General features: G+C 39.9%; 1 long non-coding RNA gene across 1 annotated transcript; it reads left to right on the top strand.

Annotated features, from left to right (window-relative positions):
• The first annotated feature begins 69795 nt into the window (after positions 1–69795).
• On the top strand, positions 69796–132686 carry LOC126044980 (uncharacterized). The gene is made up of 6 exons (XR_007507871.1): positions 69796–70132; positions 70449–70649; positions 120650–120759; positions 125776–125968; positions 131555–131612; positions 132382–132686. It is a non-coding gene; the product is annotated as an uncharacterized LOC126044980 (long non-coding RNA).
• The last annotated feature ends 11493 nt before the right edge of the window (positions 132687–144179 follow it).

The raw sequence follows: 144179 nt of genomic DNA, 5'->3' as shown, positions 1-144179 counted from the left end.
TTCTCTTACTCTTTGCCATACGTCACGTGTGAATTTGATCGCTGTTATTATCGCCTTGAACTTGCTTCTCGGCCAGAAATAACGCACCTCGCCATTACGGTTATTACTATAAACTTTCTCATGCTAAATAAGAATAGCATGAAAAATGGGGTTTCTCTCCCCGCCTGGGGATTTCATCTCTCTATGGCTTTCCCGAAGGCTTGACTGGGCTGATTTGGGGTTTGTGATGCTGGCCCTGGCCCAGGGGCTGAGCCCCTTGGAGTCACCCAGGCCCTGCAGGCTTCGGCTCCCTTGGCTTCCCCCAACCCTAAACTGAGGAATTTTTGAGGGGATGGCTCCCTCGTGTGGTGGCACCACACACAAACCTCCTCTGCTGCTTCCCCTCGGAAGAAAACTAAAAATCGTTCTTTTTTGCCATAGTAGCAGTCTTAACACGACTGCTCGAGAGGCTGAGAAAGAGAAAAAAACTGCTGAACTCTCGTATTACTCTGGTGGGCTCAAGGCCATCGTGTCATCTAGCACTTGCATTTGAGAAAGGTGCAAACTTGCTCATGACATTCTTATTAAAGCACGATGGACAAGCTCACTGTATTAAGCTGCTGGGAAGCCTTGCTATTGGGGACTCAATATTCAGCGTGGTTATTAGTGTAGTGCTTTACCGATGGGCGGGGGAGTAATTTAGCTGAGCAGGAAAATCATAAATAAGAAAGTGGTGGTATTGCACAGAAGTCTAGGGAACTTTGCGGGTAAGCAATAGTAAGCGTTTCAGCAAAATCTTTTTTGCTGAATGTAAACTCTTCCCGAGACTCCATGAAAGTTTTTGACTTGAGGTTAAGTTGTAGAAAATAGAGAGCATGTTATTAGTATGGTGCTATAGGAAAATCAGTATTCCTAGTGAAAATCAGTATGTTCAGAATAGTACAAAATTTTACAATCAACTACGGTTGCTCAGTGAATATTAATTAAATGAAATCAGTATATAGCTTTGGTCTGTTTACTATTTAATCTATTAAAAGTTCAGAATGAAAACTCTGGCTGTTGTTATGCACGGACAACTTCATGGCATGAAAGTTGGATCTAGTCGGTGTGCAGTGCTGCTCCTGCATTGCCTCTGTGAGACTTCCAGGTTCTGCAGTGAAATTTTTTCTCCTTAAAATTCAGGTAGTGAACTTCTCTCTCTTTTGCAGTCAGTGGGTATTAGGCCTGTCTTTAAAAACTAAACTTGCTTGCAGGTTAGCCTACACAAGAAACAAAGAGACAAGTGAATTACCATCATCATCTCACTGTTTCAGTGTCATGGCTATGTGTGTGTTTCTTTTTCATATCTCATAGCCAAAGCTTGAATCATCTATTTTTTTTATTGTTGCTCTTTTTTGCTCTTGGGAAAATACTGTTTTCTCTCTCCTAGTTTCATAAAAAATTAAAATCATATTTACCTTAAAAAAGACTAGACTGGGGGTGTTTAATTAAGATTTTTTTTTTTTTAATGCAATATCAGAGGTATTTCACTTACAGATTCAAAGCATCTTTCTTTCCCTCTGTGACCACACCATTAAATATGCAGCTGTAGATACTTAACTCACTTCCTTCTGATCTGATCTTTTTGGGGTATGGTGTTCCAAGCATCGTCTTTCTTGTGTTTTCCAGTAGCATGTTGTAAAATAGTCAAAATAAAGGGGCATCTGTCACAAAAGCCACCACATTCCAAAATTATTGGCTGGATGAAGCCGCATCTGCTCTTTGGGAGCATGGCTGTGCAAAACGAGACCTTCTACAAGCGGGGAACCATGAGCAGAACTGGTTTTTATTGGCTGCCCTATGGTCTGCAGGTAAATACACTGTATTATAATTATTTTTTCTATCTTGTTTTCCGTGTAGTGTTGAAAATTATTTGAGAAGGAAGCTGAGCTTGATATGCTGAGATCAGGGCTTTTTTTGTCCTCTCCCTGCCTCGACGGGAGAGCAGAGGGAGGTTGGGGAAGTGATGCCGGTACGGCTGCCGAAATGGGACCCAGCATCCCTTAGCGGAGAAGTGTCCACAAGGACCCGTCTGTGCCGCGCCGCCTGGGGCCGGGGATCACTCCCGAGGCAGATGCCTTTCACAGCATAGACGTATGTGTTTCTGGTTCCTAAAAAAAAAAAAAACCAACAAAAAAAACCGCCACCAAAACTCTTGCAATTTAGACAGCTGGTCTGGCAGTTGGTAATGTGAAGGCCTATTAAAATATTTATGCTATTTGTTATTTAACTTCATTTGGTTTTTTTTTTAAAGAATTTGGAAATGGGCTGATTAAATAAAATAGCGTGAGGTCGCTTCGGTTGGGAGTGACATGTATTGGCAGAAATCTGGGGGCACTGGCAGCACAGGGGACTAATATTCTGTCTTTCACTCTCCTATAATCTAGTCGTTTTGTTTTCGTTCTGAGCGAGAGGAGGTGCTGATAAATATGCTGAAAATATTTTCACACTTCTGTTGGGTGGAATTTTGATTCAGCAACTGGTACACGAAGGCCTGGCTTCATGAAAGCTTCTGAGTCAGTGACAAGACTCCTTTTGACTCAGCCGTAGCAGTAGAAATCAATGTTAAAAATGACACCCCCAACTTAAGGTTTCAGTGGCTTGTTATTTTAGGTCTTCAGAAAACTCACTGTGCGGATTTTAATGAGGGACCCAACTCTTAAAACTTCTCAACAGTTTAAACCATGATGCCCCAAACACAGTTTGGACAAGTTTCAAGTATCATTTAATTGTCTTCCAAGAGAGAACAGCTCTCTTGGAAAAGCAGAGTGGCTATTTTAATTAGAGAAAAGTAAAAACAATATAATTAAGTCTAGCATCCTCAGGGAGTGACGATACCAAAATGACATCACCACTTGTAAATTTACAAAGGGAGATTTTAAAAGCAAGAGGAAGGGAATCCATGTGTCCACTCAAGGCAAAAGCCGAACAAATTGGGTCGTTCCCCGTGTGCAGGGGAGCCCACGTTGGATGTACGCATCCTCGTGCCACACCGGGGAGGGGGCACTGCACACAAGGTGGGGGGAAAATGAAAAACTAACGGTGGCAGGGCAGTCAAAAAGGCATTTTCACAATAATAAAGCCCCCAAAGAAATGGTCACCAACGATGGCCAACTTTTCAAACAAGGAAAGAGTAATGGAAAGGACAGAAGAGAACGAGGGAGAGGGAAAGGCAGGAGAAAGACGTCCCCAAACTGGTCCTTTTCCAGTGCCCCACTAGAAGGACAAACTTCCTTGCAACTCTATGCGAATTTGTATTAAACAAAAATACAACTAGCTAATCAATCTGCAATTCAGCTAGATATTTAGCTAAGTCCCGATACTGGCTTCACTGGGTTATGTTCAACTCTTTTGACTTTTGATAGCTCTGAGTGTTGCGAAAGCTTTAGAACAGAGACCAAGAGGTCAATTGTAATCTATGTTCAGAGATGGTGATACGGCATGAATAAACGGTGCTAGACATATGGAGATCAAATTAGTAAAGCTTGGTTTCATGTTAGCCATAGATAATACGGTGTGAAATTATTTAATTAGTAAAAATCCCTAGATATTCTGGGAAACAAAAAGGAGCAGATTGGAAGAGAAGCAATGTCGAAGTGGTCAAGGAGATGAGTGAGGGAGTCTCCGTGGCTTCATATTGTTACTAGAGAAGTGAGAAAAAGGGCAAATGTTGTTCTCTGCTGAGCTGGAGCCTTGTTAGCTCTGTTGTACGTGTATGGTGGGGAATTGGCACGCAGGTGCAGCGGCTTGTCTGTACAGATGGGTGTCCGTGCGCATGGCAGCCGCATCTCCAGTGCTGGACCACGACCTCAGCCCTTCCCGACGTCTCCCTTTCCTTAGCAACTTGCGTTATTTCTGTGTTATTCCTGTGCTTTAAGGTTGTTATTTGCAATTTTATAATTTTTGAAGTGTTACTCATTTTGGAGGGCTGCTGTCTAGAGGCTGATCTTTATTAGGGCTTTTACAGATAACGCTATGTTAAGTTGTTGATGAACGCTCCGTTGTGGTTTTTTTTTAAGCTTGAGAGTTTCTAACTTGTCCTCACAGCAACCTGTTGCTCAGGCTTATATGTATTTCCCCTCAGAATACATGTAGAAGCTTTTTTGGGTGCTCAGCTGATTAGTGTTTTGCTCTACCAGCCACCTGGATGGGTTGGTTAGACCATATTTGACATTAATATTTGGTTCCTTCCTTCTTCCTCTTTTCTTCCTCTATTATTTTTAAACTTTAATAAACAGCTCTGCACTGTTATTTCAGTCTTTTCATGACCTGGACTGTGAGGAAGGAAAGGTGATTAGATAGGACAAGTTGGTCACCTTATATAAATTCTCTTTGTCTGATTTGCCAGGTAACTGCTTTTATTTTCCATATTCTTGTGGTTGCAATAGCAAATGAAAGAGGAGATAGAGTCACAATACATACAAATCTTATTTCAATGCTTATTATGGTTTTGCTTTTAATTAAGCTACATTAAGTCACTTAAAATATGCATCTTGTTTTATTATACCTATATTAAATGCAGTGGTTGATACATTTGATTGTGTTTCATCTAATATGCTATAGGATTTGCTCATCATGTAAAGATACTTCACAGAATTGTTACACTTTACAGTCAAAATCTGGACATGACTGGGTTACGTTTCATTGCTTTTTCCTAAACTGGGATTGCTGCAGGACAGTTTATCTAAAACTTAAGCTTGTGGTTATTGTTAAAAGGATTTTTCAAAACAATCATCTTTCCCCCTGTTTCTTTTTGTTTTATCTTCAGTACAGCACCACAGGGGAAATTTGGGTTCATAACCTTGCAACTACTTAGAATTAAAGATCTGAAAATAATTTGGAGAGAAGGAACTCAGATAGGAAGAGGCAATCTTTACTTTTAAGGGATTATAGTGGAGCTGTATCTCCTACCTCTTCCACACTTTCCTTCCTGCTATGTATGTGAAGTTCTGAAAAGCAATTTACAGCCTGAAGACCTCTGAGCATTTATAGTGGTTCTGTTGAATCTTATATTCTTTCTTTCTTAACTAATTGGTATAACTAACAGGGGGGAGAGTAGATGCAAATCCATTACTTGGCTTGTAATTTTTTGTATCCTAATAGATAGTATTCGGTTTCTTGCTTATGTTCCTAATTGCCTTTAGGAATATTTTGCTTTAAAATATTAAGACTATTTATATATTTTCTTTTTATATATACAGAAAGGAAGAATTGGGAAGGCTGATGGCTAAGATAGCTGGTTAGAGAAAGAGTTGCACTTTTTCTTGTGACTTGAAAGAAAACCCTCTGAGCAGCTCAGCGAGCTCTGTATCTTTTCAGTTATGGTGGTTAAACTGATGTTTGCATTTTGCCAAATGACTGAAGAGAACAGTGGCCCGAAATGGTGTTGATTTTGTTAAAAAAAGTGAACAGAAAATATGCCTATGCGTGGCCCTGACAATGCTTGTCTGTGTAAAGCAGCATTATATGTGTCAGCAATTCCTCTTCAAATTTGCCAATATAAAAGCTTAAAAATTCTCTTCCGATACCATGTGCTGCATAATTCAGTTTAGGATCTAAAAATAAAGCGTGGTTCTTTACAATATTGTGCACACGCAGAAGTGAAGTAAACACGTGTTAAATCTGTTCTGAGTCGTCTGATTAAAATAATCTTAGTGTGAAGGAAGAAGGCAGGAGGGCCGCAGAGAAGCATTTCGGAGAGCAGAGAGGTGTTGTAATGCTCTTCAGAATTAAAGCGGTGAGAGACTATGTACATATACAGCATCTTAAAATTATTAGGGTTCATATGGGTGCAAAGTTGTTGGCAACTTGAACCTGAAATTTCTTTAAGCATGGCCTTAGATAAATTCATATTAAATCAGCAACAGGAGGTGAAACTGATGAAATTGTCTGACCAATTGCTTTTAAGCCTGGAATTTCGTTTTTCAAACATAATACTGTGGATAGGGAAACAACAAGTGAAAATGAACTGCAAGTTATTTTACTGTTCGGGGAGACAACAGGCTCTTTATAGTTCTGCTCTATAGCTTAATTTTTAGGGCCTGTATAAATAGAATTCAATCCACCAACTGATTCGGAGAGGATAATCCATCAATATTTAATTTGGTAAGAAAGAAAAGGCTTTAAAATAATGTAATGTAGTTCATGAATCAGATGCACTGTTGAATTCCATTATTAAATGTAGATGTATAATATCGGTGGCCTTGTGTTTGTTATTTTAATATTTCTAATTAACTTTTGGTAATTGTAGTGGATCTGCTGCCAACTACCCCAGCTATGATCATTATTCAGGGTTATTATTTTCAGCAGACAGCCAGCCAGTGAATATAGGAAGTTTTATGGCAAACTAAACTTAAATAGCACAAGAAGGTTTTCTTGTTGAAGAAAAATGCCTCTTGGTGAACTTCATCATGATCTGTCTGTGTTTAAGAGCTTCTGAGAGATTCAGGCAATCTTTATGATAATGTAGTAATTTACAAAAACCCCTATAAACAGTATTTCACTCTTTCCCCCTGATTATTGATTAGTGAGATTTGCGTGAAGAAGTACAAGCTTTCTCCCTTACAATTACCCTGGTCCTCTCTTGGCTCTCTTTTTATGGTCCCACACTCCATTTTTTATACCACGGTGGTGGTTGTAATAGTGATAAACCGAGACACTCCAGCCTGAGCAGCTGCAAACATCCTAGCGATAGAGAACGAAGCCATTTATGCGTGCAAGGACGAATTCTTCACTTACACTGAATGACACTTCATTGCCCAAGAAATCCACTGGAGTAAGGAGCTGCCGGTGAAGATGGCTCTGAGAAATGAGCTTGTGGTCTTTGTCTTTCCCCTTGGTAGCCCGTGAGACTTCTCTCACGTTGGAGATGGCACTCTGGAGCTCGTCAGCAGTTTTGCTTATCTGGATTAGGTCTTTGTACAGCTGCAAAAATGCTATCCCATTTCAGCTGGCAAAGAGTGATGGGCTGCAGTTTCTCATCAAAGATGTGTGCTGAGTGCAGGAAAGAAAAGCTGCTGTCACTAGCATTGCGTTGCTGAGAAGCAGTTTTAAAAACAGTAGATTAAAAAAAACCAAAACCCCAAAACAGCCCCAACAACCACCACAAACTGTTATGATACCCAGAACTCTATTTCCAATTGATTGGAGATGTGGCTATCCATAAAAGTTGGAAAGATTTCTTTTTCTGCCACAGCAGCTTGTCCATGGGAAGGAACAGTTGCAAGCCCAGAAGTTTATGTAACCTGACTTTATTTCATTGAAAAATAAAGAAACTCGTTGGAATTTGAGTTATTGTGATTTGAAAAAGAGGTTTGTAAGGGTAAATTTAGAATGGTCCTCAGGGGAAATGAGTAGAGTGAACGAAATGCCTTGCAACACCAACTCCTCCTAGACTTGTTCTCGTTCTTGAATTTACCACATTTCTTTTTAAAGGAAGGTAGCTACTCTCCAAAATGTTACTGTCATCTCTTTAGCTTAACAAGTGAAGGTAGGGCTCATGGAAAAATGTGTTAGAGGTAGAGCAGAGCAGCTGAGATTTCTGGGAACAATCAAGCCCAGATGACAAAACCTTGTCAAAGACTTGAGGAGAATTTGAACACTGCAATCATCTTCTGTTAAGACCTGAAATACAGTGCTGGGAAAAGTAACTAGCACTTTCCTAACGGTTTAATGTGTGAGTAGATTTAAAGGAGATATATTGTGTATTTTTAATTTGGAAACAGAAAAAATTGTAAGTAAATTGAATTAATCCCCAAAGAGTGTTTGGGATGTAATTGAAGACTCTCAAATAAAAAGGAAACTCAGAATGAATTTGCAGATTGCAGCTATTGAGGAAGATGCGTATACGACACCCTACGAGTACAAAGTCAGACTGTCATCTGATGAAGTTATTAGCACTGAGAGATAGTGCCCATTAAAATAACTGCTAATTTCTTATGCTGCCAAGCTAGCTGACTGCTCTTTCTTCAAAGCGTATTGTGTTGCTGAGAGAGTTATTGAACTTATTCTAAGCCGCTAGACAATGCTCATCTTCAATTTGCCCATCAGAACATCCGTACAATTATTTGGGGCATCTTCAAAGTGTTTCATTGCTTTTGAGTAGATCATTGAGATAATGCACTCTCGTTTGATAGTGGCATGCCTCCTGGATGACAATGTCAGGAAATGAAGCCCCCACCTCACAGTGATCTTTTCCTTTCTTCCTACACATCACACAAATGCAACCTCTGAGTTCATATATAACCTATAGATTCCTCCAAAGAAATTAATCCTAACTGGTTTTATCTCATTTTCTGTGTATTGCCTACTGCAATTTGGTCTCTTAATTTGTTTTTGCAAATGATGAATTTGATTTCCTGCTATCAATGAGTGTCTGCCTTTCGGTAGGCTCCAAGCATGACTGGCATAATGAAAAGTCTTCCTTGCATTGGAGTTGGAAGTTTTTACATTAAGAACTTCTCTCTCTCTAATAACTAAGATCAGATGGCAGATCTTCCTATTTCTTCACTCCAAGTTGTCGCTAATCTTTATCATCAAAGTGAATACGAATAATACTTACGAGGGTACAGCGACAGTAGAAAAAAAATGTGGTAGTAAATGGCAAATCCCAGCGCTTTTCTTCTGTTGACTCTCTATAAGATCCAGGCTTTAAGATGCTGTTCCTAAAGAAACATTTGTGATCTATTAGGGGTTTCTTTTCATCGTTGGGAATAGGTACGGGTGTATCTTGAGCTTTGTTTTTCATCTTGAAATAGAAATCTTTGTTGTTGTTGTTTAGAAAGTGTTCATATCAAAACTGTGATAGCAACCTGTTTTTATTTGGCAGTGACGACACCAAATAAAACATCAGACCCTCGATTGCTATCAGGCAAGTGGGAGAGCTGTTCTCAGTGGACGGGTAGATCCCTGATGTCCAGGTAAAATTGGTTTTGGTCTCAGGGTACGTGCAACGAAATTGTGCTGCTCTCTCCCGGCGCGGTAGGTAGGACCCTTGCCTCTGGGGTCTGTACTTGGCCCTTGTATCGAAAAACATCGCTACCCAGTGAACTTCTATTCAAGTTTTTGTTTGCTGACAGATGGGAAGCATTCAAAGAATGTGCCTCGAACCAATGAGGTTCTCAAATTTACAGCAGTTTTCACTCGACAGTTTATTTTTTATTTTTTATCTACATCTCAATTACATAGTAAGATGTTCTTTTTAAAAACTTGTTTGTTATTAAGATATAAATCTACTTATTTTAGTCATGTAGTGCATGCCAGTGTAATGCAATACAAGAAGATTACAAGCTGATGGTTAGATGTTAATAACAGTAACACAAAACATTAAGGCAAGTGACATTTACATAAGTATCTTGATCTTAATACATGTAATTTACATATGAAAATTTAATCACCATAGAGATAAACAGCTGCAATGTTTAATTAAACTCTCCACACAAAATCAGCCTGCAAGAAGTAGTTTGTCACTGCTAATTTATCACAATTCTCATAAGTATTCTTTAAAATAAAAATGCAAAATAAATGACTCTTATTGATAATTTAACTTCTGGTTACTTTATCGTATTCTCAACAGGCTTTGATGATACAATTACAATATGAAGATTCTAGGCTCATTTTCTCACAATTTAGAAGACAAAACATAAATATATGGAGAACAAATGTATTTGTTTACAGACTTAAGGGTCAGCAGTATGGCAGCACTAGAGTACAATTTAGGCAAATTTAATGCCATGATAAGTTATGTGTAATGAAGGGATGCGAGTCTCTCTCTGTGGGGCTGTTTAAGGAGGAAACAATTATAAGTGAAAATTAATGCCGGCATTATCGCGGAGTTGGAACAGGCTCCTCGCTCACAATATCACTGACTAAAACACACATTTTAGAAATCAGAGATGTGCTGACATTCAGAAGTTATTGAAGCCTAGGCTTTGCTTCTAGTGATGTATTTTAAAGCAAAACAAAGCGCTCAGTGTCTTGAAAGAAACAATTTACATATCTTTCCGGGGATTCTTCAAGAAAATTAAAATTAGAAGGTTGACTGAATCCTCTTCACAGCACTAAGATAGCAACGGCAGCAAAAAAAGGGAAGTTTTTTGTAAGTTGCGGGTAGGTAGGAACGGAGAACAGATATCTAACAGTTAGTACCTTAAAGTACCTATTTTTAGGTGTGAAATTATATTATATCCCAAGTAGAACAAACTGTATAACAAGGCTGTGAACCATGATGAGGGTATCAGATGTGCCTTCTGCATATGCTAAGAATTGCCTGTTTATATATAGATCTACTGAATTTCCTATACCATGGTAACCCCCGAACACTGGGAAACCTTGGTGTGCATGTGGCAAATTCACTTGCTCTTATGGACCCAATGAAAAGATGATTCTTGGAAAATACTGTTTTTACCTGGGGTTTGCATTTTGTTCTATTTATCGCCTGCATGTCTTTTTTGTGTTTAAGGATGTGATCATGTAAGGTTATTTAGGTGACATGCCTAAAGATGATACCCAGGTCACAGAGATCAAATGGGGTTATTTGGTCCTGGGTTCAAAAATCCTTATTCTCAATTATATAACAATTTAATTATAGTAAAAGCTGGGTTAAATTCAGCTTTATATTTATAAATGAACCTTGTAAGAGAACTAGATGTGAGTAAAAAAACCCCGTAATAAGTAGGAATTAGGTCTCACTTTAATGCTAAATGAGTAACATGCTGCAAACCCCCAAATCAGAATTCAATTTTAAAGCTATGCGACTTTTTTGTTTGTTTTATTCTGAATTCCAAATTTTGCAACGTAGATGGAATTAAAAATGAAGAAACCTGAAGTGCCATAACTTTCTGCAATTCTCATGCGTCTAAGCAGCCACATCATCGTTGAGGAACGGAGGTAAGGTCTTATTCTTAAACTATTATCCCACATGTATAATGGTAATTTGTTACTTTTTTTTTAACATTGACTCTAGAGAGCGGTTTTTCCAGTTCTTGAATGAAAAAGTATTCCTCAAGATTTATTGCAGTTAGGGCTGAATTTGGTGGCCGTTTCAGTTGCCCTTGGGTGCTCTGGCTGGTCCCCAGCTGCCATGGCAGGAGCGAGCAGATCCTGTGCTCTCTCTGCTAGTCCCGTGCGCGCACCTTGGATACCCTAAAGAAGTGGCATGTGGTGCCTATGCTTAAGCAATTGAATCAAGCTCTTGTCCTCCAGAAATCAAGAAAAAGGTTTTAAGTGGATAAATTAGCAACCGTAAAAAATCATACCTGGGAGAGTTTCCCAATAAGGGATGTTCCACTTCACAAGAACTGTGGAAGGAATAACCTCTGTACCAACTTAAATAGGAAATATTCTCCTTATCAGGCAAATGCTGTTCCAACTTTGATTTTGGTGTGGTTATAATGTGTCGGCAGGCAGCTGATCCTAAGTGGCAATTTCCTGGATATGCTGCTATTAATTGCTTTGTGTTATAATACATATGGTCATGATTTGAACTAGAACGTAGCATATTAGGCACAGTTCCCTAGCAATTAAAATATTTGTATTCAACAAACCAGAAGAAGCGGAATGAAGATTACCAGAAGTAAGTAATTCTGTCTTTCCAGCATGATAAATTACAGATAAGGACTGCTTGCTGAGATCCGTGAGATCTGTAGGTGCAGAATCTCTCAGTGCTAAGAGGAGAAGAGGTGCTAAGCAGAAAGGCAGCTTTGGAAATGTATATAATTACAGCCAGAAAAAAAAGCGCAAATGTATATAATTACAGCCAGGAAAAAAAGCGCAAATCTTTAAAAAAAAAATATTTTAGAATATTGTTGTTTTGCAGTCAATATAAGTGAATATGTTTCATGTTATCACCTAGGCGTGTTCCTGAAAGTTGCTTAATTCAGTGATTTGGGATGTCATTGGTTTACTACTGTGAAGAGAGAGTTGTGTAAAATTAAGTACACTGTCTTCCTCTGCTAAGTTATTTTTTTAGCTCATAACCCTCCAAAATTCAGAAAAATGAATACAGATCTGCTTTGTAAGATCTGCTTGCTTGAAGGGCAGTATCTATTACGGTAGAAAAAAATGTCCGGTTCTAAGTAGAATTCAACTGTAATATTCCCCCCACCCTAACATTATTTGTTTAAATAATTACTTTATTTTACATGTTTTTTTTTAACATACCATGATCTCTTGTCTGGATATGTATTTCTTCAAAATATTCTGTCACTGCAGGGCAAATCACGCTGTTAAGGCAGAAATGTCTATTTTTCCATTCGGTACAGGTGATTTTGAAAGACTGCAATGTGAGGTTCTTCTACACTTTAACTGTCGTCAAGCTCTATTGTAATTATATTTTGTATACCCTTTTTTGGATACCAGGTATCCTTATACATTCAAGCTAACCTGGATATTCGGAAAGCCTTTATTTAGATGGTTGATGGTGATGTAGTAGTTACACACATACAATGCCCAGTTGGGGTAAGGGAGGTTTTTCCATATGGGGACGACGACATGTATCCTCCTGGATGGTCGATGGATGTATAGAGACACGTGGACATGGGCATTCAGCTCACGCGTAGTCATTAGCGATTTAGGGCATTCACCATCCTGCGAAATCAGGTCCGGTTGCACAAATCCATCAGTCCATAGGCTAGTGATGACCAAGGAATAATTTTTTTCTTAATTGTAATTTTCGGTTGAGGTAATTGCCTCATGGCCATGGAACACGATACTGAGCTGGTCTTGAGGGAGGATGCTGTAAAAAATGCCAGTGTGTGTTATCGCCGGCGGTGAGTGAGGTGCGTCCTTAGCACGATGCCGGAGAGAACGTCTTCTGGGTCTCCAGATGGGTCGGTTTTGTTAAACTGGTGCCTGTACGATACGCTGTAGAAGGACTACACGGCTAGGCTGCCTGTTTCCAAATATAAAATATATCTCCATGGAAAGCGATGCAGGGTTTGAAGGCTTGGTTTTTGGGGGTGCGAGGGACCTGCCCGCCTCCTCCTTGTTAGCAAGTGCCTTCTATTAGTATGAACGAGCTGTGCGACGCTCCCCATCCACGCCATGGGCTGGAAATACCCCTGCAGCTACAGCACTCCAGGCTGTGATCTCCTGAGATCACACGTACAGCAGGGTCTAGGCCGGACTGACAGCCAGCCAGACAAACCACCGCTGCTCCTGAGCAGAGCCCGGGGACTTCAGCAGCACCAACGCAGCCCGTGGCCCTTCCCTTCTCCCTTGGTGCTCGGGCAGGGTGCGGGAAAACGCATCGCTTTGGGAAACCTTTTAAATTCCATGGGCTTGGTTTGACCATCTCTCATCCCTGCAGATCCCATGTTATCTCCTTGAAATTCAGGTATAGAATCCCACAGCCCCTGGCCAGCATCCTGAGCTCTGCTCTGCAGACCCCACGCTGATGTGGGTGACCCCCCCCAATCTGTGCTGTCCTTTTGGTACCATGGCACGCTGATAAAGAGGCATCTATATCCCGCTTAAGAGGAGGCTTTACGTTGGCTGTAGATGAATTAACTGCTGTGTTGATTAGATTTACAAAATCTTTGGGGATAAAAGTATTAAGTAAATACAAAATGATTAAAATCCAACTCTACCCGAAAACCACAGCGTCCCTTGTATTTCCTTTTCTGGCTGGGAAACCAATGACGTTGGTAAAACTGTGGGCTAGGAGTCAGGAAGAAGATGATTTTTCTTATGTTTCTTAAGCGTCCAAGTACGACAACCGGACAAGGTCTGAAATGAGCGGGCTATCAAGGACTGACTCCTTTAACTGCGATCTCCATCACGCTGAAAATAAATCACTGTTGCCAACAGTAGAAACATGTATTTCAGCGCTAATTAAAATTAATGCAAGAACACTTTATTTATTTGCAAAATACACGTAACCTCCCGCTAGAAGTGTAGATTTTCTCCTGTGAGAAGTGATCGGTCCCTGGGGACATCTTTTCTCCCTATCCCTTGATGATGTCAGTGAGTCGTTGATTAGCTGCTGACATATGAAATTATGGGGGATCAGCAAGGTTAATGAAAGGCTTCTCTATATAACCATGCCCATACACTGTCTCCCTCTGTCCTCCTCGGCTTTGGGTTGGATGCTGACCTCGGTGACAAAGTCAAGAGAGAAAATATACACTATGATATCAGTACAGTCTAATCAGTGGTTCTCTGTTAATATCTAATTATTTAATAAAGGGGCGATGAATTATTTGCGGCCCAGAGTTTTTACAAACCAGGGCTGATCTCCGTGGAAGTGCTGTTCAACTGTCTCCGCAGTATTGTCATTGATTAGCTCTGTCATGTTGAATATATTTTTGCAGGTGTGACTTGCATGGGAAATTCTGTTTTCAGCCCGGTGGTGAAGGCAGACAGAGTTTGTCATTGCCGGGAAGACAGTGGGGTTGTGCTGGAACCGGGAGGACGGGTTGACTTGTGCAAGTCAAGTGGGTTTGTGCCCTTAGTGATGGTGGCTGGAAGTCAACTGGGCGAGCTGTCCTCACCATCCGGCTAGAATGGTGGCGTTTAATCGCTATAACTCCCCTGTGCTCTTCCGAAATATACTGTGAGAGAGTACTATCTGACACGGACCTACCCGTTTTACAGTTCCCCATCTACATCTTTGTGTCGAGAGATAGGACTTTGACGGAGCAGCCTTTCTGTTGTCCTTCTTGGGAGGGTGCTGGCGGGTCAGGCTGTACTTTGGGCAATCTGCTCTCCTCTCCTTTGGCCTGCGCCCGTAATTGCGGTCGCTGTTGTGCAGCCGGGGTAGCTGAGGGTATTTGTACCTATTAATTGAAATCATCCTCCTTTAAGGATTCAGCTTAGAAAAGATTTTCTGAGTTGGAATGACCTTAACATATGTCACGCTTTCTGCAGAGTGGGTGAAGATTATTTCCATATTAATTACTCTTACAAAGTTTTTCCTTCCCAGCTGCACACAATTCCCGTCTGTTCCTTCGTCTTTGGCTTTTCCTTTTTATCGCACTCTTTCCCTTTTGAGCTTATTCATCTTACTGTGGGGAAAAAAGGAATGGCTGAGAATTTGTTTTACTGAAAGTATTGTTCTTAATAGACATTTATTTCAAAATGTGTATGCATATATACATTCCTTTCCCCCACCCCAGCTGGGGACGTGGAGTGTGACTGCGTGGGCTTTTCGTTCCTCAAATTTCCCGTAAGGACAGCACGGTCGGTCTCAGTCTAACGAGGTGTGTGCTGAAATGTAAGCATTTGGGTAGTCTCATCAAATTTAATGTGGCCTCCGTTTTGAAATGAGGAGCATGCAAATACACGGACTGCGTTGTGCAAAGCGGCTGACTTGCGAGCCCTGAGGGACAAAGCGGATCCCTGGGGAATGAAGGGGCCGAGGTAATGGCTGTGGAAAGGTGAAAACACGAAGGGAGGGGAGTAACGCAAACAGGGGAAGAGACGTCATTTCAAAAGCCGTTGGGGAGATGTTTTTGCCAGACCTTTCCAGGGAGAGGAGAAGGGAAGGGACCTGCTGGGAGGTGGTGAAGCATCGAAGTAGCGGTGAAGAGCGCTGGGGTTGTAGAGGAGCCCGAAGGGGAGAGTGAAAACACATGGGAGCTGCTGCTTGACTCCTGGAGGGCATTTGGGAATCCGGGCTTGTACCTCGCTTCGAGATGGGCTCGGGTTACAAAGTTAAGGTTTAGTTTGGAACATTTTTAAAGGTCTCGGCCTTTAGAGTGAAACCCCACGGGTAAGGGAGGAGGAGGACGGGAAGGCAGGTATGGGAAGACTGGCAGAAAGTCTGCTTTCAATTTTGGGAGATAAAATTAGACGGGGTTTAGTGTCTCGGGAGAGAAACATCTGCCGGCTGGCTGCTTTGCTGCTTGCATGTGTCTCTGGAGCACGCTGACCCCAGGGTGGGAAGTGAGTCCTGAGAGAAGGCTCCGGAGCTGAGGTTCCCTTTTATCCCTGCTGCAAAGTGTGAGACGGGCTCCAGCAGCAACGTGCCTGTGTGGCCGAACAAAGGGAATTATTTTACAGGCAAGGACGTGGGAATAATTCACCGAGGCTGAATAAAAACTTTATTATGCAATTCTGAGTGTTAAACGTGTGGGTGACGAAGGATGCTAATGTCAGTGTCACAAGTCTCCGTTTTGGGGTGTAAGTGATTCAGAGTAAGCTATAGATATTTGTTGGGACCAAAGCAGTTATACAAACGGAACTGCTTCTGTTTATCTTTGCTTTTGATTTTGCCCTTATTTGTCTTAAAACCATTGTTTAGCAGCTTCAAAAGCATTTGGCTATATTCGTATGTGTAATTAAAATGGGCCAGATCCATGGTCCTGCTTAGCTCCTGATAAAGACAGTTGGTCTGGCTCAGAAGATGTATCGTCGCTTTCTTATTTCTAAATCCATTGCAAAGGCACACTTTGGCTTAGCCGAAGTGCCAGGGGCGTGCACACGCAACCTGGTTTAATCTTTTTATAGGAGGGATAATTTATAGAGTGGAGAAAATGCTTCCTGCAGTTTATCTGCGGGCAGGACCTCGTAGCATGGAGCAGCCCTACAGACATGCCACCTGGCAAGCAGGACCGTGGGATGTTAAAAACTATTTGCCTGTGTGCTTTTTGGCTCACCGCTTGCTTCCACGGTACCTTAGTACATGTGTGCGCTTAATTAGTTTGCAAGTTAAGAATAGATTTAACTGGTTACATACATGCTCTAATCAAGTAAAGTGCCAGCAAGCTAGGAGCAAACATTTTTTTTGCTTGTCATTTATGATAGATCCATAAAAGCAGATTTTTTTTTTTTTTTCTCAAAGTAAAAAGCCCATGGATAGTGAAGTAATGGAGGTTTTTAAAATTATCCAACTTTAGCATCAGCACACTGTGCATTTGTGTCAGCCCCAGGTACTGGGGAATAGGAGAGCACGCTTTTGTTTAGCTGACTTATCGGTGTCTCCTCTGTAAACCACATTTTTCTGTTTAGCTCCGACAGACTCACCTCTTACCTTTCTCCGTGGTGCTGCCACGTCCCACGGCAGAGCTCCCCGCCACGGGGCAGCGCTCGGCTCCCGAAACCCCAAACCAGGTCTCAGCCGTTCCTGCGTCTCTCGGCCTGTCTCGGGTGGGATGGAGGTGCCGGTGCAGGGTCTGTTCAAGGTTGCCGTAGATAAAGTGCTTTTCCCTTGTGCCGTTTCGGTCACCCTTATGGCCCTCAAGTAACAGTCACAAATAATAAGTCCACGTTTCAAATGTCTTGTTGGTTTTATACCGTTCGGTGGTTGACTGGAACAATGTGAGATGGCCCTTTCTTAATACTGTGTTTTTTCACGGTATCCTGAATTAAGCACAGGAGGTGATTTAGGCTTGAAGCTTCTAGGAAAGAGATAATTGTTCTTTTATTATTATAATAGATCAAAATAAAATCAGCTTGAGCTTCTGAAATTGAGAGGTTTTTAGCTGGAGAAGTGTACAGTAATTCTTTTACAGTGTTATCAAATGGCATAATAAAAAAGCAAAAAGCATCTCATTTTCTAGGCTGTTTATTTTACATATCCTCTTTGAATTGATAAATATTTATATTCAGATCTGGGATTCTCTTTGGAGCATCAGCCACAGAAATGATCCAGTAAGTATCGCTTGATCTTAAAAGAGCTAATTTTTGTGTGTGCAAAAGTGTACAAATTATTTCATGCCTATATTTACACAAACAGTTAACTTACAACTGTGGATGCAAAACAAATATTAATGCATGCTAATGGCAGTTAAGCATCTGAAGTGCCATTTCTGTATGCAAATACCAGAATAATGATGTTAAGAGAGTTACTAGCATTTACTTAGTACCTGTGGTATCTGGCATACAGCTGAAATAATTGCATGTAAGCCTAAGTAATTCCCTGCACATTTTAATAAAAAATACTTCTTTGCTCTGCTGTATTGTTCTAAGAAAAACTTATAAAACTTGATATTATCAGAAATCTTTCAGATTATTCTAAAATCCTGTGTTGCTCCCCCGCCACCCCCCCCCCCCCCCCCCCCCCCAAATTTTAGCATTCTTTAATAGCTGATTGAAACCAGAGCTAAAATCAGAGCTAAAATACCAGGTTCTGGATTCTTAAGCGTAGACAGTACAAAATTATAGATGCACAAAGTTTGCAGAGCAGATCCAGGAGAGCTGAGCATCATCTGGGGCTTGCCAGGCCCTGAGAAATTCCTCCTCGAGCACCTGCCCGGCTCTGCCCGTTGCACGGTGAAATTCAGAATTTTGAACCCAGGCATGTGAAGCAGTTAAGAAAACACCCCCAAACTTCTGCCTTCGTATAGGTAACTTTTAATAGTTCTTTTTCCACTCTCTGTTCAGGCGTTTGAAGAGCAGGACAGATCAGCCCCCCCTCCTGTTTCAGTGCCCGCTTGCCATTCCTAGAATGGTGGTTGACTTAAAAAAAAAAAAAAAAAAAAATTTACACAGATTTTGTGCCCCAATTAGCACTGCTAATTGGGGCACACAAGTAAATCGCACTCTACCCTGTGGAGATTGCCAGCCAGTCAACCAGATCACTGAGTCACCAAGAGCATGACTCTAACCCTGAGTTACTATTTAATCAGGTGCAAAATCCGAGGTCCCTCCGGGAAGGACACAGTCCTGCTACTGGGTATCAATGAGAGAAGCTCCTTGGGGCTTTTTTTCTTTCCTTTTAATTTTTTTTTTCCTTTTTCTAATTTTTTTTTTTTTTCAAGGCCAGAGTTTAAAACAAAACCCTGAATAGTTGGGAAGAAGACTGCTGGTAATTCAGCATCAAACCAGGGTATGCTGGGTGCAGTTAGCTCCTTTACAGCGATATTTTGGTTAAAGAAATACCATTTCATCTGCAAGCCAGGAGCAAGCCCGGCTGAGCATGATGACGGATGAGCGTGCTGGTGGACCCTCCCTGGCGTTAGGTCCAGTGCCGGAGAAAGGGACCTGGGCATCATACCTGTGATGTTGCCTTCAAATATTAGAAAGCAGCAAGATAAACATAAGTTTGCGACGAAACCTCCAGTGTCTTGGCAAGGGCATAAAATTTCGTTTCTGCATCCGCGTGCTTCATGAACTGGGTGATCAGAGTTTCCCAGACTGGAGGAAGGTGGGGAGAGCCACAAGTGGCCGCAGGGCACGGGGACACTTCTGCTCACTGCTTAAAAATGGGCTGTTAGCAATGAGGGAGAAGACAAGCAAATTTTACCCATGTGAAGCAATGCTAAAAATCATTTAGGAACACTGAAGAAGCCATATATTTGTATAATGACGCCTGTGCGGATCTGTATACAGCAATATACAGCAGTTGTGGATGTAGATCATTGACCACATCACAGGCACGGCGATTAATATAATATTTCTTTCCAGGTGGGTGAGCAAAGGCTCGGTGAGCCTGTAACCTGGCTGGGGCTGAGAAATGAATATCGTGATGCAGAATTAAAAATAATGGGTTAGTTAATTGGATGATACATTTATGTGCTTGAGAGAAAAACACCACATCAGTAACTGAACCACTCGGCGTTATTTTGGAAGATTTTTTATAAAACCACATGCTCCTAAGAAGGCAGATATCAGTTTCAGGGAAACAGTAGGAGTGGCTGGCAGTGTGTGGAGAAGTGTGGTGGTGGTGAAAGTACAGATACACCTTCTGACACTAAAAGCATAATTTCTCTTGGAGCACCGATACATTTTGCTCAGAAGAAGCAAAAATTTCGGAACAAGAAGCATTTTTAGAAAAGCGTCGCTAGTCTCAGCCTCACCCAAGGGGCTTAGAGGAGAACAAACCTCCCCAGTAAAACCCACCTTGAAGAAGGCTGGAAGCAAATCTTAAATTAATTTGCTTTTGCGGGTTTTGGTGCAGTTCTTGACCTGTCAGGTATCACAAAAGGCCAGGGCTGGTGTTGTGAGAGGGGAGCGCGGGTGATGCTGCCCATCCGTTTCCTGGGGGAAGAGGTCTGAGAAGCGCGGGGGCAATTCGGTTCTCCGGGTGTAAAATACTGCTCCCTACTTTGTGGTGTCGTGGGAGCCACGGGAGTCAATTTAGGTCCATTCTGCGACATGTGGAGGGGAAAAAAAGTAGCTTTCTATACCTGCCAAACTATTAGTTCTTTTTTAAATACGATGAAGTTGGTCAAGCTTTTTATGCTTTTGTTATCTGCTTTTTCCCTGTCCTCCTACAGTGCAGTGATACTTGTGAATGATGGAGATATTTTCTCCAGTATGCAGATAAGGGAATATAATCTAAAAGTCCTGTCTCAAAAATCATAGTGGGACTCTATAGCACAAGCAGGAGCCAGATCCTCATCACTAAACCCAGCACGGAAAACCCACTCCTCTTTCCCACCTCCAAGTAGTGGGCAGCGGTGTCCATTTGAAAAGTCTTTCTGTGGGGTGGGAATCCGTCTTGATATGATGGGGGGAAATTTGTCATTCATCAGTGTTTCCTTTTTTCCACTCTATCAAAAAAGAAAATAACAGTCCCGAAGATGTGTTTTAGCTGTAGACATTTTTTGCTGCGTGGAGGAAGACGCGAGAGACTCATTTTTAAAGGCAGAGCATCACCGATGCACGTTTTAAATTCTCTCTGCTTTGACAGGGCGTGATTTTAATGCTCTTTTTCTGCAGGTGCCCGGGCTGAAGATCTTTGTGCAGAAGTAAATACCAAACATTCCCCACTTAGGGCCATGAAGCTCTGCTTTTTCCCCCCCGGAGCTGGCAGCGGCACCGCAGGAGCTGGTGATGGGCTCCAGCAGAACTGCCCAGGGACGCACACTGGGGGCTGATAAAACCACACGTAGAGTAATAGCTGTGGTGGTAGTTCAACAACTGAGAATATAGCCGTAAACTTCCGAAAAACTCCATCAGTGCTTCAGAGGGGGAAATAATTTATATTTCAGGCTCTTCTGTGAGAATCACTGGTTAATTGCTGTTCATGTTTTAAGATCTGGAGTAGTATTCTGACCCCAAAGCTCTTTATATGTTATAAAAATAACCGTAAACTCAATTATGCCCCGTATTCCATGTCACTTTTTTTTTTTTTTTTTTTTTTTTAATTTTAAGCACTTGGAGTCTGTTTTCTCCATTTTTAATGAAGTGGTGGTGTTGTATTACAGGATGCCACACACAGAAATAAACACGATGTGATAACTAATGCCATATTTTCCATAAAACGGATAAATTCTCTATATATGACAGGTTAAATATTTTTTGTCTCTGTTCTTTGAGATTATTGTGGTTTGCTGTAAGTAACTAGATCCACTAGATGGTGGTAAAGACCATCGACTGTATTCTCCTGTATCAAGAGAAAAAAAAGAAGAGGAAAAAGTTAAGAATATATTAAAATAACCCAAACCCAAACCCAAGCCCCTAACTAAATAAACATACATACCTCTCCATTGCATATATTGAAACCGATTGCAAGCATGAGAGAGCAGTGATGCTTTTGGGCAGCATTATTGTACTATGATGAGATCTCTGAATTAAATAGATTTGTCAGGATAGATATTGAGTAAAATGATTATGAATCATTGTGGCAAGTTTTAATACAGATCAGAAACTAAATTAATCCCACTCTAACTCATGGATCGTGGCTCTCTTTTTCTTCAGATACAAATGAATAGTAAACAATATTTTGGCAATTTTTAGGTTAATCATGTAGAACTGATTGCTCAAGAAGAATGCTATTAACATTTAGTCAATTTATACCCTACTATGTGACAAATGAAAATTAATGTTGCTGTTTTTAAGATATCAAATGGGTCATGATTTTAAGAAAAATGATTACCCCTAAAGATAACTGATAATGATGGCAAAAGGCGAGGAGCACCAAGCAACGTAGCAACGTTCATAATTCCCTAAATAAATTCTGTGGAAAAGCAAATACAGCTTAGTCTGTCTGGTGGCTAAATAGGCAGCACTTTAGGTATTATTTGTTGGGTCTTTTTATTGTTGTTTTAAGTGTAACATTCCGTTTTAATTATTTGTTAGTCATTTCTCATGAAAAAAGGCACGATTAATGGTGTCCCAACATTTAAGAAGAAAAAGCAGATTTCTGGAGTTGAATATTCTGTGCTTTTGATGAAGATGTAATAGTTTGTCTTCCAGAATTAGTTATTCCTGTTGGTAAAGAGTTACCGAGTCTGTCTCTCTGCTGCTTCAGTGCTGTCTATCGATAAAGGAATGTTTTGCTATGTTCAGTAGAGGTGATGCAATGAAAATTGCTACAGGCATTTGCAACAAGTGGGGGATGAGAAAAGCAAACAAAACAAGCAGGGGACAACGGTTCTTAAGGAAAAGAAAATGTTCTTCATTCTAGAAAGATGCGTTTTATATCACGGGACTGTCTTGGAATTAGACTATACAAAGGAGTTTTGAACAGATGTTAAACAGGTCTGAATTTATCTCCTATCATCTCCTATTACGTTATGGGGGGAGCTGGTACCCGCGTGCCGCGGTGCAATCCTGAAGTCACTAAAGGGCTCTGACTTACTGCTTGCATCTCTCGATGCGTGCATGTGAAGCGTTGCTGTACTTTCCCCATAAAATAATTTTAAAAGGTCTTGACCTTTTGCAGAACCAGAAAAAAACCTTGCCAGCCTAGTGCTTCATCCGTAGCTCGGCCGTCTTCGGGAGTGATTAATGGGTGCTTTCGAATCAGCGTGCACCAGCCTTCTAATGGAGGCGGTGCATTAAGGGGAACATTTCCAGTTTGTTTTAAATCACTTTTCACGTTTTAAAAAATTACGTTGTGTGTTGTAGTTTCATCATAAGCTATATACCTATGATCAGAACAAAATTTTATTGATTTTAACAACTTTTTAAACCGTAGACATTCAAAGGAGGTTTTGGGGGGGATTTTTATGGTACTTATGGCTCTTTTAGGATGGAAGACAAACACTCGACTCCTGACTTTCCTGTGTAACAATATACCCGGTATTTTTGTGTGTGCAGAGTGATTGCTTTGCTTCTCCGTTGCTCCATCGGCAGCAGTCCAAACCCAATCTGGATGACATATAGGGCCCATTTCAGCCTTACAAGAGCGCAGCCATCACCAAGTGGAATATATCAGTAACCATGCTGGAGCCGACCTTTGCAACCTAAGACGTCGGTGATTTGTGGAGGCTTGTTAAAGTTGGTAATCTACATTTCTCATTGCTTACAGCGGCATTTTCACTTTCATTTTTTTTTTCTTGGGGGAGGTTGCGTGCTGACCAGCACTGGTATCTGAGTTTGGCAGTTAGAAAGATTAAGATTTTTAAAAGGCTGTAAAGGAGCACTCATGTTGAGAGCAGCGCCGAGATGCCGGTTTCTTTGGAGGATTGTTCCCAGCAGACTTTCATTTACAAGTTACTCGGGGATGGAAGAGCCGTAGCTACATCTCGGCTCCCTCGCAGGGGGAGGCTGACAATGACTTGAACTTCCCTGAAAATTCCTCATGTGAAATTTTGCTGTCAACTCAAATAAATAAAAAAACCCTAATTTTTTTTTTTTCTTCCCACCTCCCCCAAATCTTTCTTGAACATATGGCCTACATTGCACCAGGGTTACCTCTCCTGGAAGAGGTTTTTTCTGGTTTTGAGGGAAGCTGCCCAGGTACTGGTGGGCTGCTTGAGTCTGAGCCAAGAGATGCTTTCCCACCCAGCTCAAAGCAGTGAGTGAAGTTTCTGTCTGCCAGCAACAAGGGCTCATTTTGCATGAAAGTACGTTTCTGAGGTGTTCAAGACCAATTAAATCATTTGAGGGGAGGATCCATGAACCCCTATTGCTTAAAAACCGGTTCTTTTCTTCTAGGCGGGGGCAGGCTGGCAGACACCTTGATACAGAGGAGGCCATAAATGGTCCGTTGTTATAGGATCGGCAAAAAATTATACTCATCGCTAGGTACATGGGCTTCAGGGAACGCATTCATCATTGCTGCTGATTTGCAGTTCTGGAGTTGGGTTAGAGATGAGGGTGCAAGCAACAGGTGGTTTTCGTAGATTCGTTGTTGGTTTTGAACCAGGTTGTGTCCCTGATGCAGAAGACTAAGTTTTGAGTTATCTCTTTTCTTAGGAATCTTTGAAAAGCATCTTCCTGAAGGTGTATTATGCTGCTGCTTCATAAACGGAGTGTCCTTTTTCAACATTTAGCCCCATTTGTTGATACTCTTTCATGTACTGAAGTTGTGTTAATGGCAATGAAAAAAAAGCAACTTGGTGAATGAGGAAATAGTTGGTCATAATGGTTGTCAGGAAAATTCTGATATAGTTTCATTTGTTCCTAAATTGCCACAGGGAACAAGCCAGAACAGTAAAGGGATTTCAAAACAAAAGTAACGTCAAATTTCATTGTCAAATTCTTGCTTTGGAGAATTAAACTCTTCTGTGCTGTAATCATGTGGATTCCTCACCGAGACTTGAGATTGGGGAGGAATGGCTTAGTATCTCCAAAGAAAAGCTAGACATATTACCTGCATTAAACTATCACAAAAATCCAGTGAAACCTCCAATTCAGATATGGTAACTGCACTTTGAATGATGGGGTTTTCTTCCTAGCCTAATATTGGGCTTTGGTCTGCAACAGTGTTTAAAAATGAAAATTCCCAGAAACTGAAGTCGTCAGAGTGATGGGAAGACAGATAGATGAAAGGCAGGAGAGCAAACGCCCGAGTTTATTATTTACAAACAAGAGCGAAATAAGGTGAAAGGGTTGCAATTAAGAATTCTCAGAGGCAAAATAAACCCGGCAGACGTGTTGCTGCACGGGGAGGGCAGAGGGTGTCACCACCAGGCGGAGCAGGGCCAGGGGACTCCCAGCCCAGCATCCACCAGCACCCAAGTGGGGTGAGACGAGTCCCGGAGCCACAGCAGAAGCAAGGCAGGAGGTCAGGTTTTGCCCAGCAAAGGGCTATGACACGGCAAAACAGTTGAAAAATGAGCAGAAGAATAGATAGAAATATATGAAGATAGAAGTGAGATGACAGAGGTGAGAGAAAGCTGCTTTGCGCAGGCGGTCGAGTGGTGTGAAGGCTGTCTGAGACTGCTGGGCAATAAAACATTTAAAGACCTCTCATTAGTCCTGTATATGCTGTAAGACAAAAAGTTCTCTATGGTCTTTTGAGCATAGGGATTTTAAAATAAAATACGGGGGATGTGCACTAAAAGCCAAATCCCATTTAATGGGGCAAATCCCGTACATTTTTTTTTTCATATAAACCCCGTCAGATCAGAGTCAGCATTTACAAATGAACGGTGTTTTTATTAGTATGTGTTTTTTGGTAGTGTTGCAATGCCACATTTTTCCAGACGTATGATCAAGAAATAGTTTCCTGAAGTATTTTCTCCTCTTATATTGCATACATATTTCAGAAACATGGTGACTCCTAAAAGCAGCATCTGGTCTTCCGATCCTTACAATGCCTTGAGAAATGACTTGTGTTTTCCTCTTCTGAGAGATTTTTACAAGTTCCAGTTAATCTACCAAACTTAAGTTGATCCCAATTTCTAGAACGTCTTACTTCTGAGTTGCTACTGAAAGTGGAAAGTGGCTCCTAAGCCCAGAGATTTTTCAAAAGGAGTTTTTGAAAACATACCCTGAGATTAATTTACGAAGCCAGTCTGTCTTTAGAGGCTTACTCTGCTCTTAAATATGGCGATAGGAGCCTTGCTTGTATAACTTAACCAGCAAGTACAGATTTTAGTTAGCACTGAACCAGTTAAAAGAAAAAAAAAGTATTTTTTTAACCAACTTTAACTCTACTCAGGCCTAAATTATTATTTTTTCTTCAGAAACGGGCATTTGAATGTGTCACTTTTCAGTTCCAGCTCAATAAACAACCATTTATTTACAATTTTAAAGCAATCTTCAGCCTAGTCAGGTAAGAATTATTTCAAAAGAATAAAACCATTTTCATTTCCCATCACTGCCAAAAATGAAAAGAACATGAGTTATGAGTCTTGCTATGTTGTCTTAAGTTGATTACTATGGAATGATTAAAAAACTAGCTGTGCTGTCATAGCAGAAGAGTACATTATAAGTGTAATAACAGCTTAGGGATACAATCCATCAATGCCGTACTTGGAAGAAGAAAAAAAGTTGATCTATTTCTTTGGTCATCATTTTCAGCATATTAGATGACAAATAATTGTACATTCATCAATAACAATAGATTAAAGTTGAAATGATTTATTGCTATTACACTGCTGGTATGATGGAGCGCTAGGTCACTCAAGCATTGATGGGGTCTGTATTTAATTTTCACGGGTCTCTTAGCAGAAATAATAGACAGAGGGGAAACCACCTGAAACAAGGTAGATCAAAGTTGGTGACAAGTGATTTGTAGGTTTGTTCTTTGGGACCGGTGGGCTGGAGGTGGCAACTCTTCTGCTCGGCGTTCTGAACCACTAAATCAGGCGGTCCCTCACAGCCTTGCTCAGCCAAGCAGCCTCCGGAGAAAACCTCGAATGCCATTTCAGAGGCTCAGGCTAGTTAATAAGGAGAAAATTATCGTGAAACATTTTTGATGTGAAAATTCATCTATGAAGCATTTCTATTTAATCTTAAAGAAACATGGAAGGGAAAAGAGCTCCATTTTTCAAAGGTGTGAGTTGTACTCCCGTTAAAAACCAGAGGACATTGATTTGGAGTGGGCCAATACCAGCTTTTAAGCTCAAACTTGGTTATTTTTCTGAAGACTTTCTCCGAAGAAACTTTGTGTACAAGTCTGGCTATAACTGCATCATATCCTCTCCTGCACAGAGTATCTACCAGAGTAGACCTGGTTAAAAGGTTTCTGCTGAAACATGTTCTGAAATGGAGTTCGCCATTTCATCAGCATCCACGTAGGAGCGGTTGGGGTTTCATGGCTATGATTCCATAGTCATCATGATTTTCATCCTGATCTTATAGTCCCTGATTTCCTGCCTGCTACTGTGTCTGTTTTTCTGGAGTTACTGGCTCAAAAGTGGGCAAACATCTCACTTACCTCGTATTGAAGACCTCAGGTCTTCCAGCATCCATTGCTCCAAGGAAATCTGTAGAGCATAACTCATTCCTGGATACCCCTCAGCTGCAGTTTTTACAACGAAATAATGAGATTTCAGTTGAGAAAAAAATTTTAAGCTCTTAGATATTGATGTAATTTTCATGAAACTGAAACTCTGCCTAGGAGAAGACGGCTATAAATTCAGCTTAAGTTTAAAATGCTTTCTGCTACTGTATTGATTTTACGAGGAAGCAGCTTTCGTTGTTGAGATTGGCATTAAAGATGTTTAGGAACTTTCTCTGCATTTATGGTATGGAAGCCACCATCAAGCATAATGGTGAGAGAAGGGACTACTAAGAGTCCAGATCTCTCTTTCTCATGAGCCAATAATGAAAAAACCCTGCTTTGATAACATTTATAATTATGGAATTCCAAAATAATCACTGATGTACCATTTTAACATCTCAATGAAATGAGAGAGAAGACAGAGAGGCCGTCTCTCAGTCTGATACCGAAATGTTATCACAGCTGGGAAGAACTCAGGAGCCCTCTGTGTATGCTGTGCTGCCTAAGACTTTAGGATAGGTATTAAAAATGCTCACCAAATTGAAATGCATTATAATTTCCTTAATTGGAATGTCTCTAAAAGGTTCTAGGATGTTTTTTATTTATTTTTGACAACATTTATAGGGTCTTCTTAGTACTGTCAATATTTTTATACATAACAGAGCTGAATTCAGCATTGGATGGCTCAGAAATAATTTAATAATAATAAATGATAACAGTAATCATAATTATAATCATCATCATTATTGAATGTACTAAGATAGTTACCTTAACTTTGGAAAATTCATTGACTGTCTAAATAACCTATCTTGTGGTGTTCGTCATTTGTAAAGCAGCTTCAATACATGGCAATGTACTAATGACCCGGGATAGTAGAGGTAATCACTTTATTTTAAAGTAGCAATTGAATCCACACGATTTTTCTAGCTAAAACTCTGTGGACATGAATTTCCGCTCTGTCCCTCTGGGAGGCACAGGCAGAATCTGCATATGCTAATGCCATTAGAAGTTATAGCGAGTTGTATAGGGTCTTTAAACTACAGAAATATCTGGATTCACACTACTTTGAAAAGCCATACCTGCCAATAAGTTGCCAAAAGTAAGTGACACGAATAGCAAAACAGTTTTAATTTTCTGTCCAGTCAAATCTTAGTATTTCACACTCAATTTTCCTTCCTCAGTAATCTAAATAATTTCCCACCTTGCTCATGATGAATGTCTTGCCAGTTCGTACTCAGTCCTTCCACTTTACACAACCTAATTAAAGAAAACATTCCATGATTGCCTATTTTTCCTCATGCATGACAACCTATTATTTTTTCTACCACCTGATTAGGGCTTTATTATCCTTGGATTTAGATTGATTTGCTGGGCACTTTAATAAAACACTACTTAGTTTGATTTAAAGGGCTACAGGTTTCAGTCATTCATAGAATTACTCGTACAAGTAACTCACATACCAAGTACTGTAGAGTCTTCATGGAAGGGATTCGAGGGTGCCATGACATTAGCCTAAAGAAAGGAGAATCACAGGTGGTGTTCCAGTTGTGTGTGTTGTTAATATTTCTGTTGTAAGCAGTCAGGAGAGGACATTTTGCAATATAATTTGTCAAGGGTGATAAATCTGTTTCATCATTTCTGTCAAGAATGGATCCTGTGTATTAAAACTACTATAAATATTTTCTCAAGATAAACCAAAACTTTCATATGATTAAATAATAATACATTTATGATGACAAATTACATTTACTACGTGTTATCTGAAATGCGAGACAAAATTAGGTAGTTAAAGTTCAAATGGATGGAGATCAGTTTTGATTTAAAATCAAAGGAATTTTATTAAGCAAATGAGATTTTCATCATTATGTTGTTATATCTAAGATTCTCTTCTTTCAGAAATATTACTTGTGAGCCTAGATGACGATTTTTAAAAAAACAAACAAGTGAGCTTATATTATAGCAAAACCTAGTCCAGTGAAAAAGTTCAGGAGTAGTTAAATGCCACAGTTAACCCTGTCACCCTCGTTGATGGCTTTGAGGATGAGGAGGACTGTTTCCTACAGCTCTTCCTCGAGATATGGGTGTGGAGAAACTTGGAGAGCACAGCAGGGCTTTGCTGCATCCCGTCGACAGGCTTAGTTCCATAAAACAGATGGTAGTAGATGAATATTGGCATATCAGAGTTTGCTTTTGGAAAATGTAGTTGTTTCAGCTTTTGCTACTCTGTGCTTTTGTCAGGAAATTTTTCAGCATCCTTGAATGGAATGAAACATTCTTACCTAAAAATGTCTGCCAGGTAGCAGGCACCAAATATTCACATTTGAGGGCTTGCATCAGCTTGCAGGAGATGTACACTGACACTTCGGCTTATGAGCCTGGTCCACTTGATGATGTATTTAAACTTAAGCATGCCTTTATATCTTGCTCCGTGGGAACTTGTATGCTTGACACGTGAGGTTTATTTAGCACGAAAGTAAACTTTTGCTGGCAAACTGGGTACCAAATGGATATACCTGTGTACCTGCGACACGCTGCAGATCAGCGTGGGTTGCAAAGTTAATTTGTACCTGGCTCGGATGTGTTACACCAGCAGTGCCAACACACCTATAGGTGGACAACAACAATAACTACTTAAGATGTGGAAAATCTTGGATCCGGTGCAGCATTTAGAAACAAAGGGAATCATGTGAAAAACTCATATTGTACCCACATGCTGTGAAATTGCTTCATCCTCCTGGTGTGGGATAGCTCCAGCAATGGAACAGCATCCATTTCTTGCTGGAAAATGGGACAAAAGAAACTCTAGTCTTCTCTCATTCCCTGATGCGTAAAATACATAGTCGGCTGTTTCTCATAATTTCTTCTTGAAGAAAAGTGCTTTCTGTGCTAGAGGAGCCAGGCATGTGTGGATGCACCTTACACTCCTGATCGTCCCAGTAAATCTGTTAATATAATTACTCACATGCTTAAATTTAATCACTTTTGCAGCTGGAGAATAGAAAGAGCTTCCTTGAAGGGGAAGCAATTTTATTTTGTGGTTGGTTTACTAATTTGCCTGGGTTTGGGGCACTTTAAGAAGCGGAGAAGAAGGGGTTTGTGTTTGCGTGAAGGCAGGCTGCAGAGACTATTATAGAGAAAATAAACAAAAGGATCATATAAAAGCCAAGTTGTAGTGCTAAAGAGGCTTAATAGCTATAAACTGGTAGCTATTAGCTTCTAATTACTCTCAAATAATTACTGAATAGAATAGTAAATGTTATTAGCTTACTTTAATATTGAACATAAAACATTGCTTCCAACAATAATTTACTGTTTGTTCGGCTTTAATATATACACATGTAAAACTGGGCTACTTCGTAAACATTCTTAATAAATCAAATTCTTGTCAGAGTTCTGTGGAGGAGACCTATATGCTGCATGCCCATACTCTGCTTGCATTGAATTTGAGCTACTAGTCCCTTCACTGTGGAAACAAACTTAAATACTGAAAAAGAAAAAAACCCAACCAACCCACCCCCAAGCAGGAGGAGAATAGGAGTTCCATGCGTAAGTGTGGTTCTGATTTCCAGAATTTGGGAGCACAGTGATAGCTCAGGTGTTGCACCTGCGGTCTGCAGAGCTGTGATTTCACTCTCTGTTGGTGATTTTGACCTAGTGGCAGGTAGATATACGTTATCAGAAGGAGCTGATTAGTTTGTCCTGACTTAGTGGCCTAATTTATATTGCATCATTGTCTTTGGAGAGTTTGTACAAATCTCTGCTCCCTACAGCTGACTTGAGACCTCATATTTTTCCTGAAGGAAAAGGGTTTGGGTTTTGATGTATCAAGAATAAAAGCCTGCTGTAGCTTTAGGGCATCATGTAATATCCAGAAAAATTTGTAAACCTTCAAAGTCCCCAAAGCGAGGGCTCTATTTATAACAAATATATACTTTCCCTCAAATGTCCAGTTGTGATATTCATTTTCTTTATTTTTGCTTCAGAACCATGGAATAGCAATTCTATGGTGCCATAACCATCAAATAATGGAGCATAAAATAATGATAACTTTTTTTTATGCTGCATTTCTTCTTATGCTGCTTACCTTTTTAGAGCCTTTTCAGTCACTCCATTTTGTGGGTTAAGTTTTTAAATTTCCATTCCTATACACTTCATTCAGTCCATTTCTGGGCTGCTTTGAGTTTCTCTTAAACATTGAGATTTCCACTAGGGCAGCATTTCCAACCGTTTCTCGGTTTGCCAGCTGCCTCTAAAAGGTAAATTTCTAATATATTGCCGAATTCTCCCTGTGTATAACTTGGTTATATTCCTCAGTCTTTACAGTAACAGCCTCTTTTCTCTGTGTTTTCTGTTTTCACTTTCAACTAAAAGCATTGAGTCTAGTTTGATGGATCTGTTGTGCCAACGTGGAGTGGTGTGGATGAAGGAGGATGGAGCACTGTAGCTTTATTGTATTAGTGGAATAGACAGGGGCAATTCAGAAAAGATTTCTTTCTCCTCCTCCGCTGTCCTCCAAGCCCTGGTCCTTCACCTTGTTGTCGTGTTGTGGAAGTATATGCCTTCAGCTTACGGCCTTTCTGTTAGTCGGGAATTTACATCTTATTCCTTTGCTATATGGGTATTTTGCTCCAGATGAAAAGATGAAAAGATGCTTTTGTAAATCCTGATTGACCTTCTTAGCCCAACTGGGAGAGGCTGACACCCAATTTGTGTAGGGAGAAAGGGACCTGTCGGGCTTCTTCGCATGCAGGTGCATTTGTATCCGTTGCATGCTCAGTTACTCATCTCCAGTCCCCAAATTCTGCTTTTTATTCTCGTCGGAAGATGCCCACTCCAGGGCTGAAGGGGAGGGAAAAGGGGAGAGAGAAAAAGGGGTACTGGAGCTCATTGCCAGCTCTTCTAAATGTAGCCCTTTATGCATTTAGCATGCATTAATCTTGTTTTCTTTGATTTTGCCGGAGAGTGAGAATGGATAACTTTTTGCTTTTCTATTTGTAATAATGAAGCTTTCCTGATGTGGACAATTAACGACTTTTTGTTCTTTGGAAATTATCTAGGTGCGTCACTCAGCAGTCTGCACAGCTGCAGCACCAGCCAGCTCCGTGCCAAAGGCGCCTCGGCTAATTCGTGAAAAGAATCAACAAGGCCTGTACTTAGCAGGGCTTTATTTAATTTCACATTTCTTTCTATCTGTTTTTTTTTTTCTTGCTGTAATTTCAACTTGCTCACAAAAGTGTGTGCGGAGCAAGAGACAGATAGGCAGAGCGAGAGGGCAATCACGGCGCGAGACGATGAGATGAGGATCTTCGGTTCTCTTGGAGCCCAGGATGCCGCTATTCCTTTTAACATCCCGAGATTTATCACGGGATTCAGTTTTTTTACAAGTATTGTTTGTCATTGAAAGAACTCCAAAGAACCCTTTTTTTGAAAGGTTCTTGCAGCAGACAGATCTTGGCCTCTAAAGCTGTTTTGAAAGTGGGCTCTCAGACCAAAATCTACATTTAAACTTCATATAATATTGTATATTCATAACCCCATCTTTCCTTCTGTCAGCACTGGATAAATACACTGTTTCGGTGCTCTACCATTTTTAAACTTCATCGTTGGAGATAATCACCCAAGTACATAATAACAACATCATACAAGTACAAGAAAATATGTTTGAAATTTCCTTTTTATTGTAACATAAGATAGTGCTTCCAAAATCCCAAACTGAATTGCTTTTCAGTAGATAAGCATCAAAAAATACATTTCCTGCTTTCGGTGAAGGTGCAATAAGGTGCTATATCAGTGTAATAGTTCAGAATGATATGCTCTAGTAGTATTTTGATGAATTACATGATTATAGCTAAAATGAACACTTTCATCATGCCTGAATTAATAATGGTGGTATGATTTGGCAAGTACTCCTGCAGTGTTCTTTAACTCATCACTTCAGAAGACAGAGTTTTAGAGCCCGTCCTTTGTCTCGGGGAAACACAGGGATCCTTTGCAGTTTAAAAACACAAGAAGCAGGAGAAATGTGACAGCTTTAAAAGGGAAAAAGAAACTAATGCATGCATACCTTCTCAAGCTCATCATGACTTAATTGGTTTAGTTTTCACTGCCTTATTCCAATGTCTAAGGCACCTATGACTGTATCGAAAAGAAAAAGATCAGTATTTTTTTGTGTGAGAATAGGTTTGGTGTGTTTTATTGCAAATGCTGTGTTTCCAAATGATTCTGAAGACCTTATAAGGATATCATTTCCTCTTAAACCACTGATTTGACTCTATAACTCGGGTAACCAGTACGTTCATTCTGTGTCTTCCACATCAGTTACCATACGACCGAACCCAGAGCAGTACTTTACTATCTCGAGTGAAGCCGTGTATTGGTGTGCCCGTTTCGGGGCTCCTCTGGGTGGTCCAACCACGTGCATTGAAATTTCCCACACCGGGGGCTTCCATAATATTGTGAGTATGTGTGTTGGTGCAACGCTGAGAAAAACTGCACTGCTGACGCCACTGTGATATTATTTGGCTGGTAATAAATGAAGGCTCTCGGTCTTCATGGCTGTCATCTAGTACCTTTAATGAGAATTAATTTTACTTGAAATAGTAAGAATAATAATCATCAATCTGCTGTAGATAAGAAATGCAAACTTTTGCGGGCTATTGTGAAAAATGGTGATGCACAATGCATCAAAACCATTTGGAACAGATGTTTCAGTAATTACGATACACTTGATGATTACGCTGTGTTCATTGGCCTTCGCTGGTACCCTGGAAGCTGGGTGATGTTACGAGCTCGTGCTGGTGCACTGAACTGGAAGAGAGGACTTACTGTCTGGGGCAAGACCTGTCCTCTCTGTCTTCCTAAGTGCTTTCTGTCCATTGAATTTTGGCTCTTGGTTAATTATTATCTTCTCTGTTTGTGTCAAACAGTAATTTTATGCCATGAAATTTCTCAAGTCTGCTGATGCAGAAAGTCAAGCAAACATAAGCACACTATTTTCTGAACCCAAGCTATAGGAAAAGTAATATTTGGTGCAAATGTGATTATAAGACCATCTTGTGGGGTGTAGTATAGTTATGCATATTATGATCTATGATATTATGATCTATGATATTATGATTTAGGCAGGAGTACTTGACTTTGTACCTTTCTGTTAAAAGAATCTTATAGTTGAAGGTAAAAATGTATGAAAGACTTAAGAGATCTGAGTAGGTCAGCTCAGATGAGAGCAGAGGAAGATGAGCTGAAGAATGCTTTATATATCCTTCAGCTAGTGCTGTTAGAAATCTCGGTATAACCCCTCTGTTGGGCCGTGGTTGGCAGTGACAAGCGCCAGGTTTCTAGTCAGCAGTAAATATCTGTCCAAACCTTAAGCAGAAACTCGGCAGAATAAAATTAAGCCATGGGGATGCTTAGTGAGACGGAGCACCTTGCTCACAATTACACGTTCAGAAGGTTTACCAAAACAGGACTAATGTTTAAAAACATTAAATGGGTCAGCTAAGAGGGTAATCGCCAATAATCAAGTATCTCTTTCCCTCACCACAATAAAAAACATTTAGCAAGCTTTTGGATTTCATGGTAGGCCAATAGCTAAGGCAGGCAGATGTGTTTGCTCCCTACAATTACACCCCTTTGTGGCTCCTGCTCTTTACCCTGGGGTGGGTAGAGGAACGTTGTGCAAACTGCCTGATCACATTTGTGGTCCATGGAAGCAAAATGACTTAACTGTGGGGTTTTTGTACGTTTTGGTGCAGCATATATTAATTTTTGGCACTCTAATAGTGTAAAATCTGTTAATAGTTTGCATATGGAGGCACAGCCCCCATTTGGCTCCTGTTATAATGAAACAATTTGTGATTCTTAATTGACTTCTCCTATAGAAATACCAGCAATGTAAATTAGAGTGTCACTAGAATAAGGGGGGGGCGGGGGGGGGGAGGCCCTTTTTACAAGCCTCAGGATGGTAATTTATAAATAAACAAAACCTAAGAAGCCTTAACAAAAAAATCCCTATGGAATCCAACATTAATAGCCTTTACTTTTAATCTGATACAATAAATCTGGCAGCTACGTATCCACAACAGAAATAACAGAAACCAGACCAACCTGGAATAGGTATGGGGGAGTTGGAGAGAAACATGCCCTTTCTTTAATTAAAAGTATATGGTGATTTTCTGGTATTCCAAAGTCAACAAGTCACTGCTGCCAATCAGTTTGCTCCGAAAAAGGGTTTTTTGGTTGGACTCTTCGCCTAAAAGCAATGCAGCATTGCCAGAGCTTCAAAATCCACACGGTCTTCGGAATTTTCAGTATCCATTTTGGGAGCTGGTCTTCAGACCCCAGTGCTGGAATTATATGAGAATCTCAGATTTTTAGCTCTCTTGTGAACTGCAGTGGTTTAAAAGGAAATCTGAAAGGCCAGTATTAATTATTTTTATAATATGGTTTTTTGAGAGGTTTTTTGAATGAGAGCAAGGATGCTGGGAAAAATTTGTCCAGATAGAGGACATAGAGAGTTTCTGCAGTGTAAATGATGATGAGGAGGAGAGTGCGAGATGTGGTGTCCTGCGGTACGTGATGGCTGGAGGGCAGGATAAGATGTGAACAGGTCCTTAACTGTGTGCACAGGAGCTAGCAGAATGAAGAAATTTAATCTACTGCATACGTCGCACACCAATAATGGGAACCAGGGGTTTTCATGGCCTCGTCGTATTGCCGGCACCCTACATTCAAAGAGCTTTAGCTAGAAATGAAGAAAATCATGGAATCATCTTAAAAATTGTGATAAAAATCAGCACATATTGGCATCTTTATTTGTCTACTTTAAGGATGGTCCTGAGACTATTGAGATTGAGGCTGATTTTCTCAACAGTGTTCAGGGCCTGGACTTCAGATGTATTTTTTCAGCAATACTAGCATTTTGTATAACCTTGTTCTTTTAAGTCTCGCTAAGGTAAGAAAGAATTAACTTTGTGGTTTTCCCACCATCATGATGAGGAGCACTGATAAATCTACTAGAGGCTCTGCATTTCTGTACTGGTCTTTGTCAGCCTAGAAGGGTTTGAATGGCAACACATAGGTTTTTGCTGCAGATCTGGTTTTACTTTTTTTTTTTTTTTTTTCCTGTGGTGAAAAGCCTCGTTCTATCTACAAGATGGATGAGTTGAAAATGACAGTTGCTCCTTCAAGAACATGCAAAGAGAAAGGCCCAAATTTAAGCCAAACTCTTCACTTGTCTCATGAATGGTGGCTTAGATTAAGAAAGCTGCCTATCCCTTTAAACACTTCTGTGAGATAAAAACCAGTATCCTGTATATGCAGAGGGTTTCCAGTACTTCGTGGGTTAAACAGAAGGTAATTTTCAAAATTAAAGACCAACACCAAAATGATGTAAAAGTATTAAGTTTATAGGACCAATGAACACAGTTATTCCTCAAAGCAGAAGGAGACATCGTGAGTTAGATTTGATAAACATTTATATATATTGAAATTTGAATTTATTTAGCAAACTCTGGGACTGGGCAGATAAATACATGTATCTGATTCAGTCCCCCAACAGTGACTTAAAGATAAGACTTTGAACAAAGCTGTAGAGCAAAGACGTTCCTACCACGAACTTCAGAGGGAGCTGAACATAGATATTTAAGGTAGACAGTGTCCTGTTACTTGCATGTGAAATTTCTCTTCAGACAAACCACAGCCCTATGTGTATTTTTTCTCAGTTTAGAGTGCTATTTTCCCACTGATTGCTTGGGGTCATGCAGCTGGTTTGTATTGTATCTGATGACACGCACTTCAAAATAACCCTGGAAAAGAAAAACTTTAGAAAAGAGAATTCTTACCTTCCTTTTGGATGTTTTCTGCACTGTAAATGGTATGCACATGCATGGATTATGTACAGATCTCCAGTGTCAGACGTAGTGCCACTCGTTTTTAAAGATCTTTACCGGGGGAGTTATGCCAAGGCTTTTTTTGTGCATAATTTTTAATAACAGTAACAGAAAAGTGGCATAGTCTCAAGTCCCTTCCTAAACCAGAGCAAATTGAGAAACCCACGAAGTCAGCGGCTGGGTTGACTTGTGCTTTCTGGAATGTGAAAACATCTGACCAAAATTGTATTAACGGAAGACTAAGTGCAAAAAATGAAATTTCACCCTTTTCCCGAGCGCAGCCCTGCCAGGAGCGAGCATTACTCCATTGTCATGCACTCGGCTGTAATTGCCCATCTGACGGCGAGCTCGGAGATTAACATCACAGTTCTTAAACCATAGGCTACATATGCCAGACCGCGGCGCGCGTTGTGTCAAGCCACTTAGGCATGAACCATCAGCGTACGGAGTGTTGCTAAACACTCGTATTTTTAGGTCACACAGATGCAGATCATCCTGAATATTTCTCTGGACAAATTGCTAATCGCTACCTTGTTCAAAATCTGTTGGACATTTCCTGTGTGCTGCATCTGATTGTGATTTTTTTTTAAAAGCGATACAAGCAATAATATGAAGCTCACTTATGAGGCCTGCATAAAATGGTGTATAACAACCAAGTACAGTAAATTAAACATGATACTCATTACATAAATACAATTATATTTATCAGCCTTTTATAACCACACAAAGCATTTACCAGTAAGAGTTATTTTGGAGTAGATAATTCCCAATTAACTTTTACTACTTTATTTTTGCTAATTTAGTTAGATTTAATTTTTCAAATAAAAAAAAAAAAAGCTGTATCAAATGGCATCTCTAACTATTACACTGGAGATGAGATATAATTAAAATGTTATGTATATGGAATTGCAACTGATGGGAACCTCAGCTTAAACTCTTATTTTTGTCTTTATTTGATTGTTGCCTGCACTGCACAGATAACATGATTGAATTGCAAGATGGCCGTGTGCCCACAGTGCCAGCACCAGGAGCTTGGAGAAGAGAAGGGAGGGAAGAGCTTGAAAGAAAAATTACCTGGAAAATCAAACAGGTCAAGGTCTGGCTTTAAACGTGCTGAGGAATCCTTTGAGAAGTCCTTCTCCAACCATACCGTTTTCTTCTGCAAAGCTGGTTGCGACTGTGGGGTTGAGCAGGAGGGTTCGTGGACTTGCAGGGGTCCAAGGTGAGAGCGGACTCGCAGCGACTCATGCATGAATTGTTCACCAGCCTGTTAACAAAACTTGCGATTCCACTGTCCAGTTTGCTACCAAACCTGAGCATCATGCAAAGCTTGGGGCCGTTTGCTCTACACCAGAAAATGTCGCCGTGTCTCAACCTGGCGGACGGTGCAGCACGCCGGTAGATGGAGTTTCCATCTAAAATTGCTACCAAAAGACAAAGTTCAAGCCAAGCTGGCTTACTTGGGTGAGGTATCCTTCCCAGTGGTTTGAGTTTTTCAGGCTCTTCTCAGCTCCTTGTTTTCTCAAGGGTAGTGGTGAGAGAAAGTTTCTCTCGGGATGAGGAATACACAGGGAATCCATTGACATCGTGGTTTTGTTGTACTTTTCAAGGAAATCCTTCAAAGTAAAAAGTAGAGCAATTCTGAAAAGGCTTCCCACCTACTTTTTGCTTTTCTGGTTTTTACTTTGTCCTGAGATGTAGGGCTTAAAATCTGTAGTGGAAACTGAGGGTATTGGATTTAGCCATCGAAATCCTGCTACAGACCCACTGTGTCTCTCTTTCCCCATCTCTAAAACAAGAATAATCTAAGTGGTCTCCCAGAGAATCCCTCTCACGGCCAGGTTAAACGTCCTGATGGCTGTTTGCCACCGGTGTGGCTTTACAGATTTCGGTTCAGGACGTGGCTCGGGGTCCAGGGGGTCTCCGCACCCCGGGACGTTGGGTAGACACGCTCGGTGATTTTTCACAGTGGGAGGTGTGGTGGAAATGCATGGTATTATTAAACTGAACCTCTCTTAATTTCATCTGTCACTAATAATTAAAATGTAAAAGCAGCGTTGCTAATTGTGTTTCAGACAATATGATTTTAAAATAAAATAAATGTGAACTCCAAGTGTTCAACACCGCTCTAAGACAAGAATTAATGTGTTTCACCAGGGAAAAGGGGCTTTGGTGATGGTAAATATCAGAGCTATCTTTCTAAAGGCGAGGACAGTTACAGACCCACTGTTCATTACTTTGGATGTGTCACATTTGCTAGTATGACAAGATGTATTATGGACGAGGAATTTTACAGACGGCGAGAAATATCCATGTAAGTTGTTTATTTGATTTTTTCCAATATTTTTTCTCTTCTGTACTACCCTGTCCAACCTTGGGATAATGGAATTATTTTATGCCTTCTGCACTATCATCAGGCTTTGGATGGCTGCACAAAGGCCACTGGCAACAGAATAAGATGGCTGTAAAAAAATGCAAAAAATTGGGATAGAAAAAAAAAAAGGTACAACCAATAACTTGCCCTTAAATTTAAAAGGAACTAAATGAGGAACTTCTGGACAATTTATCTTGCTGTTTACAGATAACAAGTCACTTTGTTTTTATGTGCTCAGTCTAGTATTCCATAATTTATTTGAAAGAAGATGAGAAATAATGTAGATAAATGATGAAGTGTCAGGGTCTGACGCTCTTAAATGAAGCTATTATGGTCAAAGAGAAAACGTAAAACCTGCGGCTCATTATGAGAGCGTTCTACTTGTCAGTTAAGTGAAAAGGCCTGGAATGATTTCCAGTTTATTTGTCATTGCAGTTATTAAAGCTGTCTTTTTGGTGCCATGAAAATGAATTGAAGACTTTATTCGAAGTAAATTTGTACTAAAGCTTTCAGATGTATCTTATGTGAGTTCAGTGAGGCAAGAAAACAGCTTAAAAGCTGAAATATTACAAGAAGGCAACTACTGAAGTCCTGAAACACACAAGAATATAAAGTCTGAGGAAGTTGCACAAATAAATGAAGTATTTCATCTCTTGGGAAATAAAGCTTAGTTTTACTATATTGTACGCTTAGACAAAGAAATCAACCCTTGTTAGTGGCAGCAAAATATTGTCTTTCACGGACTTGTGCCTGGTGCTTACTTTTATATCAAGCTATTAATTTTAGGACAAGTTTATCAGAGAAGTGGGGCTTCTCTGTTCCAGTCTGCAGGGAGCATCTTTAGAAATCCCATCTCCAAGTCAAAGAGCCTGCGTTGTTATCAGTGGCAAGATTAGGCTTTTTATGGTCATCATGACTAATGTGGTTCAACAGCAGGACATAAACGATGCGTGGGAGATAACGGGGTTGGTGAGACCAGCCCAGGAGGATCCGTTTCCCTAATTGAATGACCGGGCTCCAAAGCAGTGCGTCTGACTACAGGGAATGGGAGACTTTATTGACATTTTTATCCCTCTTGAAACAGTCTTAAAATACTTCATGAACCTCGCGTAGCTCGGAGGTTAGAGCAAAATTTTAGCTCGCCGCCAACTGAAATCAAGTTAGCCCTGCTGCTGAGGTGGTCGTTGACACTCGCTTTATTGCAATCCCTTCTTAAGATTATTTCTACTGAACTGTAAATCTCGAATTTATGTAGAGACGATTGATAGGCTTATTTTATTCTGTTTTGTCTATTGCTCTGGATTTCTTTTCCAGTAGTCATGTTCCCCACTACTGCTTCATATTTGCCAAGACAAATTAGTGTAGTTATACTAGGTTTGGACTGTCCAAAAGGAAATTAAGAGTCTTTTTTATTTTAAATTGAAAGCTGTAGGAGCACTAAACTGAATGCTTAACTCCAAGCTCCAGCAGTCTTACAGCAGTATAGTTGACACTTTATTGCAGATATTACAAATGTTATGACATGTCTTCAGGGTCAAGTTAAAAACAAAAAGGGTTCCACATTCTCATCAGAAGTAATCTGTCAGTTTTGTCATCAGATATTATAGCAGCCCTCAGTAGCAGTGTCACAGTCAAGGGTTTATCAGGCTCTGTAGTATATGTATACATACTCTGATTTCCAGGGGTTTATATCTGCAATAAAAATTCCCTCTGGGCTAAAACTTGGCATTCATAGCCCAAAGGGATTTTTTTAATTAAAAAAAAGTATCAGTGAAGGTTTTCTTGAATGATAAGGGCACAAAAAAAATCTATTCTGCATTTTTAAAATACTTTAAATCTTTTAAACTGGCAGACTTCAAATATTTAAGCGGCCAACTCTCTTTACATAAGAGACCATTAAAAAGGACAACCCAGGAAGGGGATAGGTGGCGGAGTAGACAAGTGCTTTGTGCTCATCGTGAGTATAAGTGTTGAGCATTTGATGAGATGTATAATTAGCCACACATTTCTAAAGCTCTTGGTGTCTCTTTCCATTGAAACTGTGCATGAGGGAATTAGGATGTCTGATGCACAAATATAAATCATTTCTTCCTCGCCACCCTCTGGCATGGTCCTGCGCAACGGGGCTGATATGGTGTAAGCTGCTTCGCTCAAGGCAGCCCTTCTGATACACACGTTGCATCAGCTCTGTGTAGAATCGGAGGACTTCTTCATTTCCTACAGCTGCCTCTCTGGGACTTTTTTCCTCCTGTTTTCATTACGGTAGCAACCAAAAGATGCAAAGCACGGCAGGGGCATTTAGAGGGAATAGTGGGAAAGAAAATAAGACAAAAAGAAATGCCCGTGCGAATGGTGGTTACGGAAGGGATGCAAGTACTGACGGGCATCGTGCTGGTTAAGACCATTAACCCTGAACACTCATTGATTGCTGGGTGAGGTTGTAGGGTTGGTCTTTGAATACTTGGTGAGGAAATTAGGAGCAACATATTAGATACAGAGATGTTTGCCCTAAAAAGTGGTGGAAGACTAACTACCTCTTATCAAAATTCCATCCTTAAGCCTTCGCTTGGATGCCAAAACCAGGCTGGATGAGTATTTGCAAATGCTTTGTGTAACAGTGTGCTATATATACTGCAGGTACCACCTGCTACTATTTATAGTCTGTGGCTCAGGGACAGCGATAACAAACAGGGCATATTAAAGAGTCACCAGGGTTCTCCATAAAATCCTGGTAAACCAGCAGAAAACAGGCCCTGCTGTGTAACAGAAACGGGGGAAACACGACTGCGGTGTATGTTTGCAGGTTATTATATTGTAGTTCATTGGACTTCCTAAGGGGAAAATAAAATAACGTGACTAAAGAAAAGCAGCCTCGGGAGGGTTCCCTGCCATGTCCACGGGGAAATTGTTCTCAAACAAACCTGCACGTGCTCCTTTACTGCTCCCGCGGAGGCCAACCTGTTCAGTCAAGGGGAAAGCACAGCTAAGGCCTTCCGTTGGAAGAATATAAATGGGCTCTTCGAAGATGCTTCCTCTTCTCCATATCTGAATTCTCCATATCTGAATTCAGTCGTGAGTTAACACCATCCCTTTGCCACCAGGAGCGACTTCTAAGAGTCGTCAAGAGACTGCGAGGAAATGAGACTGGTGCCAAGGATATTCCAATTTTGTGGTGTTTTAGTTAAGGGGTTTTTTTTTGCTTGTGCCTGATGAATCTTTTATTTATTATCAAGAACGTAACTTTATTTTGCTGGAACACAACTTCTTTTCACTTTTGACTTCTCTCTAGTCATCCATGTGAACTTGGAGGGCTCTGACCAGTCCAAGGCAGATGTGTTCACACAGGCGACCAACCCACACAGAAAAGTGTTGCAGAGCATCCCAGACAAGGCCAGCTTGGAGATCTTAGAAATAGATGTTTGTTCCTTGCCAGTCTGCACAAGTTATGAGCTGGTAGTGGCAAGATCCAAAATACAGGAGTTACTTGGGAGTTACTCAGTTGCTGTCTGGTGAGGGGCAATGTTGGGGAGACGACAACGAGCACTGGGTAAACCTCTTTATCACAAATAGCCAGATTTTTCTAGTTTGTGAGTTAAGAATATTTTTCTTGAAATTAAACTATATATACCCAACATTATAGACCCACAGTGCCCACAGTGTGGTTATTTTTTACATCTGCTTTAACATTTTTAGAAAACGTCCTATTCTTAGTACCTGTGTTCTGGAAGCCTGTAGAAATCTGGTGAGAAGAAGAGACCCGTCAGCCACCAACCTCTTCCACAAAATCGGTTCCTGCACCCGTACAGAATCTCAGTAGCATTTGTGGGCACTGGATGTGAGTGAGCATGGTTAGGCGTACTGTTTTCACTGACCACCGTAACCTGTTTCCTACCTGCCCTGTGGCACAAATTCCCCTAGTTTTGGGTGACAGCCGCCTACTGTCTACCATTAGATCTCTGGAAATGTCTAATTTTCCCTAAGTCTTGCTGAGAAGTTCGGTGTAAATGTTGCTATTGGATGGGGACTATCTGAGTCACAGGCAGTCTCGTATTTAAAATCTGCGTTGCTTTTCTTTTTGCTGTAGCAAACGTACAGATTAGTACCATTCTGTGACATTTTAACAAACTTCCAGTTTCTGCATCAAGCAGGCTAAGACTGATAGTGCCAAGTTTGCTGCCCTGTACTGGGACATAAGACTGATGAGATGGAAGAAGAAAGGACTGTCTCGAGGGAAGAAAATGGTTTCAGTAAAGGCCCATAAAGGCGAATCTAAGTACTCTTTTTGGTAATGCTGGTCTATTATTACAGCCTAAAGGAAGTTCATTTAATTAATAATTAAGCTCCTCATCTTCAAGTTGCTCTCAGTATGAACTTTAGCATCAGAAATGGCTAGAAATTTATTTTATGATGCAGAGGCAAGTCAGAAGAACCAGCATCATCAAAAAAGCCAAAACTGTTGACAAAACCAGATGCCTATTTTGTAAGGTTTCATCAGGTCCAATATGCTGATTAAAGCCAGAGAGGAAGAGAGCAAAATCCACATTAGAAGAACCGGTATCAAATAGCCACCACAATTACTCTTAGCTTTAATGAGACAGCATAGAGGTGATAATTATATTTCAGACAAATTCCCTGGGCACCAAACCACTTATTGCTCGGGGTGATCTTTGGCAGGCTCTCCAACTGCACGTGCTGTCACGTGAAGAAAAAAAACCTGTGCCCAGGTCCCAGTGGGTGCCACCCTGGGAGCGTTTTGGACCAGCGCTGAGATCAGCATCCCAAGCAGCACCGGAGCCCAGCCGGGGCACTGCCTCCCTTTGCAGCTTTGGGTTTTCCTGTGCTCTGGGCAAGTTGGTTTTTTCCCTTTCTGCTCCATTTTCCAGTCTGCAAAACTGTTGTGGTAATGGTTAACTCGCTGGGATTTTAGAGTTCGTAACCCACAGAAGCATCAATAAAGTGCTTTGGATGTTCCGGATGGAAGCTGCTACAGAAATGCAAAATACTGTTGATTTTTATCTTTTTCCCCCCCTGCAATTTCTGTTAACATTTAACAATTTAGGTGGTTAGGAGCTGATTTTGTGTTGTGCTCTGTTTTAGCCACGCTCCTATTTTCTTCTATGATGTTATCTATTGTGTTGTGCTTCATGAGCTTGTTCAGTTTTCTCTTTAATCACTGATCTTACTTGACTCCAAACCTCTCTGAATAGTTTACTCCATGTGGCAGCTGTATGCCAGCAGAGCGGTTCTGTCTCACATCTCTGTGTAGGGGTAAACACTTCTGTCTTCAGAGTGCAGAAAAGATATTAGTTTCTGAGGCTCGGTGGTTGCTACCCACCCAGCTGGGTGAATATTTTGGACTGTAAATCTAACACCATTGGTGAGGAAAAAGTATTCACATCCTATAATTCACAATAGTTAATAAATTATAATCTACTTTTATTACTGCTATACAGATAAGCTCTTAAAGACACATATACTTTGTGATTTTCCGGCTTTTCTGCTGGATGGGGCACCGAAAATCTGTGTTTGGGGAGCAAGAAAGGAGCGGTCAGCACCAGCCCTTGCTGCTGTGCTCCCGGATTGATCCAGTGCCCAGAGATGGAAAGATTTGCATTGACTTTGTGTGCTGGGAGATTGTGAGCAGTCTGACTGCACAATATTAACAACCCAGATGCTGAGGATCAGGGTCAAGAAGAATTTTTTATTTTGCTCAATGATGTCATCAGAAATGGGACATAACAAGTTGGTTTTGGTTTTTTTTGTAGCTCATGCAGATGAATAAAAGCCGAATAGAAGCAGACATCTCATTGTAGGAGAGGAACATGATCCAATGGTTCATAGTAAAGTAATAATAACATGGGTGGCCTGTGAAAATGTTATGCTAGAAAATGGGGATAAAATTATGTTGCTGATCATCTGCCTTTGCTGACATTATTTTACAAACTTCACTAGAAAAACAAATATTATTGTTATTCTGCAAAATTTTTAGCTGAATAGATTAAAATCAGCTGTGATGGTCCCTTAGAAGGACAGAGGGATTCATGGTCAGCCTCGGTAGGTAAAGTAACGTTCCGGGAGTCTGAGAAATTGTGAAAGCATGATTTTGATTTTTTTTCTACCAAACTATCCAGGGGCACTACATTCTGGATGGAGCCTGGCAGCCTACTCTCTGGCAGACATTACTTAGTGGAGGCTTGTTTTGCCTGCTTTGGCCAGCTTTGAACACCACGGTGGGGCTTTTTTGGGTGAACAGGGTGAGGAAGCTGCTCTTTCCCAAGACAGTCTCTCCTGCCTCTCCAGCGTCTGGTCTTTCTTGGACCTGCCTTCTGGTCCAGCCTTTCACACCAATTAGATTGCCTGTGTACACAGGTATCATTAAAAATAGAAGTAAAAATGCTATTTGAGAATTTCTTACCTTCGAAAGCTTGAAAGTTCCTGTCCCATGACTTTTTTTAGCATTGAGAAATTAATTAGTAAAATAGGTAGCATAGTCTTGCTGCATCTGTGTCCCTGTAAAGTATTTGTATAATTTAAAAATGCAATAATTTTTCGAAAGTCTGGAAAGCTCTAAGACAAAATTTGAAGTTAATTTGACAGGCAAAGTTTCAAGATAGAACGCATCTAAAATTTCATTTTCTCACGACAGCCTTTCCATGTAGAAGGGGATTTGCATCATGATAATGTGCAGATAACCTTGTGAAGTAGGTAAATGGTCTCATTAGTGATTTCCTGTAAAAACTCATTGTTATTTCAACGCACTGAGGAGGGCTCCAGTGGTGCTCGCTGCCCTAAAATATGCAAAATTAATGGGGTGAACATCAGTAAAAACGGTTCCAGAGACATCCAACCTACAAAGACAGAAATGAGTTAAAGATAAAAATCTGTGACATTTGACTGTTCTTTTTCCCTGCCTGATTTATCTATAATTCAGACTGCTTAACTTAACTTAAATACAGATACCATAGTCAGAGTATTTGTTAAAGCACTAAGCTGACAAGTACAGAGCACCGGCCATTATTTCTGTTTGAGAGTCAGAGGTTTGAGCTATTCATTTTGTAGCCCGACACTCAGCACCACAATTCCTTGAATTCCCAAAGCTTTTCATACAGCTTCCTCAAGGACAGCTATCATGTCTTAGCTGCTGCAGTGACAGATGGGATACAACGTGTCATGTGATGGATAACGCTGGAGCCACAGTACTTAATCCTTCTAATACTAATAGCGGCATTATCATAGAGATTTATGAGAATGTCAGTTCCAAGTTCCCAGTTCCATTCATGGGTTTTTAAAACTTCAGCTGCAAAAAACATGCATCCATCCCATTAATTCTAATTATCATGGTTCATCTTCTCAGCAGTTTTGTACTCCGGAACCTTTCAGTGCAAATTAACGTACCAAAAAAGTGTATTAATTAATATTTGTAGCTTTTAATTTCTGCAAGAGTGTTGTCTGGAAGCAGCTGGCAGTACAGGGCCGCTGCTATTGAATCTTTGCCAAACAAGTGCAGATGTAATTTTGTTATCTCTTGCTTAGTCATTTACGCAAATTAATTTGAACAATTAGCCTTTTACTGGTCCTTCATGAATCATGCAAAAGGGATCTGCCAAAAAATTGCTAGTTGACAGAAAAGAATTGGTTAACATTGTAAATCTTACAAAAAGGTATTACTATGTTTGGGATAAAGTACAACTTCAGGAAAAATCGTAGTGTGGTGGGTTTTTTTTTTTTTGTGTGTGTGCCTTATCTATTCCACTTTATATTGTTGCAGAAAAAAAATCTAAAAGAAGAGTAAGCAGTAGAAATTTTGGAACTTTGTTTTGGTTGAATACCAAAAAAGTTAAGTTTCTTGCCTAAACATTGTCTTGTCTTCGCTGCTTGCAAAGCTGTGGTGGGTTTCATTTGGGAGGAGGTCCGTGGTGATGTCGGGCACTCCAAAGGAGCAGATTTGCTCATCATTTGAAAAAAACCACCCAAATCCTTAGTTTCTTTGGACATCATTCTAAAGGGAGTCTGTTATCCTACCCAAATGTCTCTCCTCTTAGTAAAACAGGCTTCCACATATACACTGCAGCCTTGTCCTAAAAAGATGCTGGGGTTTGTCTTCGGATACCTCACAACACACGTATGAGCTAAAATTTGTACTTAATTAATGTGGAGAATGCCAACTCATATGTGAAGGCTAGGTTTGAATGATAGTAAACTCAGATGTTTCAAAGAGCTGTATCATTGCCCTTTTCTTAAATATCAGTCTTATTTTTAGGCAGGTAAGCCAGATAATCAAGCTTGCCAGCAGACGGTGCCATCCGGAGGCTTTGAATAATGCTGGGAATGAAAATGTATCTCATTTGCTGTTATTGTAGAGATATACTCTCTTAATTGTTTTTCTCAAAAATTTAATATATCCTTTTGGTTTAAATTGTGTTGCATAAATCTGAGCTTTGTGATGGATATTCCTCAATGTAACTCTCAGGTGGCTTTTAAGATATGACCATGGCGTCACGGCCAAGTTAATTGTCACCAGTCCCTTCGATTTCACTGCTGAGACAGTTCTTGCAATTTTGCAATGGTCAGTTGCGTTCAGAACCGAGTGCATCGGAATGGTCTTACTGCTATATTTAAGTAAAACCTCACAATTTTGTCTAGCCACTTCTCCTCCTCACCCGTCTCGACACGATGCCGGTGTGCTGTCGCCGCCGCCACGCAGCAGGTCGGTCCTGCAGAACAGGTAAAGCTTTTGGAGCTTGCTGGGGGACTAACAGGACCTCCAATGGGTTTTTTTTGCCAGAGGCTTTCCTGAAGTGTTGACGGTAGCTGGGGAAATAACTTCAGAATTAAATCTTTGTTTTGTGGAAATCACACTCAAGCTCAAACAAATGCTGACTCTTTCTTTGTTAGCTGAGCCAGACAGTCCTGTGCAAATTCCATCACTCTGGCAGGGTAAGGTATGGGTCCCTTTCCCTCTAATTGTTTTTTACAAGCTGCGATTTCACAGTCTGTATTGTTATTTCCATTTGTCCATTTGATTGCGGAGAGAAGAGACCAGATGTTGTGTGACAAATCATAGCTATTTGCAATCTGTTGGAATTCTTATAAATTGTACTGGGGATCATTTTCTGATAACTGATCCTGCAATCACTTATGCACGTGCATCACTTAGAGCATGAGATGTCCTATTGAAGGCTGTGGATCCATTCATATGCTTAAATTAAGCACGCATCATGCACATTTGTGTAAATGTTTGTGTTGTGAAATATGCTGATATTTAGAACTTGCCTGTTAGATTCACCATTGCATTAATTTACATTCAATCAAATCACATATTATTATTACACTGTAAAACTTGAAATCAGTTAATGTTTTTTATTATAATGGCGTATGTATGGCTCAAAATTTGGCTGGAGTTTATCCTGCAGCAGAGAGATCCGATTCTGTTTACCGCTTTGTAATTCGCAACAAATAGTTCCTTCAGTAAAGTGCATCAAACCCAGCCCTGTTATCCATCTGTTTTTAGGGTCTGTGGCTAATCAAGAAAGTGGTCTCTCACTGACACACTGAGAAGAATGAAGTTAGTTCCTCCGTAATTGAAAGTATCAGTAGTAAACTTGGCTGGAGCTTGATTAATGGTATATTAAAATCAGAGTCTTCATGGTGAGTGCTAGATAAGGAGTTTTGGGCAAATTACTTGGTTACTGGGAAACCTTTAAATTTTAATCATGGAGACACTTCAGCATCATTAGGAACTGAAAAAGACAATGGGCACTGGGAGGAAGTTATGTGAATTGATGTGCTTTTCAGTCTCTTCTTCCGTGGTGATATTGAGTGATGCATGGGCTGCAATCGAGAATCCTCTTGCTCCCCATGCCTTTGATTGCTGTTGTTATAATTTAATATTATACAGTTCTTTGTGATCGTAGAAATCAGACGAGTTAGTTGCGAAAGATGGAAGGTTTTAGTGTAAGAAAAATTAGTTTAACGTCCTGGTTTCTCTGTGCTGTTTGGCTGGATAGCAAAATGGAGGGACTCTGTAACTTGTATTTTGAACTAGTGGAAATAGAGAAACAAGATCTTTTACACACATATTTATTGTTTAATGTGATAATAACGGTGTGAATCTCAAACATACACTTACCCATCATTTTGAAGTCCCTTCTTGTATAGTGAGCACGTGCATATCTGTAACCTATATGGGTGCAGGTATGTACTATCTATGATGCATCTATATTTACAGAGATGTGAAGTGCTATAATAGCACTTTATGAGGATACATATGGAACGTAGACGTCTCTCCTGGGTGACGGATCCAATTCAAACAAGTGCAAATAAAACCGATACGCTCAACTCCTGCAGTCGCAACTTTTGTTTCTGCCTGGGATTTTCAAGCGGCTCTAAGGATGTCAGGCTTTTGGCTCCCACGTCACTGAATAGACTAGAAATACTCAACATATTTGAAGTGACAGCATGGGCTGTCAAATTCAGTCCCCAGCTCTTCCAGGCAAGTGTATGATGGAATTGGGTTCATAAAGTGACCACTCTAATTTAGAGTCAGGTCATTTGTTTGCCTCCACTACTACTATGGAGAACCTCTCTTGAGTCTGAAGATGTCATTTAGACATATTCTTCTAATAGTCCAAATTTATCTGTAGCCAGTGAATGCCTGTTCATATTTGCGCCAACATTGTCTAGTGATTTAAAATAGTTTTTACCCCAGCTTTCATTCATTTTGCTGGGCTAAATAAAGCACTTTTTTTGTTTTGTTCTCATCACTAAAGAGAAGTTGGACTTTTGCCTGAGTATCCCCTTTCCATATTTTGATGGCTTTTCCTCCTGTGTGTGAACAATCTGAAGCACCAGGTAATTCCAACATGGTCTTGTACAACAGTATGAATATTTTCCTATTTGTAATGAGAACGCTATTCTTTCCCTATATTACCACGTACCTACCCTGAATGTTCATGGGTGCATTGCCTCGGTGGCTTATAGTCAGCATATTGTGAAATCTTAGCTTTCCTCTTCCATTTCCAAGCAATAAGTTCAAACTGTCAGCAAAAATACTGATTATTCACCCCTAAATTCCTGAACTTGCAGTTTTATATTGCTAAATGTTATCCTACTGCTGTCATTGCAGTCCCCAGATCATTTCATTTACCTGTAGTCCGATATTCCTCTGGGTTGGGAATGCCTTCCAAATTCATGTCATGAAAAAAATGTAATTGGTATACTAGCATTCTCTGTCAAATTAATTATCAAAACTGTTAAATAGGATCACTTCTGACACCTAGGCAACATGGGATTGAAAGCGATTTGTCCAAAGTCACATTGGAGTGCTGGGAAGAAGATGGTCGAAATCCCAGTGTGTTCTCTTTATTAGAGAAACATTCCTTTTCTTTCTAAAGGAAAATTTACTGGGAAATATGTACTAGAAAACTGTAAGCTAGGAAAAAGTTTCTTCCTAGCAAAGACAGAACTTGCTGCAACAAAACTATTTGCAGAAAAAGAAACTTCTTTTTTTGCAATATATGCATCAGTTATTATAGGAGAAGCTTGTTGGGTTTAAGCTGGAGTTTCAGCTCACACCAAAGGAAACTCTCAGCCTGCTTTGCTGGCCAAAAATTCAGTGTGTAAGGATGCAGGAATTGTAAATCCAAGCTGTTGGCCTTAAGAAGGCATAGTAACAATCTACAAGGAGGTCTTTCCCTGTGACTATCCTATTCACCCATTCACTTGGTTTCTTGTTGACGCAGGTTAGAAACATTTTTAAAACGAAGAAAGTTTTCATGGAGCGGGAAACCATTTTCCATCCAAAATAGCCACGGGCTGGAGGCTGAGTTCTGGCCACAGAAGAGAAAATGCCAGACCAGAAAGAGAGAGGAAGAAACATATCCTGGCAGGGTGAGTTGTGCTTTTTTTTTTTTCTTTTTTTTTTTTTTTTTTCCTTTCCTTTGAATAGATGATGTGTACTTAGGAATTGAGAATATTAGAACAAGTCCTAGGGGGATATGGATTTAATGGAAGGGGATGAAATTGTTGTGGAAACATATCGTTTATTAAATTTTCTCATTCAGATGTTTATTATATGATTTATGATGACTTAAGCTTATTATATGCCCCTTTTTAATTTGTCACATAATGATTGTGCATATGTATACAGCCATGCTGCGGGTGAATTCATATATCCGGGAACAGATAAAATGTTAGAAAAAGCCACTCTGTTCAACTGATCTACCTTTGTTTACAGTGAGACCCTTTAATTTCAGCCAGTATCAGCTCATTCCATATAGATATATTGTCAGAGAATATAGATCTATTCTATATGCAGCACATATTTCAGAAACCTTCGTGATGTACAGGATTTTAAAAAGTAGCACTGTATAGTATTACGTAGATTTGTGTGTGTACCTATGGCCAAAGCTAAATAGGGCCGCATTCCCCGTGGCGTCGAACGTCCTGTGATTTCAGACACCTCATTTTGTGTTTACGCAGTCTAATCGTGAGCTTAAAACTGGAGAAAAAAATTTGAGGCCTATAAAAATGTAATGCTTGTCTAACGTCGTTTAGATTTGCCTTATCAGCCTGGCTGAAGAGTAGTCTATAAGTGATAGGCTTGGATTATTTATTAGGCGCAGGCTGTTAATACAGGAAGATGTAGGAAAAGTTGAAACGAGAGTCTGTATTGCATTTCAAAAGCGCGGCAAAGAGCCGGCGTGCTTTTAATTGCCTTTGCAGCCCTCTGCACCGCTGAGCCCGGAGGACGCGTGGAGATTACGGAGCCGTCTGAGCACTGACGTGGGCTTGGCAGCTCCGTCCCGAAGCCTCCCAGCCCGTGTCCCACCCTGGCGGGTCCCTGAGCCGCCTCCGACTCCGGAATGGCGTGGGGGACCCTGCAAGGGATTTTTTTGGGCACCGAGGGCCCAGCTGGCTCGTGGTCGAGGGATGCTCGGCAGCCGCGGGCGGGCTCTGAGCTTCTGCCTGGTGGGAAGGGGCAGGGCTGGAAACACTTCACCAGTCCACGGCATTACAGCGATTCACTTCCTAAAGCCATGTCTTTTTTATAGTTGTGGCACTTCCTAGCTCATTTTTTCGTTTCTCTCTGCTTTGCTTTGCTTTGTTTTTCTATGCTTTTTGTTGCTTCTCTTCTCTTCTCTTCTCTTCTCTTCTCTTCTCTTCTCTTCTCTTCTCTTCTCTTCTCTTCTCTTCTCTTCTCTTCTCTTCTCTTCTCTTCTCTTCTCTTCTCTTCTCTTCTCTTCTCTCCTCTCCTCTCCTCTCCTCTCCTCTCCTCTCCTCTCCTCTCCTCTCCTCTCCTCTCCTCTCCTCTCCTCTCCTCTCCTCTCCTCTCCTCTCCTCTCCTCTCCTCTCCTCTCCTCTCCTCTCCTCTCTTCTTCTTTCTTTCTTTCTCTCTCACTTTTTAAATCTCTGTCGCTCTCAGTTTCTTTCTCTTTCTTTGTCACCACAGCACTGGGAGAGGAGAAGAATCAGGAAAAGATTCTGATTAAAGTTCCATCATAAATTAATGAACAAAAGTGCAATCCTAGCACTTCATGCTAGAGTGGAACATTTTAAAAAATCATGAAGTGAAACATAAGAACACTAGAAAAGTTTGGATTGGGGTATAGAAATTATTTGGAAGACTGTGTGCTAATCAACAGCAAATGTAAGAATCAGGTTGAGAATCAGTTAGGTTGATAGGGCAGTGAATAACTTGTATTTTTTATATTGGAGTTTTTCAATCAGCATTTTCTGAACATGGTTTCTCATTATGATAATGATGATGGGATTAATTATCACCATGAGAACGAGTGATAATGGTACTTTGAACTGTATTTGTCACCGTCTGACATAGACTGTTACTTGTTTTTACATTCTCCAGGACGCGTGTGCGTTGAGAGGTGCTGCCTTTCTCGCTTGAACATCAGGCTAGCTGGTGAGGAGGTGGTGAAGGAGGACAGGATGGCTGTGCTTTCACAGAGCCATTACCTGGTTGCTTTAGGATATCACCAGGAAAATCACTGAAATCAGTCCTTGGGATTCACATTCAGCTGCAGTAAATACTCTAAACATGATGTCTAAGTGAAACTATGGGCTTACCTTCTAAGTAATAATATTCTTACATAAGCCAAATTTCCAAAGGCCATTAGCAAAACTATTACCAAATGAAGAAATTTAATTTTAGCCCATGCTGGAGAGGGAACATAAACCAGAGTGGTGGGCAAAGCGAGGCAAGCTAATGTGACTACAGCGAGCAAGTGCACTTCTCCCCTCTGGGAATAAATCCATGAGTCTCAGACTGCTTCCCTGCTACAGAAGCAGTGTGGGGTGGCAGGTTAAACGCTGGCAATATTGGGTTTTTCCATTGGTGAGCTGTGTCCAATGAATATTTTAGAGAAACATTTAAAAAGAAAGTGAAAATATAGAGAGATATAGTAGGCCACTAAGAGTTATTGGGAGTTAGAAATTCATTATGTGATCCTGCCCTCACATGGGATATCCAGCTTTGCAACTAAACTGTTCTTAAGTCACAGTCATAACATCTGGATAATTCTGAAAAAATCTAACTTCTGATACTCCTGTACCTGCCTGATAACTTTGCTGAAAAAAAAAAATCACTTGAAATTTGTTCTATGTACACTTTTATCATGTATCTACAAGTTATGTGAATTCCAGGAGCCATTTTTTGTCTGAAGAACCTTACTATTTGCTACAATTTGGTTTTCATACGAATGGTTACCCATATAGAAGAATGTGCTCCTGAACTTCTTTTCTTGTAATTAAATTTATTCAAGGGATGTGTAAGCAGCTTCTAGTGCTATTTAGTATCTCTTACTACACTAACTAATTAACGTATAACTGACATACACATACTCAGCTTTCATGATGTTATCCGATTAATAAGCAATAACTACCTCAGTAAATCAAAATTAAATGCCTACGTACGACAGTAAGTTTAGAACCCTCCTGCTTAGAGACTTTACATTGATTGATTCATTAAATATTGCATTGTCATATGAAGACCAGTGGAAAAAACCTTGTGAGCAGCTTTGCCTTTTGTTTTATGTGTAAAGTTTTACACCAACGGTTTGCTGAAGCAGTAAAAGCTCTAGACGGTGTCTTGGGTGGGCACTGCCCACATCAGGTGCCTGCCAGGAGCGTGCGTGGCGCAGGGGTGGGCTGTCCTCCAGATAGGGCTGGAGAGGGGAAGAGGGACGTCGGAGCAATATATCACTTCTGGAATTTATGAGCCCATTTTGCAGATAATTAATGCCCCTGCTGGAAGTATCCAAAATGCTGCTGGTGATTTCATAAAAGGTACTGGAAGCTTGATTAAGGGTGAAGAAATAAAATATCTCCAAGGGGTTGGAAGAAAAGAAAGGCAGCCTTCTTTTGCAAAGGCAAATGCCTCTAGAGGAGAAATTGAAGCACTAATTCTCAAGAAGATTCATGAAGTCCTGCTTTTCCCGTGGACCTCCCAGCGGGCAATGTCGGAATGATAGGATAACCCTCAATTTTAGGTCACAGATGGACGTTCAATAGAAGAAGCAGTTTTCAAACTATTCCTTTTAGTGTGAAGCCTTCTGTTCCAGCTACACTAGACTATTTTGGCTACCTTCCTGATGCTTAATAAAAAATGTACTTGTTATTTATATTTAACAAATATGTAGTTTGCAAGTGCAATGAAACCACTCTCTAGAGAGATATATGTATTCAGTATTATATTATTTTTTTAGAACTACATTGCTCCCAAACTTCCAGATGTACAGCCAGCTTCGCCACATAAGCATTAACTTTGTTAGCTATTCCAGTATTTCTCATATGTTCCGATTCACATTTTTGCCATTTTATACTCATTAAACTCTAGCAGACGTTGCACAGGGTGCTGATTACACGAAGATACCTTGAACAATGAAGGCCAACTTTACAGGGTGATTAGTTCATGGAGTTGTAGGTGGGTAAGTGAAGGAATGTGAGGGACTGGGAAGGCAGATGGTTAGTATAATATCTTACTTCAGTAATATAAATGGGTTTATGTAGAAAATGAGAAAGAATTACAGTTTTAGAGTTATAGTTCTTTGTCTTTCAACTGTAACACGTTAGACAATCTTTAAATATTTTTTATTGCTCTGGTTTCTAATGTTTCTTTGGCTTAGCATTTATTTACAGTCTACTTTCTATCTTTAGTTTTTTATCTGGTGTTGAAGGCTATTCATTGTGAAATAGAATAAAAACAGTGAAATACAATATGTAAGTTGTGTTTCAGGTCATGGTGAGCCTCTGCTTATGGTAAACTTTTGTATAGTAAAATGTGTTGGCCCTGAGCTTACTTCTGCATTAAGGAGGTTTTGGCTGTAAAAAAAGCTATTCTAAGGACAAGAATCTAACACAATGATTTTTTTTTTTTTTTTTTGCTTTACTGTGAAACTACTTTTTTGTCACTGCGCTAACCTGAAAAAGATAAAGATATATCTTCGTTTTCCTTTAAACTTTTCCCAGTCATTCCTTTTTAACTCATTCCTATAATAGTCTGTTTTAAGCAACAACTCTGACAGCAAAACCTATGAGGGTTTTCAAATTCAATAACCAAGACTGGAAAGAAGGCATCCCTCATCTCAACTTTAGCTGAGTAACTGCAGATCCTTAACATTACCCTCTACACTGGAGGTCTTCAAAGTCATCAATCTGTTGGAAATATGCTGACAGCTCAGAGTGGTTCTGTAGTGTCTAAAATGTGCTGTGCTGCTCAAAGAGTGTAGTGTTCTTAGATCACTTTGAAAGAGATGACTTATGAGGCAAAAGGTTGAGCTTTCTGTTTCTGCAGCACCTGACGCGTGTGTTTGTGTCCACGGTCCCGATGCGCTCTGCACGGCCAACCTGTGCCCCGACGGAAACGGCACGATTCTGGTCCATCTCTCCAAAGGTGGGAAACGCTAGAGGGAAAGATGAAAGTGCAAGTGCACTGGTCACCAGTAGGAAAATGGAAATAATTTTTAAGAATTTCTAGAATATAAACCTAGCTGCAAACCTGTGCATCCTCTTCCTCATCCTCCTACACCCCCAAGAACACTTTCAGCATTCTCATTTTCCTGATGTGGAACTATTTTGAGATGGTTTGAAACAATTGCTATGTGGATTGTCTCTGGGTCTCGTATTGCCCAAGACTGAGCTGCGTGTCTCCAGCATTGCCATTTCTCTGCCAGATCTGCCTTGCCTTTCCCTTCCTCCTGAGCAGGTTTTTGCTAAACTCACAGACCACTTGCAAAGGTACAAGGATTACTTTGGAATAAAGTTTCTGTATTTTTCAGCTGGAACCGCCTCCCTTTTGCTGTTTTGCTAAAATAGTTTCTAACAATGCTCTTAATTACAAGAACTTCTTCATATAATACCACTATTTTTAGCTATGCCAAAGGAAGTTGTGTACAGGTGCTCACGGTAGAAGATTATATGAATCTATCGTGATTGCTGATCTTCATATGCGGGTGAATTAAAAAAGTAGCAGGATGTGTTCTGTAAAAATTTATATACCTCTTATTCCTTTGTGTCTCTAGCATATGGTGTCAGTCATTTCAGGGTAATAGGAAAAGGTGTTCACTCAAAGCTTATCCTTTTTCACATAGCAAAATATTTAATTTGTTTTCAGTTCCCCTCCTAGAGGAATCTACTAATGATTCTTATTAGTGCACCCAGCTATAAAAAAATTAGTTATGTATACACACAAGATTTCTTTTGTTTGTTTGTTCCACTGTTTTTTTCTGTGGTAGGTTTCAAACTAAGGTGCCTGTTGTTTCACCAGTAACAGTGGAAGACCTCCAGGTACTTTCATTCCTGGTGTGAGATGCTTTCTTTTTTTTATATACGTGTGTGCATGCATGCGTGCGCATTTGAGTAAAGACAATATTGCCTCTTCTTCAAAGATTATTTGCTATAATAGAGAATAGGCTGGTCATCTTTTCATGAAATAAAGTCTGACACTTGATATTCCTTCCATGGAAAAGGTCAGTGTCCTGCATCTGCCAGGAGGAGCATCTTTTGGTGGTCTCCTGGTGGGGATGGAGCTGGTGGCAACAGAAAGAACACACCTGCATGACCTTGCTGTCCATGATTCTTCCAGGTCAACACAGTTGCCAGCTTTATGAGTCAATCCCATGTCAAAATTGATTGCTTGGTTGAAATGGAGGTGGGTGAAACAGGGCTTCTATCCTGCAGTAATGTTTTGGCTCAAGGAGAAATGTTTCTGCCTAAATTTCACGTCTTCTATCTGTCATGGTAGAAGGCCACACACTGAGGCTTTTGCGTGAGAAATGCTGGGAGATATTTGAGGGAAGCTGCTACGGAGCTGTTTTCCTAAGCAGAAAGCAAATGAGCTGTGTTAGCTGCTCCTTACGTCTACAGAAAGATAAAAGCCTCATGACCAGGGCAGGAACCAGAAACACAGTTCCAGCTCTCGAGAGACTTGGGACCACTAATTGCATCTCAGGGGCCGAGAGCTACCGTCCACTGGCACTGGACACCCAACCATGGAGAAACTGGCACGGTAAGGAGACATTCCCATAGAGAATTATACGGGTATGTTGGGACATTCACTAAGATCCACTTCCGATGGGTTCCTTTTCTCCTAACATGGTTTTTCTCTGTTGTGTTTGTAGTCTTAGTGCATGCGTGCTTTTTGCATGTTGCCTATTAATGTTCTGCAGGTTTTCCAGGGAACGTGTTGATTCTGGATAAGACTTTGAGATTAGTTTCCAGAGGAACCTCTGGTTATTTGAGCCTGCTTCTTTCTCCTGTCAGTATTGCCCAGCACAGGGGTTGTGCACACAGTTGGCAGCTGATCTTCATTAATTTCACCTTCATTACATCTCTTCAGATTATTTGCATGTGAATTTTTAGGCCTCGGAATGTCACCAGCTAATTGTCAGTTTTAAAGGAATATTAAGATTCTTCATAAAAGCAATGGTAAACAGGACTGCAATATTCTTTTCATGTGAAAATTCAAACATATATTAGGACTTAGCATAAAAATGCCTTCAGAAGGCAAGACGAGGATTCAACATGCAAATTTAAGGTTGTTCCCTTCTGAATATTGCGCTCATCATGTTGATCTGCACTGTAGTACAGGATCACCTGCTCCTTTTCTGTCAACATTATTTAATGATATTCACACTTAATTGCGTCCATTTGTACTTCGAAAAACAATGTGTTCTTCTATGCTTTAAAAAGATCACAGGGGTAGAAAAGTAATGTAGAATAAGCATTATCAGTCTCAAAGTTCATTTAGTCCTGGAGCTGATGAATGTTTTCCTTGCAAATATTTGAAGGGGATGCGTTCTGATGTGTCTCACATTAAAGACTAAAGTCAGGAGTCTAAAGCTGTGTAAGTCAGTTAGATACCCAAGCAGCATCAAAATGTAGTGGGAATTGGGTCTTTAAACCCCTTCTCAGACTACATTTGAGACTTCTGCCTGATGAATTCCACCACATACCCATAATTTCTGCCTACTTCTTAGGTTCAAGACTTAGACTTTTTTTTTCTTTCCTTTTTTTGTTGTCTCATTTCCCTTTGATTTCTTTGTCTGTAGTTTGTCTTTGGTCATCAAATACAATTTTATTTCAAGTGGCTTTATACCCGTGCCCTGCTCCAGCAAACCCACATATGCATTTTGGGCCAAATCCTGATTGCCTTGGGTTTAAAGTCAGTTAGATTTCCTATGCGTAAGACAAGTAGGATTTTATGTCCTCTGTATAAGGTCATATGGAAGATGAGTGGTTCTGATATGTTAATACTATTCTCCAGATCAGTGGAGCTTCTCCACCAGAAGCTACAATGTGTAAGTGACACACTTGCACTGCAGGAATACTGGTTCTGACCCCAAGTCTCCAGTATATTAGTTGCTTTGCTGCAATACCTTTGGGCAAAGCCATTCAACCGTATCGCAAACAACTTGCTTTAAGACTGGAGCACATACTGTTTACTGTATAATCCTCTCTAATGCTCTATTTTTATTTTTTTTTCTTGAGAAAAGATTAAAAGACCAGAATTACATTGGAACTGGTGGAGGCATGATCCATGCCCCCTTGATTATATGGAAACATTAAAATATCATCAGCATGTTAATTTTATCAACTGAACTGTATGAGATTTATTCATATCTCTTATCTATTACATTAGTCTGGAAATACAATTTATTCTGATGGTGGGAATGTCAGACAGAGAGACCAAAAACATCTGGACTTCTTAATATGAAACAAATTTTCTAGGATGTAGATTGCCACTTTAAAATTAATTCTGCTAATAAGGAGGCAGAAATTTCATAGCCTATTGATCTTTCAAAATAGGGCCCTGGCCCTTTATTGGGGTAAAACAGGTAGATGCAAGGACGGTTCCTTTGAGGACTCGTAGTTCACATGTCTTCTGTTACATATTTGGATATCAAATACAGTAGATTATTTTAGCATCCTAATATAAAATACACAATAGGAGATAAAACCCAGCCACTGCAAACTACAGGATTAATAAAAATCAATGAAAATTCTCCTAGAAAAACAACATATCTGAAACATTTCCCTGGTCTGAATTGGTGGATTTTCTTTCTAAACATGTAAAATCAATATTAATTAAAACCAACCATAAAAAAACTACTTGCCCATTGAAAGCCATTTTTCATTTAAAAAATATATTGCATTACACAGGCTAAGGTTATCACAGAACCTTTTCAGCCATGGAGGAGCGTGAATGTCATTTCTCCTCTGATTACGTGATATTTGGGGGTCCTCGTGCTGGGAAGCACATGGAAGCCACAAACGTACCTGCGGCTCTATGCCCGCCCGGCACGCTCCCATTCCCATTTTACCGGCAGCACAGAGGAAAAAGCAGAGCAGTGCTCTCTAATTCAAAATATCCCTTTCAGACTGCTCCGGGGTGGCTGCATTTATAGGTGGCTTCCCCTGGAAGTTCCAGGCTAGCCCACAGCAATAACTTGATAATTGTTCTGGGAAGAGACTCAGCACAGCTATCTTATGCACAAGTAAACAGGCTTCTATAAGATTAAGAATTATATGCCAGGGCTTTGACACAACCATCAGTTATGCCAGATGCAAATAATTTATTCTTTGTCAGTTCAAATATACAATCTTGTTTGGATGGCTTAAATTTATACTGGCACCAAAACACAGCAAGCGATATTATTTAAGTGTGGTGTTAAAACCGCAGATATGCATCTCAGATGACCCAAAAAGTGCAAGAAAAATGTTCTGTTTTCTGAGAGTAACTCATCGTTGTTACGCAATCATAGCTGGTGAAGTAACTTATCCTCGTTGTGCGATAAGATGACGTCAAATGTTGGGAGATGTGTCCTCCTTGACGCAAACCAGGCATTTTCAGGTGCCATAGCTATCACTGGGACAACTCTCAACGGCAAAAGGGTTGCTTCTCCTCTAGCCTGGTTTAAAAGACAAGTCAAGTGCCAGTAACTCGGTAGACAGGCACGACTTTCTTCAGTTTTGGCTCTACTTATTTCATTTTGAGGTTTTGGTAGCTCTTCCGTCAGAGCTTTTGGATATTGGGGGGCATAAATCAAAGTGGCATTTACTTTTGAAACGCAAAATATTCAGTTGAGGTTTCCCAAAGAAAAGCAAAGCATGTGGAGAAAGAGCATAAGAGAAATTAAGGCAGTTGCAGAAGGGCAGTTTTGACAAGATGATGCCGGGTCGGGTGCTCAGCTTGCCCAGGATGCGAAGAGGTTGCGCAGATGTTGCCTTAGCTTTGCAGAACAGGGGAACATATAGATTCAGCTCAGCGAAGATGTATGGAACCACTTAACTTTATGCACAGTAAGTAGTCCAGTGTGTAAACTTAAACGTATCTTCAAGATTAAGGCCTTCAGCTTTAAATGGTACCTTAAACATTTAGTTTACGTTTGGTGAGACTGTCAAATAATTTGTTCCTGTGCCATCAGCTGAAAATTCCGCTCATTTTATAGGAGTTCAGCTTACATGGATTTACTGGACAACAGAATAAGTGAAATTTAAGACACACATCTTAAGCTGAGTTCATAACGGCCCACATTTCCAATAACAAAACTAGCAGTGACAGTGATATATGGCTTTTTTTATGAGACCTGATAACTGATGGATATGTGATCTTATAAATGCTTAGACAAACTAATGCACATAATTATATTTTCCATTTGAAGTCTATTGCTAGGCATTCTAATACAATATCATTAGTCGAAATGGCCACAATGATACAGCTTGGGCAGTTTGTCACAGTAATTACGGGGTGATTATTTTTGACTGGAATAAAGATTTCAGTTTTAGTATGGTAGAAAGCATAATCACAAATTAGAAACAGTCTCAGAATAAAAAAATATCAGGGAGAGGGACTTTAAATATGGATTATAGTGCAATTCTAAAACGATTTCTTTAAAAAAGTACACTCATTTGGCTGAATGCGTGAGTTTTTTTTAGGTTTATACCAAGTTCCTGCCCAAAAGGATGACACTTACCTAATTAACAGTTCCAAAGTGTAAGGTTTTTATAAAAGGGAAAATCTGGGCATTGTAAGGAAGGCTTGTCTTGTAATTTACATAACTGCTAAAATAGGCTTTCTTTTTTAAATCGACAAAAAAATAGATCATTTGTCTTCACCGTTTTCAGGATGGTTGATTAAAGTAGACAGTGTCCTAACATCTGTATTGAAAACTATATTAATCAATTGATTAATCACGAGGCATTAATCAAAATCTTCCTTAAGTGTTTTAGTTTTGGAGCAGCTCTTAGAATTTTCTATCAGATTCCTTTTAAGGTGCCCATTATAAAGATTAAATTTGGGTGGTAAATATTGAGGGGTTGAAGCACATGTGGCTTTCCACTTGAAGGTCACAGCCATTGCTCATTAGTGTTACTTTTAATGGGATAAGAAGCAAAAGTTTTTAATATGTGACTACATCAATTAATCAAATACACATTTGATTTCCTTTCCAGTAAGCAGTCCATATTTTCAGCATGTGCAAAGAAATTTCTAGTGATCTAAACCCTTGAATACTTCAGGCTATGCTGAAGAATATTCCGTGCATTTAAGGAACTTAAATTGTACATGCAGATAGGATGAGCCGATGCACTAACTATAATCCAGTAAATTATTCTCTGCTGTTTTAAAATATTCTGCTTTACAAAAATTCATTTTAAGGTGTCCTGGTCAGTTTACATTAAGGTTATATTTAAATAATCTCATTTTTCCCATACAATGAATGTAAAATTTCAGACTACTGTCATGAAGTGTTTTAGAATGAGAGAAGTTGTTTTGCATATTTAGTTGATTCAAGTGAACCATAGAGGACCTATGCAACGGAGCTGATCATCTGAGAATTTAACTCTGTTTGTTTTTGATCATTCCTATTTGTTTTTCCAGGCTGAAACATTAAATACCGGTACTCAAGTAAATGTATTTTTTGAAGCGTCGATTACAGTACAAAAGAAAGCCACTGATTACACATCTCTTCATGTGCATTAAAATGTTTCTTCATCTTGCAATCCCTCTGTAAGTGATTCTTTAAGAAAGATTTACTGAATCCTCATTGTGGCTGCCCTTATGACAGACTAGAAATACCTACATTTCTACGGAACGCTTTTTCCACAGAGGGAAAAAAAAAAAAAAAAAAAAAAGAAAAGGAAACACCAAACCCAAGCATACGTTATTTGTGTTTATTTGGATTTTAAAGTATACCAAAAAATGTGCATCTGGCTTTCCCATCACCTTTGGCAAAAGTTTAAAGAAACAAGAAATCAAAGCACAGCAAATTAAATCCTCCAGCCACTTCCCCCCCCCGCCTGAAGACGCTGCCTCGAAAAAAACGCGAAGGCTTTTCTAGGTAGTCCCGTTTTTGCTTCTGCCCATGGACTACCAACTCCCAATTTGATAGCCCTCCCAACTGTTCGTTTCTAAGGTGCTGCATCCCAGTCGAACAAAGTAGGGACAGAGGTCTATTAAATCAACGGCTCCTTAATTTATCTGAACGCCAGCGGTCCCCGACGCCGGGCAGCCTGGGGTCCCCGCACGCCTCCGGGAATCCCGGGAAGCTCATCCCGACCCGACCCGACCCAGGGATGGGGCATCCGCGAGAGGAGCGGGACCGGGAACCGGCTTTCGCCCTCTGACTGGAGGCAGAGCGGTTCAGGCAGCACTTCTAATCAGATTAAGGAAGCCAATCGCTGCTGATTTGCACTACCTACTGATTACGTTATAATTCTTAAAAGCCGCTTTGATGTGTGTTTACCGGCTTCTACATACAGCGGTAGAGTTATTACGTATTTAAAGGCATTAAAATGCACGGGAAATTTTGTACGCCTTTAAAAATGATACCGGACTGCTTGTCATATAATTATGTGAAAAAGAAACATGTGTCTTAAAGTCTTGAAATAATCAACAATACATATTTGGAAATAAAATAAAACCTGCGTTGTTCTTCCACAGCTGAGTTCTGTTTTCATTTTGCTATTGATGGTGAAGGTTGGTTGCCTTCAGCGGGAAAGGAAATGCAATCTGCATAATTCCCATTAGTTCTTCATCGCACAAATATATACTGATAATAATTCTGTAGTGGGTTAGTTTGTGGCTAATCATCTTTATACTTAGCAGCAGGTGCTGTGGCAGCATTGGAAAAAGTATCATGCGTTTTAGAAATTACTGCTGTACAATTTATCTATAATGCACCTTTCTTTTTAATAGAATTATGTTCAACAGTTCATCAGTTTAGTTCATGGAGAATACTACTGTGATATTGGCGTGTAGGCTTTATCAGTATTTTATTACCAAATGCCACTGTTTGGATTTTTTTGTTGTTTGGTTGGTTTTGGTTTTGTTTTTAAAACGGGAACATGATCCAGAGAAAGGAACCATTGAAACGTGTGAGGAGAGTCAGTAGCACCCACAGGCCATTCTGCATTTTAGATGACAAAGAAAATATAAATGAAACAGTTTCAGACCACTCTGAGTATTAGGGGGGGGGATATAAGTTTGTTGTTTAAAGCCAATACGGTTTGCTTAGAAAAAAACTGAGGAGGTGAGTATAGGCTTATTGGGAAACGGACCTGGTCACTCAACTGCTTGCAAGAATTTGCAAAAGGGAAGATTAGAGGAATTGTCTTTTCAAAAGCCAGTGGAGAGGTTTAATGAAGTCACAGCAGTTATATGTGATTTTTTTTTTTTTTTTTTTTTTTAGGTATTCTTATAGTGACTGCAATAACCACTGTGGAAAAAAAAAATCTTGAAGTGGTGCCAAACAACTGAAACTTCTGATGTTGCCTGAATTATGACTAATGCCTTTCCTCCTAACATACATGCTGCCTTCACTTCATCCTTGCTTTCTTCCCCAAGAAGATGGTAAGAGACAAATTAAACTTAACCTAACCATCAGCATATATGACAAAAGGAAGAAATACAAAAGGAAAAAAAAGAAAGTTTGAGAAGTGAATGGGAAGGTATGGATAAAAACCTTTAAGACACTAGAAAATGGAAATACATAACAAAATTGAAATAAAAATATACGAAGATTTTGAGTCATGAATAACAGCGTGTTGGCTAGATGTGAAGAAGTGAGAATACAAAAAAGGAAAAGATAAAAGATGATTAATAAAAAGTTTCAGAAAGAATGAAGGCAAAAGTAATGTACAAAGCATGAGTTTAAAATGATTTTAAGGAAAGCTCTCCGCAAAATATTTTTGTAACTGTCATTACAAAAAGTATTTAATCCTGCTGTACCCATATGCAACAAAACATGCAGAATCTGCATAAAGCATGCAGCCTTCAAAACTGAGTACCTGGAGTTAATCGGTTCCATTTTTATTGCTGAAAGTTGGACAAATGCAGTTGTATTTAGAAGAATTTGCTGAAAAATCTGAATAGGTTAGAAAAATCTTAGTTAAAGTTGTTTGGTTTTAATCATTCTGAGTAGAAAATTTCAGTTGTAATTAAAATACTGTTTACCTAAATTGAAAAACTCTAACACAAAAGTAGATAAAAAAGAAAGTTTTAAAATTTTTTAAGTTTTTTTTTTTGAATGAGAAAAAAATTTTACAGGAAAGCGATACTGTCTGATCAATCTTTATCTTCAGTAAAATACAGTTTTGCATCGAAAAAATTATAACAGAAAATTGTGACTAGTAGCTGGGTACATTTAAAAATAATTTGATTTCTGAGGTTCTGTTAGTTGATGCTGCAGGTGCAGGTGGGTTTTTTTCTGAAGAAAAACCCAACTAGGTAATTTTGATAATAAAAATAGATAAAGAAACCTAAGTTTTGGCCTTGAAATGCAAAATTTAAACTTTCGTATAAGTTATAGTTCAATTGGGACCAGTTTTTTATGAGATCTTTCTCTGAAGATTGAAAAAAGATTTCTGTGAGTTTTTAAGAAAATGGAATTTATCTACAATTTTACCCTGAGTTGAATTTTCATGTTTTGCCATGCATTCTTTTCCCTTTCCTTTCCTTTCCTTTCCTTTCCTTTCCTTTCCTTTCCAACTTAACATGGCTTAAAAATTTCAAGATGATCACATTGCTTTTAAAATATTTTGTCTGCATATGTTTGCAGGAAATTAATAAATGTGCTCCTCACTTTATTTGATATAATTTGGTTTTTTTTTCTGTTAGTCCTTTGCACAAAGCAAGCAATATGTATTAGTGTTGAGGGACTGTAACACACTACTGGTTGCCTGTAGCTTGTAATGTCTATATATGAGTCTTTCAGATTCTTCTCTTGCTCTACAGGTAATAAAGATATGTTCTTCAACTGCAGTAATATTTATTTAAGCTTTTTATTTTTTTTTTTTTCTTTTAAGGGAACAGAAACAATATGGGGTGCTTATGGCTAAGCTGGAAAATCTCAATGTAGACTATAATTTATGTCATATAGCTAATTTAGGTGTCTCCCTATTTAGGTCTCCTCTCAATGAAAAGGCAGTAACAGAGGAGGTGGAGATGCTGTTGTATGGTATTGATAGAACGACTGACATTTTGTGGGATAGGTTGTGTGACTGGAATATTAAAATCAATTGCTATTACCCATTTCATTAAAAGAAATGCTAGAAGAAAAAAAAAAAAAAAAAAAAGACAGGCATGGATGAAATATGAAAACCTCCTGTCTATGAGACAACATCTGTTTAAACAGAATATTTTCATGTTACCAGGTGACTTCTATTCAAGAATCTTGAAGGAAGCAGGTGAGGAACTCTATGAGCTGCTAGGGTTATTTTGTAAGATCTGTTGGACACGGCGTTTGAAACGTTTTTGCGGTAAATCCAAGGACGAGGAACTACGTCTGCGAGTAAAGGCGTCAGTCTGGGGCATTGCCCTGGGTCAGTGACACGGGGACCTTCGGGAGGTTCACATCAGCCCTCGCGAGAAGCTTAATGCAATCCCCAAATTACAGAAGGGGGCTATCACCCAGAGGTAGCGAGCTCTGATAAGAGTGCTTCAGGGCTGCTCTTTTATTTCCAGTGTCTGCACTTCAAGGAGGAACGTGAACTCGCTGACAAGAGTTCACAGGATGACTACAAATACGAACAGTTTTGTTTGAAAATGAGCCTTCCAACGTGAGGTTTGAGGAGGTCAGCCTTCATGTCGTCGATGGTGCCGAGGTGAGCTGAGTGCCTGCTGAGCTGCTTTGGAATGGAAAGATACTGGCTGCTCTTCGGAGGTTTTGTTCGTTTTTTTTGACTTTGCAGACAGTAATATTTGGAAGTTGAAGTTAGGCCACCTCAGCCTGGAATTGAGACTCAGCTTTCTGGCGGAAAGGGTGACTGAGGTCTGGATCACATCACTGGGATGTGGTGGACTACCCTTTCCTTCACATCCTTAACAAGAGCTTAGGGTTTGGGGGTTTGGGAGGTTTTTTTTGGGTTTTGGTTTTTTTTTGGGTTTTTTTTTTTTTTTTTTTTTTAATATATATGTTTAGTTCACTTTCAACAGAACACCCTAAGGCTGGCGTTTGCAGAAACCTAGTTGTCCTCTCACGAGCAGTCACAACTACTTTCACACGGGCTGCTCTACCCCAAGCAGCAGAGAAATGCAGCTGGAACAGGCTGGCAAAGGGTGCAGGACAGTGTGGTAGGAAGCGTTGGACGGGAAAGGGTTTGATGAGCTGGTTTTCCGCAAAGAGGACCATTGTGATGGGATCTCAGTGTCGCTGAGATGAGGCTGACCTTCCCACAGCTCTTGGCGGGGTGGTGGGGATGCCCAGAAGCCCACTGTAGTGTCTCTAACGCACTTCGGAGCTTCCCAAGGAAACGCAGCTCTCTGGATCCTTTCTGTGGGCTTTCACAGCTCAGTCAGTTGGCTACCGTCATTGCTGGGGTGTGTCGAGCAGGTGTTTCCTAGGCAAATCCAAGGAGGGATTAAGAAAAATGGGAAGTAAAAGAAATACTGTCTTTGTATTGCAAACCCTCCTTTTGCAGTGCCACTGCACGTGGTGTCTAGCAGGCCTTGTAAAGAGCTGTTGGATTTATATTCTTTGTAACTCAAAAGAGAGAGATGAATTTTCTTGGAAATCAGTTGCTTTTTAGATGATTCTGTACCATAAATCAACCGCCTGACCCAGACTGATGTTTAATCTGGTGTCTCTGAGCAATGGGGCACGGCGAACTCATGCTGATGGAAGCTCAGCCCACCTCGGTCCTCAGTTTTATCTCAATATATATTAAAAGAGAACTTTTACTGTAGCATCCACATGTGTTTTCTGGCAGGCTGTGACTTCTCTTCCAGGTTGAGCATGGACTACTTTATAGACCTGTATTTACAGAATGGCTACCATATTAAAACTCCAGGTAAATGCAATTGCAGCATATGTTCTGCACAGAGAATATTTGTTTTGTCTTGAAGTGCGTTGTATGAAGATAGCAAAGGAAAGAAATCTAGAAATGGGGCATAGAACAAGCACGCCACAATTATAAGAAAACCCCAAATATTCTTACAAATAAACTTTCATATGGCTGTGTTTAAGGTTATTTTTATTTATAGTGTAGCTCATAGGAGCCGTACCAGTAATACAAGTTAAGGACCCCTCCTTCCCCCGTGGTGCCTCTTTCCTCCAACATCTGGATGAGCGCAAGCAGTCCTCTGGATGTACTGCATGCCTGTGTGTTGTTATTACTACCAGTGCCTATTATTATTTTTATTAATTATTTTAGAGTACTTATATGGTGTTATTCCAAAGTTTGCTCTAGCTCAGCATCTTCTCTGGCCAAAAGAAGATGCCGAGGGAAGAATCTAAGAACAGGGCAACTGCATATGAAACTGTTTTGTGCTGATTTTTAAAGCCCAGAACAAACAAAGGGACGTTTTTTACTATTTAAGATTAAAGCATGGATTTTTAGGTTTGTGCCTGCTATTTCAGCCTGGAGTATCTTTCGAAAGCCAAATTAGAGAGCCTTAGAAACGAAGACTGCAAATGACAAAAAATGAATGCAACTTTAATAATGGCATTGGAAATGTCAGAGGAATGACAGAGCTACTGCATTTGCTATCACTGCTCCCTGACTGCTATTCTTTATTGGCATGTGTGCCTCGATTGTTCAAACTACACAATGTCTGAACATTGATGTCATATTTTTGTTATTGCAAAAAGCCTACATTTGACCTTTCTTTATAATTGTGACACTAGTTGAATTCTGCTTTAGTTCATGGCAATTTACTAAGTCCTTTGAGAGTTCACTAGTTAATTATTGCCAAGTGAATTTTTAATTTGCTCCTATGATTACATTGGTGAGTACAGTCATTAGTGGGAAATTTATTTTAGAAATTGGCACTAGAGGGAGCTAAGTAATTGTATCATTTATGTATCTAGGAAGGAAAAAAAAAGAACATTCATTAAAAACTTGCTTTTTTCTGAACCTGCTGATTTTACAAATATGGCAGCTATGCCTCAGCAAATTATAAGCGATAATGAATTAGTTAATTTTCCTTACTGAAAACTGCTATGCTAAGATTATTAAATTACTGTATTTCTATTTAGTGAAACTAGCTACCAGTCAGTAAATTAGGATTTCTAGGACTCTTTTGGGAGGGGGAGCTTTTTGTGACTATTATCCTTGTTTAGCATTATTTTGGTCTTAAAAGAATTAAAATGCTCACAGATACCCTCCCGAAGAATAAGTTCGTTCCCAAATGCGTTGCAGGATGGATGGCCGTGTCGGATGCTGCAGCTCCGTAAGAGGAGCCGGAGGAGGTGCCTGTAGCGCAGACCCTGAAACCTTTCTGGACTGCGCCAAAGCTGCGTCTGGACACGTAGTGACATATTTTCCAGCCCGACGTCCACTTAAATCAGTGGAGTCCCATCTTTATTTAGTGGCGGCTGACTCAGGACATTTATCTTCATAGCTTAGGGGCAGGACCCCGTCCCCAACCTGCCGGGCGTCTAGGTCTGGCCGTGGTTCGGGAGGTCCTGTGATTATCCCCAAATTGCCACGCTGCTCGGGTTCCACGGCTCTGTCCGTCTGAAGAAATGGTGACTTTTTAGCGCGATATAACCCTTCTGGTTGCACGTGAAATGTCGTTTCATTTGAAGGCGGTTTTAGGAGGGCTCTGCAGTTCACCTGGAAGCCCCCCGTGTTCTCTGGATTATTGCTGAATGCCTTCTCCCTCCCAGTTTTCTATTCCTCTTAAAAGAAAAAAAACCCAAACACCCAACCCTCTGTTTCCCTGTGGTGGTGCGAAGGCCATAGGAAGGGAATGACTCGTCTCTGCCTTTGAGGAACCCACATCTACGCCTTCCTTTGCTTCCATAAAGCCGTCCCTTGCACGGGAACACCGTGAACAAGCACAGAGGAATGGTTTAGCTGGTGGTTCCCAGCTTGCTGACCTGTGCATTGGCTGTAAGTATGAAACCATTGCAGGAATTGTCCATCTCCAAGAGCTGATGCTTCATTTCTTTAAAAAATTTAACTTTCAATGTGGTATACCCAATAAACAGAAAGTAATGCAGACAGTTAATTAAAATAGATAAAAATCCTGAATCTCAGATGTAGCAATTGGCCTGGGTTCTTTGATAAGGGTGAGCAACATCTGGCCTTATTGTGAAATATCATTAAACAAAAATTTCTGAAACATGGTGGCTTTCTGATCCCCCATCTCTTTATTGTTTACACCAGGGTTGTTTTTTTTCCTGTCATCCTTTATTTAGGCACTGAGAAGGCACCACTACCACTACACCACCTGGAAGCAGCATTGGTTTCACCTGCTGAACTAACTTAGTCCTGCCAGGGAGGCATTTAGGCTCTTGCTTTTAAGCTAGCCGCTGTACCCACGGCGTTCTGTCTGCGTCAAGGCAGGGGATTGGTATGCTGGCTGGGTTGGATTTCATGATATGTCCTCTTTTATGCACCCACAGAGGTAGGTATAGGCAGGGTTATAAATGAGGGTAACGTTGCCTTTATTTTTTTTGGAATTTTTTTTCTTTTTTAAGGATGTTCTGCACCTGTAGTGCTGAATGGGTATCGGTGTTTGCTATTCCTTTTGTCGCTTATGAAATCTGGGTTCTTCTTACGTACGGTGACTAGTTTTGCCAAATTCTTTTTTTATGTGTGTTGTAGTCCATTTCAGTGTGCGTAATACTTTCCTGATGTAGTTATCTGAACTGAAGTTGACTAAATGAAAACTCACCACGCTTTGCAAGTCGCTTTTCCAGTATAAGCTCCTGTGAAATCCTATGAGAAGTAAACACCACATTTCATGCTTTTGACAGTAGATGTGCTGTTCAATAGTTTAAATTAATATAAGTAATAATATTGCCAATCCAAGGCAATTTTTTTCCCTTTTGTGTCATATGTGCGTATAGGCAATCGGGAAAATGATTTGAAGTTCTGTTGGTTTGGGTATGTTTCCCCGGTGACTTTATTCATGCTTGGCTAGAACAAGACATCTTGCCTTACGCTTCTCGGGTGTGAACTACGGATTAGATTTAGCAGTCTGATGTTATTGGACAATAACTGGGGCCCAGAACCAATACATATTCTTTATATTCCTAATAAACCAGTTTATGCTAGTAAATATTAAGCTATTTCTGTCAGCTTTCTGGCTTTTCAAGCAAGTGCAAAAGTTGTGAATTTACGGTGGAGTAAAATCTGTTTCAGGAAGGGTAGTGCTCAAGGCACCTGTACCATTCACAAAATAATTTCTTTCTTAACTCCTTTGATTTAGCTTTATTCTGTACCAAAAGTCTGTACTATGAAGGTCAGAGATGGGAGTAGAGGGAAGAATGTTATCCTTTCCAGTTTCTTTGTGGTATCTGCGGGTCTGGGAAAACTTCGTAGCTCTGTGTCCACTCTGGGCATTTCTTTCCAAATTTCGTTTGGAAATGAGGGTATCTTGTAGCATCTTTTTCTGCACTTAATTTTTCTTAAAGAGTATCTCCTGATAGACATTCAACAGGATATGCAAGTATAGGCAGTGATAGAAAAATCATCTTTATTTCCTGGCATTTATCAGGAGCACAGGGAAGGGAAGGGTTGTGGAAGCTTGTCCACCCTTTACGTAGCAAGGGCTAAGTACGGGCTTCGTATTCTGCGCAACTGTTATGATCAACCCCAAAACACGTGGGCCAACTTTCTAGCAACCTAGAGATGGGAAACCAGTACCTAAAAGTGGGCGTCCAACTGGTTGAACTGCTGAGCAAAAATCACAGCAGCTGACTGTTCAAGGTGTAACCAGCTGCCGACGGAGCCCGTGCAATTCTGCAAGTGTTGTCACCACCTCGATGATGGCATCAGGTGCACGGAGGCTCTTCTTTGAGGTTCTCCATCCTTGTGGGCTTTCAAAAATCATCCGGTAGAGGTTCTGAGCATGGGGGATTTGGGAGATTTTTAGGGGTTTTTTGGAGTGAAGAATTTATGCAAGGTGGACAGTGAGGAGCATACGTGTGCCTGTTCTTTAAAGGGGGAACTTAAACAGGAAAAAGGAAGTTGTCTTGAATTTTTGGCACACTGATGGAATGTAGAGAGCAAGATTAAATTCCCATATTTTAGCTTAAAAAAAAAAAATAAAAAAAAAATTCTTTCATAGGAGTTATAGCTTTTATATCATTTCTGCCAGGACAGGGAAAGAAAAGGGCAATATCATAGGAGAAAGGTAGAAGGAGGAAGAGGCAGTAATGCTGTGGAGCCATCCTTCCTTTTACTTGCAATTCTACAACTAGTCAGACTGATTATTAATGCTATGTTATAGCACTCTGGTCACATTGTTGTTACTGTCCTCAAAACAAGACAGCTTGGTTTTTATTGATCTAAAGCATGGGAACACAAAGCCTGATGTTGTTTCTGCACATAATAAATTAACTAGCACTGTGTGTGTCCTATCATCCCTTAACTTTCATGTTATCTCAGTGTTTCCCTTCAAATTCTGCTTTAAAACAGTCCTTTTCCTACCTTTCTGAAATGTCTAGGGAAGTTTAATAAAGGTTAAGTCAGTCACATGTGTACTACTGATGGCTCAGTATAGTTTACTGGCTTGCATCCAGCTGTCCATATCCCTCTCTTGTATTTTGAAATAGGGACTGAATTTTATGTTGCATTTCTATGGCACCCAACGTAATGGAGCACTAGTCCTTGTGCAAAGCCTTGGGGACCTTGGTCAGACAAATTCTTATCCACGAAATATGAAATGTATTCAAAATAACTCAATAGCTCTCTCTATTAACTATTACTATAACCACTATTTAAATGCATTAGGTGAATTCAGTGATGCAGTTTTGTTTTCAGTAGGTGAAGTTGAACAGTTTCCTTTTGGAAAAATAGATAAGGCAGTAGTGAAAGAGCTGGTACGACTTATTAAAATATGATGGTGGGTGAAGCTTTTTATGATACAATAGGGATGTTGGTATAATTAATAGGTTAGGAGTTGGAAAGCCAAGGTAAGTGTGAAGGGAAATACATAATTGAAACAACTTTTGAATCTGGCTGGCTATGGATAAACACTGAAATGCAAAGAAAAGCAGTTCTATGGCAGCAGAGCGTTGCTGAACTTTTCTTGTGAACTTTGCTTGTGTTAACTTGAGATGGGCCATCTCCTGCTGACTCCTCGTGGTGCACTGCTCTTTTCTGTGGTTCTGTCAGACTTAATATTATTAGCAAAAAAAAAAAAAATTTAAAAATGAAAATATTGCAAGTTGACAACAAAAGTGTGATGCTATTTTAGATTAACCTCCCCCTTCCCCTAACATTGGGTTGGTTTATAAGTATCTGAACTGTTATTTCAACCTATCTGTGGCAAACTTTTTTTTTATACCCTGTATGTCCTGCTTATATTTTGAAGGGCATTTTTAGAGCTGTGAAGGCCAGAAATATATATGTTGGGGTTTTTATTTTCCTTTTTTTCTTTTCTTTTTTTTTTCTTCTTTTAGAGTAAGCTGAGATTCAGGGGCACAAGATGGCAGCATAAGGAAAACTTGCTAACATCAGAAATAGCTGACTTGTCTAAACTAAAAAAAAAAAAAAAAAATGAGAGTCCTGGTTAAGTTTTTAAAATGATTTGGGCAGATTTAATAAGATTTAATAAAACTTCTTACTAAGACAATCTATCACATGATCATCTTAAAAAATCCCCTCCTTCTTTCAAAGCCTTAGTGAACTCATATCTTATAAAAAATTTGCTTTCTTAACACAAACTACTTCTTTAATAAACATTTTTGCTAGTTCCCCTCTCCTCCACCCCCCATCCCCCCACCCCCCAGTTATTTATTTTCATCTGGAGTAAGATCAACAGGAGACTTAGACTTTATAAGGCACTTATCCAATAGCTTTTTTGTGATAAAATGTCCTCTGTATGCCCCTTTAGGAGGTACTTGTCAGGGCACAGTGCGCTGTTTCAAACAGAAAGCTAAGTTATAGCAAATTAAGTACGTCTATGCTGAATTTGGAGATCCCAGTCTCTGACTTTTTTTCGCTAGAAATTGCAGCTTTGGTAGAGCCTTTGACTTTACTGGGTAAGAAATTGTAACTCCTTAGAACCCCAAAACAGAAATGTTCAACATGGGTTTTTTTTTAGCATTATACTGATTGTGTTACCACAGTGGGTGTTAGAAAACCTTCAGTTGAGGTTTATACCTTCATCTCCCCAGTGTACTCCTTTGGTGTGTCTTTATGATTTGCATACTTCATAAGACAATTCCATGATATCTTTGATATTTGTTATGCTATGCTTTGGAGAAATGACGCTCTGTACAGTCGTTTAGCTTGAGAGTCTGTAGTCTAAGAGGTCTTTCTGGATATGCTAACGTGGAGAAAAATGCTCTCTGTCAGCGAAATTACAAGGTGTTCTGCTTTTGTGGAAATTATTTTGCATCAGCTCTGCTTTCTAGAGCTAACCAACAAAGTCCCATTGATCATCGGGAAGCCTGAGGTCTTTGGAGAACGTGTGCTGTTTCTCTGAGGTTTGCGATGTCAGTCCGTGCAGTTGTGGCAACAACGAGCGATGTGAAAACCAGACGCAGAAGTTCTGTATTTCCTTTGGTTTTACTACACAGCACCCCGTGACCATCTACAATGGCTCGAAAAATAAATACTGCGATGGCCAAAGAGACAGCTCTGTGCATGGATGTCGGCTGCTAAAGGCCGCGGCCGTAATAATCTTGTTACAAGCCACTTGTGACACTGGAATTGTTGTTATTAGTTTGTACAGTGTGTTAGAGTTTTATCGAACATGTCACAGGATAACAAAACTCTTTAGTATAAGCTCACACAAAACTCTCATTTTGCTTCATTTCTTTTGGCTTCCTAGCTATGATCTAAAATATAGTGCTTTGCCTTACCTTTTCATGCCTCCAATATCTGTCTGCCAACTGGTTAAGCTGTGGTTTGTTGCACATAGAACATTTTTAGGCATAAAAAACCAAACCAAAACAAAAAAGGTGATCCATATTCACATTTATTTATACAAGTACTTAAGTATTTCTAATGCCATCTTCTGAAGATGGAAGCTGTCCCATTGATTAAATAGGCTTGGGGCATACTTTAATTCATGTTGCCTTCTAGTTTGCCAGCAAAAATATGTTAAAGAAATTTGCCATGTAGTAGTAGAGAGCTTGAAAGGCAGTCAGATGCAGTTATCTATATATTTTGCTGTGAAATTCTAGACAGCTACATATACTTTCCACTGCCTGCACAGATGCAGGAGGATTGCACTGGTGTTTTGATGCACCACTGGGGCTGTTATTTATCACCTTTTCCATAACCCAAAGGGTGCTGCTTTTTCAGTTTAGGAAATAAGTTAGGGAAAACATTGTTGGCCTCTCCTGATTATAGTGCAAGTCTTCTGATGTTTGGCGTCTCTTAATTTCAGACCTATCCAATCAACATGTATTTTCATTATGACTAATGTAAACCAGCAAGCTTCCAACCAAAATCTGGATATGAGACTTGAATGTATTTTAAAGGCTCAGAATTAAGAAAGAGGATCTAATTCAGGGATGCTGAGTTTTCTCACCCTTGATCCCTGTCTACTGTCTTTATGTGTATGGGTTTTTGGGGGGGAGAAGCAAACAACAACAACAAAAACCCAAAAGCAAACCTCCTGGGGGAACTCCCTGTAATTTCTAGGCTCTACCCCACTGCATGCCGACCAGCAGCCCTGGCTGCATGCAGCGATCCACGTTTCAAAGAAATGGAGCATACAGGCTCAGCTGAATACACTGATTCCAAACAGACTTTGATTAAAAGAATGGCTTAGTTTGGACAGCCTCGGTACGTTATGATCTACGCGCACAAACTGCAATAAAATGATCCAGGTGCACCCGTAGTTCGTGTAGAAGTCTTACACCCACCTGCGATCAGCTGGTTGTCACCTTGCAGCAACATTTGTCCTCTTCTCTCTTTTTGGATCGCTTTTATGGACCCAGAGTTCTCAGTTCCCCTTTGTAGTTGCAGAGGTAATCAGGAAAAACAATTTCCCCAGCGTCCTTCGCTTTGCTCCTTGCTGTACAAGGTCAGGGGCGCGTCACAATCCCAGAAATAAATTCAGAGGTGAAGAGAAGCATCTTGTTCTTTACCGAGCAGGTCACTATCGTCCCCTTCCTTCTCACCTGCCACTTAGAGCTATTAAAATGAGAAGCTGACAATGTTCTTTAGATGTAATCTAGAATACCGTAGGTATCTGCACTTACTTATAGAAGATATGTATAGCAAAGCTTTTTTTTTTTTTTTTTTTTAACTAAGCGTATCCCACCCCACATTTTTTCTGTTTTTTTCGTTTTCTCCCCAACTTTGAGGCATAAATGGGGCACTACCTATGGATTTAGTTGGGTATCAGCAGCACAGCCGGTGAAAGAGCTGTGACAGTGATGAGACTGTACACAGATCAGAGATGAGACTATGCAGTTATCTGTGTCAATTAGTATTTACACTTCATATAAATCCAGTTTTCCTTTATATGTGTCTCCAAAAAAATGAGTGTGCAGGTCTGTGTGTATACACATATACAAATGATACCCCTCCAGATCTAAAAGCTCTAAAATTATTCTAAGTTCAGGGAAGGCTGAGCTGTTGTGAGTAGTTCACTAAAACCTGAACCAAGCTGAGTACAGTGCAGAACTTGGTTTGGTTCAGTTGATGCAAGGAATTAATGAATTTCCACGCTGATCTACGTTTACTGTGTTGAGAGATCTTGATGTTTTGCTATGTTTGGTACAGCTGAAGGTAGGCAGTGCCTGAATTTCAGCGAGATCTGTTTTCCTATGAGTGACTTTCCAGCTAACTTGACTGACCTGAAGGTGCCTATCTTTAGCAAAACTGCACCAGACGTGTTTTTTTGGCATTTGTTCCCTTTAAGACCTATGCAGCAAAAAGTAACTTTGGTCTACCAGGCCGTATATTCAGCATGACGTACAACACAAACACAGATTGCATATGATGGAATTACGGAGTTTTTAATTTTTTGTGATGTATTTTTTAACTATTTTTAGATTCCTTGCATCACTCCTCCATTCCTTTCACACTAAATGTTAGTTTTTACTTGTGGTACACAGCCACGGTTTCTTGAATTCAAGTTGGACAATCATCCGAAGTTTAGGGTCTTACTCAAATACACACCTATTCTACTAGAGAGGGTGGATTGGACATGGAATAAAAGACTTGCCCAAATTTCTCAGTAGTTCTTTGTAACAGTTACCCTCAAAACATTAGAACAGACTTTCTTTTGAAATACCTTTAATTCATTTTACCATTATTATTCCCAGTTTCATTGTGTCACGAAATGTACCTTGATCGCAAATCCTTTAAATATAAACAAGGGAAAGGCTTACAAGTTAAATACTTTCTTAATCAAGCATTTTTTTTTAATGTTCAATAGATTATTGAATGCTTTGGTAGCTCTTTTAGCTGATATAGAAGAATTTGTATCTTTGTGCAAATGAAAAGAGCCGCTGCCAGCAATGAATTACAGCTGAACTAATGTTAGGGAAAAAAACATCCCTATGGCTTTGGTTTATTCCTGTCTACTGCCAGAGGGAGTTATGCCTCTCTGTACCTTCTCTGATTTTCTGGGTGAATGAAGCACTCTGCAATATGTGAACTTTCAGCTGGGGTTGGCAATGTGTTCTTCTTTTTTTTAAATGAAGAACGGTACCCCACTACACTGCAGAAATCACAAATATTAATGTGACATACTGAATTATGTGCTGTGGTGTTTCGTCACATGAACTAAACCCCAGCATGTCTGGTATCGGTTTAATGAGCATTAGTCCTGTTGGTACCTGAGGCTGCATCTGTATCTTTGACATATTCAGATTCATTTGGGTTTCTCTGGATCTTCAGGTGAGAGACGTGGTTGCTGCTGTTCGAGCGATGTGTTTCGACCACCTCCAAAACCTGGTGCCCCAAAGCTCTGGGTGTGCGATGAGCTAGAAACGTGGTTGTTGAACATGCTCAGTGGGGAAGGAGGGCAGAGAAAAGTTTACGGGTCTCAAGGAGGCAAATGCTGTTGTTTCTTTGGGGGCTCCCTGTTAGAGGAGTTAATTAAGAAAGGCAGAAATACCTCCTTCTGTTCACGGCCCTGTTGAATGGAGGCTTAGTAAAATCCTGCTTGGTCTGTGGAGACCGAACTCCCGAGTCTCACTTAGTGTAAATAATGACTTCAGTGCAGCTCGACCGGTGCTTACCCATTTAAGCAGACAGCTGTGTTGGTCCAGCTTTTTTTATTATTGCTTTAGTGTACCTAATATATACTGGCTACAACCTATAGTCATGGTGCCCGTAATTTCCTCCTGTGTACGTGGATGCGTGGTCGTGGCGTGAGTTCAACTTCACCCCGTGGTCTCCGACAGAATAGGTGGAAGATGCTCCTCAGTACAATAGTCTCTTGGAAATGCACCATCATTAGGAGAACTCTTTTTTTTGGAAAATGGCAAAATAGTCATCTCATCATGTAATTGACAACACCTTTAACCAGTAAGTTAATTGTAATTTGTCTGCAGGCTCAGAGAGTAATGCATTGTTAAAGACATGCATGTGTTCACCAGCGTCTATTGTCTTAGCAGCTAATTACCTCAGAGGTTAACTCCAGATTTCATGTTAAAATTTGTATGTAAAATAAATCTGAAATTTGAGCAGGAGTTAGTGGATGGATATATTTCAATTTAAAACTGAAGACTGAAAGTCTTTTCCTTACAGTGACTAAATGTACTGTCTGCTCACAAAATCTGCATAGCAAGTTCCCTTGCCACACATTTCAGTGAAAAGCAGAGTGGGTTTTTTGTCGTCTTTTTTTTTCCAAAGGAGAAAAAAAAAAAAAAAAAAAAAAAGAAAAGAGCTCTTTTAGACTCTTTCCAGTTGATGCTCCATGTTGTGACATGTCATGTAAAACTGCATCTGTTATGTTGAAATAAGAACATAAGAGAGACACTTTGACATGACGAATCACAACACAACTTAACAGCAGGAACATTTAAAACTCAACACGGTTTCGTTGTCAGTAACCTCAGCCCTGATAGAGATGAGGTATTTAGTTGAGCTTCCAGCTTCACTGAATCTGTGTTTCTTCCCTAATGAATTTTTCTCGTAACGTCGGGCCCAATCCAGCCACTCTCATAGGCAGGAATTCCTGGTAACTTTTAAATGTTGAAGCCAAGGAAAGTTTTGCCTGAGTGAAGACCTCAGGATCAGGCCCAGGAGTTTTTACCGCCTGTGAAGTATAAAATAGACTCAGATTAAGCTAGCAGACTTGTTATTTGACAGTTTATAAAATATTTTAGTATCTTTTTGGCAGTAGCAGTTTGAATGTTGGCAAATGTACACATTGCTTGCAGTTACAAAACCTTGTAATGAGTATTTTCCACTGTAATAGCAGTGAGTTGAAATTTGGATAAACCACTTAGACTTGTGAACTCTGACATGCATGGTAACTATGTCTTTGCAAAAGAATTTTGTCAAGTATTGGAGCTCCTACTAATAGCACATCCATCTTTCTGCACACTATAAATCTTAAGAAAATTTCTATTACTCTGCAATTTGTCTGGCTTATGCTATTTATTAGCCATTTTATTCTGCTGCTTTAAGAAGTAATGTGATGTTCATTTTATTGCTGGTTCAATAAATTGTTAATTATAATGCAGTGATTGCTGCTGACGTGATTTAAAAGCCACATTAGCACTATAGCATTAAGTTTTAACTATTTTACCCTTCAATTCCCTGTTTATACAACAGTAAAAGGAAAATAGCCTTAGACTAATTTAAAAAATGAAGGTACTTGTATCTATTGATCACATGATATACTAGAAACTTTTGTTGGTTTTTTTTAAAAAGGTTACATTCAGGTCTAAAAAAGAAAGAAAATTCATCAACTGAGTGTGGTCTTACTGTTCAGCAAAAAGTGTTCTTAAAGCAAGATTAACCCCAAAGTTAAATTAAAAGAATTACTTAGTTAAATTAGGACAATTGGCATAATATATTAAAGGAACAAAATACCCAGATAAATCATAATCATTTTATAGTTATGCGTAGCTTCTGGTGCCCATTTTGTTTAATAATGGAGCATAAGGGAGGCTGAGATTGGAAAGCATACCTATTTTCTCCAAGAATATCGTAAATGGGATTGGGAGAAATCTCCATTTTGCTGATTTAAAGTCAAATCTAATTGCAAGTATAATGATATATCCTTGGCTGAGCACTTAGAGGCACTAGAACTGACTCTGTACCACAAACCACACACAAGTATTGTGGAAGATCAAGAGAACCACGGAAATACTGAACCTGGAGTGAATAGGGACACTTACTGCCTGTTGGAAACATGTAGTAGTGTTACTGCAGTACCCCTGGATGCACAGACTGTTGGTGAAAATATCTACCTTTCTTAGTTAAATCAAGTGATTTATTTTTTTTTCTTAGTTGAGCAAACTATACTCATAGAAAAATAGGGAAAAACCAGAACAACTGTGGAAGCTGGTATAGAAAGCTGTTATATTTGCACATACACACACGTGTACATTTTTAATATACATAAAAATAAGCATAAATGGAGTTAATGGATCTGAGTGTTGCTGTAATGTTCCTGTGCTTTTGCAGCTCCACAAACACACCACCACCAAAACTAATGTGCAGCTCTCAAACACTGGAAGCTAGAAGTCATTATTTCAAACAAAACCATTTAAATACATAGAAAAATGTAAATTTTAACTGCCTGTTCCCATATAAATGTGCTGACCCTGCCGTAGAGCCATTCCTTCCCGTAGGGGATGCTTGCAATCACGTCCTGTCAGACGGTCAGACTTTCAGGCTGCAGCATCTCTGGTGGTGTTAAAGCATTATGTGATCCTTGGTACTTGGATAAGGACAGGTTTAATATGTAATTAATAATACAAGGAAGAAAAAAAAAAAAAATAGTAAGATGTGGTTATGAAAAGCTGCCTGGGCTGAGGTTCCCAGCTCATCCCTCCTCTGGCCTTTATTGTGAGCTGCTATGATCTGGTGATAGACAAACCAAAAAAATCGCAACAAAAAGGCTTTCCTGCTAGTTAGAGAATTGTTGAAAGAAATTAAACACCTAAACCCTTTAGAATGTCCTAGGAGAGAGAAATCTTATCTTTAGATGTCTAATTGCATTTAAAAATCTGCCTGAAAGGGACCTTCCTACCCCTTGACTAAGTCAGAAATAGTTATTAGCTTGATGACACCTGTTTTCAAAGGTGGACTCCTTTGAATCTGGAAGTGGTTTTGTTGTAAGAAAAGAACTTAAATTATCTTCCTGAAGAAGGGTCTTTTCCCGAGAGGGAATAGTTTCTGCCAGGATAGTGTATTTAAAAAAACCCAAAACCAAACAGGACAAAAACAGTGAAAAAGAAAGCAAGCCAAACCAGCAGCCCATCCCATACTTGAATTTTGATAAATCCCAACTTATTTTATTTAATCATCCCTCATGTGATTTGTATATAAGACACTGGTTGAACTGCTTTTAAATAAGGATGAGTCTTGGCACTGGTCATGGTAAAAATTACAGATATACCGAAAAGTTTGACAGCCAGCTAGCTCCAAGATTTCAGACTTTGGGAGCAAAGATCTGAGCTAAGGGACTGATAAAGCTTACTGAGCTGTCATAATATACTTAAAATCCTATACTTGACTTAGTACTGCATGACATTTCAATACAAGAAATTAGGACATGAAAAATTAGTGTAGCCCATATTAAACAGATTTAAAACTGGTAAACTAATTGCAAAAAGTAATTGGGATGTTTTTAGCAGCGTCTCATAGGGATCTAGTCCCGGCCTAACGCATTTCCACGATATGAGTAATGATCTGGAAAAAACCCTTTCCTCTTAAAGCTTGCGGATCACACAAGAATTAGAGGAGTGATGAATAAAGAAAGGGAAGAGTCATTTCTATAATAATCTAGACTATTTTGGAAGACAGAGCCTTGTTATCAGACAGAGCGTCAAAGCTGACTCTGTGCTCCGTCAGAAAACACTGACCAACCAGCGGGGAAGGTGGTAGTGCTACAAAACCAAGACAAAATCAGGCTCTGAACCGTTCTCACGGAGCAAGAATTTGCCCGTCTCGGTTTTGTAGGATGGCCGGGGACAGCAGCGTGGCCGCCGCTCTGGAGCGGCGGATGGGGGATGCTGGGGGACGTGGTGCTAACACCGCGCTGGTCCAGGTCCTCGGCATCTCCTCGGCTGGCTGAAGAGCCCTGGCAGCCTGCCGGGTGGGTTTTTTTTACGCTTCAAGCTGGTTTGCGTTAAAGCCTTGTTTAAAACCCCCACGTTTGCAAAGGCTGGTTTGAATTTGTTTGAAGAATTCAGTTCTCGCTCTACCAGAGTCAAGTATGAGATTGCGGGGAGGGAGGCAGTGCGGTGAGTATGAGGCTTACTCCCAGCCTGGAATTAACACCTTCCCCGCCTCCCCCAGTTAATTAATGCCGTGATACACGAGTGAGTAGGTAACTGGGAGGTAGCACATCACCCCTGTGATCACTACCAAAACCCCCGTTGAGCCCTGTGGTCTGCGTTTGCAAGGCGGCGGTTGTGTTTGCAGAGAGCGAGCTGCTAACGGGATTCCTAAAACGTGGTTAACAGTAAGAGAGATCGTCTGCTAAAAGCACCAAGACTGGAGGAAACGTGGTATACCTAAGAGCTAAGGGGTAAAGCAGATCTATCCCCATGTTTAGGGCTTCCCTACATTATTTATTCCTAAATAAAGGAGAGAAGGCAAGCCTGAACTCGTGAAACTCCAGGAATGCATCGCTCAGTCATCTGCATAAATAGCATTGCCCAGCACAGAAAGCTGAACAGCCTGTAATGGAGGGTATAAAAGAAATGGTTGAAAAGGTAAAGTGAAAAGCAAACCACACAAGTTTACTGAAAACATCGGTTCCTTGTGTGTAGGAAACTCTATCAGGAGAGTAAGGGGAGCAGGGCATAAGTTGATAAAGCCAACACGACGTGCGTCTGCCGTAGCTTTTGAAAAGTGTTCAAACTGTGACTTTGGAAATGCCAATTTACTGTTGGCTCTAAATAGTACGTATAAAGTTATCCACAAAGCCATAAGAGAAAAAGAAACTTCTAATGAACTGTGAAACCAGATGCTTTATGCTGGAGAAGCACATTCTGCAGTCTGCATATTATTATTTTGTTTTGGGGAATGCTGCAGTGTGCTAGGTAATTTCAATTATAGATGCAGGCGTACTTTGTACCCCAAAGAGTTTATGCTGGGAGGAATATTCCTATTCGTGGTTGGGGGGCGAGGTGGGTATACATTCAACAGAAACAGATTTATGAAAAATAAGTGTATTTTTCAGGCTGGAACAGCAGTTTCATTTAGAAACCACATATTGGATATTTTTTGCATGCTAACAGTCAGCCCCCATCTATGAGAAAGGATGGGAGTCTGTACAGATGCTGGAAGGGGCTTGGGGACAAACAGGGTTCGGATGAGAGCTGTAAGAGAGTGTCTGGATGGCCAGCCCAGATACCCTAAAATCTCTCTGGGCTGGACTGACATCAGGGTCTCTTGTTTCCTAGAAATATTCGGGACAAATAATATGCCTACGTGATCTGGCTGCTGTAGTCATTATTACGAGAGGTTGAAGTAAAGCGATAGTGACAGCCAATGAGGTAATAAGTTCTGTACACAAGCATGAAGTACATTTTGCTCATGAGAAACATTTTGATCCTTAAAAATTTTGAGCAAAAAGAGGAGAATGTAAAAAAAAAAGTTTGTCTTTAGTATATATGATTGAAGTGCCGTTGCACCGTAACTGAAATTTCTTGTGGGTTCTTGGAATTAGTTATGACCCAATCACACCTCTAAAATAATACAACAAATAAGGAAAACCAGTTTTATGCTGAATTTATTGATGAGCTGACAGAATAGTGAAAATCTGGAGTTGAGATACATCATGAATTATAGAAGGGGCTACATGTATTTGAATTATCTACACAGAGTAGAAAAAGTGAGATACAGAAATGTGTTCTGATTAATAAGACAAAGGGAAATGGTGCAAAACAGATACATGGCATTCCATTTTGCTTTATGATTATGTATGATGTCATTATAAAGCACTGGGGTTTTTGTATGAGGTGATTAGAGACCAAATTATCAGCTTAACTTTTTCTGAACTTCACCTTAATCTATATAATTTTAAATACCATAGGTAGTAGGCTCCAACAAGCAGTTCCTGAAGCAAATGCTGCAATCGGGAGTAACAGTACAGAGAGGAATTTAAAAACAAACAAACAAACAAAAAACCTGAGACACTTTTCTGATGTATACATCAGATTCTGATTTGTTTAGCAGTCACTTCTGATGCGTAACTTCTATTGTAGACCATGTTACAAAAAATGGGAGAAATACATTGTCTCACTTTATTGCTTATGTTCCAATAGATTGGAGCATAAGCAGTAGCAAGCTAGTTTGAGGAAGGATGAGGTAGGTACGAAGAAGTAGACAGATTATGTGGTATGTAAAAATAACAGAGGAAATCTCAATATAATGGCCTGTATAGACAAAAGCCAATTTTTTTAAAAATATTATTATTTTTGCATGGGTGGAAAAAACTAGGAAGGAAACAATGTTCAGCACTGACTGCAAAATGGAATGTGTTAGGCAAGCAGAAAAAAATCTGAAAGTGAGACAGGCTTTGAAAAGCCTAGAAAGGAAGGATGGAGAGCTTGATTTGAAGTAGTTCCAGCTGAAGGAGGTCTGTGTGGCTACAACTGCATCATTAAAGTGCCATTAATTGTGCTTGATGCCAACACTTTGGGTGGATCGGAGGAACGCAGACTGAGAATTCACACAGGCAAGAGGGACAAGGTTAAAGAAATGATGATAGGAGGTTTTGAAAGCTCCATGACTATTTTTGATTTTGCTGCAGCAGGAATATTTGCTTTCTTTGCTGTACTTGAGTACTGGGCACTTCTATTTCTGGAAATGCCCCAAGAACGTCATTCAAACTATTTCAAAACTCAGGAAAATTTTCTGAGTAGTTTTCAGTTTGCACTGCAGTTTCACTTGTCTCTTATTTCCGAGACTGGTTTAGCCATCTCTGATGAAAAGCAATAGATCCTGTAGATAAATTCACGTGTAATCTTTATGGAAATGAATAGTTGTTTGTCCATTGACCAAAACTACTTCATCTTCATCTTTGCATCTTCATTTTAATCTTGAGTTTGAATTAGGTCAAGAGTAATGTTCCTTAGCGAGATTTTTTTTTTTTCTCTTTTTCTTTTTTTTCCACCAGCATTATCTGAAAAATCAGAGGAGAGAAAGTCTACTCTTCAGCATTGAGATGTCTGATGCCAGTTTGGTTTTGTGTTTTAGTGTTTTTTAGCAAGTATCATTTACTCATTCCATTCAGGTTGTATCCATTTTTTAATTTTGTCTTTTGTGTGACACATTGAAAAATGCTTATATTAATGTGTGTGCTATTTGCTAAATCAAATATATACCTAAAGAGAAACCACTATTTTGCTTAACTGAAGACTGTACCTGTTTTAAAATACCTAGTGAATTCTTAGATGCCTAAAGTTTCAGAAAACAATATGACAACCAGGAATATTGAATGTGTCTCATTTACAAGTTAAGTAAGAATACTAAAATATTCTCACTTTAGCCACGGTAAAAACAAGGTAGGAATTAACAATACAAGGAGAGAGGGAAGAGCACAGATATAGGAAATATAGCTGTGAGGCAGGATCAACTCTACCTAAATCATTCATGACAGATACTTGTCTAACTTGCTCTTTAAATCTTCAGTGATGGAGTTTCCACAATCTGTGTAGGCTCTTTTTGCTAATGTCTAATCAAAATCTCCTTCTCAGCAGTTCAAGCCTGTTACTAGTTATTCTGTTTGAAGTGGACACACTGAGCAGTTCCTTTGCAGCTACCAACCGCCTATGTACAAACGTACCACTGCTTATTCTTCCCTTTAGGTTAAACCATCTCAGTTGTTATCGTTTTTATACAGATCATGTTTTCCAGGCCAGCCAGCTTTTTGTTTCTTATCTCAAGAGTTAAGGGAAGAATTATTAGATGAATGATTACATAAAAATGAGTAGTGCTTAAGCCAGGTAAATATTCAAGCAACAAACAATCAAATATAATAATTAGAAATGAGTGCAGATATTTGGGGTTTGTTTCTGTGGGTGTCTGTCTTTATTTTTGTTAGACTTTGCCCTGAAATATATGTGGTCCAATATCATACCCCACTCTGTCCTTTGGTTATGTGGGATGGGGATGGACAGTTTTGAAACTGGGGGCAGTCTTTTATCCTTAAACCTGTTGATTCTATCAACAAACTCAGTGCTGGGTCAGGTGGCATTCGAAACACCTCTCTGAAAGCATTTTGAAACAACTATTTTTAATATAAACTGGATTTGCAGAAGGCAAAAGGGCCTTCACAGCAGAGCTGGAAGAGCAGGGTGCAGGGCACTTGTCCTCTGTCTCTTGCTTTCCCCTCTCCTGTCACTTTGTGTAGGAAACCATCACTAGTGGCTGAGGCCCATGTCCTAAAGGCTGTGGAGGACCATAATTTTTAGGACCTGGACAACTTTGTTTAAAAAAGGAAGCAGGAAGTTCATGGCAGAAAATTTGATTTGCACTTTCATATGTATGACACAGACTATGAACTTAAATAAAACCAAAACACAAACTTGCCAAATTTTTGCATGCTTAAGGAAAAGTAATGGTTGAATATTCTTTTACACATATTAATCCCAGGAAAATTAATTTGTGAGGGAGAGAAAAAAATACCTCATGAACATTTCCAGTGCTAGAAAGAAAGTAAAGTCCATTCATTTTTGTGTTTATATAACACACACACACACACATTTAAGTTACCAGACAAGCACTTAGCTATTGAGATGACCTTTGAGATATTTGCTAAGTGATTGTATTTAAAATAGAGTTTTGTTTTGTTTTTCTTTTCAAAGTTTCCTCTTCCATTCACCATCTATTTTTGGCCATTATTTTTGTATTTAAATTTAGGGTTTGCTATTTTTATTGAATCTAATAGTTGTATTGCTGCCTCTTGTACCTCTAAGACTGGTAGTGTCCCATTTTGGAAAATCCTAAGCAATTAGCAACATTGCATTTACCAAAAGTGCATGTTAGAAACTGGAAAGTTATTTTATTTTATTTTGCAAACTTTAGCTTTCTGTCTCCCAAGAAATGTGCTACTTGAGTGAGGAAACCCAGCTTCTGGGGCACAAAGGCCCTGCAGCACGCTCCCAGGCTGGCAGGGAGCGGAGTTTGACTTTCCAACCGTGGGCAAATTCATCTCCTGATGCAAGAGGATGGTCTCCCCGCTCCACAGTCAACACAGCTTAAAACTGCGTCCTCAAAAATCTGTTTACTCATCACTTTAGTCTTCCTTGAGCATGCCTAAGTAAAAAATAGATTATCCCCCAGGATAGGATTTGCCTTATCTGACTTCTGGTGTTTGCAACGCAGCCTTCTACAGCCGAGCTAATCACCCAACTGCCCTCTGAGTCAGGGAAAGAAATGGGCACTCCCCGAGCACGCTTCCCATCAGCTTTTGCTGAGATTTCCTTTTATACTCCCAGCTATGGTTACGAAATGAGGAGATAAGTCTGCGTTTTTGCTTACTTGTTTTAAAGCAGATTTGCAGACAGGTTGCTGACCTGGTCTGGTTCATCTGACTTGATCAATGTATGAACCTGAATGTTGATGTTGAACGTATAAGCAGAACAAAAATTTGGAGCAACATTGTCTTGATCCAAGGGTCAACGGCTGCATGTCGGAGTCTTCCCACAAAAACCCGAGTGCAATATTCCATTTCCCATCTCCTTGTACATAATGGGCAGCTTCAACCACAAGTGTTGCTGGAATGTGTCAATAAGCAAAGTTTAACAAAGTTCCTATTGCGGATATAATTTCTGATAGGGTGCAAAAAGGGCTTTGCCTTAGGAAGAGCAACGACAAACTCAGGCTGAAGCTAAAGGAGCTACCCTCTTGCAGTGCAAAAACTTTTTGGACATAATGTGGTCCTCTGTTCTGCTCTTGGGGACACTATTGCAGGTAGGGAATGGGATGGATCCCTTTGCCACTGCAGGCAGGTCGCCCTCTTATTTCAGAGCCATCGCCTTCAGGAGAGTCGGGTTTATGAGTTTATTCCCAGTTGATAAAATATTTTGTTATTGTTGTTAAGACGCAATTACTTCAGTTGGGTGGTAAAAATAGAGCAGAAATATTACAGGCAAAAATGCTTATGTAGTGCTTGTCACAGTGTCAGTGACCCTCAAAGGTTTGTCCGTTTATCGTAAATGGCTTTGTTAATACGTATCATCCCCAACACTTAGACCTGCGTTTGCTTTAATGCTTTATTCAAAACCGTAGCACAACAACAACGACAACAGGGCATAAATACTTTATAAGCCATCTATTGTCATCTATTTATCATTTATAACACGCAGCAAAAGCATTATAAAACATTTATTATGCGTTTGTAGGTAGCGTTTTGTCACTGGTGCCGCGCATTCGGGATGCGGCGCTCCTCTCCGCCTCGTTGGCAGGTAACCTGCCTGCTGCGGAGGGACAGGAGGAGGAGGAGGAGGAGGAGGAGGCAGAAGACGGCAAACCCAACCGTGACAGCGCGGCATCACGGAGGGGAGAAGGAGAAGGAGAGGTGGGGGGGGGGGAGCCGGGTTCGTCTTCGAACGTGATGTAGACAGGAGGAAAGGTCCACGCGAGGGATGAGATAAAAGATTTAGGAGTGTTTTCTAGCACGACGCGCACGTTCGTTTTGAACGCTGGCTGTGGAGCAATCCTGCTCTCGTTGCGGGATGCTGGCACAGCGGTCCCGCAGCGGCCGCCGGGCTTTGCTCCGGCTGTGTGTAGGGCACCGCTGTCGCAGAAATGCACCCGGGAGCTTCGGGAAGCAAAATTCAGGTGCTGTTTGGTCAGGAGAGACAAATAACATTTGACTGCTTTTTCTTATTTGCATTGCAGCTGTTTCTTATTCCCCGTGTGAGACACGGTACCAAAGCACTCCTCTTCTCCAGAGGAAAAATCCCTGCTATTATAATTTTTTCATTACAGCTTAAACATTTTCAGTTTTAAAAGAAGAAGGAAAAAAAAAAGATAATTTGCTTGATCTGATTTCTGATGCATTTTGCTCAGTGTTATGTAGCCACATTTTTCTGTAGGAAATTTGATACATTACTTTAAGTTAACTACATACAAGAGAATACTAAATAAATTCACTTTATGTGCTTCCCTAATTAGTTTTCAGTCATGTAATTCTCTTCAATATAGAGTTGAGAAATCCCCAAGTCTACCTTGATGTAGTTAGTGTCACATACACTGATCATGTGAAATTGAATTTGAATTTACTACTAATATTTAAACACGAAAGCTGACTTGAACCATATTTCCCCCTTGGATATAGATGTCACTGCTCTCTGTAATGAGTAGCATTATGTTGAATACTTAAGCCAAGAACAACCAAGTTACAGGAACAGGACATTAATCTTAGAGAACTGTTGAATTTCATGCTTTAGACAATACAGTGTCTTAGCATTACCGCTTACACTTTAATTACTCGAGACAACTATTTTGCAATATGTATTGCTTGAGTATATTTTGTAGAGATGGAGTGGGAATATAGATATCAGCGGGATGTCTTGGAGAACTGGGTAGACTGAGTGCACAAAACTACATTGTTTTTGTCTATAACCTTCAGCTGTTGAACGCACAAGGCCTAACAAGTTTCTGTACAGATCTCCCTGACTTTCCCCCCAGATCCGAGGGTGTCCGTGGGGCCTGTGGATGTGTGCCAGACCCACGTCTGGGGGGGGAGAGGGAGACGCCGAGTGCTTGCTCCCTGCAGGGTTTGGTGCCGCGCTGCTCCTGTGTCTCTCTTGCAACTCTTCTGCATGACTTAAATAATCGCGCGCCTTAAAATCTGAAGCTCAGCGTCGCTTCGGGGTCTCTCCCCCACCTGTGGGGACACTGAGGCTTTAGGGAGTCCGTCAGGAACCATTTGCAAAGACCCTGATGAAATCAAACTTCTTCTGGAGTTTCTTTCTGCAGCCTCTGGGGTGCTATAGTGGGAGAGATGGGGTTGGTACTGCCGGACTTAGCACTTGTGGCCCAATTTACGTCGCTGCTTGATTAATTCCTTACCTGAGTGGATACAAATACGTGGATGACTTTAAAGTACTCTGCAGTATGGACCTTCTTGGCTCTGTTAGCACTCGCTTTTTGCAGATCACTTCATATAGAAAGATATGGGGGAGGGAGGGGGGGGAGAGAAGATGGAGCAGGAGAAAGCAGAGCTTTGAAACTGGGTTGTTGAATCTCTCTGAAAATAGGAAAAGCAGAGGAGATTTAAGTCCTTCACAGTATACATGAGAGGGATGATTACCACTGAAAGACGTATATGGTGAGAATGCAATGAAACCCAGGCCAATCACCATGGGCACAATAACCACCCATAATAAAGAAAAATGTGTCTGCCTCTGGGATTGCGAAGGGGTGCACCCGCTGTGGGGCTGCAATTCCCCCCCGGTGCAGGGTCGGTCCCAAGGGCAGACCAGAGCTGCAACAGGCAAATTGCCCCGTGCCTTGCGCTGCTCAGAAAATTTCCCTCTGACTTCAGCAGAGGATAAATGAAGGAGCTGGATAGGCTGATTGCTATGGAGATCTTTACACTTTTCTCCCTACAGTGATCAAATAGGAAAGAAACAAAGACACGGAGGAAATCCCCAAAGAACTATAAAATGAAGTAGAAAACTTTCCACTGTATGTACAAAGGGAGAGTCAGGAGACAGGTCACTTTTTTTTTTTTCTGTAAGGTGTCTTTAGAAAAAGAGAGCATGCATTTATGCATATAAAATATACAAGGTATTGCACTGCATGTATATTTTGATCTTTGTGGGAAATGTGTAGGTGAACGTGTTTCTTTTTCCCACATGCACCCGTGAAACTAATGTTTCTCTTCTCTAAATCTCCAGCAACAGGCTGGTGCTGGGTGTATTAACTCCTTGCTTAGGTACTACTCCTATAGAACCACAAAATGAACTTTTGTCTGGTTTACCAACCATTTCTCTGTCCTTTCTGCAAATCCACCCAGATCCCTTTTATTTTCCTTTTTTTTTTTTTTTTTTTAATGGGGTGTGATAGACCTGTTCCTAAACGTGTCAGATTTGCTTTTCTACTTAAAGACTTTAAAGATGTTGCTCACAAACTAATTTACTGAACCTGCATCAGATTAATAGCATGGTCTTTTTGCATGACAAGTCATTAGCAACTGCTAAACAGGTGGATTGTGACACATTTGTGGAAACCCCCTTCTCTATATTGATGTAGATTTTCTTCCAGTTTGTTGCAATGGGTGATGTAATAACAGCTCTTTGGCTGACTCATCTCCTGCTTTAAAGAAGGAGTTTGGTTGAAATCAGGTACCAAAAGCAATTTAACTATTTTCAAAGGAGGAGTGAACTGTGAAGGTAGAGAGTTGCATCTTTCTGTATTAGAGCTGCATGACTGCCTTCAAGGATAACCCAAAAAGTTGGATGGTGAAGCTGCATTTTACCACGTTTGAATGGATGAACTTCTCTTGCTCCTGTTTTCTCAACAGCAGTTGCGCTGTGGTGTTTGCAGGAGAAGGATTACACTGCATCTGGCAAAGGAAATTAAGGATTAACATGTGCGTGATGTGGGAGAAACATTACAGGAAAACTGTCATTTGTATTTTACAAGGAAATAATCCTTTAAGTCTCTTAGGACTGAAATAACTCCTTAGTTTTTCTCCCCTTTTGGAATACCCTGTGAATCCTCATGTCAGAATTAGTTAAAAAAAAACAACAGAAAGATTAGAAGAATCTGGACTTTTTCAACCAGAAAGGCCAGCGCTAGAAAAGAGATTGCAGAAAACTTTCCAACAGTGACCGAAAAAACCCCTCAAGCAGTCGGACACTGAACTGCTAGGGTCCCTCCATCCCTCCCACGCTGACTACCGGGGCTTGGATTTCGTGGAGTTACACTCCACGTGCTGAGTGTGGTCTAGATACATCCAGATGTCTTTCTCTCTTACCGTAGTGAAAATTTGGAGTAATGACCTGCAGAGGAGCTATACTGGTTGCACTAAACCTCAAAGAAACAGGCTTACGGCCCACAGGCTCAATCTATAATTTTGATCGTTAATATTGCCCAGGAGGAGTGCTGCTCGGAGGTCAGGAAACATTTTAGAGCTAGATGCACCGAAATACCCACTCGCTGGTGCTCTCCTTAGCTCCCGCGGCAGTCTTCTACTCCCAAATCATCAGATGCTGCTGCCCTAAGCTGCTCAGGTTTGCAGAAGGAAGGTCCTGCCCACATCACCCAATTTCTTAGATTTGCTCAAATCGCGCCTAATTTATTTGCGTTCCCAACGTGTGGATTAAGGATTTTTAAAACTGCAGTCATCAAGCAACAGTGGGAAGTGCTGACAAAACCAGCCGGGTGCCGTTGCTCCTCTCGGTCCTTGTCGTGCAAGTGTCCAGCATCATCGAGTCGTTGCTCTGAAACGGCTCGTGACTATGGAAGGGGGATGCTGGACCTTGATGCAGAGCATCCTCCGGACAGCTCTTCCCTCCGTGGGGTTGTGGCTTTGCTCTCCAGCAAAGGTCTCGGTAGCGTTTTCCTCTCCAGTCTGGGCATTACAAGAAATGGTGACGCTCTTACAGCTCTACGGTGTTTGCTGTTTCTCAGGCGGTCAGAGGGTCACCTCTGTGCCGTGTTGTGGGATGTGTGCCAAAGTTGGAAATCAAGAAAACAATTTTTTAAAAATGCCCAAAAGGGGCTGCATGGCCCTGTGCTCGAACGGGAGACCCCACGGAACCAATAAATATTTTAATTTTAGCTCTAAAGCTCTATGCGGCATGTTGGAGGGCTTTGCGTGTATTTACCGTGGCTGCTCACTTTACCCTCATGCTCGAGATTACCGCCTCTTTCCAAGAAAAACACCAAGCTGAAAGGTAGTTCTGAGGGAAAACCAGTTGTCAGATTGGGCCAGGGATCTAAATTTCAGCACATCGGGTCGAATGCTGACTTTGGCGACGCTGGTTCGACTAAAACAGAACATGACACCGCAGGATGTTATTTTCGCTCGTGAAAGCTGTCATCTCACCATCTGATTTTTGGCTAAACTAAGTGCAGCTTTAAGCAATACTCTTTATTTTTTAACAAACTCTACATTTACATTTATTTTGGGTTTTTTTCTGCCTTTTTTTTTTTTTTAATGAATTCCTTGGAGTCTATTTTCCAGCCTACCAAGAAACATTTAAATGACTGAATCTCAAAGGTTTGGGTACTTCTACAAACAACAGTCACAGGGAGGAAAATTAACGGTTTTCTGTTAATGACTCATATTAGTCCTCTTTGGTGGTCCAAAGCAATGGATTATATATTTTTTTTTTCATCCCCCCCACCCCCCCCATTTTTTCCATATGCCTGTCATGGGGCTGCTTTTCTGATTGCTAGTTTTGTTGTTAAAAATGTCACTCTCTTTATTCGCCCTCCTCCCCATAGAATCTTTAAAACTAAACGCAGGAAAAGTGGAATATACCTGTCATTTAGACCAGCTAGAACAAAGGTTGATAGAAAATACATTCCTAGTTTGAAGAGGCTTCCCTGCTGATTTTGTTTATCAGAAAATGGCAAGTTTTGTTCCTAATGGACTGAAATTTAAATAAAATCTGACTCTGGAAATAAAAGCAGCCATTATGACAAAATAAAATTATATATTTTATAGGAGAAATTGAATTAAAATGCTAGTTTCCTTTTGTTAAATTCTTTTACATAAGGAAATGAATAAACGAGAGAGAGTGAAATAGAATGAGATAGAAAGCTGATTGTTGAAGTAAGCTTTTTAAAAATCAATAATCTCTTGTAATTTATATTTTTGAAAAAACTTTGAACAGACTTCCATACAATATCTTGAATTATAGCTACATTTCTATGTTTCCTTTCATTAGAAGTTGAACTAGGGGTTAAATAGTGTTTTACCCCTGAGATCTCAGGTTCTTATCAGGCTGTGGCTTTGCACTACAACCTTCTACAAAAGAAAAACATCGCCAGAACCTGAGTTAATTGAACAATTTTATTTATTAACATTTAATATTATTTTTTTTTCTTTCTAAATCAGATTATTTTGCCTGCCGGAATGGGAACTTAACTATGAGGGGAGGTGGTGGAGCCATGTCAGAGCTAGGGAAGGTGATGGTTGTGAGCAATCCACCCGTTTGAGACTCTTCTTCCAGGGAGGTGGTTCATCTGGATTCAAGTAGTTTAAGTTTCAGGTCCAAACCCCTAATGATTAGAACTAAAAGCAACCTATATGCTCACAAGGTAACTTGGTATGTTGCTGTATGCACCCACAGCCATTTTGTCAACCTTAAATTAGCACGGCTTGCCTTGGAGACGTCCTTGCCACTCCTTGCAGATAAAGGGATTGTCCAGATTTTGAACACTGGCACAAGTTTCCCTAAAAATAAATGGCTGGGGTTTGAATAGGCAAATAAAGAAGCTTGCAAACCCTGAACTATTAATTAAATTTAAAGGGAAGGTCAGAGTTGTACTAGATGTCCCGCCTTGCCCCTAGGTAAGAGTGCACGGGAAATAAAATCCCAGGGTATTGCAAATCCGAATTCAGATTAAAAAAAATTAAAGTCACAAAACATAGATTCTTGAATTTTCTTCTGTCCTCCCCAGATTATGACTCTTTACCAAGTGCAGTGTTTCCTAGTGGGCTGGAGGATGGAGCAGGTCTGAGAGCACCGAAATGTGGATCCCCACACAGCTTCTTGGTACGACAGGGAGAACCACCCGTTTCCATTGAACCTTGGTTTTCACATCTGTAAAATGGCAGCAAGGCAGCCTGGCTGTGATGAGAATGGCATCATTAACCCCCACAGAAATCTCTGCCACCCCTGAGTGTCAGCAGGGTTATAATTATTGTCTTCTTTAAACAGTGGCTGGGGAGATCTGTTAGCAGATGTTTTAAAAGTGCTTTGAAGATGAAAATATCTAAATATTCTTATTACTGTTATTATTATGGCTGTCCACAGTGATTACTGTGATTATACAGCACCTTTCTGACATGTTCCCTAACAATAAAATATCTTGATATCTTGTGGGCTGTGAAGAGTTGAAAGCAATTCCTCTGCCCCACAGGAGCATGCATATAGGACCCGATTTGGGGCAAATCCAGCCACGGTCCAGAAGCTGGTGGTGCTGGGCTGGCCTCAGCCCTACTTTCCTCAGCGGTGTGTGGGAGGATGGAAATCCCTGGGTATTTTTTCCCCATTGATTTGCCATCCAGTGTGGCTGTGGGATGCCAGGGCTGAGTTCCTGCTGTGGCACGGCAAGACTGTGGGCTGGGACCGGTCACGCCATCGCACTGGTGGCTGTCTGAGCCTTCCTCCAGTGGTGCAGAAATATGGAGTAAATCAAGAAAACTGCTAAAACCACACTGGTTCCTGTAGTGAGGTGTAATGTAATAGCATCATACAGGAATCTGCCTTTTTTTTTTTTTTTTTTTTTCTCTTCTCCTCCCCCAGCTGAGGTTGTGGTTTAACAACTGGTTTAGCTGTTTCATTTCCCAAAGAACTCTAAGCCAAAATTTAAGGCCGTGAAGCTAGATTTAGGATCCCAGGTCTATGTTTAGGTATCCAAACTGAAGTGGTATGATACCCCGCCCCCGCCAGCACCCTGATGGGCTGCACGCAGCACCCACCAAAATGGGCAGGTGTGTGAGCACGCTGCACCTTTCCAGCTCATGTCTCGCATTCAGAATATAGGGTTTCAAGCCTAATTTTAGCAGACTGGGTTGGACCATTTTGATTGTTTCTTGCTAATGGTTGATGTGGGAAAAGCCTGTTCTCTGGGAAATGAAATTCGGTTTCATTTAAGAGAGGATTTGTCTGCAAGAGATGGATGTGTGACATGAGGTTTACCTGTTGGTGTACTCATGGGCTATGGCTTGGGTGCAGTATTTCAGAGCTCCTGGTATTAACGGCGAGGCAGAGGGGGACCAACAGCTGATACAGCTGCTTCTAGGCTCTATCAGATGCTGGAAAATGCTCCTTTTCCAAGTGGCAGAAGGTACTGCCATGGCCGGTCCTTCTCCATCCCAGGTAGAGCAGGGCAAGCTCTGCTGCAAAGACCAGAGGGCAGCGGGGTGGTGCAGAGGCTGTTTTCCTAACAGGGACCGTTTTGTTCAGGACACCAGTGGGAGCAAGAGAAGAGAACAGGACAGATGTGTACCTAGACCTGGGGACAGGGGGATCCAGTTATGGCACCTTGTGTTTCAGTTGTGGAGGGATTGATTTAGCTACAGGGACCAAATGAGAGCCAAAGGACCCTGGTTTGGGCAGCTGTGCATTTTCACCAGATGTATAGGATCCAGGTTGGGGCAATTCTAAAGGATGACTGCTGGCAGCCAGGGTTTACAAGGACAAGCCAGCTTCCACTGATGTTGCTCAGCGTTGAGCATGTTGCTTGTGCGTGGGTGGGAATATCCCTGCAGAAAGCAGCGCGCTTGCTGGAGGACAGGAGGGTCCTTTTCTGCTGTGGCTCAGCACCAGGAGTTGCACGCTTCCCTTTGAAGCTCTAAATCTTTTGAAACACTTCAAATACATGCTCTGGTCTGTCCCTCGTCCAACGGCAATCAAAGCTGGATGAGTTGTTTACGTGCTCCTTTTTGGAAAGGTTCATTCCCCCTTGAAGATGAAACAACCCCCAAAAGCTTATGGGTGCCACGTGAGCAAGTCACGAGAGCGTGTTTGTGTGGGCACGCCGTGTTCATCAAACGCATCTGTGTGGTGATCAGAAGATATGAAACTCCCTGTATATTTGTGGGCAAAGTCCAAGTACAGACAAGGGCCCTGACGGTGTTTTCAGAAAATAAATTGCTCATGATAATCCTACTAATGCATCTGCAGATTTTCCTCTCTCCAAACAAACCTGCACCAACTGAAATCACTTGTAACGCAGACACTTAATACGCTGGTTGTATTTTAACTCTCTCATTGAGTAGGGTTCAGTTTCTTCGTTCCCATTTGGCTTCCTTTTTTTATTATTATTTTATATTTGATTACATCCTATTGTATCTGATACTTACCAGAATTAATCTCTCCTCGCTGTAATGAAACCTCAGTAAGCCTGGAGTGCTTTGGCAAAAGTAACCTCAAGCTTGTTTGTCGAGAGGGTTTTGCCAAGCCCACACAGCTCTAATTACATCTTTTCACTGGCCTGTTTTAAACTGTCCCCTCTTTCCAAAGTCTTTTGTGTGTTCTGCAGAACTACATTGTTATAATGAATATGTTTAGAATAAGTTTCATTGGATTTGGTAGCCAAGCAATTGTACGTTTTTATTAGAGGTACTGTAGACTTCCAATGGAGATAATATTTATACAGTGGTCCAGAATTGTTTGCATTTAGAAGAATAAATAAAATGAATAATATCCAAACAAGATAATTAAAATGTCAGTTACAAAGTACCTTTAAATTGCTTTGGCTTTTGATTTGCATATTCCTTCCTTTACTTTGAAGACAAAGAGAAATACACTTGATACCAAATCTTCAGCTCTCTAATATATCATGTAATAGCTAAATACCTCCCTTCTGGACTGTATTTATGGCAAGATTGCAGAAGTGCACCCACACTTGCATCTTTGGCCAGCATTTTTCAGTAGGCAAGCATTTTTTGTCTGGCTTTGTCAGATGCTAACTTCCATTTTTGTGAAGTCAGAGTGTTGTGGATGATCAGAAAAAACCCAACTCAAACCAAAACCGAATAAACATACAAACTCTTGAAGTTGTCTGTAGTGCTTGCTAAAAGCTGTGATGGACAGGTAGTTGTAGAAAAACAGTTTTCTGAAGTGTCTTTCTGTAGGCGCCCATTTCTCATTAAAAAACCAAGCCCACAAAACAAAACGACCCTCCCCTGTTGTCATATAGATAAGATACTTAAACGTATATCACACACGCAGATAGTTAGGTAGATATATGTATATATGTATGTATATATATGTACATAGACAGTGGGGGAGAAAGAGAGAGAGTAGATCTGTTAATCACAGACATTTAAGGCCTCTTGACTTAGCTGTGGAATATTTCCTGAAGAAGTGGACTTTGAGAAAATACAGCACTGTTTAAAGTATTTGTTTGGAGCTTAATGGCAGCAATAAGATGACAGAAGTACATAAGTTATGATCAAAACTTTGTGAATCTGTTGCCTGTTACATACCTAGAGTTTTCTGTTTACTATATATTCAGCACTTTTAAAAATGTGTAAGCTTGCAATACCTGGGAGTATGTTTGTGTTTTGGACTAGAAAATTCTTACTTGTGTTTCATGAACGTGGCCATTTTTAAACAGGTTGGGCATTCCTTATCCCTGGTTTTGGGGGTTAAACTATTTTTTGTAACTATTACTGTGCCTATGCTATGCATTAGTTGTCCTTATTACTTATTGCTCTCCATTTTGATCTCATGTATGGGTACTTTGCAAAATCTGTTGGGATTACTCAAGATGAAAGGGTTGCTATGCAAATACGAAATCTTACTCCCTAGTATTTCTCACTAGTTGCAAAGCACAGATTTAAAATGAACAATTGTATGGCATCCTAAATATATAGGGATGCTGGCTAACACAGCCTGTATGTCTCTGAGACAAGTGAAAAGAGCAAGTTAAGCTTTTTATTTTTATAATAGTTATTTCTATTCTCAATTTTTTCTGGCGTGCTTTGTTAAGTAGATCTTTATTTCCAAAGACTGAAATGTACTCCTCTTTCTTTTTCCTTGAAAATTAAAAGCTTCTACCTTAAAGAAGTGAATGATACATTATCTGCTGTCTCTAAATTGAACCCATTTGGAGCTATTTGCATCCTGTAGAAACCTACAGCTGAGTGCTGTGCTCAGAGGTGTAATGACTGGTTGTCACAACACGCTGGAGGTGGCCCCATAACAAAATGATCCCCTGTCAATCCCCTTGCAGGAAATGCATTGGCAACCTGTAATTCGGCCTCAGTATTAACATCCTGCCTGGGTTTTGTTAAATAGCACTTTCTAGGAAGTAGATCTGCTGAACTTGTGCTTAATAATGTTTTAAGGGGAATATTTGATGGAAGTTTTAGAAAGCATCACATGGGGTTAACAGTGATTTGTCATTTGTTTCTAATTAAAGGACTTAATCTCTTATCACTAGAACAGCCTATTTTTTTAATACTAAAGGCACAGATGTGAATGGAAACATATTAATGAGATGTCATACTACACAGTCATTTAGTGTTTTGTTTAACTTAAACATAGCAGAAAATGTGCATCTAAGTAGACACATGTAATGACATTGAGATAGAATTATAATTTCCTACATTTGCATAACCTTTAGCAGCATCCACTTTAGATCCACCTTGCAGTGGTTATTCTATATTCAAAATTGATGTTTGTTATAGTAGTAAAAGGGTTTGAAATCACACAATGACATAGTTTTCCTGTCAAATGGCCTGTTTTCCTTAAACCAAACATACGTCTGTTTGACTTTGTTGGCTCTTCTTGAGAGAAACAAAATCTGTCCGGTCTGGCAGTCGTGGTTATTGTTCTTGCAAAATAATGAAAAGCAAAAGCTAACCTCATCAGCAGGTACCATTCCAGTTATTGTCAGGTACATAGCAGCCACTTTACTGCTGAAATGTTTAAAAACTAGGAAAAAGTGGCATGAGTTAGCATGATATTTAAGGCCCAAAGAGCCCATTTTGGTCACGTGCTCTGGCACAGACTGTCATGCATCACTTTGTAATATCTCCATCAAGCCCAGATAACCTGTGGATGACCTAGAGAGGGTCATCATTTCCAAAAAGTCACTTTCTCATTGTCACAAAACAAGTTGGGGTAAGAGCAAGGACGAATGTCTCGTTTAACATATTCAGATTCTCTAAGGAGGGAATTTTAAGCCTAAGTATTCAGTATGCATATTATTGGGAAAACCTGATGAGAAATTAAAGGTTTCAGTGACATTAGGTATAACTCAGTTCCCAAAGAAATATAATCAGTGAAGAATTCACCAAAGCTATACATTACACTTTACTCCAAGAGGTGTGTTCAGCTGCTGCTGTCACCAGGTTGGTGACTCCAGCTCTTCCACCACGTCCTCGATGGAGGTGGAGGACCTCCTGCAGCGGGTGGCTGAGCTGCAGAAGGTGGTGAGAAGGCTGCGGAACATCAGGGAGGCTGAGAAGGAGTTAGATAGCTGGTTCCAAGCTGCTCCCCATGTAACAACCAGCGCAACTAAGAAAAGGCGATGGGTGGTAGTAGTAGGCGACTCTTCTGAGAGGTATGGAGGCACCCAAGTGCTGACCTGACACGTTCTAGAGAGCTGTGCTGCTTACCAGGAGCTCCTATCAGGGATATCACCGAGAGACTACGAAGCCTCATACAGTCCACTGACCGTTATCCGCTGCTGTTGTTTCATGTAGGCACCAGTGATACAGCCGGGAGCAGTCTGAGGACTATCAGGGATTACAGAGCCCTGGGAGCGGTGGTAAGGGACTCGAGCACAGGTAGTTTTTTTCATCAATCCTCCCAGTCAAAGGGAAGGGGTGTGAAAGGGCCAGTCGAAGCAATTCAACAAATGGTTACGGGACTGGTGCCACAGCCAGGGGTTTGGCTACTTAGACCATGGGACTTGCTTTGAGAAACCTGGTCTCCTGGGGGCTGATGGGGTCCATCTGTCAGAGAAGGAGAAGAGCATCTTCGGCCATAGGCTTGCCAAGCTGGCGAAGAGTTGCTGGGGAAGGGGAAACTCAATCCATCCCATTCCTACCAGTTTGATGCCAGTGCCAGCAATAGATGCCCAGAGCCTTGAGAGGGATCACAGCTCACCAGGAGAGCACCTGAAGAGCAGCACAGAGGAATTGCAGCCACACCTTCCAAGATGTAGAAGGTAAAGGGAGGGACTGGGAGAACAAAGAACTGCCCACTGTAGGAGAAGATCAGGTTTGAAACCATCCAAGGAACTTGAAGGTGCACAAGTCCATTGGACCTGATGAGATGCATCTGTGGGCTCTGAGGGAACTGACGGATGAAGTGCCTAAATCACTATCCGTCATATTTGAGAAGTTGTGGCAGCCTGGGGAACTTCCCATTGACTGGAAAAGGGGAAAAAAGGAAGACCTGAGGAATGACAGGCCAGTCAGTCCTACCTCTGTGCCTGATCATGGAGCACATCCTCCTGGAAACTATGCTAAGGCACGTGGAAAATAAGGAGGTGGTTGGCAACAACCAACATGGCTTCACTAAGGGTAAATTGTGCCTGACAAAATTGGTGGCCTTCTATGATGGGTTACAGAGTTGGTGGATAAAGGAAGAGCAAATGACATCATCTACCTGGAGCGGTGCAAAGCATTTGACACTGTCCTGCACGACATCTTTGTCTCTAAATTGGAGACACATGGATATGATGGATGGAGCACTCGGTGAATAAGGAACGGGCTGGCTGGTTGCACTCAAATAGTTGTGGCCAACGGCTCAGTGCCCGAGTGGAGACCAGTGATGAGTGGCATTCCTCAGGGGTCAGTATTGGGACATGCTGTTTAACACCTTTGTCGGTGACATGGACAGTGGGATTGAGGGCACCCTCAGCAAGTTTCATGATAATACCAAGCTGTGTGGTGCAGTTGACATGCTGGAAGGAAGGGATGCCATCCAAAGGGAGCTTGACAGGCTGGAAAGGTGGGCCTGTGCGATCCTCGTGAAGTTCAACAAGGCCAAGCGCAAGGTCCTGCACGTGGGTCGGGGCAATCCCAAGCACAAATACAGGCTGAGCAGAAAATGCATTGAGAGCAGCCCTGCGGAGAGGGACTTGGGGGTGTTGGTTGACAAGCAGCTCAACATGACCTGGCAATGTGTGTTTGCGGCCCAGAAAGCCAACCGTATCCTGGGCTGCATCCAAAGCAGCGTGACCAGCAGGTCGAGGGAGGGGATTCTCCCCCTCTACTCCGCTCTGGTGAGACCCCACCTGTAGTACTGCGTTCAGCTCTGGGGCCCCCAACATAAGAAGGACATGGACCTGCTCGAGCGATTCCAGAGGAGGGCCACGAAGATGATCAGGGGGCTGGAGCACCTCTCCTGTGAGGACAGGCTGAGAGAGTTGGGCTTGTTCAGCCTGGAGAAGAGAAGGCTCTGGGCAGACCTTACAGCAGCCTGCCAGTACCTAAAGGGGGCCTACAGGAAAGCTGGAGAGGGACTTTCTACAAGCACGCGTAGTGACAGGACAAGGGGTAATGGCTTTGAACTGAAAGAGAGTAGATTTAGGTTGGGTGTAAGGAAGAAGTTCTCCGCTGTGAGGGCGGTGAGGCACTGGCACAGGTTGCCCAGAGAGGCTGTGGCTGCCCCATCCCTGGCAGTGTTCAAGGCCAGGCTGGATGGGGCTTTGGGCAACCTGGTCTAGTGGAAGGTGCCCCTGCCCATGGCAGGGTGGTTGGAAGGTCCCTTCCAACCCAAATCATCCTCGGAGTCTATGATTCTATGACAAGTGCCATTGCTCACACCAGGGACCAGCACTAGATAACGTCTATGTGGAATGTACCAGTCCAATTTTATTTACTAGGGAAACTTTGTCTACTTTTTTGACTAGAAGGTTGGGATTTAAGACACCTGGGCTTTATTTGTCAAGCTGTCTTGCAGTACAAATTGAGGCAAATTGCTTAGAGCCAAATTGTGGCCCCACTGCAGTCCGAGTCAACATTTCCTTTAAGTAAATCAGAACTTCTGCTTTAATTCTGCGTGCCAGACTCCAAGCTAACTTATGCGGGTATCGTAATGTGACTTCAGGATTGGTGCCTCTCTGTGTTATTTTGGATGACTAAAGAAGGATAACTGTGATCATTACCCCGCCTGTCTTAATAGCTATAGTAAAAAAGTCTAGCGTTGCTGTCAGCTATCGTGGCAATTACTCTGAGAAAGCGTGCTCTTTACTTTTTACTGGCCTTTTCATATAGTTAACAGTAACCAGAAGAAAAGAAAATCTGCTCCAGTTTTCACTTAAATAATGTATAGTTATTTCACGTTCAGAAAAGACTGGATGGTTCCTGTGCTGGAGGCAACATCAGGTGGAGCAGTACTGGGTGCAGGTAGTCTTTTTTTCCCTCAAATGCTTTCTTCTCCCATCCTGAAACTATCATGGCAGGCTTCTCTGCTTTTCTTTCCCTGGTGCCAGGATTGCAGCTTCCAAGTCGATTTTAATCCTTTTCTCTTTCCTACATACTCATTTCCAGCTTAGTCTTCTCACAGCTCCCTCTTTATATCTCCGCTTTCTCCACCATGCCTGTCATGGCCGTTAGCTCCCTTTATTACTGTAATCTTTTCCCCTTAAGCTTTTCACTCCTTTTCTTTGTTCTTTCCAGAGTGCAGCTACCAAAATACCTTACACTCCATCCCTACTAGCCCATAGCTCCTCTTTCCTTCCTCGTACTCACCCTCAATTCCCATTACAACTCAGGAGTCAAGCCAGGGCTGTCCATAATCCTTGTTTCAACTACATTGCAGTAATTTCTTTTTAATTCCTCTTTTCTAGCTACTTATTTTTTTTCTCAACACATTCAATTTTATTTTTTTTTTTTAAATGTCTCATATCCCTTCACTTTTCACTTACTGAGCTTTTTCTGTTGCTTTGAACTCCTTCAGAAACAGGTCTTCCTACCGAGATCTCCCTGAGAACGAACTTTACCCTTCTTGGTAGCCTCTTTCAACTCCCATCTGCATCCCTCTTGTATCGTATCTTCACTGGCTCAGCCTGTGAGTACTCAGCTGTGCCTTCGTGGCAGCACGCGGTCTCGGGCAGAGATACTCTGCTTGTGTGCAGAAGAGGCGGTTAGTGTAAGCGGAGTGTGGGGATGACGTTGCTTCGAGGTCAGAATGCTATCAGGGATGCTGTTGGAGGAGTGGCTGTAAAATAAAGGAAGAAATAAGGAATAGTAGTAGTAGTGGAACTCTGAAATACCATAGCTTGAACAATTATCTTCGTTAGGTGTTGGGGCAAACCAGAAAGTTTTTGATCAACAGGTCCCTGAGAAACTAAGAGTTGAACAATATTTTTACTGTCTCTACTTCTAGTATCTTTTACTGTCCTCGACTTAATCTACTTCATTGCCAATGCTTCTAAAAGCAAAGCCTTCAAGGACAAACGGCTAGAAGTAACAGTTTCCTAAAAAAATGCTTGTGGCTGGCAAAGGCAATGGGTGGAAAATGGTTCCTTCCCTGGTAGCAATGTGGTGCGTGTGGGCTAGGCAGCGCTTTTGCTGGAAAGGATTGCAGGTTAACTACGTATTGAAAAGGAGATGTGAATCAGCGTGTCAAGTCCTTGGTCAGAGGTTTCCTTAGCTTTCTTCCAGTCATGTTCTGTATAATTATATTTTCTTTTTTTTTTTTTTTTCGGAAAATGTTGATTAGGCATGGAGACAAGTAGTAGCTTGGCAGTTATGTCACTCTTTTAAATGTTATCCAGAAAATCAAGATAATTTATAAAACAACAGCAGTAGAGTTCAGCTAGCTATGAAAATCAATTACCAGAAATCATGAAAACCATAAAAATTAAAATTTGGTTTGAAAAAGAGCCTGTAATGTTAAGATCAGCTTGATGTATTTTCCACCAGAGAGTTCTTTTGATGTCAGCTCTAGCAAATAACCCACTATTTTAGTGATTTTATTTTTGTGGAATATATATATGTATTTATATGCTAGTAATGAGTAAAATAAATGATTAAATAAGTCTACATTTTAAAACAAAAGTGCCTGCATTTTTCCTCTAAACTGGTTTATAGAGATTATGAAGTAACCATGCTATTGTGGCAGTCAGTTTATCAAAATGTAGTATTTGAAAGTAAATGAGGATTATTTATGTCAATATTAGTTTGCTTTTAGTACAGTAACTCCATCTATCTGTTTGATCCATTGCACTTCAATTCAAAGGATTTCTCAGTCGGTCAAAGAAAAAAAAATATTCATTAAAATAGTTAAGGCAGAAATACAATGGAACAGTCCTAATTACCTTAGAATAACATTCTGCACACCAGGTTGCATGAGTAAATCTTTTCACATGGGTAGGAAAGGTCCCTCTGTATTAATTTAGAGACTTAAACTATGAATGAACATAAAGCCATGTTTTTCCATGCAGAATGTTTGGACCACCGTGCCTGTTTCCCTTAGTGCTTTCCTTTGTTTTTTGTTAATGGGAGACCACTTATAGTAGGTGACGTCCCTTCTTTTATAACAAATTGTTTCTTTTGGCTGGTATGCTTATGATAATTAAGACTGTTCCTTCAGAATTCCAAATTTTACTCTTTCCTCACTTGTATCATAAGTTTTCCTTAAAATGGAAGTAATGACATGCTAAAAAGGATCCAAAGCCAGGTCTGTATAGTAACAGTTAAGAACAATTATAGAGCAGAATTAGGTTATTTCAACATGCAGTAGTTTTTTCAGGTGGCTCTAACCTTTGGCTGCTGCTGATGGGCAGGAACAGCTCATTACTAGAGGACTGCATAAATATGTTTCCTGGCATTCTGAAACATCCCTTTAGAGAAAAGGACAGAAATGTGTTAATTTAGACAAACGTTCTCCTTTTGTGAAGATGTTCTCCTTTGCTTAATGGAAGGATTGGGATGCAAGTGAGAATGTTTCAGTTTTTTACACTGGCTATCAAATGCAACAGAACTAGATGGCCTTAAAAGAAAATAAGAAACTAATTGAAAATTTGAGTGCTTCCGTACACTGGCTGAAAAGAAAAATTAGATTCAGTTTTGGAGAGGAGACCTCTGGTTTTCAGATTTTGGCTTTCTTATTTTAGCGACTCACAGGTTTTAGTCACTCATAGGTTTTAGCATTGAGTGAAACTCAAAGGCTGCGCCACAAACTGCAAAATAAACCTGGTGGTCAATTTGGCTATCGCTCTGTATCTCCCTTTGTGACAAGGGCAAAGACTGAAATGCTTTTCCATTTCACCTGTGCATATTGAATGCTCAGGCATGTTACGATGGCAGAAAACTTTATTGTCAGGGCTATCTACATCTTTAGCAAGGCAAATGTTGTCCAGTTTTAGTATTTAAATAACAGGTACGCTGGGTTGCATTGATTTCTTATCTAGAGAACAAAAATTAATCTTGTGCCAGCTAGAACGCAAATTATCAAACCTATTTCTTATCTTTTTCTCATTAAACAGCGGTGTAAACCCCAGGTAGGACACATCTGTAGAGGGTTGCCCCAACGTCTCCATCCAGCCCCAGATCTGTGTCTGACCGAGAGACTGCTGGTCCTTTCGAGTGTGCAGAGAAAGTTGTCACTCCAGAGTTTACTAAGCATTTCTGTTCCCCTTTCTGCCCTCTGTAAAAGTTTTGAAAAAGGCTTATAAATGGCAAAAAGGCAGTTGTATACAGGAAATGTAACTTGGCAATAAAAGCCTGTTTTGAAGTACACTACATGGTTTCTGAATAAATATTTCTTTAATGCATGTAATTACCGGATCAGCAGAATAAATGTGGTCATGTCCTTGTAATTAATACATTGTCAAAAGTTCATTTAAGTATAATAATTTCACCAGAAAAATGCTGTCTATGTAGTTTGTGCAATAATTTGTTAAATTAAGTGCAATAAATATAAAATTATTGGTAGATATATATATATTTTAAGTTCTTATTCATTTCAACATGCCATCTAATACTCTTAAATGGATTTTTTTTTTTTCATAAAAAGAAAAGATGCTGGAAATAAAAGTGATGTAATAATTTTTTTCTTTTTTTTTTTTTTTTTTTTTGCTAAAGGAATTTTCAAGCAGCACCACTTAGTACCGCAGCTGCAGTTGGCAAATATTTAGTTAAGAATTGTGTAATCGAGTTGGCAAAGGCTTGATGATCCAGTGAGGAATGCACAGAGAAGAATGCCTGTTTATCCACTGTAAAAACCCAAAAATGTTTATCCTCGGATTTGGTGTCGTACTTCTTCAATTCTACCCAGAGCCTATTACAGGGCTGGGTTAAATGTTACAGCTGTACGGAGTTTTTAGCAATAGGAAGAGCGTAATTCTTGATATTCAGAGCTTATTTTAAATAATTCTTCAGAAACGATGTATTGTGATTCTTCACTGCCAATCTCAAAGTGGTGATTTTTGTTTGGTGACTTGTTTTGTTACGAGCAGGGAAGCAGAGGCTGTGGACCAGTGATGTGACCATGGATACTGGTGGTGGCCACGGCCGGGTTGCCCGGCAGTATCAATTTGTTCTCAATCGGCGTGTACACATTATTGATTCCCGGTGAACTGTATAGTTCAGGGAAATTTCTGCTGGTTTTGTAGTGGTTGGAGGAGGGCTGACGGTACCTGCTCTGGCACAAAACTTGTGAAGGGGGTGCTGACCCATTGCCACACATGGAAGAGTTTTCGGGGGGCAGAACGAAGTTTTACTGGATCAGGGCTTTGTGCCGTACAGTCATGGCATTTCTCAGCTGGCACTACAGGTTCTTAAGTCTATGTATTATATTCTCGAACTCTGGTCAGAGATTAGTTGCTCACTTGACCACGCATATGACAAACTAATGTTAAAAATAGAACTGGAATTCAACTCCCCAGTTTCTAAACTTGTGCTCACTTGGTGCTCACAGGACCATGCCTCTCCCATATGATGTAAACCACAGAATGACTAAGAGACTAGAGAACTTTATGGTACTCCTAGTCAGACTCTTAAATTTATCCAGGCAGTAGAAGCTTCCTCTTCTGTCTGTGGAGACATTAAAACTTCAGCTTTCCTTTCTCACTGAAATTTCATAAAAATTTGGTCACCTGTTGTCCAAACAGAGTTTAGTATGCAAGGCAGTGTTTGAAGAATATGAACTAGGAAAGAATTTAGGTGGTGTCAGTTGAAGTTGGAAACAAACCAGACCAACAAACCAAACAAAACCTGGTTGGATGAGTAGGCACAGAGGGGGCAGGAGTTAATGGGTGGATTAAATCCCGACCCCTGGATGTCTGTGAGAAGTGATAAACCTGCAGAGGTGTCTCTGGGACTTACTCTGTGCTAACATCTTTATCGGTGATGTGGAAAAGGCAATGAGATGTGCTCTCAACACGCCTGCTGATGTCACCAGACTAGGGATCCAGGCGACACACTCAAGTCAGAGGGTTTGCTTTCAGAGGGACCTGGGGGAGTGTTTCAGTAGGGACTACAGGAAAATCAACAGGGAGATATATAAAATCCCGCCCCAGGAAGGAGTAATTCCTGTGAACAATTCTGCTGGGGACTGTCTGGTTAGTGAGCAGGTCTAGGGAAAATGCCCGGGTGCTGGTGGGCAGTAGGAGCAGGGACGTGGTCGGGACGCGAAGGGCTCTGATTATCTCCCGTTACTCAGCACTTGGTGTGGGGCAGGAGGATGAGGGACACCAGGTGTAAGTTGGAAAGGTAGAGTTCCGCACTGCATTCAAGGAGAAACATTTTCCCCCTGACGGCAGTCAAGCAGGGGAGCAGCTTGGCCGGAGATGTTGTGCCATCTCCATCCTTGGTGCAGGGCACGAGTGGATCAAGCCCTGAGCGACCAGGTTGGACCCCAGAGCTGACCCTGCTGGGGCAGGAGGTCAGGGCAGAGACGTCCCTTAACCTCCCACATTACTCTGTATCCCACGATGTGAGGAAATGCTCAAAAAAATCCAAATCTGTAAATCCGAGCCACACTTTGTCAGCTCTGAGTTACCTGCTAAAAGTAAATTACAATATCTAATGAGAATCCAAAATCATCTCTGACGTCTGTCAGCTCCAGCATATAGCCCACTGAATATTGCATTTCTATGCTAACAGTTATATTTGCTCCAGTGAGATATAAATGTTACTTGACCTCAAAAACAGGTCGTGAAGCACAGACGACATCTTGCAATTAAGCTAAAAGATTCATTGACAAACATCATTCAAGTAGTACAATTTAGATGGTTACAAGAAACCGTAAAAATGTTGTGATACTGCAGGGAAATTGGCTGCAATGGGTCTATATTATATCTTGGCATTGAGACATTGTATGCAGTAAGAATAAAGCAATGCTGCTCATAAACAGAGGAACATTAATTATATACATTTAATTTTATGTAACATCACACTTGTGGAAAACATAAGAAAATTCATGTATTGTAAATGTCATCTTTTTTCCTGAAGGAATTTTCCATTATTATTTTATGATGATAAAATAAGGTGTACTGATGTATTCTCAAAATAATTTTGTATTTATTTTTACGTATTTCAATAATATTGAGTCAATAAAGATGATATCAGGAAATCTATGAACTATAATGAATTTTATTTACATTTTTATTATAGCACTAACTTCACATCAGTTCCCTTCAAGTGTATATATGAAAAAAATGTGCAAATCATCTCTTTTTAGTAAAACTACCCAAAACATCTCAATCACTTTTGTAATGAAATTTTTATGGCAATGTTTGAAAATATTTACATCAGCAAGAAAAAACGTTCATCAAATGAGGCCATATTCTGGGAGAACAGGGAAAATAGAGTAATGTAAGTGAAATATTACATGGTGAAGAACCGGCCCTTGACTCGATAGCCCTTTTCCGGAAAATGGTAGTATCACTATAGCAAGATGAATATATCTCAGTGTAGACAGAAGTTACAGAACTTGTTCTGCAGCACAGTATTCGTAGATGAATCTCTTTCTCTTTAAAGTTGTGCTTCAGGTTGTCATGAGTGTATTAAATGGGATTGACAGTGGTTCTCAAATTGGAGTCTGAAGACGTTGTTGTCTAGATGCCTTAACAACTGGTTACAGTCAGAATCAGTCAACTGCATCTTCAGGAGTGCTTTTAACTACATTTCTGAAGAGATGAGTGTTTTCGTCCAAGAGAAATTTTGGGGGTGGACAGCAGTTGGTCGGCACAAAAGTTTTTGAGGCTCGATGGTCCAGAGCAATTAATGCAATGATCGTGTATTGGAACCTGGGAGGAAAAGGGTGTTTCTGGCAGGGAGGACCGAAAGGTCTCAGTCACCTCTAAACCGGTGTCTCTTCATTTGGAAGCGTTAGTGGCACAACTAATGGTGTTTGTTTAAGGCAGCCGTCTGGTAAACATGAGAATATAATGCACCATATTGCATTCCCAATAACATTTTAAACGGTTTGCAATCTCAATAAACTTTTAACTTTTGAAACACATGCACAGAGGTCAGTTCCTTGCTTCTGTTGGAGGGAATATCAGTTTTACATAGCGGCTGTGTACTTCCAAGAGGTGCAAAGTTGACAGCCAAAAATAAAAAAGCTGTCCAAGAGCAGGAAAAACTCACAAAAACCTGTGGTCACTGTTTTTTTCAGTTCTGTTGTATTCATTTTACCACTACAGCTTGGGGCTGGGCTTCTGGATTGGGCCACTGGGAGCTGCAAGGTGTGGACCTCGCTTGTTTTTTCCACAGTAGGAGATGGCAGGAGTTCTTTTTGAGACTTTGGTGTTGGGAATGTGCAGAAGTGCCTCCAACCAATAAGTGCTTTAAGTCAGAAGCAAATATATAACTTTTCAGAGCTTTTCTTTTTGTTTTTCTTTTCGCTGTGCATTCTTCACACAGTGGCTGAAGAGATGAAACGTTCCTTGTTCTGGTTTGGCAGGGTAGCTTTTGGGAAGGAAAAAAATAATAATGAGAGAAGAGCAATTTACCTCACCTGGTCACTTCATTTCACTTCTATTCCAAAATAGTGACCTCCACAGCTGATTGTATGTTGTATCTGAGCATATTTCCCACATCTTTTGGTGTGGTGTTGCTGCCCTGTTCTGGCTGTGACTACCCAGAACGAGGATGCTACGGCTTTATTATGTACTGGAAAGAAATGAGTGTTCTTCCAGCCATCCCTATAAATTCAGTGTTGATGAAACCCGGGTTCGTGTCAAATTGTTTCCAAATCCAAACCACCTTCCTGACCTGAATTTTCTCTCTCTCTCATTGCACCAGGCATCTGCATTGAATGGATACTCTCTACGACTACGTATAGTTTTGTCCTCCAGAGAGAAACGTGCTGGGTTTCACATGCTGCCTTCTCTGTTGTGCTGCTATCGTACACATTGCTACTCAGACAGGGTAGCAACAGATAGTTGCCCTATTCTTTTCCATATAATGCTTCATGTTTTTGTCTGGATATTTCAGCGACAAGCCGTCTCTTTTAGGACGGGACCCCATTATTATAATATGCCAGATACTTATGTCAAGGCATTGATATATGTCATTAACACAATGGAAATAAATTTAAATTCATACATTGTATTTCACACACTGAGTTTTATCTTGACCTCCTAAGGTGAGAGACAGATGTTTTCCATTGGCAATGCTTTGGTTATTTGTTTATTTTTGTAAAATGCACATCTGAAACCCACCTATATAAAACTGGAATATGGGCTGCATTTTAAGTGAAACCAGGGAAAAATATGCAGACTTTGAGAGACGAAGGGGAAAAAAACCTGCAGCAAGCACCAGGATATGTGAGTGAGTAAGCATAATAGATCAGAATAAAGCCCTAAATCAATTTTATTTTCACAGTTCTAGCATCATAAAAAGTGGGTGGCAGTAAACCAATTATTATGCAACTTAATGAACTAATTAGGAAAATCAGAGCAATAATGGTACTGGTACTGACTGATCTGAATATAAAAAGTAGAATTAAGTTCTCGGTATTGAATTTTTCGATACAAAGGGTTATATAATAACTTTTAAAGCATTTTGAATTTGGGGAGAAGCAGGATTGCATCTGTAGTTGCTGTGGGTACCCAAATGATCTGCTGTTTCCTGTACTGAACTCGCTGTGTAAGTACACTCGTGTACTAATTTAAAAAAAAAAACAACAAAACAACAAACAAGTAAGGACCAGATCATTAAAAGCTTCATTTGCATTTACGTGCCCCTAAATACTGTGGAAATACTGATACCTGTGGTCAGTAGGCGCTTAAGTACCTTGATCATATGGCTTAGGTGGCTGATCCTGCAGACTGGTGACATGAAACCTTGCATACTGGGATCACTGCATAAACCCAAACACTGGTTTAATCTTTCATAGGACTGGGATTTGCACCAAACTGAATGCAGAGGAAGAGAAGAAAGTAATCACAAAAGCACAGCTTTTCTTTCTTAGTATTAGCATCGTAGAACACGCTATGCTTTAAACGATTTTAAAAAAACCTCACATAATATTGTGCATTGACAGAAATTATAAATATATTTCTATCAGACCAGCATTTCTCATTATAAATCTGAGATTATGTATGAGTGTTTCAAGACATTCAATAGTTTGTTGATTTTCTTTCTTCACAACATTTCGGCCTTTACGTATGTTGATAAAATGATGTGTGATTATGGGCCTAAACCTCTTCTCTTTAACATCAATGACAAGGTTCCTTTTGCCTTCGGTGCCAAAATTGAAATGAACCCTCATAAATTTCTCCATCATTTCCTTGCTATTGTGAAATGTACTATAGTGTTTTCATTGATTCATAATATATTTATCATACAATTATAAAATAGGGTTTCTTTACTAGTTTTCCTGTGATTCCATGTCTGCTCTATCCAGGTTTGGCAAATTCAACAGCTATAATATTTGTATGTGGCACATGTTGATTTTTTTTAATGGTCTTTATGATATTTGGATTTGGAATTATTGTTGCTTGAGAATGAACGTTGGTCTTATAGACTGGGTCCTACATGTGTCAGGGCTGTTTCTACCTTGAAATATAAGCCCTGCAGTCTCAAATGGAGTGTTACTGGTGTGTGTGTACCAAAGGACAGGACTTGGCTATACCGGTATGTGAAGAATTGTGCTGTTTCAGATGACGTGCGTTATTTTTTCCAGGAAGGTAGCTGTTTGGTCCCCAAGTGTTTCATCGTAAAGCAAAGGTGACAGTCATTTCTTAAATAGCTTCATGGAAAAACACAAGTAAGAAGAAAAATAATTTCTGCTTTCCATGATAAAAACAATCAATGTGAATAGTTTTGTTTATTTTCCTGGTGAAAAAGTCACTGTCAGAGTATATTTAAAACAAATGGGGAGATGGGAGGGGCAAATGGCCTTAAAGCAAATGTATCACATACAATACTTTTTAAAAAAGTGAAGGAACCCAGGCCAGCATGTTAAAAATGAGCATTTCCAATACAATTTGTCACCCATGCATAAATCTTGCTGACATTTTCAGTCACTTTAATAGCCTTCCCATTTTATAAATCAGTATGAACTTGCACAGTTGCAAAAAGTGTGTATTTTGAACATCTCATTTGCATACTTTACCAAAAGCCAATGAGGCAGTGGAAGCAACACTGGTGATCATAATAAGTGTTTGGGAAAAGGCAGAAAGATCACTAATGGTTTGCCTTTAGGGATTTCTGTACTCCATAGGGGACGAAAATGAGAAATATTTTTCAAACAGCAGGGGTAAAGGTTTTAAAACTAGAAACACATGGAGTGATAAAAATGTTAGTGCCACAGGGCGCATAGCAGGAAAAATTTACAATGTAAAAACTGTAATTTCAGCATTAGGAAGTAATAATCGTGTTTCATCATTGTTATTAAAGCATGACCCTTAAAGTCACATAAATTAGATATAACTTTCTAGAGAAGTGTATTAATCTTCAGTGGAAAATATTAGGAAAGTTTATTATCATATGAAGATCAGAAGAAACTGGGTTTTATTAAAAAAAATGAAGTTAAACTTGGTGGGGTTTTTTGGAAGAAATCTCCAGCATTTTGAAACAGCAGATAGACTTGTGTTTACTCAATGCAAAATGCAGTGACTAGCTTTGCTCTGAAAACCAATAGTTACATGAGAAGAAACAATCAGCCGACAATTAAAGAGTGAGCTAAGGGAATCCAGGAAGTTCTATTCATAGGCATAAATGGCTTATATTTTGGTCAACGTAGTCTTTCTATTGTATTGATGCCAAATGCATCCAAACGATTAATGAAGAATGTTCGAGTCATCGGAAAAAAAATAAAAGTAAAATCGTAGCCTGAGGTACCACAAGAATATGGAAGACTTGAAATAGAACCAGTTATCCAAGGTGTGTAATGAGCGACTGAGGGATAATTTCCGCCCTATCTGCAAAGAGCAATTTCACAAGGGCCTCTATATTTCTTGTAAGTGCTGTTTAAGAAGGTCACTTCACCTGCGAGAACTTTTGGGTAGATTTGTGTTTGCAGAAATCTAATGCCACACTAACGCTGCGGGTGTGGGAGCCCCTGCCTCTCCTAGCTTGGGCTATGACGAAGTGGTCCAGTGTGGTGGGAGTGGATCTGCTTGGAGAAGCACCCGCTGCTGAGAACCACACCGTACCACACCGTACCACTGGAGCGGATTCATCCAGGATGAACGTGATTTCTGTTGCCTTCCTGGCTCCAAAAACCCAGAGAGTTTCCAAAAATGAAGGGCTCGGGGTATGGGTTCAACACTTTTTGCTGTGGCCCGCCGAGCTGCCCAGGTGATAACTAGAATAAGAGCCAGATCTCTACATTTTTCTATTTCCACAATTTTATCTTGAAATTTCTCTTCTCGTTTTCAATTTAAGAAGCTAACCGTTAGCATTTTGAAGTGGAATAGTGTGTAAAAGAGATCTCAGGTGAACCTGACAGACTGGGTGTGCTTTTAATTTTCTGGAGATAAAGAACAGAATAGCGCTATGGAACTGATAAAGCCTTTTGACTTCCTGCAAGACAAACAAGCTTTGACCTGTTAGGGTTTGCAATGCTGGATACATCTTGTGTCACTTAGGATGTGCCTCCCGGAGTATGATTTAGCCAGTTCTCCGTTGCTCAGTCACTAGAGCGAAACCACTGATAACAGAATAGTACAGAAAAGATCCCTCATCCGTCCCCCCACATTGAGTGCCCTCATCATTAGGACGCAAAGCTTGACTTCCTCTTCCACACTCTGCTTCTTGCCTTGTGACTTTCCTTTTTCTTTATCCACATTTGTTCATCTGCAAGAAGAAGAGGTCCATAGTTCATTTGGAAGAGTAGCTGACCCCCTCCCAACTTAATCTGTAGCTTGACTTTGTGGGTAGTCTCCAGAGGAGCAGTAAACTCTTTCCCAAGTGCTCCAAACACAGGACTGCTATGCATAAGGAGGGCATCATTATTATCTCTCCTTCCAGCTGTGTTCTTATGTGAAAACGGTCGTACTGTTGTTTTTTCTGTCCCTTTCTGCCAGTCCCTCAGGCAGTTTATGAAGCTCATGCATAGCCAAAGATTAGGCATTCTGCTTCTCTGTGCTGTTGGAACTAACACAGCAAACTTGCCCAAATGTGATTTTTTTTTTTGTTTTTTTTTTTGCCATTTCTGTTTGCATCAGATATGATTTGAAGATTTCTGTCACTAACCTTGGTGCAGAAATGGTGATTTTCCAAAGCAGAGAATTTTAATTTTTTTCACTTTGTAAAAAATTACCAGTTTTCTACTCCAGAAAGTTCATTTTCTGAGCCAGTATGTTTTAAACACCAGCTACTGCCATGGTCCTAATAGAAAGACAGTTCATCATTTTCTTACTGAAAAGGGAAAGATATTAGATATTTGTCTGCTTAAAATGGGGCAGCTAAAGAAAGATAATGAAATTGAGAAAATAATGAATAAGGGGTGAATTTGTTGAGTTTATAGTTTTATGTTGCATTTTGTGAAAATCCTGCTGTTTTCAGATAACCCTTTACCATGAAGAAAAGTAATAGCTTTCATAAGGTGATATGAATGACAGTAATGACTTACTACTCAATATTATTAGCCATCTGCTTTATGCTGGTGTAAATTGATTTAGAAGAGAATTTGGCAAGTGTTGAGCAGTCTATACAATGTTAGAGACTAAAGCTTTCGATTTCCAAATACAGAATCCTTTTTTATCTGGAAGTCTGCTGCTGAGATCACAACTTCATTAGTTGGCAGTCTGCTTCTACAACAGCGATCTGTAGAACAGAATTAAAAAATAAATAAATCCCAGTGTATGGTAGATTTATGTATATTTTCAGCATTCCAGAATATGAAGAGTAAACTGGTGGCACGCAGTCTGACAATGAACTGGAATGATCTTACGAATTATTAATGACATTCATCCCTTAACAGTATCCATCGATGGGACCAAAATGTGGTCCGCATGGAAAGCAGTGCTCTCAGTGCACCAGCTGATATCTGCTCTACCTGTTGTACACATGGAGATTTCCATTGTGTAAGGGACTGAGACCAAAAGTCTACCTATGTGGCCAAATTGTAGACTAGAAAATGCCGTGTGCTGGTGTTACAGTCATGGAACTCCTCTGTCTTTGTGGTGATGGTAGTCACAAGTTGAGCCCTGATTAGAACTTCAGCCTCTGAAGCTGGAGCCGGTAACTGCTAAAACAGGTGATTAGGTTTAGCTTTGGAGATCAGGAGTGTTTTTTACATTTTCTAAATGTAAACTGCTGCAATCAGAGTTGTACACATAACACATGAGTTTTTAACTGGTGTCTGAAATGTTTATAATACAAAGTTCAATGTAGTTCCATACCTTTTGGAGGCTGGCACAAAGAAATATCAGTCTTTTCCTCTGTGAATTGAATAACCTTTTTAAAAACTCTGATTACATTAACTCAGATCTTAATTTTGTAAAATTTGTACATTCGGTTGTATCTATTCAGGCTCAGCTCTAATGACCTGTTTAAGACCATCTTTTCAATAGCCAAAATACTAAATGACCGGAGAGGGGTGGAAGATGTACGTCTACACAACACACGTGTAACGTATAAGAACAGTTAAAGAGAAAATAATAGGACCTTTAAGGCCAAACATAATATTTACAACTTGAACCATTTCAGTGAATAATTTGAGGTGGTACCATTCAGAAATTGGTAAGAAGAATTGGGAGAATTATGATATAGCTATAGGACCAGATATAGCAAATATATGTTGGGGAGCAGTAAAAGGTGGAGAGACATGCTGGAAGAAAATTAGAGTAGAGGTTATCAGAGATCAGACTTAAAACTTATTTTATGTAATATTTTAATGAATGATCTTTGCAACAACAACAAAAAATTGACATATTTTTTGGCACAAAGTTTGGAAACATCACCAGTTCAAAACTGATTTGAGATATACAGGAAGAACTAGACCACGTTGAATGCTGAAGCAGTTTATATGTGATTAAATTTAGCACTGCTGAAATTTAGCTACTTGTGAAAAAAAAATTTCTATGAACTGGAAGTTCTCAACAAAGAACAAAAGAGGGAAAAAAAAGCATTTGATTGCACAAGGGCATTAACAAGTGATTGAGCTCTACCCATACAAAACTATTATGAAAAAGCATAGGCACTAGCAAGAGAGGTATTTCCAGCAGGAAAAGAGAAATAATATCATTCTACAAGGCTCTTGTAATATTATCTTTTTCTTTCCTCCCCCCCCCCACCCCCCCCACTTCTAACAGTGATGTTGTTTAATTTTCTTGTAATTTTCTTTCTTCTTTCCTCTGGTTCTGTGGGATCAGTTTCCCTTATTGCATCCATTCTTTGCAATGAATTTATTGTAAGTACACTCATAGTTACAGTCATTATGGATGTATGACATACGTAACTCTACATGTCCTAAAAATAAAAGTATGGGTCTAAAATAGCACCCCCCACCCCCCTCCGATACAAGACTAGTTATGCAGAGACAGAGCATTTACTCTAAGTGGGATCATGACATAGTTTCTGGATTCCTCTGGGAGGTCAGACATATGTCTCAATATCTTGCTGTGTGTCAGAGACATGTCCTGATTTTCCCTGGAAAAAAAACAACTTCTGCCTTTCTTTTCCATTTGGCTCGTGCAGCTGAAATGAGGGTTTGGAGCTGTTACATGATGTGAGCTTTTCAACGGAAAGCTCACTTTAACGGTTGGGTGCATCCTTCAGTGAAGGATCTCTGAAAGTGAACTTTTTCTGATGAGGCAGAAGGTATACACCAAGGAGATTCTGACTGCCAGGAGAGGACACTAAAGCAGTAAGAGAAGCAGAAGTGTCTTTCATTGACTAGCGGACCAAGAGGACTTGGACATGCCGCAAGATCCTGGGCTGCGGGGTAGACACTGAAGATCTCCAGGGAACCTTTGTCAGAGGTCGTTCATATACATGGGCAGAAAGAATTATCAAATTTAGTCTTTTTTAAATACTTCTGACTCCTTGGGGAAAAAAAAAAGAAAAAAAAAAGAAACAACATCAAATCGACTGAAATGAGTTCTTAAGTGAAACCCACTAATTTAGATCTGTTTTCTCACTTTTTCTTTATAAAGTCTATTAATTTCTTGGTATAGTGTCTTAAAATAAGTCATAGCAATCTTGTTTTTCCAAAGTCAGTCAATAGTCAGTAGTGAGTAGTCAACATCCATGGAAAACCCTACAATAATAATGTTTATCCTATAAAAAACAAACTGGTGCATATGCCTGATGGAAGAAAATAAATTTTGAGGGTGATTTCAGTATCAAGTGATTGAGAGATTTATTGTATAAACCAGAAGTGAAACACATTATTAAAAGTTATGAAAAAATAGTCTTAATAACTGTAGAATGCCAGTCAAAACATGGTATTTTGCCATGCTACTTAAATTCAGCAGCCTTTTCCCCACAAAATATATTTTTCCTATGAGTTTTTAAGTAAATATTTTCTTGGGAAATTATGAAGTGTGTATTGCATAGAAAAATCTAGTCTTGAATAAAATGCATTTGGCTACACGATTAGCATGTTAGCAAGGGTGTGGTAATAGTCCCTACTGACCCTAAAATATACAAATGTATCGTTTTTTGCCAAATTACCAGCTTCCACAGCAGTTTTGATACTGAAACAGAGAAATATTATTTAATTTTACTTTGCTCTAATACAACATTCACACCTATCAAATTTAAAAGCCTGTGCTTCATACAAGCCACGAGAAACATTCACACAAAAAGAGCTGCTCTGGGGCACAGCAAGTAGGAAGTAGATTGCTGGAGGGGACTCTAGAGTTGGAGGTAGGGAAATGTGGTTGCAATCATCCCCAACTTGTGAGGGTGCATAACACTTCCAGCTAAGAAGAAAATATAACGGTCAAGTTCAGCCAAAATATTAGAAGGTTGAATTCAGTTCTGTTCTTTGTCGGTGTGACCCGCGTCTCTGTTTCCTACCATCTGTATGGATGCAGACGTAGAGATGTAGAGCGTCATGCAGGGCAGTCGTAGGTAGACTCTTCTGTCTCTCCTGTTGACTCTCCGCTACTGTGTTTCACCAATAAACGTTCAGTGCAACACGTTAGTGTTTCAGCTCTTAGTTTTTAAATCATTTGCCTTATTGGTCTTTGGTGCCGTTAGCATTGACCAGTTGACATGAATGCTCCAACTGTTCACTAGGACTCTTTACTGAAGCATCAAAGAGTTTATTACAAAAATATTGAATCAAGCAAGAAGAAAACCCCTGGTTTTGGTAACTGAAGCTCAGTTTTTGGTGTTTGCCAAATGAGAACTGTGTTCCACTTCCTAATATGTTGAAAGTGTAAAGAGTAAACACATCAGATTCAGCCATTGTCCAGAAGAAAAATAATTTCTAATAAATGTTGGCTTGAGCAGCAAGCCAGCTAAATGCACAGCGAACCAGTTATCGATCTTATTTTTCTCCAGGTTTTAGACACAGTGACTCATATTCCATCAAAATTATGAATTATTGGTAGTTGATTTCATTCACAGAGATTTATGTTCCTAGTCAAACCCCACATTTTTTGCAAAATATTAATGGAGATGTAAGAATGTTTGGGAAAGTGCACACTTTCCAGGTACATCAACCGTTGCTGGTGGTGTGAACTGGTCTCCTCTAAAACACTTCTTTAAAAACTATGGTCAACTGCATATATAGTTTTTAAGTCTTTTCCTCAATATATACTATGCATAGATGGGAACATTTTCCTTTTGCTCAAAACAGCTTCTAAGAATAAAATATTTTCTTATGTACAGAATAGCATACCTGTAACAGCACAATAAACGTTTGAAAATACCTAGGCTGATTTTCTGTAGCATAGACGTTGTAGATCTCAGCCATTTCTACATCATGCATACATCTTCCACTGAACTAGAGCATAACCTCTTAGAAAAATATTGTGAATTGATTTAAAGGCCTTGAGTGAAGGCGATCCATATGAATTGTTCCTGTGATTAATTATTGAAGAACGGTGTTGTGTTTCTGCTCTGGATTTGAGTGTGTGTATTTGCATTTGCCAAACTTTGGAGCTACTTATGTCATTTTCTCTAATAGTGTCTGAACTTTGTATTTTCCTTCTGGTAGAGGCCCTTGTCTTTTACTAGGGATAAGTAAGAAGGATTTAGCTTAGTAAGTCTCTCCCCAAGAAGACATATCTTCGAAAAATTTCAGAAACACTTTTTTAAACCTTTCCCAGGTTTGTGGCATTGAGGTAGCAAACAGAGAGGGGCAGAAGATAATGCATGTTTTCCTGCCTGATTCTTCCAAGGATGGAATAATGATGGAAGTGAGCTCCGATGCATCAAGGTAAGACCTGGGCCAGAGAAAAAGCCATGAAAATCATTTGGCCGCAGATTACATTGGCTACTCTGGGGCTGGATTTTGGAGTACGGTCGATGCAAAAGTGGTAAAGGTGCAAATTTTGGTGAACAGCATTAACGGAGAGCGCAGTAGGATTACCAGCACGGTGGGGGAGGCTTATTAATTAGGTTTCGTCAGGATTAGCAGCGATACGAGCGAGCAAGGCAAATTCTTTGGCGTCCCGAAGAGCAAGGAGCACGTAGAAGGAAAGACAACTGCTGATGTCCCTCCTTGCCCGGCATTTGGTATGCACGGGCGCAGGCATCCAGCGAGCAGCAGACAGCACTAAAGAAGGACTGCCCCGCCGCAGAGAGAGCCGCGCAAAGTGAGAGCAGCTGTGAGCGCTGGCATATTTAGCTGTTAATGCTGCCGACCCTCGCAGATGAGGCTGGCATGAGACTGCAGGAATGAGGACGGGGTAGTACTAACGAGACCGAATTGATCTGCATATATTACAAAGGAAAAGCAGAGTACTTGCATAATCACAAATCTGTGAAGTAGGTCCAGGGGAACACCTTGACTTTCCCAGGAGGTGAGAAGGCAGCTGCGAATGTTTTTGGCAGAAAAGTGCTTCTGCTTTTGAGAATTGCCAACCCACCGTTGTTCGCTCTCCTCTTGGTCTGGGCTCGGTTTGAGCGTTGCCGAAACTCACTCTGCGTCGCCCTGCGACAAGATTTAGTGTTCTGTGTCGTGGATCTGGAAGAAACAAAAATAAGCCTCCTGCCTGAAAAATTGCGTTAGAATACAAACACTATAAATATATTATGGAAAGTCACATATACTGCTTTGAAGGAATAAAGACAAACGGGGACCGTTTCTTTTGTAAATGAGAAATTATATCTCTTTCCCTGATATAAAATGAGATTGCTGTTTAAGAAGGGTCATATAGATTTTAAATATTTTAAATACATTTCTTACAAAAATATGAATACACTCTGGGCACATTTGGCCAGTACTTTGAATTACAGCCTTGAAGTTGCAGAAAGCTTAAGTGAAAAAAAGCAAACAGGAGCAGAAAGAGACAAGGAAATGTATCAGCCCTTTTCCCTAATAAAGAAAAAACCATATTCATGACTTGCTGATACGCTGTAAACTTTTGTATACTGCATTTCCTTAGGCAACCACAATTGTCCTCCATAAGGATTGTTTCAGCAAATCACGCTATTCGGATAGGCATAGCAGAAAATTTTAGCAATCTCAAGAACTGCAAGCTCAGTCTTGCACTTGGTGAAGTGCGTAATGTAAAGTGATGCCTTTAGAGAAAGTACCCTATAACGCAAGAAGACAAATCACTGATTTGGAATTGATATGTTCCTTGTACTTGATACGTTCATTTATATGCAAGAAATTTATTTGATCCCAAAATCAGGAATTTAACCAAACAGGCAGATAATTACATGGCCATCAAGTGAAGAAATGGAAAAAAACCCCCATCAAGATCCCTGTTGCAGAAAACAAGTATATAAATTAGGGAACAAGTGACGAATCCTGAAGAGGAAAGCAATATACTAAATAAAGTACTATTTCATGCATGCAAGTTGTGTAACATTAAGGTTGTGCTTATACAATGAGAAGTAAGGAAATTGGAACTAAAGACAGAAAAGTCAGCATTAATGCTGAACCTTGCCCTTCTAATTTTTAAAATGAATTTATTTTTATTTTCCACATTCACAATGCATATGCCAATATAAATCACAGTGCGTTATTAACACAAACAACATTAAGACATAGAAAAATAGAGAGCTTAGACTTTATTTGATTTTCAAGTCTGACTGAACAAAACCAGACAATGTAGAGCTCCCTTCTCTCTCTTGCATACACACATTTGTTAGGCTGTTGTGGCTTTTTTTCCTTAGTGTGACATCTTTCTTATTTTAGGGTTTAATTACTAGATGCATAGCTATAAAATTTACAAAATTTCTTAGGTATTTTTAAAAGGAGAAAAAAAACTTAAAGAAAAAATGTACAAAAAGAATTTCAAAGTCAGATATGTCTTCTCTGGGTTTTTCAATAACATTTAATTGGCTTATTTTGATACTTATATTCAGACTTTCAGGAAGCATTTTAAAGTATGTCAGCTAAGTAGGAATCTCAGTTTCAGAAACAGCCCATAGGATTTGCATCCAAAAAGACTTAGGAGATAGTGCTTTCTACTTAATTTACTTATTTTCTTTTTTTTTGTAAGAAATTTATTATGAAGTGTTAATTTTTATAGATAATTCAATATTGATGAAATATTGCCTGTATACTTAAGTATGGTTTTTTTTTACTGAGTGATACACTCTGCAGTAAATAAGCTGCTGCCTTCGTCTGGAGCCATCTCAGGAAAATCATCCCTCCAGTGCTCCATGTCTCTTTATGGATGGTTTTTATGCAGTAATTTGATCCCAGAAAACATTTACGGATCCCAATATGAGTAATGCTTCTTACCATTAGCCGTTCACAGTGTATGATCGTTAAATGACACTGAGGATCCTGCTCAAAACTGTAAGGAAAAATATTTAATGTCTGTACTAATTATTCATAGTCAGTAGGAAGGGGTTATGCATATAATACGTAAAATTGTAAGTATAAAAATTATAGAAAGAATTTATACTTGAAAGAATGAACTGGATCAAACATGCCATTTTTTGAGATACATCTGGTTTTACAAAAGCAGTAAATATAAGTCCAGACTTAGTTTCCTTCATTATTTTTACTGAAATATGGATAACTTCAACTTCCGTCATTCCAGCTCCATGAAAAACCACCAGACTTTTGGCAAAGCTGATCTATTGAATACTTCATGGTTGGGTTTTTGGTTTTTTGAAATTACATTAGAGACATATGTAAATGAATTGTGTAAAAGAAATGCAATTTATGTATCTGTATGTATCTGCCATGATTTTTTCCATTTTTTACTTCTTCCTTTGACTCTGAAACTGAAAGAAGCAGAATTACAGAGTAAGTCTTAAAGTCACAGCTATGAAGTCTGTGGGAAATTTAATGAACAGAAACTTACCCAAAGAGATGACTTCTTCGAGTGTCACTTGTCTTTCTCTGCATAAATTCATTCCAAGCACAAGACACAGGCAGTGAATCAGATCATTAAATGTGAGTGTTTGGAATATTCCACAAAGTGCATTTCACTCAGGTTGTTGTTTTTGGTTGTTGTTGTTGTTTTTTTTTTTTTTTTTTTTCCTAAATACTGAGGATGCATTAAGATAATTGCAGTAGTCTAATTAGACTTTCTCCTAAAAATGACTTGTCTACAAGTGGTTTAATAGATTAAGGATTTTAAAGGGGTTAGAGAGAACCAGTTACAGTAATCAGAGAAGAAAAAGTGCTGAAGGTATCATGAAGGCTCATAATTAAACTGAAGCTTACAGCTCAATTAAACTTCAGCATCATTATGCATAAAACATCAGTGGGCATCAAGAGTCCAATAAAAAGAGATGCTATCAATGTTAACAGCCAAAAGGTAAGACATAATATGGATTGGACCAAGTCTTCCAGATAAAGTCAAGGAAAATTGTGAATAAATTTGGAGGTGACGTACAATCTAAGCCACGTCTAATAAGCTGATTAATACAAGTTTGACATTGGAGATACAGTAACTGCAAGACATAACACTGAGCTCTGTCTTATGCAAACCACAATAGATTAGTTTTGAAGAGGCGAAATACAAGAGTGATTTATCTGGCAGAAACAGGACAGGCAATGCCTTTGACTGTGAAAACACCATTTGTGTCATCCAATCCTGTGCAGTATTTGTTATATTTAGACACGGACATCCTGACCTTAGTTTGGATTCTCATTTCACTTTTATAGCTATATAATTTGGCAGTGCTTCCTATTTCAAGATCCCTATAATCACGTAACTCCTTTGTAAATATGTGGCAAATACTTTATAAATAGGCAGTAATGGAGCCATCAAGCAGATGACTTGGATTGTGAGTACACTTCCAAGCTCAAGGCAGCTTTATCTGATTCTCGTAGCAGTTGGCTTGTGTCAAATTGATGTACACCTTACAAGATGTTTTCTTTTACATACCTCAAGGGAGCTGAAGGCCCAAACCTACCAAATCTTGTGAAAGTCTTTGTAGCAGAGTGGGTGATGCTTTGAATCAAAAGCTCACGGGATTGTATCTTGAAGTTTTCATGTTTTTCTTTCACTTAAGAGTCTCGTGTTAACTTTTTTTAAACACATATGCAAATGCAGCAGTCAAAAAGTTTAAATATTGTTCAATTCCTAGCAGTGTTAGTATTAGGAACAGCATATCAGTAAAAAAATTGTGTGATATTGCACGCAGAAGAAATTTGTTGCAAAAGAAAATTATATAAGAAAAATTGTTGCATAAGAAAAGAGCTTTTGGTGCTTTTCTCTGAAAGGTACAGCAGGTGTTTATAATATCATTAACTAAAAAATTAAGAACGCATTAATTGTGCAATCTGTGTTTCTGTAATGGGAAATTTAAGTTAATGAGTGCTGGGAGAAATACTGCAGTAATACTACAGGTAGCAGAGTATCACAGAAAGAATGAAGAGATCCTGGCGTGAAATGTTTTACACAGATTCTGTAAGATTCACAGGTGTTAGTAAACTATTATATCTAGATTCTCTTGACCTTTTTCTTTGCAGCTTTGTATGATTTACTAGTCTTTCTTCTGTGGTGCCCTCTGGATTGGTACCTGCAGGAACCTCCAAGTTCCACTTGGAGAAATATGAAATTAGGAAGAAAATGTCATCCTTTAATGTAGAGGAAAAAAGAAGATCTGTAAGTGATCGGCATGGAAGTCCAAGTGCTAGGACATAGCAGACCCAAGTTCTTCCCTTACATGTACAATGTTTGTACAACTCCTGTTGTCTTCCTGGGGAGTCCTTTGTACAGCTTCTTGGGTATTATTTGTGTAAAGGCTTTTATTTTATCAGGAGCCAAATTAATAATTAATACCAGTTTCAAAGAATTTTCATGTGGAAAAGTTTCCAGGTCCCAGATGGAGTCTGTGGTGCAAAGAGAGTCCGGAGGGGAGAGGCTCTTCCTAATCCAAAACCTGCAGGAGACCTGCTGTGGTTCAGGCTTGAATCTGAATGTGGATCTTCTGCGTCCTAACTGAATGTCGCCGGTTTCAGGCTGTTCCTTAGGAGATTTCGCTTTTCTGGATCAGAGCAAGAGGTAAATTCAGTTGGTAGCTCATAACTCCAAGCAATATTCAGTCAGAGGGGCGGTGTCTTGCAGAATCCCAGATCTGATCGTGTATTTGATCCTGTCTTAATTAGCCCCTCTTCTGTTTATAGTGAAATGAAGATGCTCCAGTGCTAATTAAGAAGGGTCTATTAAGCCACATAGAAATGCCTTCCTGATTTAGAGCTTAGACACGAGTTAACTGGGCATCAATGGCTCTGCAGTGAATGCCCATGTACGTGCTCTGTGGCAAATGTGAATTTATTTACTGTAGCTTAGCTCACAGAGAAAGCAGGATAAACCAATTTCAATTTGTCCTGCCTGGTTAGTTCATGTGACGTATATTGATGCTTTTTGATAGTATTTAGATTTTGTTGCGAAATCAATAGTTAAGTATACATTTTACATTAGCCAAAGGAGCATGTTTGCTCCTTCTCAGGACCTTAGCTATTAGTTTTGTTATTGTACTTGTTAGAGCATTACTATATTGCACTAAACAACATTAACTAAAATTATAATCACAATCATTATAGTTCACATTGTATTAACTGTTATATTGTGAGAATATGATCATATTATAACATTATCAGTGATGGTGGGTAGTGATACACATCCATTTCTGTAAATAGGTACATTCTTCGTAGAGCAATGGTAGGAACATGATGGGATGAAAGAGTTTAACAATTGCAATGAGATCAGCAGAAGGAGTAAAGATCTAAAAATCGCTGCTGAAAATCACCCCTTAGAATTTTAGATCCATAAAATGCACAGGAAAACACTTCTGAGCTTCCTGGAGGAAAGGCTTTCCTTTTAGGGCCATTAGAAAACAAAGACTAAGGTGCTCGGAACACCTCCCCAGCTCAATACACCAGTGTTAAAATTACTTGTCACCTTGCTTAGGACAATTGCCAGCTTTTGCTCTGCCACTTTTTGAGATATTGTAAGGTAAAGGAGTCCGTAGTCACCCCAGGAGAAAATACTGTCGCTACAAGCTGCAGAGGGGATGAATTTGGGCCATGTCTGTTTTCCCCAGTGTCTTGAAACAAACCCACATGTACAACAAAAGTGCCCAGGCAGAGAAGTCTTTTGAGCTTGACATATTTTACGTGAGCCCTTTATTGTCCCATTAAAAAAAATACACAGGATATTAAATATAGGAAAGAATGTAAAGGGTCTCGCTAAACCAACAAAACCAAGCGAATTCATGAATCCCATAATCTGTCCCTTCCAGGTTGTTCAGTGTACACTGTGATGCCTAATGTTTGGACTACCGTAATTCACTGACCTAAGTGAGTGAGGGAAGAGCACAGTATTTCATCTTGAGGGGTTTTTATTCTTTCCCAGAAGATACTGTTAGTAGGATGAAAAAATTGTTTTATAACAAAATTGTATAAAAACAAATTCCCTCCCCCCAAGCCAATACGTGTTGTTTTACAGCTGGGAGGCAGAAAACATATTGGTTGAAAACATTACAATATTTAAAAACCACATGGAGTAGTAAAAATTGGAATGAGTCCTCTAAATCTTCTATAAAATGGTTAATCAGTTGATCCTTAACAACTGCTATGTACAGTACAGAGAGCTTATAATTCACAAATGCAGGTTCAAGCAGTGTTCCCCAAGGATGGGGAGAACAGATTGAAACACTGAAAAGAAAGAGGAGGGAGACAGAAGGAAAGAAAGAATTAATAAAAAGGTCAAATTCTTAATTTGCTTTTTTATTTTGCGTTTTCCCAATGATTGTTCCCTGTCTCTTAATGCTGAAAAAAATCTCTTCTCTCACTCTCTCGATGGGAAAGGAAAAAAATCAGTTGCAATATATTTTGGAATACTAATTACTAAACTTAGTTGTTACTTTTTTCATCTCTTCTAAGAAATCCTGCTACATTTTGCAAAATTTAAAATCAAGGGCTTGCCTGCAGTAAAATAAAGGGAAGATATATGTATTTTTTCTTTTTATTTTTAATGACAGTCTAACAATAGTCACACAACTCACCAGTGCATTCCAAAAATTTCATGCTGTCATCATAAAAATCTGACTGTAGCAGAATCTGTCTGACACTAGACATAGCCCTAATGACCCTAAACTCACATACGATCCCTGGTGATCAGAAGAAGAAAAATACGGTAAAAATAGAGAAATATGTAAACTGCTTAAGTGACAGAAAAATATTCTCTGGAGAATGTCATTCATTTTTTTCCTGTCTTTCACAACTGTCAGAGGTACTAGCTCTCTGAACTTGCCTTTTGTTTTGTTTAACAGGAAGCATAGGAGAATTTACTAGTCACTTGGAAAGTAAAATTAGTGATGAAGTCAGGTCATTCCCCCATTTCTACAGTTACAACAGTACATTTACACTATTTAAACAGGCAGCATAACACAACCCTTTCCACTTTTACAAATGTTGGTACTGATGAATTTCTCTCATCAGAGTTCTGTTTCCTAGGGTTCATTTAACGAGAAATTATGTTTCAATGTAAACCAATAAATAAGGTTTTACATGAACACAGGAAAGTCTTAACTGAATCTCACATGCATTTAGACAAAAAAAAAAAAAAAAGTCCTTTCTATGTGCTTTTTCTTTTTTGTGTGTGTTAATACGAAAAAGCTTGATTTTAATTGTGATTCATTTCTAGTATTCCTATAAATTAAGTAGGGAGGAATTTATAGGATTCTTTGAAAGTTCAAAAGCATTCTAGAGATATTATTCTAAAGAAATAAAGAATTTAATAGAGTTTGATAAATTTTTTGCCATATTGTGTGACATTTGATGTTTTTACCTCCAGCTTTTGAAATCTGCCCGATAATAGAGACTTCTTTCTGTCTCTCTCAACTATAGAGATAAGACTGAAAATATGAATCTTAAATGTGCTGACCCTAAAAGCAGTGAGAAATATCACTGTAGTATTGCTTTGAATAAATTACTGACACTTTAAAGCCAATTGGTGTTTAATTCATTATGGTTTTAATGTTTAGAACAGTAGTCTTTCTGGGCTGTGTTTTGTTTAGCTGTGCCGTAGCAATGTGTTTTACACATTATCACGAAGACGTTGATTTCCCTGTGACCTGGGCCTCTCCCATTCTTCGGTTGGGCTCCGAGTACCACGTGGAACATTTTCTTTCAGGTTCTCCTTCTCCTCTCTTGGGAACTCTTGAAGAAACATTTGGCTTTTACGGAGCTCTTCCGAGGTGAACAAAGTCAAACTTCCTTATGAATGGAATAGATTGACAAATATGTGAAGTTCTATTACTAAAAGAGTACAAAAAAGAAAGACCCATATGACCAAAGACCTAAAAAGAAAGTCACAATTCAGACGTGCAAAGATCCTGTATTTGGGGGAAAAAAATCCCTCTTGTCTGAAGAGGGGTCTGTCCTTGTAAGGCTTGGAAATACAGATGTTGAGGGATTTGCATCTGTGCGAACAGTAGCTGGACAATAGTCCATCAGGAAGAGATATTATTTCAGTTGCTGATTCGTCAGAAAGATTGCTATCCTAGTCTCCAACCAAAGAAGGAAAAAATGGGCAAATTGTCAGCTCGGTACAGTCCTAAGCTGTATTTCAGCCAGGGAGGTGCATTCCTAGCGAAAAGTAATTTCTTCCTGTATAACTGGATATCTCGGCATACCAGGAGCTTGGAGAATCAGAAACAGGCAATTTCAAAACCAGGTTTCCTGGTATATAAAAACTTCATTAAAGCTACCAGAAATCCTGTACTCCAAGTGTGCTGAGGCGAACATCAGCATCAGCGAGTCCACTCCCTCCTGATCAAATGGTGCACATCCTCGTGTTTAATTGTAAGAGTTTATAGGCCTGCATCCGCATCACTGTAGTATTTTATGCCTTGCAAATATTAACAAATCTAGCTTCACAACATCCTGAGAGGTAATGCCAGGAAAACTTCATATAAATATTTTAATCTCTCTTCTTGCAGTAGAACTTTCACTTCCCTTACACACATCCTTTATGTTTGTTGAACTTGTATTTATAGGTCTAAGTTTTCTTAAACCAAAACAAAACAGTAATTTATCTAGTTTATTTCTTTCAAAATGGTGTTCTTAAAGTACATCTTGCAGATAGATTATCTGTCCCTCACAGCAAAGCCTCACAATGGGAGTCTAATAATTGCTCTTTTTCTAATTTCACTAAATGAGTTATAATTATTTTATGTCTGTTTTATGGTTACTGAATAGTATTAACCTAAGCTCTAATTATAATATAGCTTTCAAAGAAATGTATGGACACTAAATTGATGGACTGCCAGCTTATGTAGGAACATCACATAAAGCAGATATACAGCTAACAGTTTAAGGCATAGCATGTTAAAATTCAGGGGCACAACTTGTTCATGAATAAGTAACAGGGTGTAAATTCATTGACTATCTTTTTTAGTAGATCAAACAGAGAAGGGCACGATTAATACTTGTCAAAATGAAAGTACAGTTAAAGTTGAACGTTACTTATACCCATAGGATCAGAAGTCTCAGTCAGAGTCTGAAAGCCAGGTTAGTCAACACTGTAATGGTAATGATGGATACTGCGTCTGTTTTCTTACGATTTGCCCCGTATTAGAGCATTATGAATGTCACTGCCACAAATTACTCTATTGTTTTTCATGTCTGAAGTGATTCTTGACCAAATATTTTGCAATTCTCTTCTCGTCAGAGGTGGTTGAAGGTCAAAACGTTAAGAATCCAAGATTTTAACATCTCTGCATGTTTTATACAGCCTCTACCTACCCCTGCCAATGCGATGTCCGCCTGTAGGTTTGCAGCCGTGGCCCCTCATCCCCATGCGTCCCCGGAGGTGACAGCATCTCCTCCCGGCAGAGCTCCCCGCGGCTCCCAGCTCCCTCCGCGCACTCGGCCGCCTCCCCCTCGCCCGGCCACGGGCGATTCGTGGCTTGCTCATGTCAAAATAGAAAATCAGACCTCTTAGGGCATTTCGCATCCCTTCGCTGGACAGGTCAGCAGAAAGACGTTGTTTGGCCCTGAAAACTCAGAAGTGGTCTTCAGCGTGGTTTTTCCTCTTGCCTTTGGTATGAGAGGCTGCGTTGGGCAACACTGACTTTCTGCTGGTCATCTTAACACAGCTAACAGAATGATGCCTGACCACCCCCCCAAAAAACCAAGCGTGCCAGAAATAAATGAGAATTTCCTTCCCCAAAGGTGATCCTTCTTATTTAGAGACCCTGAGTATGTATGACACCCATTCATTCTGGATTTAGATTTTAAAAGCCGGGTGCAGACTTGTAGTTAAAAAGCGCTGTTTGAATTAGCTTCAGACTAAACAAATTAGATGTGTAAAACACACCTGGCTCTTATCTAGCTAACAGTTAAACCTTAGACTATGAGAACTAAATAAAACCTATGAGCCATTTCCTGGCCACTATGTGAGATTTTCCATTAAGTTTATTTTTTAAGCCTCAGTGTCTGTTTCTTAATTACTTAAAGGTCCGTGGATTCATTCCGTTGTATGAAATTGAATATAAATTGTTTACCAGACTAAAGGGGGCAAGGAGATTATGCACTTTCTTATTTTTAATATTTCTCTCTCCTATCTGCTGTGACTGGACAGAAATTTCAAGCAACAGTTCTTGGAAAACATATGGAGATCAGCCTGGGAGTTTTGTAAGGTAAGGGACCGGCCGCGATGCCAGGGTGTCTGGCTGCTGCTTCTGCTCAGCAGCTCTGCATCCTTTATGTTTTGAAATTATTCTATTGCAACCATTTTCAGTTTAGTTTAGTTTGGCAATATATCCTTGTTTCTAAAGGTGTCTACACTTATTTGACTACAGAAAATATTTACTTTTCTAAAGGGCAGCTTAACCTTTGTTTAAATTTGAGGTGAGCGAAAGGTCATCGTAATTATTTGCTGTATTATTTGTGTCACATCTGAGTTACTATGAAGGCTGAACATGCATTGCCCTTTATTAGGAAACTGCTTAACAAAACCCAATATAACCACATGTTTTGCATCCAGCAAATATTTTATTGGACCACTGGCTTGTACAGGAAACTTTTGCCTCTCTCGGGCTCTGACTGAGAACATTTAAGTTAGCAGAAGGCTTACCCAGGGGATGGGATAGAGATGGGTGGTTTGTTATGGCAGCTATAGCCACTTTGTTTTAAATATCTTGCAGTCGGGTAAAGGGGAAATTGGAGTTCAGTGCTTCCTGGTAAAGAGCTGGAGAGTGGAAATCGCAATAGTGGTGGAGGTTTTATAGCTAAGGTGGATTCATGGGAACATCGCACTGTTTCTGCTAACAAAGGCTTACTTTCCCATAAAGTTCCCAAAACGTAACTTCCCCATAACTGCCTTGAAAGGGTAAGGAAGAATAAGTATGTAATATGGCTGTAAGTTATAACTGAAAGTTACAAGGGGTGTTTTGATCGCATTTACAGGTAGAGGCATTTATTTGTCTGGCAGAAGGCTGTTCGTGGGTGCAGGAGGCAGCTGCGCCGTTGCAGGCGGCGTGGATGGCTGTGGCTGGTTCCTCCTCAGCTGGGGCCGGTGTAATTCCCAGAGCGAAAGCCAAGATCACGCTCTCGTTTTGTTGCTGTTGATCCGTTACCACGTTTGTGGTCTAATGCTTACTATTTGTGAGATGCTACATTGCATAAATGAAGCTGCCGCCTCTATCTTGATATGAAGTCGTGATCCAGTGAATAATGGGTTGCTCATCTCATTTGAGACAAAAACCTCGATGGCTTTGCCATAGAAATTGTCTCTGAAGTAGAGCAAAGAAACATTTAGCTACCCTTAGATTAGTATGTCTGGTAAGATTAGTTTGACCGAAAAAGTTTCACCTGATAGTGCTCGCACGTAGAAAAAATGAGAGTGTCAAACAAATCTTCAGGAGCAGAAACGCCACCATGAACTTACATGGATGCACAAGTAGTATAGGATTCAGCATTCAATAATACAGGTTACATTGTGATAACGTAAAAAGGAACTCGTTTAAATGGATAGAAGGTATTACAGCAGCTACCAACCAAAAAAAGAATCACATCCTTTTTTAAGGCACGAGTCTTGTTTACGTCAGTAACAAACTGATGCCGCTCTCCTACAGAGAAGCGTGCAGATGCAATTGGGATTATCTCAGCTCCAGGCTGTGTAAAATGGGACAGGGAAGAATACGAGATCCAACCGCATCAGAAAAGAAACTGGAATTTGGTCAAGGCAGGGCGGGTGACTCCTCTATTAGCTGGGAATGTACATCTCATCTTGGTTGACCTGCCCCTCCGGACCAAAAGTCCGTGTCCTCAGCAGGAGCCCGGCTGCTCTGGTAATAGACGGATGCTCTGAAAATCAGAGTGTATGTAGAGACCAAGCTCCAATTTAAAGTCAAGAAACTCTGCTTGAATTTGTTGCTTGGAAAATATCCCAAGAGCAGCTTATTGTGATAGACTGTGTGTAAATAATCAGCACCTCCCAAGTTAGTCGCATGATAAAGCGTTGTAGCTGGGAAGGGTTACTGCTTCATCACATCGCTCAGATGGTTTTATATCTTCATGGCAAAGTAGTAAATATATATGGATCTGGAAGTGCTTGATACATGGGATATACAGAGCACGGGGGGTGGTGGTGGTTTGTATTTATGTATATTTATGGTCACTCATTAAAGGAGCAGTGACCCTTTGATAGATTAATATAATGTGCTTCAGATACCGTAGCACAAGTAAAATGACTTTGACAATGAATCCACTTGTTGGCGCTTGAGTTGCTATGCGAGTGGAAGAAACGACAGGCCTTCAGTTCGAAACTCTTTCCTAAAAATCAGCCCGGCCGCCAAAGTACACCGCTATATTGAGTCAGCCCTATCTTTTCAGTAAATAGAGTTTTTGTGTCTTTCACTCAACAAGTTCCTTTTAACAACATCCATTTAAGAACATCAAAGAGAAGACGGAGGTGGCAGGAGATAGCCGGCGGATCGCTAGCCAGGACCGGATTGCATAGACCTTTAAGGGTCAGGTGAGAGTATCGCTCCGTGGAAATACCGATGCGAGCAAAGGGAAGCAGAGAGACGTCTCTGCGCGACCTCGCAGCGGGAGGCGAGCGTGCGGTGCCGCAGCGGAGGTTTGCGTTGGCAAAGGTCCACCGTGGGAAAGGCCGTGCTGGTGTTGCACCGTGCCTTTGTTGTTCTGCAGATAATGTGACAGGGGCTCAGCTGGAAGCGATGCCATTTTTTTTCTCGTTGCTGAGGATAAAGTCAGATTTCTAAAAACACCAAAGGCTTTAAAAACATTTTTGTTTGCGTTTTCGAAAGAACTGCCTGCAAGACAGACGTCTCGGATCAGAAGTCGTCTTGTAAAAATCCTGGGGAGTATTGTTAACCCTCAGTGCGCGTTTGGTGATGTGTCAATCTTCTAGCAATACCGCTCGTGCTAGGAAATCATAATTTATTGAGGTCAACGGGTTAATGGGCTGGACTATGTGCTACCAATTGGTAGACATAAAATATATTTAGTCCTGTGACATACCTAAAAGGTTTTCAATAGAGGGAGGCTCGTAATAAAACGTGTGATGAGTCGTTCTATTCTTTTTCTCCCAAAGCATTCTTTTCTTTCAAAGATAAAGGAAAAGGGGAGAAAGTTGATGTTTGAAATCAAAAAAAGCTGGGTAGCTGTTATGTTGCAGATGTGCGTTTTATAGTTTAATATTTTTTGCGTGAAAAAGCAGTTGGAATTCTAAGCAGACATGATGTAGAGCAATTTAAAATTAATAGAGCACTTCAAATTTTTAGGAGCACTTTAAGTTAGAAGGGATCTTGGTTTTGGGCAGGCTTGGTGTAGAAAGATGTAAAATTATGAAAGAATTCCCGATATAAAAGAACATATTGGTATAAAGGCAAAAACTAGTATAGCAGATTAGGACAAAGTAAAGTATTTAAAAATGCAACAACCCAAAACTTCAAACGACAAAATTTGTCTTACTGTATTCTTTCAGTATATTTATTTGGCTTCCATTATTCCGTTATTTTAAATATCCCGTATGAGATGGAACAAAGATTCTCAGAGAAGAATATTGAGAATAAATATTAGTGAAAATGCAGAAATTCTGCTCTTGCCCATGTGTCCTCCTGTGGGCTGACCGTCCCTCCCGCGGGGGAAGCAGGTTATTGATCAGCGCAGGGGAGGTATCCGCCAGCCCCTGCCCGTCTTCCCTAGGTGAAAGAGCAGGGTGATGAAGAAGGAGACAAGCTCGTTATTGAGTCTCTCAAAGGCCACAGGGGCAAGGCTGGGCTAATAAATTCTTTTTTAAAGTAAGTAACCGCTTGTGCTGCCTCGTGCCCTCCCCGTAGCCTAGCACTATGTTTTCTGGGTGCTATACATCTGTCCAGATTTTCCTCCTCATCACAGATGTTCTTCCTACTGGGTCAAGCTGGACAAAGTTTTTGGTTTGCTTTGTGTGGCTTGTTGGTTTCGGTTGGTTTTTATTTTTATTTTTTTAAAATTATTATTATTATTGTACCATCAGCAGCATCCATACAGCTGGAAAGAAATGGAGTACTGGAAAATATAAAATTGCTCAGCTTGCCAGTGCGTGGGGTGATAAGTGTGAACTTTCCCCGGAGGAGCCTGTGCTTGTGGCAGGAGGGAGAAGGGAAATCCCTGGGGCTGGAGGATGCCCACACGGACTAAAGGAGAGTCTCCCTGGGTTGACGGAGGCTCTAACACCAGCCTTAAATGCTTGATCTATAGCACATCCATGCAGCATTTGATTAAACCGGGCCTGAATTGCCATTTGAATTAATCCCATCACCAGCTTGTCTCTCCAGATCAGTTATTTCAGTACCAATATCCATCACGGTCCTCCAGAAACTGAGGAGTATCAGTCACCTGTCATGCCTTTGGGGCTGGCGTCGTAGATCAGACGTCAAAGGCACACGGAGAGCGTCCCAGACAGGTACGTACAGCCTGTAAGAGAAAAACTACTCACCCTGCTGAACCCGACGGCTGGGTGAAAGAAATAAGGGTAGTCTGGAGGGCGAGGTGTCGGAAATCTCAGTTCCTTTCCCATGGGAAACTATTAAACGTACCCTCAGTTTTGCAAAAGGTGGGTGCTCTGTTAAACAGGGCCTGTTTTTTCTAATTCTGTCTTTACCAAGTACCTCACGTAAAAACATGACCCTCAATTATGGTGCACTGATACGGTACAAATTATATCATTATTATCCATAGCTATAAGGATAAAATCTTTACTGGGTTCGAAGCACTCCTCCACCAACTGGAGCACAGAATAAATATCTGGATACATAGATTTTAGGCACTTTAAGCTTTTTATTGCATCGGAAAGATCAAGTAGCTCTGACTGCCGGATCCCAAATAAGTTCATTGCTGCAGTATTCCTGTGAGTGATTTAGTAAGTAACCAAATATTCATGTCACTCTCAAGAAATTAAGCATAATGTATTATGTGTCTCTTTAATGCCTGCTTCATTATACTTTTGTATTGATTTACATTGTTTGCTATTTTGACATATACTTTTTATATTACGAAATGATGTGTTTTGTGATACTGCATAGATGTTCTTATCCCATTGGACAAGGCTTGTTGCAAACATGATAATGAAAAAAGCGATCCCTCCCTCAAAGCCCTGTCCCCTCTACATTTATTACAGTGGCATAGATCATCATGTAGTGGGGTTTTTTGATGACTGTCTGTACATGCAGACACTCACGTCTACCGCACAGGAAAAAATCTTGTGTATTTTAGTAGGGGTACAGCCAACAATATTTTATACAAATAACATAAAACCTATTAAAATTTAATAGAGAATATGTTTTTTTTTTTCTTTTTTTTTTTTAAGCTATTCCATATATTTTTGTATATGTGGTATGATTTTATGAGCTAAACTCTAGTGGATAATTTGAAAAAATCTATATGGAATTACAAATAATTTTTCCCAAAGTGTTTTGTTTTATACATGCATTATAAATATATAATTTCACATGTGCACACTTTATTTTTCTTACTTATATTAAAAATGACAAAAAGATTTCCAAAGCAAATGCGCTTTGTTTTATAGCTAAAACAAAGAAGGAGACCGGGGAGTCCCCTGCCTCCTCTGAACGGGGAAGTATTTTGTTTCTCAATCTGTACACAAAATATGTGTTCCCCATCGCATACCTTGAAATGCCTGACTTTTCCCCATTTCCTCCGCTCCCAACCGAAATGGCAGAACTTCTGCAGAAAACCCTAACCCAAGTTCAGTCTTTAGATGTGCTGTACACATCGGCCTCTCTTTTCATGCCAGTGCCTAACTGGGGAGAGCTGAAGGGGTATAAAAAATAAGTAATTATTGCATGTGTCCCTTGCCTTCTGACATCAATTTCCTTATATAAAGGCAAGTCATTTAATAGCGGTGTTTTATAGCACTAAAGTACTTCCAAATGAACGGGGGAAAATAATCAAACGGCGAGGGCTGTCTTCTTCAGTTTGCATGATAACGCTCCACTCCGGGCCTGGGACTGGACCAAGGTAAACTGAAATAAGGATTAACTGACAATAGCAAAGGCTAATTTACAGAAACCACATGAGGAGTTCCTGAGCACAGCCCAGATAACAAAAATATTATCAACGTTGTTTACAGTGAAGTCAGTCAGTTTATTAGTTAGAGTGCTTCATTATGTATAAAAGATGCCAATGATAGTCTCCTAGTCAAAATAAACAGGCATAAAGTGTTCCACATATACAGTTTGGAGAGAACAGTTACTTTGCTATTTATTTAATAATTGACCATAAATGGAGTCAAAGTGCAAAGGGAAAAAAAAAACCCTAAAAAAAGCAGCACACTAAGGGCTTTTTGAAAGATTGATAAATAATGTGGAATCTCAATTAGGCTTTAGAAGGAATGCAGATATTAAAAATTTGGTCAAGAATCTAATTAGCTGGAGGTAATTAAACAGTCTCACACGGGGTCATTAATCTTTTCCACAGACCTTTGATGTTTTGCACACTGTCTTCTAGTCATTAATAAAATTCATAACACTCCTCTTTGTGGTGTTTTATCATCATGTTTTTCTCTGTAAGAGCATAGAGCAAGTGTCATTGTATCACAAGGGCCTTACTTTAGTTAATTTCTTTTTTTCTGCTTGTTAGACTTAACTCTTTCTTGAACAAAATGATACCAATTTAAGCCAGAAGTTTTAAGACAGGTTTTAAATCCCTGATATGCTATCCCTGGTAGCTTTCAAAATCCATATATTAAGAAATAAACCAAATGTTTCTGACGCATCTGGTGAAATAAGAAACTTTTTTCCAAATCTAGTTCATGTGTCCGGTGCTTAATTTTGCAACCTGGTTCATATATTAGTCATATCCATTTCAGAAAAAGTAGAGGATTTTATTTTGCTTTCTTCCTTTACCTTAGGTTTCTCTTGATAGCAAGTCCCTTGGAGGCATAACCTGTAGTGTGCGGTTAATTTTAGTGGCGTAACCAGAGAGCTCTTGAGGACAGGGCTGTGATAGAAGTGAGGAATAATTATGAAAAAGAACTAAGTAAAATGGAAATTTGTTGAACGTGACTGATTTTATGTACAGTCTCAAAAAGCAAGCAGTACGGTACTTCAATAATGCATTATCCTGACATATTTCAAAGACAAACTGTGTTCAAGAACAGCTGAATTTAAAAGGCAAGAAAGCTACAAAGGATGCCTTTAGAAGATGGAAAGATATGATTTCTATTACAAATATTAATATACATACATATATAGTGTGTGTGTTGTATATTTATGGATGTTTGTACTACAAGACCTACATTTATGAGCTGTTACGTAGAGTTGCATGAGTAAGTATAAATAGAAAGATATATAAATGGTTTGCTCGTGAAATGTTTGTGTCTATACAGCGACATTTCACATTTTAGGCGAATACATTTCTGAAACAGACAAATCCATTGTTTCATAAAAGTATTTGTAGATTTTACATTTCGGTCTGTACTCTTTCAGGGATTTGCTTGTCTGTGGCAAGAACGTGTTGAGTCATTATAGGACGTAGAAACCGAGCTAATACTTTGCACACTTTCAGGTCGAAGAGCCTGATGCAAAGCTGTATTGCATTATCTGCTGTGAGATGCATAAAAATATGCACCTTCCCTTTCTTCACAACAAGTGAAGAAATGTAAAATGGTCTTTAAATACTGTTATAAATGACAACAATTGAAAATGTTGATAGGGATCATTTTTGTGGGTTTTATGACTGATTTGCACAGCTGAAATACAGCAGATCTGTGCCTAAAAAGCTGGATGATCTTATCAGCTATTTTAGAAAGAAATCACACTTGATACCATTTCAGGAGCAAGAGATGTTAATGAGACACAGGAATGAAAATATCTAAGAGTATATAGTTATCTGGAGCAATCATATTCTGAACTTGTGAAGTGTTGTTCCGTTCATCTTATATGTTCTGCCTTTGCGTGTTTGTCCGATAACTCTCTGTCTCTACTTGAAGTTGCTACTTTTTGCAACATCTTCTATTAAGTTTATATCCAAAATGCAGCATAAGACTGTACAGACCGGAAAAAAAAAAAAAAAGGAAAAAAAAAAAGAGAGAGAGGAAAAAAAAAGGATACATAGCTACAAGGCTTTGAGTAAAAAATAGTTTCTTTCTCAATTGAATTTTAAATATAAAATTTTATGTGTCATTTTCTCAGAGGAAGGAAGTGATAGCAATTATTTTTTTTCTGTATTACTGGGCAAAAATGTTTTCCTCTAAAAATATCAAACCAACTGCAAAATATTTTGCAGAGTGATCTACTTAAAAGTGAGTGGGAGATGGACAGCAAGGATTGTTCTCTTTCGTGTTTATTTGTAATTTATAAACAAGTTCCGACAGTCTTTTTTTCTTTCAAAAAAGTAAGGAAGGGAATTTTTATACTTTTTATTCAGAATGAAAAATTGTTTCTTACCTACTTAAGACTATTATTATGGCTAGAAAATTGATAAATTGATACCGTCACAAAATGAAATGATGAAAACTGAGCAGTTGCTAAGAGAAAGTCCTGCTAAAGCTGCCTTTTTTTTTTTTTTTCTTTTTTTTTTTTTTTCCCCCTTAATGCTCATGCATTTTCAGTGACTAATTAACTTTTCAGTAAGGACTTCATCTTTAGTGATTTGACCTAGCTTTCTTTTACAATGTGAACCACCCAATAACCTCAGGAGTTCCACCAGGAAAACAAAGGAAGGATGATGATGTCCTTGTTACTTCCAAAGTAAACAAAGAATAAAATCCCACAACAACCAAACAAAATTGAGCAGAATTCTCAGGTCTCTAAGAGTTCTGTTTGTTAACATCAGAAATACACTAAAGCAGCCTAAACCTTCTTTAAAAAAGGATTACTTTTAATGATGATTTTTAAGTAAATTGCAGATGCTACCTTGTGACCTTTTTTCAAAGTGATGGTAATGAGATCCATAGGTGGTTTAGACTACTTAATAATAATGAGATTGATACAAGGAACGCTCACATTGGCAACAATTTGATAATTGTCTGAGCAGGAAGAACTAGCCCTCCCTGGTGGTTTGAAAACAGAGCTGAGATTTGAAAAGCTGTACAGAGCTCTTATTTAATCTGAGCAATTCTATAATGATGTGAAAAGGTAAGTGTTTTTGATTTAGTGATGTCTATATTTCAAGAGACAAGATGTTGATGATAAAGAAAAAAAAGGCAAAAGATGAATGGCTGGTTTCTGGAGACATCTTTTGGCTTAATATCTAACACCATGTATGTCTGCGTGCATTTCTCTCAGTTTTCCCACTAGTAAAATAGAATACTAATTAGATTTTGATTACAGTCAGTTTTTAAAGTGTGGAAGGCACACTCAGATTTTGCTATTAAAAACTAATGTAAGAGCTGGACAAAATCCTTTGAATCTGATGTGCTCTCAGGGCTGATCAGCTGGAAAGAAAACATGTACACATTACTTACAAATGTGGTACATTTTCTTTCTGTGGTTGAAATTACTTGGGAGCTTCCTGGTGACAAATAATGAGTCCAGTGAAACACTTCTTTGGACCCGCTCAGGAAAATTGGTATTTTTTTGGCAAGTTCACGGCTTAAAGGTCGAGGTGAAGATAAAATTCTTTGCTATAGGTACTGTAGAGTTTGAGGTTTGTATACAAAGTCACTGGGGTTTACATAGGTAAATATCTATAACGATCAGTCTTAAAACATGACATACAACGTAGAGATGCCCAGGGGTGAACCTGAATACTAATTTCAGTGACTCTGAATTCAGTCCGTAAGTGAAGATGCTGCAGGCGATCCTCCGCAGTCACCTGGGTCACCCCATTGCAGACTGCCCTACTGGGGAACCGGTAGAGATAGAGCCCTGGATGAGTCCTCATCACTCTGTTGACCAGAAAATGTCACTGAATTCCATGAGTGCAGAATAAGAAACACCGTTATGCTTATTTAGGTATAGCAATTTTGGGTTTAGTAGTTAGGATATAGTATATGGGTAAAACAACTACTTACACGACCTAGGGTACCAAAATATTGCATTCATAATGCCTGTCCATTGGCAAAATGTATAAAATTTCTGAGTATAGATGTAATTTTTTAATATTTAAAATCCATTTTAGATACTGTGCCTCAACTTTAAACTAGTTTACTAGTTTGGGGGTGAAAAAATGTTATCTCAGGAGAACTGCTGTTGAATTTACATTTATCAATGTGAAATTTATCAGTTTAGAAAGCAGTCCAAAATGCTGAAAGCATTTCTTTTATATACATGGACTGTATTAGACATCCTTTAACTTTAGGGAGAAATGTTGAAAAAAAAAAAATGATTGCGAAGCTTTTCATGTAGAGGCAGTATCTTTATAGACGTGTGATTATTTGTGCGTTTATAGCATTAAGCTGTTAGAATCTGTGCACTGTGGTGGAAAAAAAGAAAAAAAAGAAGAATTATCCAGTGAATGAAATAATAAGAGTCTTCACATAATACTGAATTTTAAAGAAATGCATTGTCTAACAACACGCTGGCTATTTTAGATCTGAACCAGATCTCATACTTAAAAAAGCAAGCAGTAATTCGGTAACGGGAGTTAAAAAAGGTTCAGTGAAAAGTTTCCCTGCGAAGTCTATAAATATCTATTAGGATGTCCATTAGATCGAATCAAATATTTCCTTTCACTCATTTTAACCTTCGCCAGACTGAGTTCTGTGAAGTTTTATGTATTCCTGCATGGAAGCTTCAGTCTGAGAAATGAGAAGACAAAGGTGTAAATCTTTTGAGGTTCAATGCCACCTCACAGCTTCCCAGTTAACCGTAAGGTCATCCCGCAAACGGCTGGGCAGAAAGGAAACGTGCGGCTCTGGAGCCATTATATCATTTCCTCTTCTGTTTCCTCTCCGCTACTTCTGCCAGAAAATGGCTAATAATGGGCTATTTGCATAGGGCAATAGGAGAAGGCAGACTAAAGATAGGTTTTAACGCTGAATTTCCTTTGTAAATGTAGTTATAAAAACTGGACTAAAGAGGGCAGGAGATACTCTATTTAAAAAATAAATGCAGGCAACTGGATAGTAAAACTCTGTGGGGAAACAATAATATATATTTCAGTATATAATAAAGTGATTTATTTTCAATAAAATCTGTAAAACTGCTTTAGTTACTTTGACACCTTGATTAACTGGAGTTTCAAAGATATTTGTGTGTGTGTGAACCTTCTTCATACCAACAGTTCTGAATACTTTATTGCATCTGCTATTGAATATGTATGTTTTAAAAGCATTTGCTACACTGTAGTTTTACTGGATGTCAGGGACAAAATAGATTAATATTAGACCTCAGCCAGAAAGCATTTCTGTGGCAGCACATGAAATGTAGCACTCTTCACTGCCGACGGTCTCCCTGACTTATTTCTTGGGATGCTTTATACAGAGCTATGGGCTACGGGATAGATTTATTTCCTCTAAAATCACTGATTACCGTTATAAAATCCACCCCTAAAATGTTTGCAGCCGTTGAGGAAATTTCAGATCTGGCCGTACCAGGAATAAAGGGATTAGCGAAGCCAGGGTGCGTTGTATATGTACAGTTAGAGAAGTCTTCCTATGGGCTATACATTAGAGAGTACAAAACTTTCTCTCTTGTCTCCTGCACCACACGAAGCAGTGTAGCGCCGATAAAGAGGTTATGCTGCACCCTGCAAAGGTCCCAGAATTTTTGCTAAAGCCTCTTTTGGGGCCTTTAGAGATTTCAGTGCACATTACCTCACACCCAAAGGTGCCTAGCAGCAAATACTTTCTCTTACACTCAAGCACAGCAGGGAAAATTTACATCAGGAGGAAATCCTAGCATTGAGAAAGACTTTTTTTTTTTTTTTCCCCCTTTCCTTAACACATGCAGTCTCTGTGAGAGCCTGTAGCTTAGCAGGGGTGGAGGAGGCTGTGGGAAATGTCTTTCTCCTCCCTTCTCCCTGCCCGGTGCATGGGGTACCCAGGGTACAGACCTTATTTCACGCAGGGGCATCGTTGGGCTCGAGCTAGATGCAAATGTCACGTTGCAGAGACGCTGGAGATACAGGAATCACCCTGCCAGGATGGTTTTCTCCTGCCCTTTTGGTGCCCTTCCCTCTATACCAGCACAAGATTATGTAGAGCATCTACCATGCCGATATGCCATTACTGCATGGCCCAGCTAATCGTTAAATAACCTGTCTTTTTGGAAAGGATGGTTGCAGGTGGGCTGGGGGGCACTCAGGTATGACAAGGCCCTGCCAGAAGTTGAACCTCCTGATTCCTCTGCTTAAATAATATGGGAACTTTCCAGGAATTTTCTGGTGCTGGATGTGAACAAGTCACACACCGACATGAATTTGACTTCTACTATTAAATATGGTTCTGTTTCGATTTATTTTTTTCACCTTTGTGTATATGCACTGCCTATATCTTACTGGGAAAAAAAAAATGTATAAGCTGGATTTATTTTTTGTAAAAATGACTTAATTTCTATATGTTACATAAATATAATTAATTAATATTAAAAAATACTGACAAAACACAAATATTAAGTTTTCATAACACTTGGACTTAAAAAAAAAAAAAAAAAGATTTTCTTTCTGGAAGCAGGAGGGATTCATTTTTAAATGATTCGCAACCCAACACCTTCAAAAATGTTGAAAATTTGCCGTCTCGTGTATATTGAGAACCTCTGTGTTTTCTTGTGCTTGAATACACCAGAAGAATGTTG

The sequence above is a fragment of the Accipiter gentilis genome, chromosome 1, assembly GCF_929443795.1.
Source record: "Accipiter gentilis chromosome 1, bAccGen1.1, whole genome shotgun sequence".
NCBI lineage: Eukaryota > Metazoa > Chordata > Aves > Accipitriformes > Accipitridae > Astur > Astur gentilis.
The sequence above is the reverse complement of the archived record's forward strand: the minus strand, read 5'-3'. Positions and strand labels throughout refer to the sequence as shown.